This window comes from Hyla sarda, chromosome 12, assembly GCF_029499605.1.
Source record: "Hyla sarda isolate aHylSar1 chromosome 12, aHylSar1.hap1, whole genome shotgun sequence".
Classification (NCBI taxonomy): Eukaryota; Metazoa; Chordata; class Amphibia; order Anura; family Hylidae; genus Hyla; species Hyla sarda.
The window spans coordinates 24634398-24756404 of NC_079200.1; the positions used below are offsets into that span (position 1 = coordinate 24634398).

General features: G+C 44.1%; 6 protein-coding genes and 1 long non-coding RNA gene across 11 annotated transcripts in view; 6 read left to right on the forward strand and 1 right to left on the reverse strand.

The window, feature by feature from the left end:
• The first annotated feature begins 525 nt into the window (after positions 1-525).
• LOC130296816 (collagen alpha-3(V) chain-like) lies at positions 526-22835 on the forward strand. The gene is made up of 10 exons (XM_056548807.1): positions 526-588; positions 1954-2567; positions 9845-9920; positions 11287-11378; positions 12593-12646; positions 12857-13021; positions 13120-13566; positions 21730-21837; positions 22078-22140; positions 22634-22835. The coding sequence occupies exons 2-10, from the start codon at positions 2160-2162 to the stop codon at positions 22748-22750; spliced, it is 1530 nt and encodes a 509-aa protein (XP_056404782.1). The 5' UTR covers positions 526-588; positions 1954-2159; the 3' UTR covers positions 22751-22835.
• Positions 22696-36465, forward strand: LOC130296817 (collagen alpha-1(XV) chain-like). Its single transcript, XM_056548809.1, has 12 exons — positions 22696-22932; positions 23413-23451; positions 23908-23979; positions 24735-24776; positions 26336-26363; positions 26548-26582; positions 27713-27847; positions 28621-28680; positions 29095-29163; positions 31226-31420; positions 33885-34000; positions 36062-36465. The coding sequence occupies exons 1-12, from the start codon at positions 22807-22809 to the stop codon at positions 36270-36272; spliced, it is 1128 nt and encodes a 375-aa protein (XP_056404784.1). The 5' UTR covers positions 22696-22806; the 3' UTR covers positions 36273-36465.
• On the reverse strand, positions 34009-52641 carry LOC130296827 (uncharacterized). Its single transcript, XR_008849301.1, has 5 exons — positions 52595-52641; positions 50309-50376; positions 49651-49708; positions 36038-36121; positions 34009-34266 (listed from the first exon to the last, which is right to left on the reverse strand). It is a non-coding gene; the product is annotated as an uncharacterized LOC130296827 (long non-coding RNA).
• LOC130296815 (transketolase-like protein 2) lies at positions 43068-45041 on the forward strand. Its single transcript, XM_056548806.1, is given in 2 exon segments — positions 43068-43401; positions 43404-45041. Coding segments are annotated over 2 exon segments (1875 nt in total). The 5' UTR covers positions 43068-43097; the 3' UTR covers positions 44975-45041.
• A 395-nt stretch (positions 52642-53036) lies between the features above and the next one.
• On the forward strand, positions 53037-65571 carry RPL19 (ribosomal protein L19). Its single transcript, XM_056548820.1, has 6 exons — positions 53037-53079; positions 60471-60577; positions 60663-60785; positions 63029-63149; positions 64176-64286; positions 65268-65571. The coding sequence occupies exons 1-6, from the start codon at positions 53075-53077 to the stop codon at positions 65392-65394; spliced, it is 594 nt and encodes a 197-aa protein (XP_056404795.1). The 5' UTR covers positions 53037-53074; the 3' UTR covers positions 65395-65571.
• Positions 65572-73001: 7430 nt separating this feature from the next.
• LOC130296818 (P43 5S RNA-binding protein-like) lies at positions 73002-95293 on the forward strand. Of its 5 annotated transcripts, none has more exons than XM_056548814.1 (9): positions 73002-73119; positions 88148-88248; positions 88328-88421; positions 90849-90937; positions 91504-91577; positions 91661-91741; positions 93031-93260; positions 93371-93424; positions 94973-95293. In XM_056548814.1, exons 1-9 carry the CDS (start codon positions 73117-73119, stop codon positions 95219-95221), a joined length of 975 nt encoding a protein of 324 aa, XP_056404789.1. In that variant the 5' UTR covers positions 73002-73116; the 3' UTR covers positions 95222-95293. The 5 variants fall into 5 exon arrangements, with proteins under 5 accessions (XP_056404789.1, XP_056404787.1, XP_056404785.1 ...); XM_056548812.1 differs by having other exon boundaries at positions 73115-73244; XM_056548810.1 differs by lacking the exon at positions 73002-73119 and adding an exon at positions 82488-82838.
• Positions 95294-109675: 14382 nt separating this feature from the next.
• LOC130296256 (transcription factor CP2-like protein 1) overlaps positions 109676-122007 on the forward strand; it is a 247943-nt gene continuing 235611 nt past the window's right edge. Inside the window, exon 1 of the mRNA XM_056547638.1 lies at positions 109676-109836. The gene's annotated coding sequence lies outside the window, so the exon portion shown is untranslated. The remainder of the gene's footprint in view (positions 109837-122007) is intronic.

The window sequence follows — 122007 nt, forward strand, 5'->3', positions numbered from 1 at the left end:
TATTTTGGTGGTAAAGTTTTGGCGTTAATTGCATCCTTTTTTGGTGAAAAATTTTTCTAACTTTGAAGCTCTCTACTTGTAAGGAAAATGGATATTCCAAATAAATTTTATTTTTCTTCACAAATACAATATGTCCACTTTATGTTGGCCTCATAAAATGGACATATTTTTGCTTTTTGAAAAAATTAGAGGGCTTCAAAGTAGAGCAGCAATTTTCAAAAATTTCATGAAACTTGCTAATTCTGAAGGGACAGATGTTACAGAACTTGCCTGGGCAGTCGAGGCATGCGGAGAGTTGTAGTTTGGCAACATCTGGAGGGCTACCATTTGGGCACCACTGTAACAGTGGTCTCCAAACTGTGACCCTCCAGATGTTGCAAAACTACAACTCCCAGCATGCCCAGACAGCCTTCGGCTGTCTGGGCATGCTGGGAGTTGCAGTTTGGCCTTCCTAGTGGTTGCCACAGTAAAGGTCGTTTTACTTTCACTTTCAATTCCCCCCCTCCCCCACACCGTCGATTCCCTACCTGATCAGGATCCAGCAGGCTCCAGCGAAGATCCCAGGTCCCCAGGCATCTTCTCCTGCAGGTACGGCCTCCATCTTCTTCCCAGATCCCCTTGACATCCAGGGGCGGGCAGAACGGGGGTTGCCATGGCAACCCCCGTCCTGTGCTGCCATTGGTCAGAACAGCCCGGAATTGGAGAAAATCGCATGTCTGAATTGACATGCGATTTTCTCCGATCGCCGACATGGGGGGGGGTCTCAGGACCCCCCTGAGCGATGTGCCGGGGTGCCTGCTGAATGATTTCAGCAGGCATCCGGCTCCGGTCCCCAACCGGCTAGCGGTGGGGACCGGATTTCCTACGGGCGTATGGAACCGCCCTCGGTCCTTAAGGACTCGGAATGCAGGACGTATCCATACGCCCTGTGTCCTGAAGAGGTTAAACATACAATCACAATTTTGACTATACCTTTTGTGTTAGGAGGGTATCCTCACAAAGGACGTTATGAAGATACCCTTAGGAAATGAAAAGTTATGGAGCTCACTGAGATGGGCTATCAATGTAATTTGTAGGTACAGTTAATTGTTGGAGGTGCTAACTGAAGACCACTCTCCTAGTAACTCATGATATCAGTGTATACACTAAAGGGGTAAAGCTTCTCTTTGATCTCCTTGAGGAGAGCACCAAAAGGAGCGTGAAGACTTATAGGCCATGCAAGCTCCACTTGGAAAAAAATATGCAAAGAAGATTTCCTCCAGAAGAAGGGGTGGCACCAGAAGGTAAGCTCCCTTCCTTCTGGAGGAGGGATACTTTGCATGTACAATATACAGTAATGCAAACAAAGCCTCGAAATCACTAAAATGCACAGTAGCATGAAAGGATTTTCTTAGACTAAAACAGGAATGGCCTAGGCTTTGGATACACCATCACTATTTGATTAATAGGGTCCGACATCAGGGTGTTTTATATATATATATATATATATATATATATATATATATATATATATATATAAAATCCAAAATCTTTGGTCACTTTGTATACCCTAAATTTTTTTTTAGAAAAAGCCATCAAAAAGTCCCAGCAAAACAAAAATGGTACCAATAAAAACTACAGACCATGGCACAAAAAATTAGCCCTCATATAGCCCTGTATATGGCAAAATAAAAATGTTATAGGGGTCAGAAAAGGACATTTTTAAACATACTAATTTTTGTGCAAACAGTTATAATTTTTAACAGAAGTAAAACCAAATCAAACCTATATAAGTTGGGTATCATTTTAATCGTATGGACCTACACACACTCATACTACCCGGAACCAATTACCAGTTTTCAATAGACAAATGTATTCAACATACATTGGTTTCAACATACAGTGCTCCTCCTAGAACCATTTAATATCGTATGTTGAGGGACCACTATATTATGGTTTACTTTATTTCCCTAGGCACAGATGTGGAAGAGGATGACTGGGAGGATGACATCAAGCCGACTTCTCCAGCACAGGTCTTTCATCATGAAGAACTTCCTGAAGATGTCACAGAGCTGAAGGAGGATGACTGGAAGGATTTTATCAAGCTTACTATTCCAATAGAGAGCAATCATCATGAAGAACTTTCTAAAGATATCAGAGAGCCAACTGAACTGCCACTGATGTCTACAGACAAGAATGAGAGTAAGCATTTGTGGAGGAACTCCAAAGATTCTCAGGAGACAGCAAAAGAAATTCCCATAGATGCGGAGGAGGAAAAAGGTGACCTAGAAAACTTTCATCGTTCAACTAGATTAAAAGATGCAGAAGAAGAAGATGATCCAGAAAACTCCAAACTTTTAACTAGCCCTCCTGTTGTGGGGAAAGAAAAGGATAAACCAGAACTACCGGCGCCTTCTACAAAAACACAAGATGCAGATGAAAAAATGGAAAAAGAACACCGTGCACCTTCCATAAGACCACCAGAAGTAATGGATGAGGAGGAGACTACGCATCCCACCACTAAGAGAAAGACAGCGCGTTTAGTAACACCTACCCCCCATAATGTTGATGGCAAAACTTCAAGGAAGGTAACGTGCTCTAGATCTAAGCTAAGGATAAGTCACACAAAAAAGACACATTACCAGTGACCAATACTTGACATTTTGTTTGGTTGGGTCCCTAAGAAAGAATTTGTGACCATAGAGAAGCTTTTATATGTTGTTTTCCTTACTAATATATTTTTAACAAAAATCGGATGGGCGAAGGGTACAATCTTCCCAATCTAACAGGTATCCTGAAAGTTTAATATATCATATTGGGATCAAGTAGGGACAAACAAGCAGAAGAACTCTTATTATCTACATTTACTCTTGTGGTTAAAGGGGTTATCCGGCCAAAGACATCTTCTCCCCTATCCAAAGGATAAGGGATAAGATGTCTGATCGTGGGGGGCCTGCCTCTGGGACCCCCTGCCATCTCTGTGCAGCACCCACATTCTATGCAGGGCTGATGCCCCCTCATGACGTCACACCAAGCCCCCTCCATTCATGACTATGGGAGGGGGCGTGACGGGCGTCACGCCCCCTCCCATAGACATGAATGGAGGGGGTGTGGCATGATGTTACGAGGGGATGTGGCATTACATCACGTCCACACAAAGAGCTTTCTGAGACTGGAGACGCAGTCCAATTGAATGTGGGTGCTTCTCTTTGGCCGGAAAACCCCTTTAAGCAATAGTCCCACCCATGAGGAGCATAAAAATACTTCTAACCTCTGTCTGTATGCTCTGTTACGGTACATTAATATCATAGAGGGGGGGTCATCATAGAGATGCTGATTCAACTAAATATGGGCTTCTTTCACACTGCTGTTGTGCTCTGTCCAAAAACAGCCATTAGGCTCTCCATTTTCTTTTTTTCCTTTAACGGCTGTTATCAGGACGGGGAAAAATTGGCAACATCGGGTCCCGATGGATCTCATTGACTATAATGGGGTCGGTCAGGCACCATTGTTTTTTAGTGGGAGTAGCGGGAGAAAAAGACGGCACATGCAGTAATTTTTCTCCCGCTATTCTCCCCTTATTTTTTAATGTCTTCTGACTGCGGGGGTCACAACGGCAGTCTGCAATACCAGACATGACCTACAAACAAGAGGGGTTCTGTTTGTTTTAGGAACCTTTTTTTTTAAATGCCCCTATTTTAATATTAAGACTTTCTGATGACCTTAGTTTATTACAATTTCACAATGGGATATCAATGACAGGATCAAATCTGAAAAAAAGATTAATTAGGATTGGGGGGGGGGGGTGATAATCATTGACTCATATGGCAATCTAATGAGTTTTAAATAAAAGTTCCTATGTGGCCCAATAGAAAAAGGGGTACGCCAAGGCCCTTTTGTAGATATCTATAGTGTTGCTCGCGAATATTCGCAATGCGAATTTTATTCGCGAATATCGCATATTCGCAAATTCGCGAATATTCGCGAATATAGCACTATATATTCGCAATTACGAATATTCGTTGTTTTATTTTTCGAATTTTCGCACATGCTAATTTTGGTCTATGCTAATTTTTGCATATGCTAATTTTCGCATATGCGAAAATAAAGCGCGAATATTACGAATATGCCAATTTAGCGAATATATGACGAATATTCGTCCATATATTCGCGAAATATCGCGAATTCGAATATGGACTATGCCGCTCAACACTAGCTATCTACATATTGTGAATATTGTTAAAGGGGAACTCTGCTGGAATAATTTTTTTTTTTCTTAAATCAACTGGTGCCAGAAAGTTAAACAGATTTGTAAATTACTTCTATTTAAAAATCTTAATTCTTCCAGTATTTATCAGCTGCTGTATGCTCCACAAGAAGGTCTTTTCTTTTTGAATTTCCTTTCTGTCTGACCACAGTGCTCTCTGCTGACACCTCTGTCCATGTCAGGAACTGTCCAGGGCAGAAGAGGTTTGCTATGGGGATTTGCTTCTTCTCTGGACAGTTCCTAACATGGACAGAGGTGTCAGCAGAGAGCACTGTTGTCGGACAGAAAGGAAATTCAAAAAGAAAAGAACTTCCTCTGGAGCATACAGCAGCTGATAAGTACTGGAAGGATTAAGATTTTTAAATAGAAGTAATTTAGAAATCTGCTTAACTTTCTGGCATTAATTGATTTAAAAAAATAAGTAAAATGTTTTCCAGCAGAGTACCCCTTTAAGTATGTTTCCCTCCCAGATATGGTTTTATAGGTTTTCTGTAGAAATATATGACTCCACATCTCAGATTACTAAACCCAGCCCTAAGGGAGACATTTTTGCAGTCATACTAATCTGAAGAATAATTACCATACACAAAGAAGGAGCAAAGTCTTATGATAAGGCATACACTGTTACACACTCTTATTGTACAGTCATGGTAACACACACACACACACCTGTTTGTGTTATGGCAAAACATTGTTCTTTTCATCAATTCTCATAATTTGTACTAGATTTTTTTTTTTCTCTCACAAAAATGGTTGGAAAGAGTAAGCATACAATTTGGTCTGCATTTTTGTTTTATAGTTAAATAATTAAAGGAGTACTCTGGTGGAAAACTTTTTCTTTTTTTTTAAATCATCTGGTGCCAAAATGTTAAACAGATTTGCAAATTACTTCTATTAAAAAAATCTTAATCCTTCCAGTACTTTTTGGAACACAGTGCTCTCTGCTGACATCTCTGTCCATTTTAAGAACTGTCCAGAGCAGCATATGTTTGCTATGGGGATTTTCAGCAGAGAGCACTGTGCTGGTGATGTCAGCAGAGAACTCTGTGTTTCAAAAAGAAAATAATTTTCTCTGTAGTATTCAGCAGATTATAAGTACTGGATGGATTAAGATTTTTTAATAGAAATAATTTACAAATCTGTTTAACTTTATGGCACCAGTTGATAAAAAATAAAAAAAAGTTTCCCACCGGAGTACCCCTTTAACCCCTTAACGACGCAGGACGTATATTTACGTCCTGAGCCGGCTCCCGCGATATGAAGCGGGATCGCGCCGCGATCCCGCATCATATCGCGTCGGTCCCGGCGCTAATCAACGGCCGGGACCCGCGGCTAATACCACACATCGCCGATCGCGGCGATGTGCGGTATTAACCCTTTAGAAGCGGCGGTCAAAGCTGACCGCCGCTTCTAAAGTGAAAGTGAAAGTGACCCGGCTGCTCAGTCGGGCTGTTCGGGACCGCCGCGGTGAAATCGCGGCGTCCCGAACAGCTGATCGGACACCGGGAGGGCTCTTACCTGCCTCCCCGGTGTCCGATCGACGAATGACTGCTCCGTGCCTGAGATCCAGGCAGGAGCAGTCAAGCGCCGATAATGCTGATCACAGGCGTGTTAATACACGCCAGTGATCAGCATTAGAGATCAGTGTGTGCAGTGTTATAGGTCCCTATGGGACCTATAACACTGCAAAAAAAATGTAAAAAAAAAGTGTTAATAAAGGTCATTTAACCCCTTCCCTAATAAAAGTTTGAATCACCCCCCTTTTCCCATAAAAAAAATAAAACAGTGTAAAAAAAATAAAAAATAAACATATGTGGTATTGCCGCGTGCGTAAATGTCCGAACTATAAAAATATATCATTAATTAAGCCGTACGGTCAATGGCGTACGCGCCAAAAAATTCCAAAGTCCAAAAAAGCGTATTTTGGTCACTTTTTATATCATTAAAAAATGAATAAAAAGTGATCAAAAAGTCCGATCAAAACAAAAATCATACCGATAAAAACTTCAGATCACGGCGCAAAAAATGAGTCCTCATACCACCCCATACATGGAAAAATAAGTTATAGGGGTCAGAAGATGACATTTTTAAACGTATAAATTTTCCTGCATGTAGTTATGATTTTTTCCAGAAGTGCGACAAAATCAAACCTATATAAGTAGGGGATCATTTTAACCGTATGGACCTACAGAATAATGATAAGGTGTAATTTTTACCGAAATATGCACTGCGTAGAAACGAAAGCCCCCAAAAGTTACAAAATGGCGTTTTTTTTTTTCGATTTTGTCGCACAATGATTTTTTTTCCGTTTCGCCGTGCATTTTTGGGTAAAATGACTAATGTCACTGCAAAGTAGAATTGGCGACGCAAAAAATAAGCCATAATATGGATTTTTAGGTGGAAAATTGAAAGGGTTATGATTTTTAAAAGGTAAGGAGGAAAAAACGAAAGTGCAAAAACGGAAAAACCCTGAGTCCTTAAGGGGTTAACACAGCACAAACTTAGATAGACTTTAAATGTGCCAGGTATGTCACAGCGGCTTAGGCTGTTTGATACGTCTCTCACTTCTTTAGACTGTCTAGTCTAAGTTTGTACTGTCAAATTTAACCTCTTAAGGACCCATGACGTATGCATACGTCATGGGTCCCGGTCCTGCGATATAACGCGGGGTCACACGGTGACCCCGCATCATATCGCGGCGGGCCTGGCGTCATAGTGAAGCCGGGACCCGCCTCTAATAGCGCGCGGCACTGATCGCTGTGCCGCGCGCTATTAACCCTTTAGCCGCGCGCTCAAAGCTGAGCCGCGCGGCTAAAAACGAAAGTAAAAGTGCCCGGCTAGCTCAGGGAGCTGTTCGGGATCGCCGCGGTATAATCGCGGCATCCCGAACAGCTGTAGCACAGGAGGAGGTCTTCTTACCTTCTCCTGTGCTGTCCGATCGCCGAATGAGATCCAGGCTTGAGCATTCAATCGCCGAAAACACTGATTGATCCATTCCTATGGAGATGGATCAATCAGTGTAAAAGATTAGTAAATGCAATGTTATAGCCCCCCCTATAGGAGCTATAATGTTGCTTAAGAAAAGTGTAAAAAAATCATTAACCCTTTCAATTATCCCTTCCCCTAATAAAAGTTTAAATCACCCGGCATTTCCAAAAATAAAAAAAACATTATGTAAATAATAATAAAAATAAACATATGTGGTATCGCCGCGTGCGGAAATGTCCGATTTATAAAAATATACCGCTTTTTAAACCGCTTGTTCAATGGCGTACGCGCAAAAAAATTCAAAAGTCCAAAATAGCGCATTTTTGATCACTTTTTATACCACAAAAAAGTGAATAAAAAGTGATCAAAAAGTCTGATCAGAACAAAAATGGTACCGCTAAAAACTTCAGATGACGGCGCAAAAAATGAGGCCTCAAAGCGCCCTGAACACAGAAAAATAAAAAAGTTATAGGGGTCAAAAGATGACCATTTTAAACGTATAAATTTTCCTGCATGTATTCGTGATTTTTTTCGGAAGTGATACAAATTCAAACCTATACAAGTAGGGTATCATTTTAACCGTATGGACCTACAGAATAAAGAAAAGGTGTCATTTTTGACAAAAAATGTACTGCGTGTTTTTTCATCAATTTTGTCGCACATTGATTTTTTTTCCCGTTTCACCGTAGATTTTTGGGTAAAATGACTAATGTCATTACAAAGTAGAATTAGTGACGCAAAAATTAAGACATTATATATAATTTTAGGTGAAAATTTTTAAGAGTTATGATTTTTTAAAGTTAAGGAGGAAAGATTGAAAATGAAAAAACGGAAAAAGCCCGGGTCCTTAAGGGGTTAAAGGGGTACTCCGGCGGAAAACATTTTTTTTTTTTTTTTAAATCAACTGGTGCCAGAAAGTTAAACAGATTTGTAAATTACTTCTATTAAAAAATCTTTACCCGTCCAGTACCTTTTAGCAGCTGTATACTACAGAGGAAATTATTTTCTTTTTGAATTTCTTTTTTGTCTTGTCCACAGTGCTCTCGGCTGACACCTGATGCCCGTATCAGGAACTGTCCAGAGCAGGAGAAAATCCCCATAGCTGCTCTGGACAGTTCCTGACAGGACAGAGGTATCAGCAGAGAGCACTGTGGACAAGACAAAAAATAAATAAAAAAAGAAAATAATTCCCTCTGTAGCATACAGCTGCTAAGAAGTACTGAAAGGATTAAGATTTTTTAATAAAAGTAATTTACAAATCTGTTTAACTTTCTGGCACCAGTTCATTTAAAAAACACCAGAGTACTTGAAAAGGAGGGCAAAAAAGCAGGGGCCTCCAGCTGCTCCAAGAGTGAATGGTGAACAATTAAAACTTCACATTTATTTCATCACTTAAAACCAAAGGATATCCATCATAGATAAAATACACAAGGAAACCGACGTGTTTCGAGCCAAATCTGGCTCTTAGTCGTGCCATGACTAAGAGCCAGATTCGGCTCGAAATGCATTGGTTTCCGTGCAAAGGAAAAGTTTCCCAGTTGCCCATAGCAACCAATCAGAACACTTCTTTCATTTTGCAGAGGCCTTGTTAAAAATGAAAGAAGCGATCTGATTGGTTGCTATGGGCAACTGGGAAACTTTTCCTCTGGACAGGTTTTGATAAATCTCCCCCATTGTCTCTGTATGAATCTGTACACTGTGAGCTTCCCCTAGTGGTGGCTGTAGACAGCGAGAGTTTTATCACTTAGGCTAGGTACACACTACGGAATTTCCGCCTGCAATTCCGCTTTGAAATTGCAGGCAGAAATTCTGCTTATTAAAATGTATAGTGTAGTGAATGGATTTCCGTTCACAAATTCACACTTCGGAATTTGTGAAGCGGAAATTGTGAATGGAAAATCCACTTGAAAATTTCTGCCTGAAGAATGACGGAAACACTCGCGGAACACATTGCAGTCTATTGGAGACTGCAGTGTCCGCACGGTCCTAGCGCCGAGTGATTCAGTCGGCGCTGGCCGCACTCGGAATCTCCGGGCGGAAATTTTATGCCTGGAGATTCCGCAGTGTGAACCTAGCCTTATAATGGAAGGCAAGAGATTTGGATCTCTGTCAAAATAATGAACAATAAATTAAATATTATAATATAATAAAGAAAATGAAATGTCCAACGCACGTAGATCCAACGGAGCAATTTATTAGAAGATAAAAACCTCAGTACATTGACATAGTGGGCACAGGTGACGCGTTTTGGCCCACCTGATGGTGGGCCGAAACGCGTCACCTGTGCCCACTATGTCCATGTACTGAGGTTTTTATCTTCTAATAAATTGCTCCGTTGGATCTACGTGCATTGGACATTTCATTTTCTTTATTATATCATAATATGGTGGTGGGCCGAAACGCGTCACCTGTGCCCACTATGTCCATGTACTGAGGTTTTTATCTTCTAATAAATTGCTCCGTTGGATCTACGTGCGCTGCACATTTCATTTTCTTCACTTTCCGTTTCTGGCACTGCCCATGCCAGTCCGGGCGCATTGGCTTTAGAGGATGAGAGCTGGGACTACACCTATACTTTTACATTATGATATAATATCTTATTGCTTACAGGCTAATATGGAAGAAACCACCCCATCGCTGCCACCAGTATTAGTAACTCAGAAGAAACACGACAGAGGGGACATGGGTGAGAAAAAACTACATCGTTCAACTCAAACCTAACAAAAAATATTCCAAAATACAGTGATCCCTCAACTTACAATGGCCTCAACATACAATAGTTTCAACATACAATGGTCTTTTCTGGACCATTGTAACTTGAAACCAGACTCAACATACAATGTACGGACAGTCCAGATCGGTGAAACGTGTCACAACTGGAGGAACTGACCAATCAGAATGGACATTTTACTGGTAAAAACCCTGTATTACTGAAGTGCATGCACTGACTGGCTGTCTGTTAGCGCCCCCTACAGTACAGGGAGGAACTACAAGTTCTGTACTACTCCTTACCTGTGCCAGGGTTAGCTGCTCCTTTGGACACCAAGTAAGGGTGGCCCCATTTGGGACACTGTGTGTACTGTATAGGACCCTAAAGAAGCTCCTGTCCTCTACATAAACCATTGTTTCCCAACCAGGGTGCCTCCAGCTGTTGCAAAACTACAACTCCCAGCATGCCCGGACAGCCAACGGCTGTCCGGGCATGCTGGGAGTTGTAGTTTTGCAACAGCTGGAGGCACCCTGGTTGGGAAACACTGACATAGACAGTGATTACAGCACCCAGCAGATCTTTCTTACTTTTATATGTAAAGATTTGCATTATCTATATTACTTATCTACTTATTTATCTTTAATCCTCACTTTTTCCTATTTTTGGATGACAATTTGGTGGCTTCAGAACCAATTACCAGGTTTCCATAGAGTTATGGTCTCAACATACAATGGTTTCAACATACAATGGTCGTTCTGGAACCAATTAATATTGTAACTTGAGGGACCACTGTAGTTTTCTTCCTTTTTGGAGAGGTCTGACTAATGCTCATTGCCAAAAAGCACCCTGTTCCTGAAACACTTCTTATGAAAAAAAAAATGTTCAGCTCCCATTATAGCTATCTGAATTACTGTATATTTTTTTACATATTTTTACCCGTTATTCAATTATACAATTTCTATGTACTTTAATCACTGACATGCCTAATTATTGGTGAAAACTTTTGCCGATATATTTCTTCAAGGGGTACTCCGCTGCTCAGCGTTTGGAACAAACTGCTCCGAACGCTGGAGCCGGCGCTGGGAGCTCGTGACGTCATAGTCCCGCCCCCCCACTCATGACATCATAGCCCCTGCCCCGCCCCCTCAATGCAAGTCTATGGGAGGGGGCGTGACGGCTGTCGCGCCCCCTCCTATAGACTTGCATTGAGGGGGCGGGGCGTGACATCATGAGGGGGCGGGGCTATGACGTCACAAGCTCTCGGCACCGGCTTCAACATTCGGAACAGTTTGTTCCAAATGCTGAGCAGCGGAGTACCCCTTTTATATCTGTTTCTTTCCAGGTTCATTTTCACCCATAAAGAATGAAGACCCCAAGGTATTTGAAGTTATCGAGAGGGTTTTGGAAACCGATTCTCAGACAAGTCCACAGACAGTAATACACTAAATGTGAACTCTTGATGGTATTAGATGGTGAAAACCAGGGCTGGGACAAGAGCTAGATAAAGTTGGCCGCCGATGGCCGCCAATGAGGGTGCAAACTGAATCACTTGCTACAGCCAGTTGGGCGCTAAGTCCTAAGTGAAAAAGGCAGAAAACTGTCCATCTGACAGCTACGTTCAATTTAGGGACTGAAAGTATGGAGGGTATGGAGAATGTATTAGGGATCGACCGATTATCGGCATGGCCGATATTATCGGCCGATAATCACGATTTTGGGCATTATCGGTATCGGCAATTATCTTGCCGATAATGCCCCGCCCCCGAACCGCCCCCACCGCACCGCGACCGCCACCCCCTCGACCCGCCGCACCGCACCTCCGACCCACCGCACCGCGTCGCACCCCCCACCGTGATGCTAGGCGGTATACCGGTATTGATTTTTTCCCATACCGCTATACCGGTCGGGCCCCTCCCCCACCCTCCGAGTGAATAAAAAAATTAAACTTACCCGTAATGGGGGTGGTCCAGGCCATCCTTCCTTCATGTAGTGTCCGGGGGCGTTCCGAGTGGAGGGTGGTCCGGTCCGGGCTGTCCTTCTTCTCCGGCGGGCCTCTTCTCCACTCCGGGCAGGCTCCGGCCTAGTACGCTGCATAGACGCCGCTACGCCGTGACGTCAGATGCGTCGCCGCGCACGGGCGTCACAGCGCAGCGACGTCTATGCAGCGTACTAGGCCGGAGCCTGCCCGGAGTGGAGAAGAGGCCCGCCGGAGAAGGACAGCCCGGACCGGACCACCCTCCACCCGGAACGCCCCCGGACACTACAGGAACGATGGATGGATGGCCCGGAGCACCCTGGCAGGTAGGGGAGAGAAGCGGGTGGTGGCGGCGGCGGCCTATGGCCCCGCAAAAGCCACTGCAGATCATTGATTTAAAGCGCCCGCTTTAAATCAATGATCTGCAGCGGTGTCGCAGGGGGTTAAATAGCCGATAACTTATACCGAAATATCGGTATAAGTTATCGGCTATCGGCCCTAACCTGCACTGATTATCGATATTGGTATCGGGCCTAAAAAAACGATATCGGTCGATCCCTAGAATGTATATTCTTACATCCTTGTCCTAGGCACCAAGAAGCCTTGTCCCACCCCTGGTGAATACTATATAGTCCATTTGTCAAGATAATCAACATTTTATTTCTTACTTCAGGGGAACCTCTCTCACTGTACCTGTCCTGTAGTACCAGGACCCCAAGGACCAAAGGTCAGTAATGTCTTCTGCACTAATAGACTAAGTAACAAAACTGTTGAACAGAAGAAAATGTTGGCTTGATGCCTATCCAAACACGTGCCGTCACATAATTATCTTGTATATCTACTAATATTCCTATCTATATTTATCTTAGTGTCATTTCAGTTCACATTAGGATACACTTAGAATTTGTAAGATTGTTTACAACTCTGTATTTATTAGGGAGACAAAGGAGATCCTGGGCTACCGGGACTTCCAGGTAGTCCAGGACGCATTGGGGAACGAGGGCCTGTAGGACTACCTGGCCCACCAGGAACACAAGGCTCTCCAGGAATTCCAGGACTGCCTGGTACAGCAGATATCTTTAGTGATTTGCAGGAAGAAAAGGTAATTGTGTTTGGTGAAAGTACAGTGATATATTTAGCAAAGAAAACATTTGTAATATACAAGTCTTCTAATGTCCAGATTTTTTTCCCTCTTTGCAGGCTTCAACACTCCGAGGTCCTCCAGGACCTGAGGGCTATCCAGGACCTCAAGGTCCCCAGGGCTTTCCTGGAATACAAGGACCTGAAGGTCCACAAGGTCCCCCAGGGCCACCAGGATCTCCTGGTCTGCCAGGATCACCTGGATCATCAGGGCTAAGAGGAGACCAAGGACCTGAGGGCATTCCAGGGCCTAGAGGATTTCCAGGCCCCCCAGGGCCTCAAGGTGTTGAAGGCCAACAAGGACCAGTAGGTTTACGAGGACCAGAAGGACACCAGGGTCCACAGGGTCCCCAAGGAACTCAAGGTCTGCAAGGACAACCAGGAACAGAAGGCAATCCTGGTCTGCCAGGACAACCAGGCATGCCAGGTGTGGAGGGGCCTCAGGGACTGCCAGGCCTTCCAGGAGAAATCGGCATCCCTGGCATTGAAGGACCTCCTGGACCAAAGGTAAAAAAAATATTTTTTGTGCTTACTAAAGTTGAGCGAACTTTTCAAAAGTTCAGCTAGGTGGGCTTGCCAAATTTTTCAAAAAGTTTGGTTTGTGGCAAACAGGTTCTTCACATTAACACATGTATAACTGTAATGTCCGTTTATTTTTTTTGCATTTTTCTGTTTTAGGCTCTGTTCAGACCTTGTTTTTCAAGCTTTCTTTTCCAGGCGTGGAAGAGTTAAGCCTTTCACCCATGTGCTAGGCGGGTGTGACTATATAACTCCAGCTCAGTCTGTATTCTAGGTGGCTGGCTATTGAGTGCAATACACTTAGTCTGCTTGTACTATAATGCTGCTATGATGTCTGTGCATTATACTTCTATGTCTTCATGAGCATGCACCTTGTATTTATCTTGTATGATTATCTGAGTTTTTAGCCATAGTTACATAGTCTTGTTTATTGTAGTTTTTAGTCTGTGTTACATTAGTCGGTTTTAGGATGTGTTTCCATTCTTCTTTGTCTGCGTTCACACTGTTAGAATCCTGTCCTATTCCTTCACATTGTGGAGTTTGGTTTTGACATATATCCTGTTTTGAATCTCGAGAAATATCCTGTCTAGTATTCTGACCAGAGTTCCTCTACGTTGTAGAGTTTGGTTTTCTTGTATCCGTTTTTTATGAAGTTTCATGTATTATATTTCTGTTTCCTACTAGGTGAGCATCCTGATGGCACAGTGGTGTGGGCCCGCTGGCCAGTAATCTATTTGGCTTTATTATTAATGGCTACTCTTTTTGCCTGTTTATATTCTGTCCTGTTAGTACTTGTATCCTTTCTGGTTGTCTGGTAGTTTTCTGTTTCTGGCCTGTGACCGACTATGTTTATTATTTGTTTTTACATCACTTCACTGTAGCGCAGGGAGAGACCGGTGCCAAGTTTTCGATCCATCGCTTAGGATGGATGGGCAAGTAGGCAGGGAGAGTGTTTTTAGGGTCAGTTTAGGGCTCACTCTTCCAGTCCAACCAGTCGGTCATGACAATAACACTGCCTAAGAGCTCTAAAGTTCTGTATAACATTACTAGGTTCACCTAGGAATGTACTCAAGTAGTTTTAAAGTGCTTTTAAGTTAAGGCTAAGTCAAAATTATGGGGATATGATGTAACCCATGGTAACTAACAGCTTGTTTTGGTATGCAGATTTTGTATGCTTTCAACACTAAAGTGGACAGCAGGCAGTGTTGGACTGGTGGGAGTTGTAGTTGCCAGTGGACAGAGAAATGGGACTACTTAAAAGACGCATGGGACAACTTAAAAGACACATTATTGAAAGCAACATAAAATTGTATTAGATTTGTTAGACTTGTCAGTAAAAGCAGAAAAAGGAAGAGTCCATTGTGGTACTCAGCAGAAGTGGCCAAAATCATAAAAAAAACTAAAAGCTAGCATTTAGTAATTATTAAAAAAAAAAAAAAACAGAGCAATGAAGATAGGGACATCTACAAGATTAGTCAGAAAGAGGCCAAGCAAGTTAGAAGAACTTCTAAATCACAGGCGGAAGAAAAACTAGCTCAGTCTGTGAAAAAAAAGGGGATAAGACATTCTTCAGATATATAAATGAAACACGGAAATTAAAACAAGGAATAACTAAATTAAAAACAAAGGAAGGAAGTATGTAGAAGAGAATAAAGGGCTAGCCGACTGCCTTAATAAATACTTCTGTTCAGTTTTTACAGATGGAAAAGGACCTCCATTAGGGAGGAAGACTAATGAATTGTTTGATGCATGTGTCTTTTCAGAGGAAGAGGTTCTACGTTTGCTGTCTAAAGTAAAGACAAATAAGTCACAGGGGCCTAATGGGATACACCCAAAATTATTAAAAGAGCTTAGTGGTGAGCTAGCAAAACCGTTAACAGATTTATTTAACCAATCACTGGCAACAGGAGTCGTCCCGGAAGATTGGAAATTAGCAAAAAGAAAGGTAGTAGGGAGTGTGGTGGCCCTGTCCTGTTACCCAAGAGGAACTAGTGACCAGGTGACCCCCCCCCCCCCCCAAATGACCTATGGGATCCTTGCTAAGCTCCCCTATATAGCCAGGGGAGGGGCTGCAATCTCTCTTGGAGCTCTTAGCTCTTGTTCCTGAGGTCCAGTTCAGTCAAGACGTCTCAGAGTGTGTCCAGAGCATTGGAGGCCTCAAGCCTAAAGTCTGCAGCCACAAAGTCATCTCAAGTAATCTCAAAGTCATCTTCATGTCAATTGTCAAGTCAAGTCTTCTATATAGTCACTGTGGCCAGCACTAAAGTGTCTCTACTGCAAGTCCCAGCAAGCCTGCGAGGTCCCCCTGTGTCACTGGTCACCTCCTTGGGATATTGGCTGTACTGCATAGACTGTATCACCTGTCTACCCTCAGTAAAGCTAACGTTTTCCGTATCTTGGCGTCAGTGTCTTCATTGCCACCGTGCCTAGCCCAGGACTAGTGGTATTACCTTCGGGTGGATAAGGCTAAACCACGCCCTGGCGTCATGACAAGAAGGGGTAAATAACATCTGCCCCGCATTGCACCCCGCTATACCACAGGAGGAATCAAGCAACTAATTATGAATTATGGTCCTAAAAATTATTAATTATGAAAAAATTTAAAATTATGAAATTATTAAAAATATCAAAATTATGACCTGGTGAATTGTAGACAAAGCCAATCAATACAATTCACATCTGAGTCCGACTATTTCCTTAGATATCAACAAGTTATTTTTATGACGGGATGACATCAATGCTTAAGGATGTAGTTTTGAAATATACAAATAATACAGAGGTATTATAAAAGTATGCAGATTTATTGGTTATAAGGTTATAAATATAAATGAGTAATAAACACAATGATAAATGCAAATGAATATCAATTAGATATTAGTAAACAGTACAAGATTGTTAATTGACTACATTTAGTAGAACAATACATGTGAGTAGTAAGTAACTTGTTAAAATAAAACAAAAGCTACTAGGTTAGAATATCATATAAGAAAAAGGTTACATATCACTCTATTCAGAGGAACCTCATGATATCAAGGTGGGCAATATCTAATCATAGGCATCAATATGGAATGCTAAATACACTCCCCGCCCCCTTCTAACCACTACAAATCACATGACTCTAAGAATGAGCAAATCCATAAGGATATAAACATGGAAGAATACTTCCGCCCCATTCTGGACTATTTTTCTGTACATGATCTTGGTAAGACTATTAAGACAGTTAGCAGAGATATATGATCTTGCTCTAGATTTTAGGAGGAAGAACTTGAAGCAAGTTTCCTGTGTGGGAAATTTACTATAACACCTAGTTTGGCGAGTAGGAATTCTATCAATGTCTAAGCAATTATTTAATGCTTTGATAGATTATGAGTCCTGATTCTTCTGCAGGTAGAATGAAGTCTCACAATATCCTAAAACTATAATCTCAATATGGAGATAATTAATTATTTTATTTTATTAATTTAGTTGCCAATCTAAATGCTATAATTCCATTCACATTATCCCAATTAGTCTTAATTAAATGGAATACCATGTTTGTTTCTCTTACCAAAACTTTGTAAGAACCTTCTTTCAGCTCTTAGGAACACTGAACGGTCCATCTCATTGTCATGGATAGACATTGGGTCAGTACCGTGTGATCAGTCCGGTGTGCAGGGATTTCACATGGCTTTCATGGCTTCCATCTTGTGGACCTCTTTCCTTGGAAGACCTCTTTGTCTGTTCTTTTCAGCCTACAGTCTACAGTTCAGAGAGTCTACAGTCTTTTCTACAACTGGTTTACCAGACTTTTTAATTAGTTAGACACACCCTCCTAAATTGGAATTCCCCAATGAATGTAGGTTGGGCGTGTACATATGGTAATGACTATGACATCACTATACTACCCAGAATGCATTGAGCACATCACCCATAATGCCTTTCCTGTGGGTATAATGTCAACTACCCATCCGCTAGGGGGTGCAATTGCATAAGCAATTAGCATCATTACCATTAAGGGTTAACTGTCAATAATTGGTCTTAAACCCACATTCCACACTTGACGAATGGAGCCATAATTAACAATTCAGGGATTACTTTTGACATCTATAAGTAATCAAACCCTGGATTCTCATAGACATAGAGTCTCCATTTAGACATTTAAATTTATTAGAGAGATAACAATAACCATGTAGGTCTCTTTCACACCGACGTGTGAATCTCTCTGTTTGTCCAGTCTTGGTAATTGATTGTTAGTTACAATAACATTCACTGGCTAACTATCCCTATACAAAGAATCATTCTCAAAGTCTACAATACTAACAGTATATGACAATATCATATGTCCTACTGATTACCTTATATATATAATGAACTAATGTTCATTCGGATGAGACATAGTTATTTCACAGTCTCTTATCTCACCCCTTTCTTCTCTCCATTCACCCCCCCTTTACCTTGGATGAATGTCATCTAGAGAGTGTAACCAGACCCCTTATCAGTCTATTATCTAAACACCATAAATAAGCTAAAGATACAAGAAGCATTGTACTCCCAGACTGGCATTAGAGATAGGAGATGAAACTTCAGAATTGGCCTACTTAGGTTAATACACAAAATGGCCAACATCATGCAATTATGCTATGAAACATAGTAAACATAGTGATTCATTTTTGGGGTGTACAAAAAGCATGATCATTTCAAAAAGTTTTTCCACATTGCTGGCAGACAATCTTGGTTGCTTAGGGGTGACGCCACCTGCCATGCTGAACACACTCTCTGATGCTACACTGGAAGGTGGACAGGACAGAACATCCACAACAAACGGGGCAAGTTCTCACTAATGGTGACCAAGAAGTCTATATGGTCTGGGATTATGGGGGGTATTCATCAAGAGTGGTGTAGGTAAACGTCTTTTTACCCTATTAATTCATGTGGAAACTGTGTACATGCACCAGATCTATTAAATGGTGCAGGGCAAGTGATAAATCTGGTGCTGATCACATTTCTTACTTCAGTACACCAATTTGTATGGTGCCCCTCTGCGACTTTTTGTGCGACTTTTTATTCTGTTCAACAAAATGTGCGACTTTTTCATAATGCTGTTTGCAGTCAGTTTTGTAAGCCAAGATCTACATATGCAGCTATCCAGTATTCATCTCTTTCCTTCAAGTATGCAATATGCCTGTCACTGCGCAAGCAAGAAAGCATACAGCTCACCATCCTTACCAGCTTTTCTGAGACCCTGTCTTGTTCTACCTCCGTCCCATACTGCCAAGGTTGGTCATCATGGTCCTCGTTATCATTGTCACTGTCACCTTGTGTAGGTTTCTTGACCCCTATCCCTTCCACACAGATTCCATCTTCAAATCCTCCTTAGGTCTCACTTTCTCATCCAACTCCTCCTCAGGAAGAACATCCGTACTGCTGCCGGCAAGATGTAAACCTTCCTCCATCCCTTCTTGCTCAATCATCACCGTGAGATTTTCTCCTGAAGGAATATCGGCGGCATAACATCACTAATTTCACTGTTGTTCTTGCTAACAATTCTTATTGCCTCTTTGAAAGGCCTGAACAAGTGACAAGTGTCTGTGATTTGCTTGCAATGCCTGAGCTGAAAGTCACACTGGCTCCAAAAACAGAATGATGTATGGTTTTGCACTTCTGTAGAATGCAGTGGTGCACGTGGCGGGATAAGTCCAGAGTATTAGTAAAGTAGATGTCAGAATCCGGATGGGTATACTGTGAGGATACTGGTGGTGGATTCTCTGTGTCAGTGGGGTGATGACGTGGGAGTCTAAGGGGTTACTGGTTTCAGCAGAGCCCGCCGCAAAGCGGGATGGACTTGCAGTGGCAGGTAACCCCCAGGTCGTTCCACCCGATAGCGACTCAACCCCAACTGACGGCTGAGACAGGCGGGGTACAAGGGATTAGGCAAGAGCAAGGTTGGACGTAGCAGAAGGTCAGGGCAGGCAGCTAGGATCGTAGTCAGGGGCAACGGCAGAGGGTCTGGAACACTGGCTTGGAACATACACAAGGAAACGCTTTCACTGGCACTGAGGCAACAAGATCCGGCAATGCAAGGAAGGGGAAGTGGGTTTTTATAATGAGGGCACAGGTGTGAGTACTGATTGGGCCAGGCGCCAATCAGTGGGGCCGCTCGCGCCGGGACTGAGCCGACGGCGGACAGGACAGGTGAGGGGATTGGGATGCGAGCCGCGGGCGGGCGCGTCCCGCTACGCGGGTCGCATCCCCGCTGGTAACACTGATGCAGCGCTCCCGGTCAGCGGGTCTGACCGGGGCGCTGCATGAAGGTGAACGCCGCGAGCGCTCCGGGGAGGAGCAGGGACCCGGAGCGCTCGGCGTAACAGTAGAGACCGGCACTCACCAAGTATACTTGAAAAAGTAGAAGGTTTATTCACATCATAAGGCCAGGATGCTTTTCGGGATAGGCCTTCACTGACAGCAGAGGAAGGCTTATGCTGAAACGCGTCATCTGTTCTTTACTTTATGATATGAACAAACCTTCTACTTTCTCAAACATACTTGGTGAGTGCCGGGCTCTAGTTTACTTATACTTTGGCTCCCAAAAACTGTTGCAATAGGTAGTTTGTCACCGCATTGTGCTGGTGGTACAGGCGGTTCAACATGTGTAGAGTTGAGTTCAACTGTGTTGGAACGTTCCAAATGAGGTGGTGTTGAGGAAGACTATTCTGAAGGTCTAGGAGGGCATGTTTAAAAGCATAAGAACAGCTAAACTCAAACTTTCCTGCACATCAGTGAGACTGCCACAATTCTTCAAGAAACATTTGATGAAAAGATTTAGCACATGTGCCATACAGGGAGAGTGTGTCATGTCACCTAGATGCAGGGCAGACACGATGTGTGTGTGTGTGCAGTTATCTGCGACCACATTTTCAAATCTCAGATTAAGAGCAGAGAGCCAGTGTAAAACTACCTGCTGCAGACAGGGCAATAACTCTACTGTGTGGCTTTTCTTACCAAGACTTTGGAGATGTAATACACCATGGCAGTGTTTGACTTTGCACCAATGAAAAGAGCGAGAAGGTGGAGGATAAGCTACACTCTTCCATGTGGAAGACTGCAAGGTGTTTGTAGAGGAGGATGAGAAGGAGGATAGACGGCAGGTGTCAGAAGTTGAACCGGATCAGCGCAACCGTGGAGGTTGTCCTCATGACAGCAGTGATGAAGACAAGACAGAGAATGCACTACCTGTGGACTAGGCCTGGCTGTTAAACAGATGAGAGGGATCCTGAGAAGAAGCATGGGCAAGGTTTTCTTCAGATTATCTCTACTGTCCCATGCATTCTTATGATGCCACTCCATGGGCCTACGCAGAGACGTAGTTCATATACTTGTACCCTGGCCACGGCTAACTTTATGTTTGCAGAGACAGCACAGTGCCATGTTTTCTGTATCTGTTAATTAGTTAATAATTTCCACACAGCAGCATACCGGACAGGTACACCACCACAGGTACACCACCACCTGACTGTGCCCCTCCTCTGGAAGTTTTTTTTTCCTCTGGCCTACAGATGCAGCAGTGTCACAGTCACCTGTTCCTGAGTTAATCAGACCAGCAGGACTATGGTAGGAATGTTTGACAGTTGTTCTAGCCCTACGTTGGCTCTGTTATTCTTCACAGACATTTCCACTATCTTCCTGCTCTGAACACACCTCCTCCTCCTCACGTGGTTCCCACATCCTGTCCAAAACATCATCGTCATTATTAAACTCCTCCTCATTGTCCCTACCACGCCGCCAGCATGAACTTCTGATGTGTGATCATAGGCTCCTTGCTCCCCCCCAGCATATCCACCATGACACCTTACAATACCATCACCACAACTTCCACCACCAGTCCCACTAGTTCTTTGCGCAGCCACTGCTTCTTAAAAATGTTGTAGACTTTTTTTTTTAATCAATGTCAATGAATTTTTACTGCCATGGAAATCCCGATTTCGGTGTCCACAGAATCTAAGATATTTTCCGTGTGGACATTCCACCGTCTTCCACCAGCCTTAATCTTACAGCTGAATCAAGGAGAGAGGTGTATTGAGCATTTGTTATATTTATTATCATTTCTTCTGTAATACATCTTACTAAGTTACTAGATAATATAATGATTGTCAAATATTCTGTTTAATCCAACAGGGAGATAAAGGAGACACCGGAGCAATTGGCCTTCCAGGAGTTAGAGGACCACCGGGTGAAAAGGGAGATGAAGGCCCACAAGGGCCTCCTGGAGTTTCATGCTGTAAGGTAAATATTTATCCTCTAAATACATTAATAATCACACATTATAAGCACACCTGATCTTCTCTTGTTCCAGGCATTGGGCCTAGATCATGATATACATGGTTTTCAGTAGAAGACTTTATCTAGACTATGAGGATGGAAAGCCTTACCCTATCACCTCAAAGAGTATTGCTATTTACACTTTATTAGCATAAGACACAAATAATTATATCATGAATTATATTTATCTCATTCCCTACACAGGATGATGTGTCTTCTGTATCTCCTGCACAACATGTAACAGTTCTTGGGCCACCAGGACCTAAGGTGAGTGCTTCAAATTTAAAGGGGTATTCCGGTTTTATACATCTTATCCCCTATTCAATGGATAGCAGATAAGATGTATGATCGCAGGAGTCCCACCGCTGGGGACCCCCGCGATCTCGGTGCAGCCCCTGGCATTCGTCACTAGGGGCAGGGCCGTGACGTCACGTCCCCATCTCAGAGGCAGCTCCCGGCACAGAATGCCAGGGGCTGCACCGAGATTGCGGGGGGTCCCCAGCGGTGGGACTCCTGCGATCATACATCATATCTCCTATCCTTTGGAAAGGGGATAAGATGTATAAAGCCGGAATACCCCTTTATATGTGTTATAACGAAGGTCTTCCCTTGAACTATATGTCCTACTGTGCCACTAGGTTTACTACTTCTTGACCCCTAAAAAGGATCCTATAGTAGTGCTATCAGCCCTCTAATTTCTAAAATTCTCAGCTAACAAAGAATAAATGTAGTTGTTTAAAATCCTGTGTTTTGCTTCCAGGGTGAAAAAGGAGACCCAGGAGAGGTTTGTATACAGATATGTGGTATTAAACATCTTCCAGTAAGTGGATGGAAGCACATTAATGTTTATTTAATGTTGTATTTACCCTATTTATAATTTCTTCTAATCTCTTCTTATACTGGAAGCGCTGCGGTAGGTGTAATGGAGAAATTATGAGCCAAGCCATTGGTCCTCCGGGTCCTGTAGGACCTCCAGGTCCCCCAGGACCCCCAGGTCCTCCAGGCTCTCCAGGGTTCATAAATCCATCTGAAGCAAAGCCCCCTACAATTTACCATCAGGTAAGCAATATCTTATACATATCTGATGATTTCATGAAAATATTTTCACACCAAAGCAGGGAATCTCTAGATTTTACTATACATCTGAAAATGTTCTCTCTCGCTTGTATTTGTGCAAAACTTCATTTCTCCAGTGGTGGTGATGCAGAGCAAAAGGAACACTTCCAAAGCACATATAAGGCGAGGTTTACACTGTGAACCTAGGATCATCACCACTGGTGAATAGCATACGCATAAGCATACGCACTGCTTCTCCATTTGCTCTGGGAACAAGGGATCTCTATTTTCATGATCGGCAGGTGTCCTAAGGTCAGACCCCCACCGATCACCTAGGTATATGTTGTGGATAGGTGATAACTTCAAATCTTGCAATAACCTTTAATAAAAGTACGTTGTAAGGAAGACACTTTTCTACCAAGAACTGATATCTTAAAAGTTCACGTTTTTCTATCAAAGAGGGTTTTTTTTTTTTTTTTACAGAATGGAAGATCAGAGTTATACGGATCAGTAATCTATTCCGTGAGTTATCACTGTTCTCTTTGTTTTTTCATATGACACCTATCATGTCCATTGTAGATGGGGGAGGAGGAGTGCTGCTGTTCCAAGAACAAAAATCAGAACCTTTATTTTAACTCAGTCATCCTTTATGTGGAAACGGAAATCATTTTTATTTTATTTTATGATTCTCAGAATGAGCATATTTCCATTGTTACAAAGCAGTCATAATATCTCCACAACAGAGGAGATTTCCATTCTGACTTCTGCGCCAAATCCTTTGCAGATCTAGAAAACTATGACCAAATGTCTGAGAAATTTTCTTATTTGCAAGTTGGTAGCCTGAATCAGCTATCCATGTTATTTTGTAAAATAGATTACTTCAACGTAATGGACAAGTGTTTTTTTTTTTTACCATACTAACTATGTAAAGACATGCAGTAATATAAAATGTACTTTGTATCTTTCTATATCACACAGGGCGCTCCCGGAAATCCTGGAATGCCCGGTCCACCAGGACCTCCTGGACCACCAGGAGTTGTATATCTCAATGTAAGTTTTTCAAAGGATGAATAATAATTTAATAACTAGTGTTACTCTTCCCCCCTCCCCCCAATAATCTACAAGGTCTACTTGTGTCAGGTTGGCCAGGAAATAGTGCAACTCTGAGTTGCCCACAGCCACTTTTCCTGCCTAATTGACGATCTGCCCTGGGTGACAGACTCCCAACTGGGTGACCTTCCCTTCACCACACGTGCTGGGCGTAGAATGGTCACACAAGCAATAATGACAACATTCAGACACGTCATAGACTAAGTCAAGATACCAAGGGTTAACCAGAAAACAAGCCAGTTTACAAAACCAGTAAGATAGCAAAGAAGACAAATAGACAAAGAAGCAGAGTAATTCAAACCAAAGTCAGAGCCAAGGAGACTACAAGAAACAAAACAGCAGGCAAAGAATAGTCAGAAGTCAGATAAACAAAACAAATAGGCAGGAACAAACATTGGTGAAAGAGTTATGAGCTGCAATCACAAGCAAGGATTGGCAGCTGAGCAGGGATTTAGATATCCCGCTTTTGGGAGGTGAGCATGCCGGTGCAGCTGCTGATTGGCCTGGTGCCTTTAACCCTCCCAGCCACCTCTAGCCACCAAAATAAAGATGATTGGGTCCTAGGGGCCCTAGATCTTGATATGAGACCAGCATCTATCACACATTTATGGCTTATCCTGTGGACATGCCAAAAATTTCACAGGTGGACATACTCCTTTCAGTGTTGTTTACTTGTAATCTCTGTCTCTCCGCAGAGAGTGTTACCTGTCCCAGCACGGCCACATTGCAAGCAGACGGTAAGTTGGAAGAACAATCATGGACTATAATTAAAAACATGTTCTTGATACAAGGTGCCACCTTTAAAGGGGTTTTCCGGTTATGTAAAACTTATCCCATGTCCACAGGATAGGAGAAAAGTGTCTACTCGAAATGGGTCTGATTGCTGGGACCACCACAATCTCCAGAATGGAGCCCATCTCTTACCTCTGAGCGTTTCAGTCCCCATCATCCAAGACAAATTGGTTTAGGAAGTGACGGCTCTCTCTACCAATAACCAGCTGACACGGAACCTCGCTGGTGCCGGAGCAGTTGTCACTCTCAACACCAGTTCATCTCAAAAGGTGGGGGCCAGAGCGTTCTCGGTTAAGAGATGGGCCTCGTTCTGGAGATTGCAGCTAGTCTTAGGGATCGGACCCACTGCGATCATTTATTGTAATGTCTGCACCTGGCTAGTCTGTGCTAGGTGCTCCCTGGTCTCGTAAGGGTCACAGATTCTAGCCAGTGAGCTCAACAGCCGGGTAATTTAATCCAAACTCAGCTTGCAGCCAGTGCTGTTGATTTTTAGTCTCACCTTGTCTCTGTCTGTGTCTTTGTGTTTGCCATGGCTTTCAGCCCTGTTATGCTTTTAGCCCTGTTATATATTCTCAAATTCTTGTCATTTTGTGTACCTGGTTGGTTTTAGCCTGTCCTGTTAGTGTCTATTTCAGTATTCTCTGTTGGTTTGTTTTCACACCTGTTTCTTTGAGTCTAGTATCTGTACCTGTGTTACATGTGTTTTGGATTTCCTCCAAGGAGTTTCCTCCAAGGTTAGATCCTGTTCACACAGTGGTCTCTCCATTAGGAGTTTGGGTTTGTAGTTTTATCTGGTTCCTCCCATGATTAGATCCGTTCCCTGAGCTTCGCTTAAGAGTCAGTTTGTTTGTATCTAGTGTGTATCTTGTTCTTGGTCCGTGTTCATTTTAGTATTTGAATATCCTTGAGTTATATAGTGTCTGTCTTCAGTTTAACCTTGTTCATCCCCAGCATATGGATATATCTTGCCGTATTTAATTTCTAGTTTATCCCGTCTTATTCATATTTTCATATCTGCAGATGTCTGTTTTTGTTACTTTGTATTCCTGTTGTGTTCTTTATTCTGGTTATTGACTTTGTTCCTGACCTGTACAGTACATGTTTATAATTGTGAGACTAGGACACCCCTGCACTGTAGTAAGGAAGGGACCGGCACCCAGTTGTTAGCCACCAATAGGGCGGTTGAGCAAGTAAGCTGACAAAGAGGTTCAGGGTCAGTTTAGGGCTCAATCATTCCTGCCATACGCGATGGTATATGAAGCATAATTGACGCTTCATGACACTTAGTCTCTATCCTGTGGATAAGGGAAACGTTATACATAACCGGAGTACCCTTTTAAAATGCAGGCTACAACGATAGACTGTAGGCTTTATGGTTTAACATAGTCTACAATAAATGGCTTTTATCTTTTTATTGTGAGGGTCTAAACTCAGAAAGACAAACTACATGTAGTCCAAGAATTCACCTCCTGTTTTTTATTTTTTATTTTATTTATTTAAACAGGTTCCCAATGAAGAAATGACTGAACCGGGTAATATTAACTAATTTTATGGTCTCATTTCTATCCATACACTTATATGATTTTTAAATGCATGAATTCATTCATTCATGTATTCATTCATTCATTCATTGTACCCTGGTCCTCCACATTCAGTATCAAATAAAGACCACATGACTGATCTTCAAACCTTACTTATCATTTTTGTTGCCAACAGACTCTGGACCGGTTGAAGGCAATCCCCGTCAGAAGGTAAGACCTGCCCACTTTGTCACCATTTCTCCAGAGAATGTTTTTTGCTTTCATGCATACTACCAATACATTTGCATTGATCCCAATCACAAGAGTCAAACCTTTTATGCAACAGATTCTGGTGATACAAACAATAAGAAAAACACTGGCGCTGTTGGACAAAGTGACTGTGTATAGCAGCTCAAGTACTAAAATATGGTTCCCTGTCACACCGTTAATAAATAAAACTTCTATAGAAAAAATTATATAGTACCAGCTCTCCATTCGAAGCGCTGGTACTAAATAATTTTGTCTATAGAAGATTCTTGAGATGCCACTACCAATGGGTGTCTTATACTATCATAAGGATCTATTCACACGGAAGAATTTCCACATCAAATTAAAGCCCATAGACTTCTATGGGAAATAAATTCAGAAGTGGGAATGGGAGTGCGGAATCCCATAGTCTATGGTCACTCATTAAAACTAATTTTTGCTATTGCACTCTTTATGGTAAATAAAAAATATTTCTAATATACTTTGTTGAAGAAAAAAAAAGAAGTTTTCTATGTTTTATTTGTGCTTAGAAAAAAAGCTCTAGAGCACATTTTCCCCCCATCTCATACACAGACTTTGGACTGAAGCCCAAATCAGGAAGTGCAGCCTGGAGTGATGAGAGGGGTGTGTCCAGCCTCATCCAATCATAGCTCCTCTCACACTTAACTGCCATATGCTGCTGGTTGGATACACCCCCTCAGCACTCCAGGCTTCACTTCCTGTGTTTGGACTTCGGTCCAACGTCTGTGTATGAGATGGGGGGAAATGTGCTCTTGAGCTTTTTTAAGCACAAATAAAACATAGAAAACTTCATTTTTTTTTTTAAACAAAGTATATTAGAAATATTTTTTATTTACCATAAGGAGTGCAATAGCAAAGATTAGTTTTAATGAGAGTGACCATTTAAGGCAGAAATTCAGCCACGTGAATAGACCCTAAGTGTATTTCATTCTTTAGATAAATACTGGTCTACTCCTCGGACATTCTTATACTATTCTTACAGGTCCTGATTTTCTAATCTTCATATGATGTATAAATGAAAGCCTTAATGGTCTTATCCAGAAGCCATGACCTTGTTTCTTATGGAATAACAGGTGCACAGTTGGGTTTTTGCAAACAGAGATGAGATGTCTAAGGCTCTGGAGGAAGTAGCAGAAGGAAGCCTGGTGTACGTGAAGGAGCCAAGTAGTGCTTTCTTCAGGACCAGTGTTGGATGGAGTAAAATTATGGTATGTTTCAACCAGCCACATGTAGGGTAAATTTGCATGTGCCAGATTGGTTGCCAAAATTTTCTGCAATTGGAAATCCATCCCATGCATCTGAAGGGGCTGTACTGATGAGAAGTACATAGATTTCTGCAAGCCCTATTCAAATGGATGGGATAGCCTCAGAAATGTCTGCAACAAATCTGTTGCATGTAAATAAACCCTTGATATGTTTTACTTGTATGTATATATATTGATGGGGTACTTTGGTGTAAAACATATTTTAAACATCATCCCCAGGCTGCTGGCATATAAAACAAAGACCTGGACTTATCTGACGCCACTCCCTTGGTGCCCGGGTATTGCTGCTTCCGTCCTTGATGCAGTCTTCTTCCTGGTTGCCGGTGGTCTTCACCTCCTACTGTCACTCAAATTATCGCCAGCCACACCGATGTCCTGTCTTGGCCAGCGATAGGCTGAGTGGCAGTGTTACATATTGAGCCCCGGGACCAGGAAGACGACCAGTGCCGGGGCTCAATACATCGCACTGCCACTCAGCCTATCCCAGGCCAAGGCGGGACGTTGTATGATATCAGTATGACATGTCGACCACTGGCAATCAGGAAGAAGACCGCACCGGAGGACGGTAACATAATACCGGGGCACCAAGGGAGCGGCAACAGGTAAGTCCAGGTTTTTGTTTTATATGCCAGCAGCCTAGGAACGATGTTTTTTTTTTTAAAAAAAGTTCTACGCCAAAGTACCCCTTTAACTTTATATGTATTACCTTCTTTTAGCTGGAAGAGTCTGAACCCAATTTCCCAAATGATGACCCCTCTTTGCCAGAGGAAGTACAGGTGAGTGAAATACTATAGCATGGTACCAGGGAGAAAATGAAATTGCAAAAATATAACTTTAAAAAAAAAAAAAAAAAAGGCTGGCACAAAATGGCGCACAATGGTGCAAATAGGCACACAAAATTGTACATGAAAAACCAGCCAAATACACTAAGCATCAATTACATAATAATAAATATAGCAAAACAAGATGCTAAAACCGTAATGTGGTGTGATTTTAAAAACTGGACACTCTTAGCAAATGAGCGCAACATTCTGCTTGTATGTAGTGCCATAGCAGATATCATGTTTTCTATTTCGGGTGAAATTTGTACCATTTAGAATTTTCATTCCTGGCCGTCCCTGTCAACCAAATTTCTGCTCAATGTCATGTGTACCTATAAGATAACGATAAATAATCCTTTCTATTGTCAGGATGAAGACTCTGATAACCGTGATGAGATTGTTTCAGTGCTACCGAGTATCACCCCAAGAGTTCCCTCAGTAAGAAAATGAAATGTTCAGATTTAATAAAATTGCTATTGTTCTCATAGCAGTAGGATATTTAAAGGGGTATTCCAGGAAAAAAAATCTGTTTATATATCAACTGGCTCCAGAAAGTTAACCAGATTTGTAAATTACTTCTATTAAAAAATCTTAATCCTTCCAATAAGTTGTTCTTTTCTGTTTGGCAACACTGCTCTCTACTGACACCTCTGCTTGTCTCGGGAACTACACAGAGTAGAAGAGGTTTGCTATGGGGATTTGCTTCTACTCTGGACAGTTCCCGAGACAGGTGTCATCAGAGAGCACTTAGACAGAAAAGAACAACTCAACTTCAGCAGCTCAGAAGTACTGAAAGGATTAAGATTTTTTAATAGAAGTAATTTACAAATCTGTTTAACTTTCTGGAGCCAGTTGTTATATAAAAAAAAGTTTTTGTTTTAATGGTCTGTCAGTGGATTGTGTATGATAGTTCAGTTTATCCCTGGTCACTGCCACTGCACCCTCTTAGGGCTTGTTCACCTTGCCGGCATGCTCCAGTAAAGGGAGCTAGATTGGCCAGTACATATGGAGAAAAGAATATCCATAACGGACTCCATTCAAGTCAATGGGATCCGTTTAGACCTAGCGGTGTTAGTTGTGCTCCGACGCGTTCTGGGTCCGTTCGGCGGAAAAAAACAACAAAAAACCACCGGACCCAGAACGGGTCGGAGCACAATGGCAGTGTAAAGAACTTAGCTGACCAGAGAGCTCAAAGGCCCAAGCTTTATGCTAATCATTCAATCCTGCTTGTCTAATTGGCCAAAAAGGATCATATGACTAAAGGGGTCTTTCTAAGTTTCTAAGTTATGCCCTATCCACGGGGGATCATTTGTTTCCTAAGTGAACTGAGCAGGAGTGCCTCCATTCCATGTATTCTCTACTGGACCTCCAAACATTGCCCAGCACCTATATTGCCTATGCTCCGAAGTCCCATAGACAGTAAATGGAGTGGTGGCTGAGCATGTGCGATGATGATCCATTCACCTAGGGAATAGCTGACCTCAATTCTCTCATCCTTGGTGGATAAGGGATAACCCCTTTAAAGGAGTACTCCGCCCCTAGACATCTTATCCCTTATCCCAGTGTAGCACCTGGCATTCTAAACAGTAAGTTTAGAATGCTGGGTTCCCGCAGCGGAGACGAGACGCCACACCACGCCCTCTTATGACGTAATGCTACGCCCCCTCCATTCATGTCTATGGGAGGGGGCGTGACGGTAGTCACGCCCCCTCCCATAGACATGAATGGAGGCGGCGTGGTGTGGTGTGACATCACGTCTCCCGACGCGGGGACCATGCGTTCTAAACATTCTGTTTAGAATGCCGGGTGCTGCATGGAGATCACGGGGGGTCCCAGTGGCACGATCAGACATCTTATGCCCTATCCTTTGGCTCATTAAATGGGTACTCCAGTGGAATTTATATATTTTTTTTTAAATCAACTGATACCAGAAAGTTAAACAGATTTGTAAATTACTTCTATTTAAAAAAAAAAAATCTTAATCCTTCCAGTACTTATCAGCTTCTGTATGCTACACAGGAAGTTCTTTTCCTTTTGAATTTCACAGTGATCTCTGCTGACACCTCTGTCCAAGTCAGGAACTGTCCAGAGCAGGAGAAAATTCCCATAGTAAACCTCTCCTGCTCTGGACAGTTCCTGACATGGACAGAGGTGTCAGCAGAGAGCACTGTGGTCAGACCGAAAGGAAAGAAAAGAACTTCCTCTGTCGTATACAGCAGCTGATAAGTACTGGAAGGATTTTTAAAAAGAAGTAATTTACAAATCTGTTAAACTTTCTGGTATCAATTTGATTTTTAAATGGAGTACCCCTTTAACATAACATCACATATCAATGAATATTGTGGCAGTGCTACTCGTGTAAGATGTGCTGAGTGGCATACAACACACCTCCGGAACGCGTGAGTAGTTAAAGGGAGTAGGTTAGAGGATAAATAAGCCGAATAATATTTGTTTATAATACCACATGTTCTTCTTATGCTTCTTTCTATTGAATCAACAGATCCGCCTTATAGCCTTAAACATTCCATTGCCTGGGGACATGACCGGGATTCGGGGAGCTGACTTACAGTGTTATCGTCAGGCTCAGGAGATGTCTCTTTTTGGGACATTCAGAGCTTTTCTCTCTTCCTCCAGCCAATCCCTGTCTTCTATAGTAAAGAAGTCTGACAGAGGTCTTCCCATAGTGAACTTAAAGGTAAACCATTTTCACTAAGGGGGATTTCCCTATCTTTAAAGGGTTACTCCGGTGAAAAACCTTGTTTCTTAAATCAACTGGTGCCAGAGAGTTAAACAGATTTGTAAATTACTTCTATTAAAAAAAATCTTAATCCTTCCAGTACTTATTAGCTGCTGAATACTACAGAAGAAATTATTTTCTTTTCGGAACAGGGGCAGTAGGGGAAGAGCGTAAGGGGCGTAGGAGTGTGATCGCTATGTCGTCCATTATCATGAAGGGCACACTAGTCCTGTTGGCTGTTTAAGATAGTATTAGACCAGTGGTCTTCAAACTGTGGCCCTCCCGATGTTGCAAAACTACAACTCCCAGCATGCCCGGACAGCCAACGGCTGTCCGGGCATGTTGGGAGTTTTAGTTTTGCCACATCTGGAGGGCCACTGTATTGGACCATAGGTAATGCAAGTATATTGCATAACAGCAGAATATGGGATTACTGATGGGAAATCCTCTGTCTTTTATGCTATGTGGCTGGCACAATATGACGGAATCAAAGACACAACACTAGGGAATTGTTTTAAAGGGGTACTCCGGTGGAAAACTTTTTTTTTTTTTTTAAATCAACTGGTGCCAGAGAGTTAAACAGATTTGTAAATTACTTCTATTAAAAAAAAATCTTAATCCTTCCAGTACTTATTAGCTGCTGAATACTACAGAAGAAATTCTTTTCTCTTTGGAACACAGAGCTCTCTGCTGACATCACGAGCACAGTGCTCTCTGCTGACATCTCGGTCCATTTTAAGAACTGTCCAGAGTAGGAGAAAATCCCCATAGAAAACATATGCTGCTCTGGACAGTTCCTAAAATGGACAGAGATGTCAGCAGAGAGCACTGTGCTCGTGATGTCAGCAGAGAGCTCTGTGTTCCAAAAAGAAAATAATTTCCTCTGTAGTATTCAGCAGCTAATAAGTACTGGAAGGAAATAATAATAATAATAATAATAATAGAAGTAATTTTCAAAAATATGTTTAACTTACTGGTACCAGTTTATTTAAAAAAAAAAAAAAGTTTTCCACCGGAGTACCCCTTTAAAAGTTACGACACACCACTAAGATTGGTGGGGGTGGGGTGCCACCGCTGATTCTGCCACTAATTCTGATAATAGTGCTGATTTAGTATGGCATCCTATTCCAAGTTTTCATCAAACAATGGCACACACTACTGCCAGGCTGTGCAGTGCACCATTCACTTAAAGGGGTACTCCGGTGAAAACCTTTTTTCTTTTAAATCAACTGGTGCCAGAAAGTTAAACATATTTGTAAATTACTTCTATTAAAAAATCTTAATCCTTCCAGTACTTATTAGCTGCTGAATGCTACAGAGGAAATTCCTTTCTTTTTGGAACACTGATGACATCACAAGCACAGTGCTCTCTGCTGACATCTCTGTCCATTTTAGCAACCGTGCATAGCAGATGTATGCTAAGGGCAGCATGGTGGCTTAGTGGTTAGCACTGCTGCCTTGCAGTGCTGGGGCCTTGGGTTCAAATCCCACAAAGGACAACAATAAATAAAGACTTATTATTATTATAATAACATCAGCAGAGAGCACTGTGCTCGTGATGTCATCAGAGAGAATTCCAAAAAGAAAATAATTTCCTCTGTAGTATTCAGCAGCTAATAAGTACAGGAAGGATTAAGATTTTTAAATAGAAGTAATTTACAAATCTGTTTAACTTTCCGGCATAAGTTGATAAAAAAAAAAAAAAGGTTTCCACCGGAGTACCCCTTTAACCCCTTAACCTGTTAAGGACAAGGGCGTAAACTTACGCCCCTAGTCCCGCTCCCGTGATATAACGCGGGGTTTTTAGGACATTGCGGCATTTTTAGGACATTGCGTGTAATGTACAGGACCCCGAAGAAGCTCCTGTCCTCTACATAGACCAGTGTTTACCAAGCAGGGTGCCCCCAGCTGTTGCAACACTACAACTCCCAGCATGCCTTTGGCTGTCCGGGCATGCTGGGAGTTGTAGTGTTGCAACAGCTGGAGGCTCCCTGCTTGGGAAACACTGACATAGAGAGTGATTACAGCTCCCAGCAGATCTTTATTACTTTTATATTTAAGGATTTGCTTTATCTATATTAGTTATCTACTTATTTTTCTTTAATCATTACTTTTTCCTATTTTCGGATGACATTTTGGTGCCTTTAGAACCAATTACCAGGTTTCCATAGAGTTCTGGTCTCAACCTACAATGGTTTCAACATACAATGGTCGTCCTGGAACCAATTAATATTGTAACTTGAGGGACCACTGTACAGGAGTACTCCATGGAACTGAACTTTTCAGACACTTATTGCAGTCAGACTTCCCGCAATCAGACACTTATTCCCCTTTTTTTAGTCTTTTTTAATCTTGTTATAGATAAACTTTAAATGCAGCTTATATATGATCCTATTTCTTTCATTTCTTTTTTTGGTCATAGGGCGAAATACTTATCAGGAACTGGAACTCTCTTTTTGATAGCAAATTATCACTTCATAAATCTGGTGTCCCGATTTATTCTTTTAATGGAAGAAACATACTCACTGACCCTCTATGGTAAGCAAAGTCTCTCTTTTCTGTCCTCTACCCTAAGACACTGGTTGTATCTGAGATTTCGTACAGGAATTTCTATTTTATATCTTTAATATTTCAGAGCTTCTGGTCATTACTGGTCACCTTGTAACCTTCCTATCAAAATCTAAGTTTCAGCTATGTTAAAGGGGTTTTCCAGGACTATTTTATTGACGACCAATCCTTAGGATAGGTCACTAATATCAGATGGGTGGGGTGCCGACGCCTGACACTCTGCCGGTTAGCAGCTCCTGCAGATACAGAGAATAGATATGAAGATAGACGGGTCCATACATTTGCAATACACACAAGGACCGGACTGTGCCTAGCACAGGTGAAGCTGGTCTACCTGTTATATTAACAATATATTTTAATAGTTCAGACTTTTACGCACGCGGCGATACCAAATATGTGTATAAATAATTTTTTTAATCTTTTTGGGGGTAAAATGGGAAAAACGGACGTTTTACTTTTTTATTGGGGGAGGGGATTTTTCACATCTTTTTACTTTTTAATTTTAAATTTTTTTCCTTTTTTTTTTTACACTTTTTATGTCCCCATAGTGGACTATCTATAGCAATCCTTTGATTGCTAATACTGTGCAGTGCTATGTATAGGACACAGCACTGCTCAGTATTATCGGTCATCTTCTGCTCTGGTCTGCTCGATCTCAGACCAGAGCAGAAGACACCGGGAGACGGCCGGAGCCAGGTGAGGGGACCTCCGGCCACCATGCTGGATGATCGGATCACCGCGGCAGCGCTGCGGGCGATCCGATCATCCATTCAAAGTACCGCACTGCCGCAGATGCCGTGATCTGTATTGATCACGGCATCTGAGGGGTTAATGGCAGACATCCGCGCGATTGCGGATGTCCGCCATTACCGGCGGGTTCCTGGCTGCCGATAGCAGCCGGGACCAGCCGGCCATGACGCGAGCACCGTTCCGGTGTTCGCGATCATGGCGGCGTGTAAATGTATGTCATTGTGCGCTAAGTATCAAGTCACCATGACGTACATTTACGTCCATTGTCATTAAGGGGTTAAAAGTGCTGGATGTGAGTAGTGATGAGAGGCATTGGCCATATTCAAATACGCGATATTTCGCGAATATATAGACGAATATTCGTCCTATATTCGCGAATTTCGCGTATTCGTTTTATTCGCATATGCGAGGAAGAAAACAGTGAGGGGGTGGGCAACTTTACTATTGGTTGCTAGGGATGTTGTTAACAACCTCTGACAAGTGTATTTGCATCATTCTAATGGGCCCACAAGTGAAAAGAAGGAATATGCGCATATGCGGAAAAAAGTTTATATTCGTAATTTCAAATATATAGCGAATATATTTGCAATATTCGCGAATTCACGAATTTGCGATAAAAATTTGAACTGTGAATATTCGCGCCCAACACTAGATGTGAGTTACATGTTTAAAGGGTACCTCTCATCAAATAAACTTTTGATATATTTTAGATTAATGAATGTTGAATAACTTTCCAAAGCATGTTAATGAAAAATATGCTTCTTTCTATTGTATTTTTCCCGATCAGTCCTGGCAGCAAGCATTTCTGACTCATGCTGGAGTCCTAAACACTCAGAGCTGCCAGCCTGCTTTGTTCACAGCCAAACAGGCTGTGAACAAAGCAGGCTGGCAGCTCTGAGTGTTCTCCTTTGTGAACAAAGCAGACTGGCAGCTCGTAGTGTTTAGGACTCCAGCATGAGTCTGAAATGCTCGCTGCCAGGACTGGTAGGGAGACCCCTAGTGGTCATTTCTTAAAAGTGGAAAATTAAATAGAAAGAAGCATATTTTTTAATAACATGCAATTGTAAAGTTATTCTGCATACATTAATCTATAATATATCAAAAGTTTTTTTGATGAGAGGTACCCTTCAAAAACTCAGATAAAGTTGCTATGAAACCACATAGTGGGACACTGCAAATTGTGTAGTAACCATGCTGGGATACTGCACAAAAAAATGCTATTAATTTTTCAGCATCCCAATAAGTATTTCCATTTACCTCGCTGTATTTTCTCACTTTCAGGCCACATAAGGCTTTCTGGCATGGCTCTAGCCAAAGGGGATCTTCTGTACGTGGCAGGAACTGCAAAGAATGGAGAAATCAAGTCAATTCAGAAGGCCTGGCATCACCATTCACACAGCACTGGCTTCAAGAAAATGATTCCTTCACTTGTACCAAGACGCTAGCTGTCCTGTGCATCGAAATAGCCTTCCCCTATTTCTATATGTGGTGACCATGGATCGCCACTCGCCAGCATTCTCCCTTGGGCAACAGTAAATCATGGCGACTGCGTATTTATATTCCTATATTTATATTGTATATGTACATAGCAGACATAGCTATCCTGTTGCACAGCTCTGATGAATAATAATACGTGTAGGTGTAGGCTTAAAGGGGTACTCCGGTGGAAAACTTTTTTTCTTTAAATCAACCGGTGCCAGAAAGTTAAAGGGGTACTCCGGTGAAAACCTTTTTTCTTTTAAATCAACTGGTGGCAGAAAGTTAAACATATTTGTAAATTACATCTATTAAAAAATCTTAACCCTTCCAGTACTTATTAGCTGCTGAATACTACAGAGGAAATTCTTTTCTTTTTTGGAACACAGTGCGCTCTGCTGACATCACGAGCACAGTGCTCTCTGCTGACATCTCTGTCCATTTTAGGAACTGTACAGAGCAGCATATGTTTGCTATGGGGATTTTCTCCTACTCTGGACAGTTCTTAAAATGGACAGAGATGTCAGCAGAGAGCACTGTGCTCCAAAAAGAAAAAAAATTCCTCTGTAGTATTCAGCAGCTAATAAGTACTGGAAGGATTGAGATTTTTTTTAATAGTAGTAATTTACAAATTTGTTTAACTTTCTGGATCCAGTTGATTTAAAAAAAAAAAGTTTTCCACCGGAGTACCCCTTTAAAACAATTCCCTAGTGTTGTGTCTTTGATTCCGTCATATTGTGCCAGCCACATAGCATAAAAGAAAAATTAAACCTCATACAGAGGATTTCCCATCAGTAATCCCATATTCTGCTGTTATGCAATATACTTTCATTACCTATGGTCTAATACAGTGGCCTCCAAACTGTGGCCCTCCCGAGCCGTTGGCTGTCCGGGCATGCTGGGAGTTGTAGTTTTGCAACATCGGGAGGGCCACAGTTTGAAGACCACTGGTCTAATACTATCTTAAAGGGGTAGTCCAGTGGTGAAAAACTTATCCCCTATCCTAAGAATAGGGGATAAATTTGAGATCGCGGGGGGTCCGACCGCTGGGGCCCCCTGCGATCTCTCTGTACGGGGGCCAGGCTCTCCGGGCAGATAGCGGGTGTCGACCCCCGCACGAAGCGGCGGCCGACACGCCCCCTCAATACATCTCTATGGAAGAGCCGGAGATTGCCGAAGGCAGCGCTTCGGCTCTGCCATAGAGTTGTATTGAGGGGGCGTGTCGGCCGCCGCTTCGTGCGGAGGTCGACACGCCCCCTTCCCGCGGGCTGTCGGGGCTCCGTACAGGAGATCGCAGAGGGCCCCAGCGGTCGGACCCCCCGTGATCTGCAACTTATCCCCTATCCTTAGGATAGGGGATAAGTTGTTTACCACTGGGTCACCACTGGAATACTCCTTTAAACAGCCAACAGGACTAGTGTGCCCTTCATGATAATGGACGACATAGTGATCACACTCCTACGCCCCTTACGCTCTTCCCCTACTGCCCCTAACACATTCCTATATCACTTTACCAATCCTATAAGGAAATTATACTAATGTCCCCTTTAACCAACCAGAATGACTATTGCGTTTAGTTTTTTCCCCCCGATTGATTTGTAAATTAAATTACAGCTTTTTTTGTTGGTGAATTTTATTTTTTTTTCTATTTTTTATTTTTTATTTCTTAAGTTCAATAAATGATATTAAAATAGAATAAAAAAAATGAAAAAAAAGCTACCTGTTTATCTGGTATTATCCTAAGAACTGCAAAAAAAAAAAAAAAGGCAGATGGAGCAGAGCGGAGACACAGGCTGTAAATCATGACGGGGGGTGGTGGGCCTCACTACGGTTGGAGCCACGGGATTAGGTAAGTATAGCTCCCCGACCAGGAGACTACTTATGGGGTGGCAGGGGAGGCTTGCAAACTTCATATCTTCCCCATTCCTGAGGGCAGGAACGTCCCCCGGGGATGGTGTGGATTAAGGTTTTACCATATATAACACATTGGCAAGCGGTATCTATGGTAAAATCTAATGTTTGGTTCCCATTAATGGGTTTATGTTGAGGGGACACAACATTAAAGGGGTACTCCACTGCTCAGCGTTTGGAACAAACTGTTCTGAACCCTGGAGCCAGAGCTTGTGATGTCATAGCCCCGCCCCCTCATGATGTCACGCCCCGCCCCCTCAATGCAAGCCTATGGGGGGTGATGGCTGAGGGGGTGGGGCTATAACCTCACAAGCTCCAGGCTCCAGTGTTCGGAACAGTTTGTTCCAAATGCTGAGCAGCAGAATACCCCTTTAAACACTGTTATACAGGCTGTGCACTCACTATTTACATTGTAGCAGAGGGTCATTTCTTTTGTGTTGTCACATGAAAAGTTATAATAAAATATTAACAAAATGTCTGGGGTGTACATACTTATGTGAGCTACTGTAGTTGTAGGCCCCCATGCTACCCCCATATAGTTGTAGACCCCCATATAGTTGTAGGCCCCTACACTGCCCCTCTGTGCCCCCGTATAGTTGTAGACCCCCATATAGTTGTAGGCCCCTACACTGCCCCTCTGTGCCCCCATATAGTTGTAGACCCCCATATAGTTGTAGGCCCTTACACTGCCCCACTGTGCCCCCATATAGTTGTAGACCCCCACATAGTTGTAGGCCCTTACACTGCCCCTCTGTGCCCCCATATAGTTGTAGACTCCCATATAGTTGTAGGCCCCGACACTGCCCCTCTGTGCCCCCATATAGTTGTAGACCCCCATATAGTTGTAGGCCCCGACACTGCCCCACTGTGCCCCCATATAGTTGTAGACCCCCATATAGTTGTAGACCCCCATATAGTTGTAGACCCCCATATAGTTGTAGCACCCATACTGCCACGCCGCCCAGTGCTGGTGCTTCTTCTTTGCTGTCCTCTTAATCCACTCTTTGGGACAGCAACATCAGCTAATACCAACAGCCACTGCTCACTTCTCTGTACAGTTTTTTTCTGTACATTATTCTAGTGGCAGCTATCTTGCCTGGGCAGCTGCCGATCTGGAGGATTTAGGCCCCAATCCCCCACCCAACTGTTATTCAGGATGGTAAAATGTTTACAGTGATGACCCTTGTATAGTCTGGCTGATACCTGTCTTGCACCTGGATTGATTGACAAACATCATCACAAGGCAGCTCCGATGGCATCACACATGCGCGCAATAAAGTGAGGTGTACTAACTTTAGCAGCATCTATGCCCTGAGCATGTGGTGGATTCCGCTGGATCCTTTTTTCTTCCAGTTGAAGAGACCCCAGCATTTGGACCCCCTCTGACCCAATAGTTATCATCTGTCCAATAGATATGTAATAAATGTATGTGGCTATTTCCTGTTGGAGTTCCCTTCCTCCTCCTACAAGTCCAAGGATCCCTGGTTTGTAAGTGTGAGGTCACTTTTATTCCTCCCACACAACAGCCACCCAACCCATTGCAGTACAGCTGCAGCCCTGTGAAAAATTATCCCCCTCCCCCATCCATTGGTCATTCCACCCATTGAAGCAGACAGGCTCCCTTTCAACACCTGACTAGTGATGTAATGTCTCAGGCCACACTGCAACCTGGGAAAAGCCAGAGACAACACTCTTTTTGTATACTGATAAAAATGAACATTGGGGCAAAGATCACATAAAAATTGTGAGACCAGCTATCAAACACAGGTACAGAAACCATATTATAAACTACACTAACTTTACAGCCCCTGTAATAAATAAAATAAAAAAAAATAAAAAAAAATCCAGGAATATCCCTTTAAAGGGGTATTCCAGGCAAAAACTTTTTTTTATATATCAACTGGCTCCGTAAAGTTAAACAGATTTGTAAATTACTTCTATTAAAAAATCTTAATCCTTCCAATAGTTATTAGCTTCTGAAGTTTTCTGTCTAACTGCTCAATGATGATGTCACGTCCCAAGAGCTGTGCATGATGGGAGAATATCCTCATAGGAGCTGCACAGCTCCTGGGACGTGAGTCATCAGAAAGCAGTTAGACAGAAAAAAGCAACTCAACTTCAGAAGCTAATAACTATTGGAAGGATTAAGATTTTTTAATAGAAGTAATTTAAAAATCTGTTTAACTTTCCGGAGCCAGTTGATTTATAAAAAAAAGTTTTGGCCTGGAATACCCCTTTAAGAAAGCTAGAAGGCAAAATTCTGAAAGTAGCTTGAACGATGGCCCTTATACAATTGTGATGGCCCAGTAAGGTGTTACCCCGTGCTCCCGCTGTCCTGTCAGGCAGCCTGCTTCAGTGTCCCCAAGGCCTCTGCACTTGTTTCCCCATTGTAAATATGTTTTACCATGTAAAGTGTTATAAAATGTAATGCTGCTTTAAGAGTTATACCATGTGATATGTCATGTGATTGTTACACAGGAGGTACCAGTGATCAGGTGATCCCAAGAGTGACCTATGGGCTCCCTGCTAGTCTCCCCTATATAACCCCCGGGTGGAGCTTCTCTCTCTTCTGCTGAGGTCCAGTGCAGTCTTGTCTAGTGTGTGTGTCCAGAGTGTTGGAGACCTCAAAGTCCAGTCCTGCAGACACCATCATAGTTACATAGTTACATAGTTAGTATGGTTGAAAAAAGACATACGTCCATCAAGTCCAACCAGGGGAATGAAGGGAAGGGTGTAAGGGGATAAGGGAAAGGGATGTAGTTTTATAATTCTGCATAAGCATTAATGTTATTTTGTTCCAGGAATGTATCTAACCCTGCTTTAAAGCTGTTAATTGTTCCTGCTGTGACCAGTTCCTGAGGTAGACCGTTCCATAAATTCACAGTCCTCACGGTAAAGAAGGCGTGCCGCCCCTTTAGACTAAACCTTTTCTTCTCCAGACGGAGGGAGTGCCCCCTCGTCCTTTGGGGGGGTTTAACCTGGAACAGTTTTTCTCCATATTTTTTGTATGGGCCATTTATATACTTATATACGTTTATCATATCCCGCCTTAAACGTCTCTTCTCAAGACTAAACAATTGTAACTCCTTTAATCGCTCCTCATAGCTAAGATGTTCCATGCCCCATATTAGTTTAGTCGCGCGTCTCTGCACCCTTTCCAACTCCGCAGTGTCCCTTTTATGAACAGGCGACCAAAACTGAACAGCATATTCCAGGTGAGGCCGTACCAATGCTTTATAAAGGGGGAGTATTATGTCCCTGTCCCTTGAGTCCATGCCTCTTTTGATACATGACAATATCCTGCCGGCTTTGGAAGCAGCAGCCTGACATTGCATGCTATTCTGAAGTCTGTGATCTACAAGTACACCCAGATCCTTCTCTACCAGTGACTCTGCCAGTTTAATCCCCCCTAAGACATACGACGCATGCAGGTTATTAGTACCCAGATGCATAACTTTACATTTATCCACATTGAACCTCAATTGCCAAGTGGATGCCCAGACACTTAGTCTATCCAAGTCATCTTGTAACTTATGCACATCCTCTATAGACTGTACCGTGCTACAAAGCTTGGTGTCATCTGCAAAGATAGAAACAGAGCTGTTAATACCATCCTCTATATCATTGATAAATAAATTAAACAGCAGCGGGCCCAGTACTGAACCTTGGGGTACACCACTAATAACCGGGGACCAATCAGAGTATGAATCATTGACCACCACTCTCTGGGTACGATCCATGAGCCAGTGTTCAATCCAGTTACAAACTAAAGTTTCCAAGCCCAATGACCTTAACTTACCTGTCAGATGTCTGTGAGGGACAGTATCAAACGCTTTGGCAAAATCCAGAAACACTATATCCACAGCCATTCCTCTGTCAAGGCTTCTACTCACCTCTTCATAAAAGCAAATTAGATTGGTTTGACAACTTCTATCCTTAGTAAACCCATGCTGGCTATCACTTATAATACTATTATCCCCTATGTATTCCTGTATGTAATCCCTTATAAGTCCTTCAAACAATTTACCCACAATGCACGTTAGACTTACCGGTCTATAATTGCCTGGCGAAGACCTAGAGCCCTTCTTGAAGATTGGTACCACATTAGCCTTGCGCCAGTCCCTTGGCACAATACCAGACACCAGAGAATCTCTAAATATCATGAACAAGGGTACAGATATTACTGAACTTACCTCTCTAAGAACTCTTGGGTGTAGTCCATCCGGTCCTGGAGATTTGCTTACATTTATATCACTTAACTTACCTTGTACCATCTCTACATTAAGCCAGTTCAGTACATTATATGATGTGTTACCAGCACTGACCTGGCCAATGTCAGCTCCTTCTTCCATAGTATATACAGAACTAAAGAACCCATTCAGTAGCATTCAGAACCCATCAAGTCAAGTAAGATAAAGTCACAGCTTTATGAGTCAAGTCAAGTCAGTCCATGTCATCTGTCAAGTCAGCTTGGTCTGCATTCAATTGTCCAGTCCTACTACAAGTCCCAGCAAGCCCTTAAGGTCTCTGTGTCACTGGTCACCTTCCCTGGCTGAACTGTATAGGCTTTACCATCTGTCTACCCTCAGTAAAGCTACCATTGTCCGTAACTTGACGTTGGAGTCTTTATTGCCCCCGCGCCTAGCCCAGGATCCAGCGGTATACCTTCGGGTGGCTATAGGCTAAACCACGCCCTGGTGTCATGAATACAAGGGGTTAATGCTATCTTCCCCTAGAGTAACAACATCTGCTCTGCACCACACACCCCCCCACCACACAATGGTTATTACATTGAGGATTCCACACCAATTTTATATATATTGTTAAACTAGTATTTGCAAAATAGACCAAAAAGCTGCTGAATGCAGGGTCATAAAGTAAACTTCATGAGCACTGCACAGGTTGTAGGAGAAGCCGCATCAGCCTCAGCATGGACACCTATCAGAAACCCGAGGACAAGGACCTGCAGGCCCTCAGAGACGCCGCCAACCGCCTCAGGATCCACTCCATCCGGGCAACATGTGCCTCCAACTCCGGGCATCCTACATCCTGCTGCAGCGCTGCCGAAATATTGTCTGTTCTCTTCTTCAACACCATGAAATATGATGCGGCTGACCCTGGCAACTATAACAACGACCGTTTTGTTCTGTCAAAGGGTCACGCTGCGCCCATATTGTATGCTGCATGGGCAGAAGCCGGTCACATCAAGGAATCTGAGCTGCTCAACTTAAGGAAATAGACTGTGACCTAGAAGGACATCCTACACCCAAACTGCCTTTTGTGGATGTGGCCACCGGCTCCCTGGGACAAGGCCTGGGGGCATCTTGTGGCATGGCTTATACCGGGAAGTACTTTGACAAAGCCAGTTACCGGGTGTACTGTCTGCTGGGTGACGGAGAATCCTCTGAAGGGGCTGTATGGGAAGCCTTGGCTTTTGGGTCTTATTACAAGCTGGATAATCTGGTAGCCATATTTGATGTCAATCGCCTGGGGCAGAGCGAGGCGGCTCCTCTTCAGCATCAGACAGATATCTACCGGAAGAGATGTGAAGCCTTCGGGTGGAACACTTATATTGTAGATGGTCATGATGTGGAGGAGTTGTGCTGTGCCCTATGGCAGGCTGCCAATGTAAAGGATAAACCCACCGCAATTATCGCAAAAACATACAAGGGAAAAGGCATTTCAGGTGTTGAAAATCAGGATAACTGGCATGGAAAGCCAATGCCTAAGGATAAGGTGGAGTCCATCATTAGTGAGATTCAGGGCCAAATCAAGGCCAACAAGACCCTGACCCCTGCAGCTCCTGTAAGAGACGCCCCAGAAGTCAGCATAGCTGATATAAAGATGCCGACCCCACCAAGCTACAAAGTGGGTGACAAGATAGCAACACGTAAAGCATACGGACTGGCTCTCGCTAAACTTGGCCACGCGAATAACAGAGTTGTCGCCCTAGATGGTGATACTAAAAACTCTACTTTCTCTGAGATCTTTAAGAATGAGCACCCTGACCGCTTCATTGAATGCTTTATTGCTGAACAGAACATGGTCAGCGTAGCTATGGGCTGTGCCACCCGCAACCGCACCGTGGCTTTTGCCAGCACTTTTGCCGCTTTCTTCAGTAGAGCTTATGATCAGATTCGCATGGGGGCCATTTCTCAATCCAATGTGAACCTCTGTGGCTCCCACTGTGGAGTTTCTATCGGAGAGGACGGTCCCTCTCAGATGGCATTGGAAGATCTCGCCATGTTCCGTGCCATTCCATCTTGTACAATCTTCTACCCCAGTGATGGTGTATCCACAGAATATGCAGTCGCTCTAGCCGCTAATACTCCAGGCATCTGCTTCATCCGTACCAGCCGGCCGGACACTGCAATAATCTACTCTCCGGAAGAAAAGTTTGAAATTGGTCAAGCCAAGGTCGTACGCCAAAGTGATACAGACAGGGTCACGGTTATTGGTGCTGGTGTCACTTTACATGAGGCTCTGGTGGCAGCAGATGAACTCGCAAAACAAGGCATCAATATCCGTGTGGTCGATCCATTTACCATTAAACCTCTGGATGCCGCGACCATTCTTTCAAGTGCCAGAGCTACTGGCGGACATATCATCACGGTGGAGGACCACTACAAAGAAGGTGGTATCGGGGATGCAGTCTCTGCAGCTGTTGCAGGAGAACCTGGCTTCATTGTCCAGCGCCTCGCCGTCAATGGCGTTCCTCGTAGCGGGAAACCTGCCGAGCTACTGGAATTGTTTGGCATCAGTGCAAAAAGCATTGTGGGAGCTGTAAAGTCTACATTTGCCAACTAATCGGAGACCAAACTGTCTGCCATAGAGCAGCTCATCCTTCTGTGTAAAGCACTGTCCAGCCATCTGATACTAGCGTGTAGCTGGCCCCCTAAATGCGTCTGCTACCTCAGTGTGAACATGTTTAACAATTCTGACATTTCCATACCGCCATGTGACACTAGCTGGTTTCTAGAGTTCGCCTGTAATTCCATTTGTCATTGTCCTGTTTTCCACTGCCAAGCACTTAATAAAGAGGAGACCGATCAAAAAAAAATAAATAAAAAAAATAAAAAATAATAAAGTAAACTTCATGCATTTGTCAAAGCCTTTACACAAAATGGCCACTAGAGGTAATAGGTTTAATATTGGTGGACTTGACTAACAGTACTAAGCATGCAATACATATAATCGCCACGAGATGCTCCCAGAATTCAGAGGGATATATTCTATGTATCAGATTTAAGGATTTGCATTAGCATCAAAGAACCACAAGGTGTCATGTCTGAGAAAAAAAGTCACAAGGCATCGACCGAGGAGGAAGCACATGACATATGAAAGTATCGCTGGGAAGTGGAAATACGTTTTTGGTAAAGAATTGCCCAGGGAAAAAAAAGGACAACTTCATACATAATTATGAATAATTACAGTGATCCCTCAACTTACAATGGCCTCAACATACAATAGTTTCAATATACAATGGTCTTTTCTGGACCATCGTAAGTTGAAACCAGACTCAACATACAATGCTACAGACAGTCCAGATTTGTGAAACGTTTCAATGGCCGGAAGAACCGACCAATCAGAATGGGCATTCACTGGTAAAACACCTGTATTACTGAAGTGCATGCACTGACTGGTGTCTGGTAGCGCCCCCTACAATACAGGGAGGTATTACATGTTCTGTACCAGGGTTAGCTGCTCCTTTGGACACCAGGTGAGGACGGCTCCATGTTACTTTTTTAGGACATTGCGTGTAATGTACAGGACCCTGAAGAAGCTCCTGTCCTCTACATAGACCAGTGTTTCCCAAGCAGGGTGCCCCCAGCTGTTGCAACACTACAACTCCCAGCATGCCCGGACAGCCTTTGGCTGTCCGGGCATGCTGGGAGTTGTAGTGTTGCAACAGCTGGAGGCTCCCTGCTTGGGAAAAACGGACATAGACAGTGATTTACAGCTCCCAGCAGATCTTTCTTACTTTTATATGTACACTCTTGCTTTATCTATATTAGTTATCTACTTATTTCTTTAATCCTCACTTTTTCCTATTTTTGGATGACATTTTGGTGCCTTTAGAACCAATTACCAGGTTTCCATAGAGTTCTTGCCTCAACATACAATGGTTTCAACATACAATGGTCGTCCCAAAACCAATTAATATTGTAACTTGAGGGACCACTGAATATAACAAATGTAGATGCACAAATAGATCTAAAGTAAAATGCAAAAGGGAGAATCATGACACAAAAGAAGCCAATTACTAAAATAAACAACAATGTCGAACAACCCCTGAAATTCAAAGACCCATTGGATGTAGTTGTAGATCCCTACACTGCCCCCTCTGTGCCCCCATATAGTTATAGGCCCCCATATAGTTGTAGGACCCATACTGCCCCGCTTCAGTGCTCCACTGCTTCTCCGCTCTGGGAATCTACTGCTATGGTCCGAACTGGTGTGGTAGTTACCTCCCACAGCAGCCCAGTGCCCGCGCTTTTCCTTTGCTGTCCTCCTGATCTACTCCTTGGGGCAGCAACATCTGTAGTGTTGCTCGCGAATATTCGCAATTCGAATATTATTCGCGAATATCGCATATTCGCGAATTCACGAATTTCGCGAATATAGCGTTATATATTCGTAATTACGAATATTCGGGTTTTTTTTTGTTTTGTTCTTCACAGTACACATCACAGTGATCACCCCTCTCTGCTTCCAGCTTGTGTGGCGTAAAGAAGGCTGTAATACTACTGTCTGAGACTGGCGTGCGAAAATTCGCATATGCGAATTTTCACATGTTACTTTCCGCATACGCGAATTTTCGCATATGCGAAAATAAAACGAGAATATAACGAATATGCAAATATTCGCGAATATATGACGAATATTCGTCCATATATTCGCGAATATTCGCGAATTCGAATATGGCCTATGCCGCTCAACACTAAACATCAGCTAATACCAGCAGCCACTGCTTACTTCTCTTAAAGTTTTTTCTGTACAATATTCTAGGGGCAGCCATCTTGCCTGAGCAGCTTCACATCTGGGGGATTTAGACCTCCAATGCCCCATCCAGATGTGGTGTCCCAGCACCAGAGGCTGTCCTGGGGCTTTGGACTTTGAGATTACTTGAGCTGACTTTGTGGCTGCAGACTTTAGGCTTGAGGCCTCCAATGCTCTGGACACACTCTGAGACGTCTTGACTGAACTGGACCTCAGGAACAAGAGCTAAGAGAGAGATTGCAGCCCCTCCCCTGGATTTATAGGGGAGCTTAGCAAGGATCCCATAGGTCACTTGGGGGGTCACCTGGTCACTAGTGCCTCCTGGGTAACAAGCACATGGTATAATATTTAAAGCAACAGTGCACTAGTAATACAAACATATATACAATAGGGGTTACACTGTAAGGGGGGCCCTGGGGACATGGAGGGATTCTGCCTAACAGGGCAGAAGAAATGTACGGGGACACACCATCCCATACTGGGCCACCACAAACTCCCCCTCTTTAACCCCTTAAGGACCAGGCCCATTTTGGCCTTAAGGACCAGACCAATTTTATTTTAGCATTTTCGTTTTTTCCTCCTTGCCTTCTAAAAATCATAACTCTTTTATATTTCCATCAACAGACCGATATGAGGGCTTGTTTTTTGCGTCAACAATTGTACTTTGTAATTACATCACTTATTTTACCATAAAATTAAAATTAAAATGATACCCCTGATATATGCTTTTTTTTATAATTGTACCGCAAAAAAAAAAATCTCAAACCATTTTAACAAAATTAGTATGTTTGAAATTGCCCTATTTTGACCACCTATAACTTTCAAATTTTTCCATATATGGGGCGATATGAGGGCTCAATTTTTGCGCCATGTTCTATAGTATTTATCAGTACCACTTTTGCTTAGGTTTTACTTTTTATAAATTTTTTTATTTTTTTGGGAATATTTTTTTTTGGAATTTTTTTACATTTACGCCGTTCACCATATGGGATAATTAACAATATATTTTAATAGATCAGACTTTTATGCACACGGTGATACCAAATATGTGTATAAACTTTTTTTTTTACACTTCTTTGGGGGAAAAACGGACATTTTACTTTTTTTATTGGGGAGGGGATTTTTCAATTTTTTTAACTTTTTTATTTTACATTTTTTTACTTTTTTTTTTTACACTTTAATAGTCCCAACAGGGGACTATTTATAGCAATCGTTTGATTGCTAATACTGTTCAGTGCTATGCATACCATAGAGCATAGCACTAATCAGTGTTATCGGTGATCTCCTGCTCTGGTCTGCTCGATCTCAGACCAGAGCAGAAGATCTCGGAAAACAGGCGGAGCCGGTGAGGGGACCTTGCTGGATGATCGGATCCCCGCGGCAGCGCTGCGGGCGATCTGATCATCCATTCAAAGTACACACTGCCGCAGATGCCGTGATCTATATTGATCACGGCATCTGAGGGGTTAATGGCGGACATCCTGATAGCAGCCGGGACCTGCCGCGCATGACGCCAGCACCGGTTTGGTGCTCGCGATCATGGCAGCACATAACTGTACATCATGGTGCGTTAAAGGGGTACTCTGCCCCAGGACATCTTATCCCCCATCCAAAGGATAGGGGATAAGATGTCAGATCGCGGGGGTCCCGCCGCTGGGGACCCCCGGGATCTCAGCTGCAGCACCCCGTTATCATTACTGCACAGAGCAAGCTCGCTCTGTGCGTAATGACGGGTGATACAGGGGCCGAAGCATTGTGATGTCACGGCTCCTCCCCCTCATGACGTCACAGCCCGCCCCCTTAATGCAAGTCTATGGGAAGGGGTTTGACGGCTGCCACGCCCCATCCAATAGACTTGTATTGAAGGGGCGGGCCGTGATGTCATGAGGGGCGGAGCCGTGACGTCACGATGCTCCGGCCCCTGTATCACCTGTCATTACGCACAGAGCGAGTTTGCTCTGTGCAGTAACGATAACAGGGTGCTGCAGCCCAGATCCCGGGGGTCCCCAGCAGCAGGACCCCCGCGATCTGACATCGTATCCCCTATCCTTTGGATAGAGGATAAGATGTCCTGGGGCGGAGTACCCCTTTAAGGCCCACAGCACCATGACTTACATTTACGTCCATTGTCGTTAAGGGGTTAATTAAGTCGCTCTCGATGCCCAGTCCTGGGGGGGCGGAGGACCGGAATGACCACAGGGGCCACAGACAGTTCCTGGGGCATTTCAAAAAACGTCAACATCCAGGTCTGAAATTAGTAATTGGATGCATATAAAGAGTCCTGGTAGCATAAAAATGTCCATACATGCTCTGAACTATATGAAGACTTGTGAACCTTATAACTGTCTTAAGGGTTTGACTCTAATACATTATACATGACAATAGACACGACTTGAACGGATTGGGCTGCCGGAGGCCGGGGGCACCCAATCTGTTCTCCCCAGAACTCTATGCATTGCTAGACAACATTGGACATTTGTTACCTTATTTTTGTGCGTGCACAGTGGGTTCACAGGAATGCCTTCTGGCCAGTAAAGTATCCTGGGCACGTGGACACAAGAAAATATTAGACATTAAACATTATAAACATTTTGTGAACTGGTACTATGGTAAATGCTACAGCCCTAATGGGGGAGATTTATCAAAACCTGTGCAGAGGAAGAGCGGTGCAGTTGCCCATAGCAACCAATCAGATTGCATCTTTCATTTTCCACAGGCCTCTTTAGAGGCCTGTGGAAAATGAAAGAAGCGATCTGATTGGTTGCTATGGGCAACTGCACCACTCTTCCTCTGCACAGGTTTTGATAAATCTCCCCCAATGTGATTATAGACATATGTGCATGACTTAACGTGGTGTCAATGGACTATGTGTAGCACAGGACTTTATGTGGTATTTTAATCTTTATAATATTGCCCTGGCGGTGAGGTAGTAGTGACGTCCCTCCTGACAGGGTCAGGATACCTCCCATAAAAATCGCCAGACACAAAGTGTTGACTTATAATTGACTTATTGCCGAATAGTAAGCAAAAATATATTACCACAACAGTAGATATATATGCACATAGGTTCATTGTACCACTCCACAGTCCAAGCTCAGTTCTTGGCAAAGAATCTCGGCTAAGAGCCGGGCACACACTTACGAAATTGGTTGCAATAAAAACTCTTGACAAGTTTGTCAGGCGCTGTACTTGAACGTTGCTGTAGAAACCTGAAACAACTAAAAGTATTCTCACACAGAACACAGTTAGTCTTTTCAACAAAAAAGGGTAAAGTGACTTGACTGACAAGATTCTCCTCAACATGGCATCTTTCCATCCCAGCTTTGCTGACAGGGCAGGAGAAATGCACAGGGACACACCATCCCATACTGGGCCACCTCACATGGGAGCAGTGACTTGACTTGGGACCCTATTACAATAATGACAGACGAGCAAATATCATCGGCCGCACATCTCCCTACTTAATAGGGTTGTCTGCAGCAAAGGGACACAAGAACAATGTAATAAACATTTCGGCGGTCCTCACCACCCAAAAAGATTGGCGCTTGTCTGCCATGCAGGATCAAGTTATGTAATAGGGCTCACACTGCAGAATCTCCGACGGAGATATTCCGAGCAGAGATTCCATCTGCATCAAGTGGCGGCTGAAAAAGCCAGCGCTAGGACTGATCGGAAATGTGCCGTCCCCATAGACGGCAATGTATTTCCAAGCACATTCCGCCGAAAGAATGAACACGTGTGGGGTCTGGAATTTCCATGGCAGAACGTCCATTGTGGAAATTCCATAGTGTAAATGGTGAAGCAGAATTTCATTGAAACCAATGGGAGGCTGCTGCACCGTTTCTTCTGCACGGAAAATACGTAGTGTGAATGAGCCCTTAGGCTAAGAATTTTGTTTAGGATTTTTGGGCCACAAAAAATGCATCAGCATTGGTGGTTTTTATGTCATGTGATTCTGGACATTCTACTTAAAGGAGTATTCCAGTGGTGATTCAGTGGTTTACAACTTATCCCCTATCTTAAGGATAGGGGATAAGTTGCAGATCGCGGGGGGTCCGACCCCTGGGGCCCCCCGCGATCTCCTGTACGGAGCCCCGACAGCCCGCGGGAAGGGGGCGTGTCGACCTCCGCACGAAGCGGCGGCCGACACGCCCCCTCAATACAACTCTATGGCAGAGCCGAAGCGCTGCCTTCGGCAATCTCCGGCTCTGCCATTGAGATGTATTGAGGGGGCGTGTCGGCCGCCGCCTCGTGCGGGGGTCGACACCCGCTATCTCGGCGGAGAGCCGGGGCCCCGTACAGAGAGATCGCAGGGGGCCCCAGAGGTCGGACCCCCCGCGATCTCAAACTTATCCCCTATCCTTAGGATAGGGGATAAGTTTTTCACCACTGGACTACCCCTTTAAGAATGTGGAAAACATATATTTTTTTTAAAAAAATTAAAGAGGTTCATGGGAAGAAAAATGTCACAGAGTCACACACGTGACTCAATGCTATATCCAAAACACAATTTAGATCTCCATTTTCAAAATCACGGGGGGCCTCACTGATCTGACATTTATCTTGTGGATAGGGCAATGTTTCCCAACCAGGGTGCTGTGGCTGTCAGGGTATGCTGGGAGTTGTAGTTTTGCAACAGCTGGAAGCACCCTGCTTAGGAAACATTGGGATAGGGCAGTCGTCTCCAAACTGTGGACCTCCAGATGTTGCAAAACTACAACACCCAGCATGCCCGGACAGCCGAAGGCTGTCCGGGTATGCTGGGAGTTGTAGTCTTGCAACATTTGAAGATCCACAGTTTGGAGACCACTGGGATAGGGACTAATTTTGAACATGGAATACCCCTTTAAAGGGGTAGTCCAGTGGTGAAAAACGTATCCCCTATCCTAAGGATAGGGGATAAGTTTGAGATCGCAGGGGGTCCGACCGCTGGGGCCCCCTGCGATCTCTCTGTACGGGGGACAGGCTCTCCGGCCAGATAGCGGGTGTCGACCCCCGCATGAAGCGGCGGCAGACACGCCCCCTCTGCCATAGAGTTGTATTGAGGGGGCGTGTTGGCCGCCGCTTCGTGCGGGGGTCTACACGCCCCCTTCGTGCGGGCTGTCGGGGCCCCGTACAGAGAGATCGCAGGGGGCCCCAGCGGTCGGACCCCCCGCGATCTGCAACTTATCCCCAATCCTTAGGATAGGGTATAAGTTGTTCACCACTTGTTCACTACTGGACTACTCCTTTAAATTGCTCTGGTAAAATGAAAGTTAAGCTCTGATTGGTTGCTACGGGTAACTAAAAATGATTTTCTTTTTAGACAATTTCTATTTATTGTCCCCTCCTCCCATCGAGTTTTTATATTCCATTCACACACTGTAGATACGTCGCAGATTTTGACCAATTTATTGAAGAATATCCCTGTTGCTATGACAAAACTACCGTATCCGTCCACCATATTATAACGTGGCCGTCCCTATACATTGCAGAGCCCCATGATAACCACGCCCACACACTAGCCCCGCCCATTTGAAAATTCATTTCATCACGTCGCCATTTTATGTTTTTTTTTTTTTTTTTTTCTTCCCTTCCTCTCCCTGTAACTCTAAGACACGTGATCGCGAGCCGCGGTGGCCGCAACACGCATGCGCACCTAAGTGGGACTAAACCACTTTCCCCGCACGGGGGAGAGCGTTGTATAGAAATCGTCTATTACGCCCCGCTTGTAGACACAGATTTTTAGTCCTAGGTGTTATGTTGTATTAAAGCTTCTTTCGTCGCTGTTTTTTTAGGCTAAGCAATCACAGCGACTTTGCCGTGAATTTAGCACCTCCCCTTATTGGTAGTGGGATTACCCCCTGATGATAATGGTATGGTCTGAACTATTTCCTTTCCTTTCCGAGCTGGAGCAGAGCAGCCGCCATGAGGTGAGGGGCCTGGGGAGCCGGGAAAACTGGGGTGTATGGAGCTCGGGGGGCACAGGGTGGCCTGTGGGGGGTGATGGGGAGGACTTGGGGTGAGGTGGTGATGGTGGGGCCGGGGTGACTGAGTCCTATGTGGGCTATTTATGGACGGGGCCTCCCGCTCTAGGCCCTGACATGTGTGACAGACCGGGCCTCTAGTGCCCTGGCCCCTGCTGTGTATGGTCCTGTGCGGGGCCCCTATGGACTCCCAGAATATAAATAAATTTATATATATATTATATTAAATAAATATATATTAGTCCTGGGAGAAAGTGTGGTAATTAACCCCTTAAGGACCAGGCCAAATTTATTTTTGCATTTTTTGTTTTTTCCTCCTCGCCTTTTTAAAATCCCTAACTCTTTTATATATTTCCATCCATATAAGGGTTTGTTTTTTGCGTGACCAATTTTGTATTTTGTAATGAAACCTCGTTTTACCATAATATATACGGTGAACCCATTTTTTTTTTTTTTTTTTAGGGAGGAAATTTTAAGGAAAACACAATTTTTGTAGGGTTTTGTTTTCACACTGTACACTTTATGGTAAAAATGAGGTGTTCTTTATTCTGTGGGTCAGTACGATTAAGATGATACCCATTGCTAGATACTTTTATATTTTTGTACCGCATAAAATCTAAAACCTTTTGTGCAAAATCAGTCATCTAAACTCCTTATTTTGACCTCCTATAACTTTTTCATTTTTCCGTATATAGAGGGGGGTGTATGAGGGCTAATTTTTTTGCGCTGTCATCTGTACTGTTTACTGCTACCACATTTGCATATATAAAACTTTAAGATAATTTTTATTAAAAATTTTCTGGGAATAAAATTTGACTAAAAAGCAGCATTTTTGGACTTACATTTTAAACCTTTACACTGTTCACCGTATGAGATCATTAACATTATATTTTGATTGGACATTTACGCACGCGGCGATACCAAATATGTTTATAAAAATTTATGCTTATGGGGGGAAACTTTTTTTTTTTTTTGTCCCTATAGGAGACTATCTATAGCAATCATTTGATTGCTAATGCTGTTCAGTCTCCCTAGGCATAGCACTGATCAGTGTTATCGGCTATCTTCTGCTCGATCTCAGACCAGAGCAGGAGACGGACGGATGCAGCGGACCTCCGTCCGCCATTACATATGATCGAGTCCCCCTGGCAGCAATGCGGGCGATCCGATCATCTATTTTAACATGCACACTGCCGCGATCTGTACTGATCACGGCATCTGAGGGGTTAATGGCGGACATCCGCGTGCCAGAACTAGCATCCTGCTAGCAGCCAGAACCTGCCGTGTATGACGCGAGCACCGCTCTGATGCTCGTGGTCATAGACAGGACGTAAATGTACGTCCTGGTGCGCTAAGTACTGTCGCACCAGGACGTACATTTACATCCGTGGTCTTTAATGGGATAAAAACCCTAAATTTCCACTCAGTCAGGTCCTGCAGGACTCCTGCCAATAAGAGCAGAGTTCCTGCTGTGGCAATAGTGCAGGAACTCCGTTCCCATGTGATCCTGCAGGACTTTAGAGAGATGTGTTTGTGTATAAATTATATATATTATAATTATAAATAATATTATGGAAAGAGGAGCAGTGGCACTCCAGGTAGGTGAAAAAAGTGTCTTTATTCACGCCTTAGGCTGGGTTCACACTACGTTTTGTCCCATACGGGAGCGCATACGGCAGGAGGGAGCTAAAACCTCGCGCTCCCGTATGTCACCGTATGCGCTCCCGTATGTCATTCATTTTATGTCATTCATTTCAATGAGCCGACCGGAGTGAAACGTTCGGTCGGCTCATTTTTGCGCCGTATGCGCTTTTACAACCGGACCTAAAACCGTGGTTGACCACAGTTTTAGGTCCGGTTGTAAAAGCGCATACGGCGCCAAAATGAGCCGACCGAACGTTTCACTCCGGTCGGCTCATTGAAGTGAATGGCATACGGGCGCGCATACGGTGACATACGGGAGCGCGAGGTTTTAGCTCCCTCCTGCCGTATGCGCTCCCGTATGGGACAAAACGTAGTGTGGACCCAGCCTTAGTGAGCTACGTTTCGGCAACCCCTCACAGCTGTCTGTATACACCCAATGGCCTCCTATAGTCCGTGGCTGTCCAGCTAAAACTACAACTTCCATCATAACCTGGCAGCCTTGCTTTGGCATGGTGGGAGTTGTAGTCTTGCAATAGCTGGGTGGCTGCAGATTTGGGGGGGGGGGGGGGGGGGGGGGGTAAAAGCCTTAGACAGGCAGTGAATAAATTCTAATAGTTCTGTAAAGTTCACAATCTCTGCTGTCAGTGAATGGAGTGAAGACTGTTACATGTGATCAGATACAACACAAGCTCCTCGCACTCAATGCTGTTGGATTTTTACCTGAACTGACATTGTCCCTCATTTACTATTGCAAACCTGACATGTTTTGTTAGGTTGTGCCCCAGATTCTGGCACATTGCGCCAGAAATTCTGTCTGTGCCGGGATTGAGAAAAATCCCTGCTAAGGGTACACTCGCACGCGGATTTTCACAGCGTATTTAGCTGCGGATCCGCTGGTGAAGGCCCCGCTGTATTCTGTCTTTACATGTAGCAGCAATACGCCGCTACCAACAGACACACTGCAGCGATGTGCGCAGCGTACTCGCACATCGCGGCCGCTCTCCCTGCTCTGAGCTAGGCTGAGCATACTACGACTCGCACATTGCAGTGTGCCTGCTAGTAGCGGTGTATTGCTGCTACCAGCAGGCACATGTAAAGCCAGCATAGAGCGGGGCCTTCACCAGCGGATCTGCAGCGTAAAATACGCTGAAAATCCACGCATGTGAACGTACCCTTACTCTCCATTTTACTGAGAGAACCCGAAAAGGGGTGTTGCCATCAGGAAAGGGGGCGTGGTCACCGAAAAGCGCAGTGTTCCTGACATTTTCACAAAAATCTAACATATCTACTAAGGTTTCCTCAGAAAAATGTGCTGGATTTTAGCTGAGGAAAACCAGACAGATCTGAGCAGGTTCTAAAAAAAATAAAATAAAAAAGTAAATACCATGGGGAAAAAAATTGCAGGGAATTAAACTCCACAAAGAACCAGAACTTTTCTCGCCATAGAAGTCCATGTGACTGTCTCCTGCGGTATATTTTGTCTTGGTTGAAGATGGTGTTGGACACCCTGGGTTCTACAGCTCAGACTGGTTATATGGATCTACAACCTGTGGTGTCCTAGATTTTGGCTGTCCGGACATGCTGGGAGTTGTAGTTTTGAAACAGCTGGAGGCACCCTGGTTGGGAAACACAGGGATATGCTATGAATGTCTGATAAACTCCTGATCCCACTTCTAGCCCTAGAATAGGGGCTCTGAGATTCTGCTGCGATAATCTAACATTGGTGGGAATGGGTTTCGTTAAAAATTCTGCCAAAGAAATTCACCCACAGAGAATGTTCATTCTTTTGGTGGAATTCCGCACGGACTGTTTTTCCGTAAGTAGCGACGTAGCAGATCCATGCGGTCCTAGTGCCGATGAATTTCGGCAACAGCCACTCAGGTAGAATCTCCAACCTGGAATATATTCTGTAGTGTGAACTTATCCTTACAGGTCTATGGAGCTGATCTGGGCCGTGTAGCACATAACTGCATGATTCTTCATCCCTCCCTTTAGGGTATGTTCACACGGTGGAATTCTGCAGCAACTATTATCAATGGGATTATTCTGTGCACACTGCAGAATTTATCGATTCCAGAGTCTGCACTGAAATACATTGCTGTTTAAAGGACATCTGCAGCAAAATAAAATCTTATCCCCTATCAACAGGATAGGGGAGAAGTGTCTGATTAGGGGGGGTCTGACTGCTGGGACCCCCGCGATCTCCTGCATGGGGCCACGGCTCTGATGCGGCTCTCCCGTGCAGGTGGCGTACCAGCCGCAGCATAATGTCATGGCCAACACGCCTCCTCCATGTAGTTCTGTGGGAGAGGCGGGGAGGCTGCGTTCGTGTCTCTCCCATTGAACTGTATGGGGGTACCATCTACCTCAAAGGTTGACTATACGCGCATTAGCCGCTTTTGGGGTAATGTCCGAACGGACACTGCCCATGTGAACTTAACCTTAGGCTGCGTTCACACTGCAAAATGCTCCCTGAATCTCCGCTCGTGGAATTCAGCGAGCGGAGATTCAGCCTGGCAGCCGCCGTCGGCGTTAGGACCCCACGTCACTGAGCAGTCACCATTGACTGCTCTGCAGTGTTCGTGGAATTCTGCACAAAGAATAAACATGTTCATTCTCTGTGCGGAACAATTTCAGCAACGGAATTGTCTGCCGCTGAAATTGCTCAGTGTGAACAGGTCTCGCGGAAGACCCATTCACACTTCCATTCACACCCCTGAAGAAGTCGCTAGGCGACGGAACGCGTGACTCCGTCCTTACTATACTGACTGGTGTGGATGTCAATCTCTGTCTCTTGCCTAAGCATAATCTATAGGACCTTTTCTTCACAGCATCTATGGGTTATAGTGTGGTATGAGGTAGACATTTTGAGACCTGTTATTGGAGGATTATTTATATTGGACGGGGTCACTAACTTGTGGGAGGGGGTTCATGGCCCCTCTCCAGGATTGTGCTGTGCTCTGTGTGAGCTGTTTAAAATGTCCCCTGTTAGGCTAGGTTCACACTACGTTTTGTAACTACGCTTCCCGTATACGGCTGGGAGGAGGGGTGGGCGGGGCTTAATCGCGGCGCCCACACTCAGCCGTATAGGGGAACCGTATTTAATGCATGTCTATGAGCCGACCGGAGTGTACCGCAGCCTCCGATCGGCTGCTTTTTCGGCCGTACGCGGTTTCCCGACCTCGTTTTTCCTACGGTCGGGAAACCGCAAAAGCAGCCGACCGGAGGCTGTGGTTCACTCCGGTCGGCTCATAGATATGCATTAAATATGGTTCCCCTATACGGCTTAAGCCCTGCCCCCCTCCTCCCAGCCGTATACGGGAACCATAGTGTGAACCCAGCCTTATGTGTCTGCAATGTGTACATTTTTTCATAAGTTTGCTACAATTAATAGTGTTTGTTTTCCTATTTATGATACAGTGGTGTGCGCTTCTTTCACTGATTATTTTTTTCTAGAGGATGTCTAGCCCCTGCACGTTTTGTATCTGTATGGTAGAGCCCCCCCCCCCCCCCCCCCCCCCTTATCCATATTTCAGGAAATGAATGCCCTGTGACAATTTTATTACATTTGTTGCACATACACATTAGCACCCTACAAAAAGTTTACAAAAAAAATCGTACAATAACTCTTCCCCCATCATAACGTCTTATGTGCTCAAAAAGCATGGGCGCAGAATACAGTCAGCAATCCCGACACTGACAGGACACTGACACTCAGCACAAAACCTAATGTGAATGGGATCAGAGCTAAAGTAATTTGGCCCAGTCCTTTTAGGCTCCTTTCACACTACATAATTACTCCGTTTTCGAAGTTCCGTCAGAAAATCTGCAGTAAAACGGCAGTTACAAAATCCTATACGGCCGTTGGAAAATCCCTTTTTATAGTCTATGGGATTTTTCTAATAGCTGTTTTAACCCGTTATAGCCCGTTATTAATAACGGACGTTATTTTGTGACGGAAGATAGTAACGGGAGAAATAGTTTTACTGCCGATTTTCTGACGGAACTTTAAAAACTGAGTAATTATGTAGTGTGAAGGAAGCCTTAGTGACACTTGGTGTATCGCGTATAGTCGCCGGGTCGTGATGCAGACACAGCACCGCTCTGAGCCTTTATTTGTAGGCCGTCCTTATGACTTGTCTGGACTTGTTTTATTATTCTCCTGACGTCAGGATTTTACTGCTCAGATATTGCAGTATCTAGTTCTAGACCTTTTTACTTTGTGTCTCTTCAATGCCAGAGACTATAGACCTCTGCCAGCCAAATGATCATGTACAGATTTTTCCCTAATAAGGAGCAGTAGATCCTAGGCGACTCTGGAGACCCTTATCTTTTTTTCAACAAATGAATAAAGCACTGCCACATATTGCCTCTTGAGAACGCCGTGTGACGGCGAAACATGTAGAGGCGGCAATTTTGTGTTTTAATTAGTGTCACAATTGGGAAGTTTGGGCTTCTGCAGAGCCCTGTACACTGGAGCCATGTTGCCCCAATAACTATTATTCTCCCATGTGACATTGCATTTTTAATTATCACTTTCTGGAATTATTACCTTTTAGATATATACTAGTAAAAGTTATGTTTTAGGGGGGAGAAAATTGAGGTGTTTTGCACCCCAGGCTACGGCCTTGGGGTTTGGTTAATTGTATTGTTTTGGCCTCATAGCCCCCTTTTGGGTCATTTTGTAGTTTTTAGTGGTCCATCTGGCCTTGTAGCTCCACAACATTGAAGTGAATGGGGCAGAGTTGTTGCAATACCGGGTGCAGTCCATAGACAGGTGAGGCGCTGTTTCTGGAAGGATTTTTTTGGAGGCATATAAGACGCACCCAATTTATAGGTGCAAAATCTAAAAAAAATAAAGATTTTGAACCCAATAGTGGTCTTCAATCTGCGGACCTTCAGATGTTGCAAAACTACAACTCCCAGCATACCCGGACAGCCGTTGGCTGTCCGGGCATGCTGGGAGTTGTAGTTTTGCAACATCTGAAGGTACGCAGATTGAAGACCACTGCATAAGAGGTAATACTCACGTGTCCCGCTGCCCTGGATGTCGCTCCATCGCTGTCGCCGTGTCCCCGTCGCTCGTAACGTCTCTGCTGCCGGACAGGTATCCTCTCTCTCCGTCGCCGCCATCACGTCGTTACGCACGTATGCGACGGCGTGATGACGAGGAAGGAGAGCGCCGACCATACAGGGGATCCCTGAACGGAGAAGACACCGAGGAGGCAGGTAAGGTCCCTCCCGGTGTCCTGTAAGCACTAACCCGGCTATTCAGTCGGGCTGTTCGGGACCGCCGCGGTGAAATCGTGGCGGTCCCGAACAGCCCGACTGAACAGCAGAGTTAGTATCACTTTTCCTTCAGACGCCGCGGTCAGCTTTAATCGCCGTGTCTGAAGGGTTAATACAGGGCATCACCGCGATTGGTGATGTCCTGTATTAGCCGCGGGTCCTGGCCATTGATGGCCGCAGGGACCGCCGCGATAGGGGTGTATTCGCCGTATAAGACGCACCGACTTTTTCCTCCCAGTTTTGGGGAAGAAAAAGTGCGTCTTATACGGCGAAAAATACGGTAAGTGATATTGGTTAGTAGTTTCCAAATGTGTAAGCTCCACATAGGGTCTGTAGGATTGTTTGAATGTTTTTGTTAGAATCACCTTGTATTTAGTAACGAAATGTAACTTTCCTTTTCACAGTATGCTCAGACTTCAAAAGAGGCTCGCCTCCAGCGTGCTGCGCTGCGGCAAGAAAAAGGTGTGGCTGGATCCAAATGAAACCAATGAGATTGCCAATGCCAACTCCCGTAAGTGCCCCCATTGATACCCTTTGCGTTGTATGTACTATTGTTTGCCTTCTAAGGATTTTCTAACTGAATTCTTTCCCTCCAGGTCAGCAGATCAGAAAGCTGGTTAAGGATGGTCTGATCATCCGTAAACCAGTGACTGTACACTCTCGTGCCCGATGCCGCAAGAACACCCTTGCACGTAGAAAGGGCAGACATATGGGCATTGGTGAGTATTTCCTTATTATTGCTTGCGCAGTCTTTCTCCCGCTATTCCTGTCAAAAAACGGCACCTGCCGGCCCCCATAATAGTAAATGGGAGCCGCCAGTACATGTTGTTGCCAGTGTCTCCCTGAGACCAGAACAGCCATTCTCGACACGGGTGCCTGTTTGGGGCTACATCTTATAAGAGGAATCGGTCAGCTGTATTTACTTGACATACAGGGCTCTGTACCTCAGTCAAGGAGGGGCTGGGAGATGAGTACAAGTGAGGTGGTGTGCCAGGCTTGGCACTTGAGCTGCACTGCCCACTTGGCTAGAAAATTGAAAGGTGAATAAAGAGTTTGCCATTCACAATTGGCTCCAGGAAAGGTACAGTTTGCTATCACACCCGAATAACTTTCAAACGGTGTCTGTAACTCTTGGCAGGAAATACAGCTGATGGATTCCAATAAGTGGTTTAGTACCAAAGTTGGGGAAATGGCCCTATTCTTGCATTGTGTTAAAGGGTCAATCTCATTAAAAATAATTTTTGCTATTGCACTCCTTATGGCAAATTAAAAATATTTCTAATATACTTTGTTTAAAAAAAGATGAAGTTTTCTATGTTTTATTTGTACTTAAAAGCTCAAGAGCACATTTTCCCCCAACTCATACACAGACTTTGGAACAAAGTCCAAACACAGGAAGTGCCGCCTGGAGTGCTGAAGGGGGGGCGGGGGGGGCTGTCCAGCCTCATCCAATCATAGCTCCTCTCACACATAACTGCCCTATGCTGTTGGTTGGACCCCCCCCCCTCAGCACTCCAGGCGGCACTTCCTGTGTTTGGACTTTGGTCCAAAGTCTGTGTATGAGATGGGGGGGGGGAATGTGCTCTTGAGCTCTTTTAAACACGAATAAAACATAGAAAACTTCATTTTTTTTAAATAAAGTATATTAGAAATATTTTTCATTTACCATAAGGCGTGCAATAGCAAAAATTTGTTTTAATGAGTGACCATTTAACTTGTTATAATTTGTGCCTGTTCTGTGCCTGTATGGTATACCTAAGGATGTTGGCCACAGATTAAAGGAGTACTCTAGTGCCGTCTATTCCTCCATTGTGCCTGGGCTGAAGGAAAAAAAAATGAAAATAAATTTTCACTCACCTTCCTACGTTCCCCTGGAGTGCTGCTACAGTTGATCAGTCCTCCGGTCTTCTGCCTTTTTCCGTGTGCACGGATCGGCACTCGGCCTATCCCCGGCCGCAGTGATGTCCTGCCTCGGCCGGTGATAGGCTGCTTGCCATGTGGTGATCCGTGCACGCAGGAAAGGAAGACTGGACCGGAGGACCGATCAGCTGTAGCAGCGCTTCAGGAGAACACAGAAAGGTAAGTGAAAGTTTTTCATTTCTTTTTCAGCCTGAGCACAATGGAGGAGGAATAGACGGTGCTAGAGTACTCCTTTAATTTGCCTATAAACATAAGATGGGGGGGGGGGGGGGCAGCATAACAAATAAGCTAAACCAATAAGTGCACATTAAAACAAGGACAGGGATGTCCAAGCCCATAAGAGCGCACAGTATAAAGAAATTTGTATTCCTGTATAAGGTCGGCACTGCTGTGTGGGGTGGAATAAATTCAGAACAATACAATAAGAAAATATTGACACACAAAATATGCAAAGTTTTTTTTCTAGTACATTATCATAAACAAGGTTACAAGGTGAGTGCCGGGATTTCCTTATTGTATTGTATAAGGTCAGGTTCACTATTGTGTAATACAGGGGCATTTCTTCACCCATATTATGGCTAAATTACCTGAACTAACATCATCGCTCCCATTAATAATTTTAGTTCGTATCAGAAGACTGTAATATGGGTTTTGGAACTTCCTCATATTAATGTCATGTGAACCATGGAAATGGTATCATACAATTAGAGATGAGCGAATTTACAGTAAATTCGATTCGTCACGAACTTCTCGGCTCGGCAGTTGATGACTTTTCCTGCATAAATGAGTTCAGCTTTCAGGTGCTCCGGTGGGCTGGAAAAGGTGGATACATTCCTAGGAAAGAGTCTCCTAGGACTGTATCCACCTTTTCCAGCCCACCGGAGCACCTGAAAGCTGAACTCATTTATGCAGGATAAGTCATCAACTGCCGAGCCGAGAAGTTCGTGACGAATCGAATTTACTGTAAATTCTCTCATCTCTACATACAATCAATGTCTATACAATTCTCTCCTGACAACCAGACACTTGTGTCTTTTTACAGGTAAGAGAAAGGGTACTGCCAATGCTCGTATGCCTGAAAAGGTGTCTTGGATGAGGAGGATGAGAATTCTTCGCCGCCTGCTCCGTCGTTACCGTGAGTCCAAGAAGATCGACAGGCACATGTAAGGCTCTAAACACTTCATAGTCCTGGGTACAAACACTCCAGCCCCCCCCCCCCCCCCCCCAAATCTTTTTCTTTTATATGATCTGTTTGCTAAAACATGGCCCATTTGCAATCTGTCCTGCATCTATATCCAGAGATCCCCTTAATTGATTTCCCCTGAAATGGATACTAACCTTTTCAGCTTAAAGGGTAAGGCCAATGCAAAAGCTCAGTGTTCTACATGTGCATTATGTTGCAGATCCACAGTGCATTTCACACCTCCTATGCCAGTCAGTGTTTTCCAAACAGTGTCTCCAGCTGTTGCCAAACTAATTTCCCAGCATGCCCAGGCAGCTGCATAGTTGTTTTTGCAACAGCTGGAGACGCACTGTTTGAAAAATGCTGTGCTACCCCGATTGTTGGAGATTGACAGAGCCAAATGGCAGAGATATTTACATAGATGTATCAAAATCTGTGCAGGGGAAGAGTGGATCAGAAGCGGAATTCTGGACGGAAACTCCTTAGTGTGAACCTAGCCTTGTAGTCAGTTCCCCTGGATGGGATTGTGTTGCCTGATGCTATTAGCAGGATCAGTCTCTTCCACCTTGCATCTTATTTATCCACTTTTTCTTTGTGCATTGGAGTAAAATGTTTGTAACTCGCTTTTTATATAGCACCAACATGTGCATTAGTGCTGTACAGAGCTTACCACTGTTGTCCCAGTCCCCTTAGGGGGCTCTCAATCTAAATTCCAAATTATCCTAGTGTGGGAGGAAACCAATCAAAAATGGGGAGAACATGCAAATTCCCTGCAGTTGTTGCCCTTGGTGGGATTTTAACCCAGGACCCCAGTGTTGCAGGGCAACAGTATTAATCACATGACTCTACAGCTCCATTGCGCAAAAAAATAAACAGGTTCTGCTGTTGTTGGAAATATTTGTAAATTATTTTTTTTTTTTTATAGAACAATAAAATGGACTAAAAGTACTGTGTAATACTCCCAGAGAGGGTAGTAATGTGTGTAATTGTGATTTTTGTTTTACAGGTACCACAGCCTGTACCTGAAGGTCAAGGGTAACGTGTTCAAGAACAAGCGTATTCTCATGGAGCACATCCACAAACTGAAGGCAGACAAAGCTCGCAAGAAGCTCTTGGCGTAAGTATCGGCTGCAGAGATGTGAGCGGGGATAAGTCGATTGGAGTAAAAATGGGTTGTATGTAGAGATGAGCGAACTTACAGTAAATTCGATTGGTCACGAACTTCTCGGCTCTGCAGTTTATGACTTATCCTGCATAAATGAGTTAAGATTTCAGGTGCTCCCGTGGGCTGGAAAAGGTGGATACAGTCCTAGGAGACTTTCGTAGGAATGTATCCACCTTTTCTAGCCCACCGGAGCACCTGAAAGCTGAACTAATTTACGCAGGATAAGTCATCAACTGCCGAGCCGAGAAGTTTGTGACGAATCGAATTTACTGTAAATTCGCTCATCTCTAGTTGTATGCAGTCGTGTATCTTCCAGATGATATGTAGTGCACATTATGATCCATGACCGGGCCAAGATGCAGTATTTAGTAGTGTTTCCCAACCAAGGTGCCTCCAGATGTTGCAAAACTACAACTCCCAGCATGCCTGGACAGCAGAAGGCTGTCCAGGCATGCTGGGAGTTGTAGTATTGCAACACGTGGAGGCACCCTGGTTGGGAAACACTGGTGTAGTAGAGATGAGCAAACTTACAGTAAATTCGATTCGTCACGAACTTCTCGGCTCGGCAGTTGATGACTTATCCTGCGTAAATTAGTTCAGCCTTCAGGTGCTCCGGTGGGCTGGAAAATGTGGATACATTCCTAGGAAAGAGTCTCCTAGGACTGTATCCACCTTTTCCAGCCCACCGGAGCACCTGAAAGCTGAACTAATTTATGCAGGAAAAGTTATCAACTGCCGAGCCGAGAAGTTCGTGACTAATCGAATTTACTGTAAATTCGCTCATCTCTAGTTTAGTATAATGAATCTTCCCAACTCTACAAGTCCTTGCATAGTTAGTACTAGTTCTTTAAAGTTTAACGCAGATACAATTGTAGTTATATGGGGCCGTTATGTTTATCTGGTTACTTACTCTACTTTTCTTCCTCTATATAGTGACCAGGCAGAAGCTCGCAGATCCAAAACAAAGGAGGCAAGGAAGCGCCGTGAGGAAAGACTTCAGGCCAAGAAAGAGGAGATCATAAAGACACTCTCAAAAGAGGAGGAGTCCAGCAAGAAATAAATGGTGTACCCATAACGTGTATATAGAGTACTGCCCTGTGCAAGCTCAATAAACCATCCTCTACCCTCCTGTGTGTGGTCTGCATGTGGTTTACACATCTCCATAGTTCAGAGGGAATGTCTTGTGTGTCGGATATTGTTTTCAGACAATTAAACGTAACTCTGCCCTAGATACTAACTCCCAGAGTTGTGATTTCTTCTGCAACTGAGATTCACAAGGCCTAGACCGGGGCTGAGGAGTCTGTAAGGCAAACCTGACACTACTTCATAAAGGACTTGTGTAATATTTAGTAGGAATAAGCTCACTGTAGAAACATCCGGTTTAATGTTTTTTTTATTTATTTTTATTACAATCCTATCAAGTAATACATATATTCCCTTCCCCCCCCCCAAGTCTATTTTTGAGTTTTATAAATTTAAAGGGGTACTCCGGTGAAAACCTTTTTTTCTTTTAAATCAACTGGTGGCAGAAAGTTAAACATATTTGTAAATTACTTCTATTAAAAAATCTTAATCCTTCCTGTACTTTTTAGCTGCTGAATACTACAGAGGAAATTCTTTTCTTTTTGGAATGCTCTCTGATGACATCACGAACACAGTTCTCTCTACTGACATTATAATAACGCTTTATTGTTGTCCTTGGTGGGATTTGAACCAAAGTCCCCAGCAGTGCTAACCACTGAGCCACCATGCTGCCCTTAGCATACATCTGATATGCAAGGTTGCTAAAATGGACAGATGTCAGCAGAGAGCACTGTGTTCGTGATGTCATCAGTGTTCCAAAAAGAAAGGAATTTCCTCAGGAAATGACTCGGAAGTTAAGATATAGGTTACTTTGCATTGTGGCCTGCGTGCCGCTCTGCCGGTGTAATTACTGCATACTAACTGATCTAAAACAATCAAAAAGGTACACACAATGCAAATAAAAAAAAAAGTAATGAGCTCTTCCTTAAAGTAGATGTCCGGTGCAGACTATTCCATCCTTCCCGGGCTGCAAAAAAAAAATTAACTTTCACTTACCTTCCTACGTTCCCCTGGAGCTCCGCAACAGCTGATCAGTCAGCCGGGCTGTGTACTACCTACTTCCCTTAGGCTGAAACACCGTGGGACGTACCAGGCTAAAGTAGGTAATAGACAGCCCGGCCAACCGATCAGCTGTTGCGGAGCTCCAGGGGGAACGTAGGAAGGTAAGTGAGGTTTTTTTTTTGTAGGACAGAATAGGAAAAGTCCGCACAGGACATCTCCTTTTAAAGTAAAGAAGTAAGAGACTAGGGGAAAAGAGGAAGAGAAGTAGGAAGGATGGAAAGGGAGTGTAAGAGGCAATGTAGAAGCCTATATGTACATGCTCTACAGCACTCGTTCTTGCCATTAAAGGGGTACTCCTCTACCCCAGCGTCCGGAACCTTTTGTTCCGAATGCTGGCTGCGGGGGTCATGACGTCACGGTCGCGCCCCTCATGATGTGCCACGCCCCTTCTCTAAGTCTGTAGGAGACTGCTGCACGCCCCCTCCCAAAGACTTGTATTGAGGTGGCGTGACATCACGACCCAAACCCCCCCCCCCCCCCAGCACCCAGTGTTCGGAACATTATGTTCTGACCGCTGAGGCAGTGGAGTACTCCTTTTAACTGAACACTGTTGAACTTTGAGCTGAGTCAAAGGTATTTTCCCATATCAATGTCATCGTTTATCACCAGGATACCTGATGCTATATGTATATATATATATATATATGCCATACTCTGGGAAACACCGGTCTAAGTAATCATACATCCAACCAGGGTGCCTCCAGCTGTTGCGAAACTACAACTCCCAGCATGCCCGCACAGCCAACGGCAAGGCATGCTGGGAGTTGTAGTTATGCAACAGCTGGAGGCACCCTGGTTGGAAAACGCTGACTCAGACTACCTTTTTAGTCCTGTGTTATGACCCCTTCAATGTTGTATTCTACACAATGGGGATTTTGGCCATTTATCTGTGTGATGAACTGCAGTGGACCCAGTCTACCTGCAGTGGGGGGGGGGGGGTTTCGGAGGTCAGACTCCCACGAGAGTAGTGACGTACAGCAATATGCATCTCTTCGAGTTGGGAAAAATTAATTGAATAAAAGTCCTCTAAAACTTCGGGCGTTTCCAGGTCTCTTAATTATTGATGGCCTGTTCTAAGGAAAGTCGGTCACTAAAGTACCAGAAACCCCTTAGACTAGTGTTTACCAACCAGGGTGGCTCCAGCTGTTGCAAAACTACAACTCCTAGCATGCCCGGACAGCCAATGGCTGTCCGGGCATGCTGGGAGTTGTAGTTTTGCAACAGCTGGAGGCACCCTGGTTGGCAAACACTGCCTTAGACTTACAATAGAGAACCACAACCATACTTAGATCATTTTGGCAATTAAATGTAATATGTTAAGCAGCTATAAAAGAAATGAATTGTCAGGTTATAACTGTCCTTGCTGTTACTCTAATATGCGATTATTAGTATTTTGTGGCCTGGGGCAGCTATCTGAAAACGCAGAATTGTGAGCTATAGTTCCTGACCAAAATAACTATGGGTGGGGAGGATTTGCTGAGGGTAATACACCGACATTTTTAGTAAAAGATTTAGTGTTTTTTGCAACTCTAAAGGGGGAGACTTATCAAAACCTGTGCAGAGGCAAAGTATCCCATAGCAACCAATCAGATCGCTTCTTACATTCCTAACAAGGCCTGTGAAAAATGAAAGAAGCGATCTGATTGGTTGCTATGGGCAACTTTGCCTCTGCACAGGTTTTGATAAATCTCCCCCAAAGACTTTACCATATTTTCCGGCGTATAAGACGACTTTTAAACCCGGTAAAATGTTATCAAGTCGGGGGTTGTCTTATACACCGGTTGCTGCAGTTGGCCGGGACACCCTGGGTATGGATTATCCATACCCTGGGCGTCCCGGTCAAGACTAATTTCCCCTGTCACATTTGGGACATCCCTGTGTCCTGAAATATCTTTCAGGGACACGAGGATGTCCCGGTTACCTTTCTGCAGCCCTGCATTAACTTTAAAAGCGCAGGGGCCACCAGGAGGTAGCGCACGCAGGAACGTCACTGACGTCCTGTATATGTGTGCCCATAGAAATGGCAGAGCAGCGAGGATGTGCGTGCATGGTAAGTTACCAGCGGCACGTCATCTTTGGTGCGCCGGTCCCGGGACCTACTGCTATGGCCTTATCAGTAGGTTGTGACCCGCGGACTGGAGGAGTGGTGTTTGGAGCACTGAGGTGAGGCAGTACACAGCCTCCAGCCATACACTATAGGTTTAATGTGGGGGAACTGTACTGCCAACCTAATGTGGGGGATATATACTGCCAACCTAATGTGGGGGAACTATACAGCCAACTTAATGTGGGGGAACTATACTGCCAACCTAATGTGGGGGAACTGTACTGCCAACCTAATGTGGGGGAACTACAACCTAATATGGGGGATATATACTGCCAACCTAATGTGGGGGATCTATACTGCCAACTTAATGTGGGGGAACTATACAGCCAACTTAATGTGGGGGAACTATACTGCCAACCTAATGTGGAGAACAATGGTGAGATGCTGTACATCGCGGTAGAGGGTAGTCTTATACAGAGAGTATATCCCACTCTATATTTTAACTGTAAAAGTTGGGGGTACTTTTGTCACTAAAAATGGGTGGTGTTTATCAGAGAGGTGCGGGACATATGTAGTAGAATTTGTCCAAATGTGAGTCAGTGGCACAGGAACAATGTGTTCCTGTTAATACATCTGGCACGTCTCCAGTGGACCCCTGATTCCATGTAGGTTCACACTGTCAGTGCTCCTGTAAGGATCAGAACACACAACGTTCTGACCCCCGTTAATCGTATGTCTGCATCCTTCCGAAAATGGGATGCCGATGTTTGCTGTTAACTGGAGCAGCGCACCCCATTCACTTCTGTTGCCGAACGCAGTCGACCCAAGTGACTCCGTTAGGGACATATGCTCTATTTTAAGCGCACTCATGTGAAACGGGGGAAGAAAATTCATTGTGGGACAAAATATAAGAAAAAATGCCATTTTGTAACTTTTGGGGGCTTCTGTTTCTACGCAGTGCATTTTTCGGTAAACATAACACCTTTTCTTTATTCTGTAGGTCCATACGATTAAAATGATCCCCTACTTATATAGGTTGGATATTGTCGTACTTCTGAAAAAAATAACTACATGCAGGAAAACTTATACGTTAATTCTCATCTTCTGACCCCTATAACTTAAATTATTTTTCCGTGCACGGGCCGGTATGAGGGCTCACTTTTTGTGCCGTAATCTGAAGTCTATCGGTACCATTTTTGTATTAATCGGACTTTTTGATTGCTTTTTATTCTTTTTTTCATGATTTAAAAAGTGACCAAAAATACGCTATTTTGGACTTTGGAATTTTTTTGCACGTACATCATTGACCGTGCGATACAAGTAACTATATTTTTAGAATTTGGACATTTCCGCACGCGGCGATACCACATGTTTGTTTACACAATTTTTGTGGACGAGAGCATCCCTCTCCCCTTCTATGACACGTCCTCAGGAGCTGAGCGCGGGTCATAGCTGGGTGGTCCTGGCAGCTATCTGCCACCAGGACCCATCTCTAATGGCAGACATCACCGATCACGGTAATGCCCGGCTTTAACCCCTTAGACACTGCAATCCAATTTGATTGTATCGTCTAAAATGCAAGTAAAAATGTCCCGGCAGCTCTGTGAAATTAAGTAAACACCGAACCTGCCAAATTCAGGACCCGGGAAAGTGTCTACTTCCCTCACCCACAAGTGTCTAGAAAAAGTGTATGTGGTAGAGCTTCTCCTACCACAGCAGAGCTGCGCAAAATTCATCATCCTGCTGCACCTTCTTGATAAATAAGATGCACTCTAGTCATACCCACCACCCAAATAAACGTGGGAAAATAGCTCTACCGTATACATTCTTTGATAAATCTGGGCCTGAGTGTGAGAATGTAGACTTTTTTTGTCCAAACATGTCGCAAAAAGTGTCGCACAGGCATGTGCCTAAATTTAGTCCACAAAATACAATAAAAACTGTCGGGTTTGGCTTAGTAAATGAGGCCCACTATGTTTCCACCCTTAGTTGGATCCATTGGCATCCCGATGATGCCGACATATACTATTAACAGGAGCAGCAGCCATTGCTATCTATGGCTGAATAGTGTTACCTTGTTCCTGTTCAGTATGGGTGCTATCTGCAAGGGACTCATGCACGTGCAACTGCGGCTTTTAAATAAAGCTCATAGATCCTGAATGAAGTAAGTGACTTCGTACGACCATAGATGGTCCGCTATTTTTGGTTACAGTATACAGATACTACTAAGGGTGCGTTCACACGGCCGTCTGTCCCCGTTTTATTTAACTTTTTTTTTTATCCCTGTTTCGGTTCCGTTCTTGCAAGCTGTAAACGGATTGAAAATTCTTTTGAAAAAATCCCATTCATGTCAATGGGATTTTTTTTACAATCCATTTGCACCCGTCTGTGCTCATCTCTGTTTTTTTGACGGCAGAAAAAAACGGCACATGCAGTATTTTTTCTTCCATAGAAAAAACGGATACAGTAAATTTATCATTGAAGTCTATGGAAAAACAGATGAGCCTTTAATGTCATCCGTTTGCATCAGTTTTTTTTTTTATTCGTTTTTACTTCTGAGCATGCTCAGAACAAAAAAAAATTTTTTTATTGGTTTATTAACTGAACAATAACAGATACAAACGGATAAAATCCGTTTGCGTCCATTATTGTCTGTTTTTTATTCTTGACGGAAGAAGAACAGGATGGGTCTAGACGGCCGTGGGAATGCGGCCTAACTGTGAAAGGGCCACCAATCAGTGACAAATGAAAAAACTATTGGATCTTTTGTGCACCCATTTAAATCGTGGGTATAAGCCACACATCGCCTTGTAATGATGTTTAGTGCTGCATAAATCATTGTTCGTGCAGAGTCCAACCGCACAACAGATCAAACCTTATGGAGATCACTTATCGGGAGCCTGTCTTCCCGCGTAAAAGCTGAGGCTGGGACTACAAGTGGCTTTGGCCGTAACGCTGTATGCAGCCAAAGATCAGGGTTGCATGCCTGCATCTGATATAAAGATTGAATATGATTTGTTGCAATCTGCATGACCAGATGTCAATCCTGGATGGATTACAGTTAGAGATGAGCGAACTTACAGTAAATTCGATTCATCACGAACTTCTCTGCTCAGCAGTTGATGACTTATCCTGCATAAATTAGTTCAGCCTTCAGGTGCTCCGGTGGGCTGGAAAAGGTGGATACAGTCCTAGTAAAGAGTCTCCTAGGACTGTATCCACCTTTTCCAGCCCACGGGAGCACCTGAAAGCTGAACTAATTTATGCAGGAAAAGTCATCAACTGCCGAGCCGAGAAGTTCGTGACGAATCGAATTTACTGTAAGTTCGCTCATCTCTAATTACAGTCGACTATTAGGGCACTACACAATTGCATTCGTTAGTTGACGCAGGCATGTGACACGGGCTATACTGTCACGAGCAAAGTCACGGTATAGCATTAAAACAGTGATACGTGACAACTTTGGCCTTGACGTTTTTAGGTCTTTTTAAGTCAGCTGGTTCCAGAAAATTTAACAGATTTGTAAATTACTTCTATTAAAATGTTTTAATCCTTTCAGTACTTATTAGCAGCTGTATACTACAGAGAAAGCTCTTTTCTTTTTTGGATTTCTTTTCTGTCTGTCCACAGTGCTCTCTGCTGATACCTCTGTCCATGTCAGGAACTGTCCAGAACAGGAGAAAATCCCAATAGCAAACCTCTGCTAGGACTTACACTTCTCCTCCCTTATGGATCCACTTCTGACTTTGGCTCAAAAACTGCAGTGGCAGTATTCCAAAAACTGCCAGAAAAAACCAAGTGGAGACTTAGCCTTAGTGTTTTGTTTTGGTGCCATTAGAAAAAATAAAGTAAATGTGTGTGTCAGTCTTTGGCGGTTTTTATTTTGTTACAAGCCGTGATTCTTTAATCATGACTTGGAGGTGGGAGGGGGTTGAATACCAAAAAAAATTCAATATAAATACACATTGGGGAGACTTATTAAAAACTGTTTAAAGGAGCAGTTGTCATATCAACCAATCCGATCACTTTTTTTTCATTTTTAAAAAGGCCTTTGCAAAATGAAAGAAGTGATCGGATTGGTTGCTATGGGCAACTGCACCACTTGTCCTCTACATGGGATTTGATAATTTTTCTGACTATGTTTTTTCTGGCTTTTTTTTTTTCTCCCAGAAAAGTCTGTGCTGAGGACAAGTGGTGCAGTTGCCCATAGCAACCAATCCGATCACTTCTTTCATTTTGCAGAAGCCTTGTTAAAAACGAAAGAAGCAATCTGATTGGTTGCTATGGGCAACTGGTCAACTTTTCCTCCGGACAGGTTTTGATAAATTTCCCCCTGTGGGAGGAAAAACATTAAAACTCTGCGGGTGAGATTTATGAAAACCTGTGCAGAGGAAAAGTTGCCCAGTTGCCCATAGCAACCAATCAGATCGCTACTTTCATTTTGCAGAGGCCTTGTTAAAAATGAAAGAAGCGATCTGATTGGTTACTATGGGCAACTGTGCAGCTTTTCCTCTGGACAGGTTTTGATAAATCTTCCCCTGCATGCTGAGATTTTGGGAAAACTGACCGTGAGCTGAAAAACTCCACTAAATGGTGAAAAAACGCTAAAAAACCCGAACACCATGAGGGTGGCATTTTCTTTTTGTTTCCCTATTGACTCCCGACTTACATCTGGCTGCAGTTTCGACGGCCTAAAAAAAAAAACTACCATGTGGCGAGTATGGCATTTTTTATTTTTTTTTATCAAAAATGCCAAGTGGAATCCCAGCCTAATAGTTAAAATAGTAAAACTTCCCTACAAAAAGTCTGTGGCTCAGGCATACAGTGGCTACTGCACCAGAATTTTGCCTGTAAGGAGGAAAAGTGGTGCAGTTGCCCATAGCAACCAATCAGATCGCTTCTTTCATTTCTAACAAGGCCTCTGCAAATTGATCTGATTGGTTGCTATGGGCAACTGGGCAAATTTTCCTCTGGACAGGTTTTGATAAATCTCCCCCGACATGCCCAAAGGAAGTGTGTAGAGATGAGCGAACTTACAGTAAATTCGATTCGTCACGAACTTCTCGGCTCGGCAGTTGATGACTTTTCCTGCATAAATTAGTTCAGCTTTCCGGTGCTCCGGTGGGCTGGAAAAGGTGGATACAGTCCTAGGAGACTATTTCCTAGGCATGTATCCACCTTTTCCAGCCAACCGGAGCACCTGAAGGCTGAACTAAATTATGCAGGAAAAGTCATCAACTGCCGAGCCGAGAAGTTTGTGACGAATCGAATTTACTGTAAGTTCGCTCATCTCTACTGGACAGGTTTTGATAAATCTCCCCCGACATGCCCAAAGGAAGTGTGTAGAGATGAGCGAACTTACAGTAAATTTGATTCGTCACAAACTTCTCGGCTCGGCAGTTGATGACTTATCCTGCATAAGTTAGTTCAGCCTTCAGGTGCACTATGTATTAACAGCTCCCCGCCACTGCGGGTGTCGCGCTGAACCGGATAAGCCGCGAACTACAGGGATAATCGTGCCGGAATCTGGTTCTAGGCCGAGACCGGACATACAGTGTTACCCTGTGGTGCTAACTAGCACCAGTAAAGTGCTCATTGATTATAACCTAAATATTTGTAGCCAAGATTGCGTAAGCCTCCCCTGATGATGCCTTTAACTTAGGTTGAAACGCGTTGGGAGCAATCCACATCCTATGCTGCGTAATCTATACGTTGAGCATAGGAGGGCTATATCAATTTAATTCTTTTTTATCTTCACTAGCACAATTTCTTTTGGTGATTTTATTTGACATCATTAAAAGTTATATTTTATACACGCAGTTCCCCACCATATTGGTTATGTTAATATGCTTTGTTATATTTGATGCTGGGAATATTTGGATCTCCTTGTAGGATCTGTACCTTAAAAACATACAAATACAGCATGAATCGAATTTACTGTAAGTTCGCTCATCTCTACACACTTCCTTTGGGCATGTCGGGGGAGATTTATCAAAACCTGTCCAGTAGAGATGAGCGAACTTGTCGTTTTTGTCAAAAGGAAACCAACAAATAGTCTTAACATGCACTACATGTATGTGATTAATCTGCTGCAATTGAAGAATGTAAAACCAAGGCAGAGTAAAATAATAAGGGTGTGTTCACATGGTGCAGATTTTTTCATTGACTTACCAGCATAAAATCTGCAGTAAATTTGATGCATGTACACCACGCTTCACATAGGCATATTCAGGCCCTAATATGCCTGTGATGACCCGAACTGACAGGTGCCTTAGTCGGCCTAAGCCTATAAACACACAACTTTTGTTTGGTGGGATTTTTTGGGCCTGAAAAACACAGCGGCCCTCATTTACTTAGAAAATCGGGTTGTAAGTCTATCTTGCTTTCTTACCCGACTGCTTTTTTCCCTGGTATTTATTATTATGTCGCATCCTGTTTGTCGCACGTGGGTTTTGTTGGTTTTGGTTTCCAACTCCTCTGAGTTGTCGGGAAAAAATCCACAACAACTCAACAAATTCGGGTTGGAAACCTTTATAAATACGTGGGAAAGCTCAGAAATGTCGGGTTACGCCCCTTTTTCGGGTTTGGGAGAATCCACATCGGGTCCGTCGGGAAAAAATGTCGCATCGTGTCGCAGACTGGCGCACATGTCGCAGACAAAGATGCGCCAAAAAAACCCGACAAAACAAGTCGGGTTTAGAATAGTAAATGAGGGCCAGCATCTCATTACAAGTCTTGCAATTCTTTAACCATGGGACTTAAAGGGGTACTCCACTGCTCAGCATTTGGAACAAACTGTTCCGAACACTGGAGCCGGGTTGGGAGCTTGTGATGACATAGCCCCGCCCCCTCAATGCAAGTCTATGGGAGGGGGCGTGACAGCCGTCACGCCCCCTCCCATAGACTTGCATTGAGGGGGCGGGGCTATGACATCACGAGCTCCTGACGCCGGCTCCTGTGTTCTGAACAGTTTGTTCCAAATGCATAGCAGCGAAGTACCCCTTTAAGGATTTCTATTGAAGAATTGGGGGGAGAGGGGGAGGACACCAGAAAACAATGCCAATGTACACTGCTCAAAAAAATAAAGGGATATAAGACGCACTTTTTCTTCCCCAAAACTGAGGGGAAAAAGTCGGTGCGTCTTATACGGCGAATACACCCCTATCGCGGCGGTCCTTGCGGCCATCGACGGCCGGGACCCACGGCTAATACAGGACATCACCGATCACGGTGATGCCCTGTATTAACCCTTCAGACGCGGCGATCAAAGCTGACCACCGCGTCTGAAGGGAAAGTGACACTAACCCGGCTGTTCAGTCGAGCTGTTCGGGAGCGCCATGATTTCACCGCGGCGGTCCCGAACAGCCCGGCTGAATAGCCGGGTTAGTGCTTACAGGACACCGGGAGGGACCTTACCTGCCTCCTCGGTGTCTTCTCCATTCAGGGATCCCCTGTATGACCGGCGCTCTCCTTCCTCGTCATCACGTCGTCGCGTACGTGCGTCGGCGTGCGTAACGACGTGATGGTGGTGACGGAGAGCGAGGATACCCGGCCGGCAGCAGAGACGTTCCGGAGCGACGGGGACACGGCGACAGCGATGGAGCGACATCCCGGGCAGCGGTGACGGGTCCGGTGCGGCAGGGACACGTGAGTATTACCTCCTATGCAGTGGTCTTCAATCTGCGGACCTCCAGATGTTGCAAAACTACAACTCCCAGCATGCCCGGACAGCCGTTGGCTGTCCGGGCATGCTGGGAGTTGTAGTTTTGCAACATCTGGAGGTCCGCAGGTTGAAGACCACTATTGGGTTCAAAAACTTAAATTTTTTTGATTTTGCACCTAAAAATAGGGTGCGTCTTATACGCCGGTGCGTCCTATAGAGCGAAAAAATACGGTAACACATCCTAGATCTGAGTGAATGAACTAATCGAATGAAATACTTTCGTCTTTACATAGTTGAATGCGCTGACAACAAAACCACACAAAAATTATCAACCCATGGAGGTCTGGATATGGAGTCACACTTGCAATGTAATTGATATTATGATATTATCAAGTAATAGATGAAGTTACACATCCTCGGAGGGGAGGCGATATTAAGAAATTACTTATACAGAATGAAGCATTCTGGATACATCGTCTAGGGACCCTGGAGCCGCGCGGTATGAACCGCGACTACGAGTTGTCACAGCTATTGCATTGATACCGTATGTAATGCATGGTAATGCATGGGTTAATATGATCATTCGTTGAGTTCATTTTTTTTACAGAGAGGAAAGTGAATCTTTATTCTGCAGGAATCTTCGCCAAGGATTCATCCAAGTATTCATTGTACAGTGATCCCTCAACTTACAATGGCCTCAACATACAATAGTTTCAACATACAATGGTCTATTCTGGACCATTGTAAGTTGAAACCAGACTCAACATACAATGTACGGACCGTCCAGATCTGTGAAACGTGTCAGTGGCCGGAAGAACTGACCAATCAGAATGGGCAATTTACTGGTAAAACCCCTGTATTACTGAAGTGCATGCACTGACTGGTGTCTGGTAGCGCCCCCTACAGTACAGGGAGGTATTACATGTTCTGTACACTTTACCTGTACCAGGGTTAGCTGCTCCTTTGGACACCAGGTGAGGGCGGCTCCATGTTACTTTTTTAGGACACTGTGTACTGTACCCCGAAGGACCCCGAAGAAGCTCCTGTCCTCTACATAGACCAGTGTTTCCCAAGCAGGGTGCCCCCAGCTGTTGTAAAACTACAACTCTCAGCATGCCCGGACAGCCTTTGGCTGTCTGGCATGCTGGGAGTTGTAGTTTTGCAACAGCTGGAGGCACCCCTGTTGGGAAACACTGACATAGACAGTGATTACAGCTCCCAGCAGCTCTTTCTTACTTTTATATGTAAGGATTTGCTTTATCTATATTAGTTATCTACTTATTTATCTTTAATCCTCACTTTTTCCTATTTTTGGATGACATTTTGGTGCCTTTAGAACCAATTACCAGGTTTCCATAGAGTTCTGGTCTCAACATACAATGGTTTCAACATACAATGGCCGTCCTGGAACCAATTAATATTGTAACTTGAGGGACCACTGTATTTGTTATGTTTAAAAGTTTTTCATTCCTTCACTCATGTGTTCTGAATGATAGTACTAATTGTGATGACTGATAGTACTAATTGTGATGACTGATAGTACTAATTGTGATGACTGATAGTACTAATTGTGATGACTGATAGTACTAATTGTGATGACGTGGTATCTGTGAACCTGATGTTAAGTATAAAATGTGTCAGCTGATACCTGTACACAGTTGAGAAAGGCTGCTGAGCCGTAACACGTACTCTTATGTATGCTATGCATTTTTGCATGAATAAAAACCTTAAAGGGGTACTCCGGCACTTAGACATCTTATCCTCTATCTTATCCCCCTCCCATAGGCTTGCATTGAGGGGCGGAGCGTGACATCACACGCTGCCTGCCCTGTGGTCGCCGGTAATCAGACCCGGAGCGAACATGCTCCGGGGACTGATTTTAACTGGGGTGCTGCGTGCAAGATCACGGGGGTCCCCAGATGTCTAAGCGCCGGAGTGCACTTTTAAAGATTGAGCAAGAAACCTGACTGCCGGGACCTCCTTTCTTTGTTATCTACATAGCAGTAGGTTGTGACCCTGGACCGGAGGAGTGGTGGGCAGTACACAGAAATACAGCCACCAGCCATACCCTGTACGATGTGGGGGGAACTATACTGCCAACCTAATGTGGGGGGAACAATGCTGCCAACCTAATGTGGGGGAACTATACTGCCCCTAATGTGGGGGGAACTATACTGCCAACCTAATGTGGGGGGAACTATGCTGCCAACCTAATGTGGGGGGAACTATAATGCCCACCTAATGTGGGGGGAACTATGCTGCCAACCTAATGTGGGGGGAACTATGCTGCCAACCTAATGTGGGGGGAACTATGCTGCCAACCTAATGTGGGGGGAACTATGCTGCCAACCTAATGTGGGGGGAACTATGCTGCCAACCTAATGTGGGGGGAACTATGCTGCCAACCTAATGTGGGGGAACTATACTGCCAACCTAATGTGGGGGGAACTATGCTGCCAACCTAATGTGGGGGAACTATACTGCACCTAATGTGGGATTGTGGGGGAACTATACTGCCCCTAATGTGGGGGGAACTATGCTGCCAACCTAATGTGGGAGAACTATCCAAAAATATAAAATTTTACTATTCTGATCCTTATAACTCTTATTTTTCTGTATATGTGGATGTATGAGGGTCATTTTTTGCGCTGTGATTTGTAGTTTTTATCGGTACCATTTTGGTTTTGATGGGACTTTTCAATAGCTTTTTAGATATTTTTTATGGTGTTTGAAGTGACCAAAAATGTGCAAATCTGTTTAGTGCACTATTACGACTTTTGGGGCCCCACTTTTGATTTTGCCCAGGGCCACGCTAAGGGTGCATTCACACCACGTTTTTGCAATACTGTTCCTGTATACGTTTTCTATGTGAAAACCATATGGAACCGTATTGAAAACCGTATGCCAAAAGATGCATCAGATTGTGTCCGTTTTGCATCCTGTAAGGTTTCGTCATTTTTTTTCAGTACCCAAAACCGTAGCCTACCACGGTTTTTTGGTCCGAGTGAAAAACTGTATTAAACCGTATACGCTTTTTTAAAAACATGGGAGTCAATGGGAACCGTACAGAACCATATGTGCGTACGGTTCCATCCGGTTTTCACCATCCGGTTTTTGACTTTGCACAGTTAAAAAAAAAAAAAAAAAAAAACAGATGCAACCGGACATCATTTTTTAAACCGTATAAAAACCGTATACGGTTAAAAAAATTATGTCCGGTTGCATCTGTTTTTTAACTGTATACGGGTTAAAATTTGTACACACGTTTTCATACAGTTTAGGCTGGGTTCACACTACGATTTTCAAATACGGTAATCGTATACGGTTTTCCACAAAAAAACGTATTCGACAGTATCCGAAAACGTATGCATAGAGCATGCATTGTAAACCGTATTCCAAATGTTATGTACGGTTGCCTCGGATACGGTTTTGCCGATTTTTCAACCGTAGGCAAAAACACTGTCGACCACGTTTTTGCCTCCAGTTGGAAAACCGTATGCGAACCGTATGCGGTTCTTTTAACATTGTTGTCCATGAGAACCGTACACAGAATTTCAGAATACGGTTGCACACGGTTTTTCTAATCCGTTTTTTGGAGTTGACACATGCGCAGAAGGAATTTCAATAGAACAATAGTAACTTTATTAAATTGCTTGAAAACTAATTCCAACAAAATAGCAAAACCGAAGGCAAAAACGGATGCAAACGGATAGAACCGTATATACGTTTTGGAACCGTATACGGGGAAAAACCGTATTTGGAGTCATACGGTTGTATACAATTGCATACGGTTTTTGCCATACGTTTTTTAGCGGAAAACCGTATACAGTAACCGTATGTGAAAAACGTAGTGTGAACCCAGCTTAGTCTGGTTTTGAGGAATCAGTTTTTCATCAAAAACCTGATACCGGAACTGTATTGCAAAAATGGGGTGTGAATGCAGCCTTAGCCTAAAACCGGCCCTGACAACAGCATGTGAAATTGATTGTCAATCAGTGTTGCTTCCTGAGTAGACATTTCACGTAAGTGTCATTGACTTGGATTTACATTGGGGGAGATTTATCAAAACCTGTGGAGAGGCAAAGTTGACCAGTTGCCCATAGCAACCAATCAGATCGCTTCTTTCATTTTTCACAGGCCTTGTTAAGAATGAAACAAGCAATCTGATTGGTTGCTATGGGCAACTGGTCAACTTTGCCTCTCCACAGGTTTTGATTAATCTCCCCCCATGTGAGTAGGGAATTTAGTTTTTTCACCAAAATGCTTCTACATTACTTATTTTTGGTATGTTTTTACCTGAGAAAAACGACACAAAAAACTGCTCCCTCGTTTTACACTCCCAAGACGCATTTTTTGTGGCTCTTTTGTACTGGTGGAGATTTATCAAAACCTGTAGAGGAACAGTGAAGCTGTTTCCCATAGTAACCAATCAGATCTTCTTTCATTTAAAAAAAAAAAAAAACTTCTGAAAAGACTTGCATTGAGGGGGCGAGACGTGACATCACATGGGGGCGGAGTCATGATGTCACAATACTCTGTCCCCGTGGTCGGGAGACACAAGACTGAGAGCCACCAACGCTTCCAGCAATACTTACAGTTGGGTGCTGCATGCTAGATTGTGGGGGTCCCCTTCTATCAGACATCTTATCCCCTATCCTTTGGATAGGGGATAAGATGTCTTGGGGCCGGAGTACCCCTTTAAACACTTAAAAGGTAATGGTGAAAACCAATTATGGTAATTCACCTGAAGACCACTAGGTGTCAGTATCACACAAGAAGAGATTTAAAAAACACAACTAGTCATGCACTTGTTTCCAATTGATGATCATAATACTGCCAAAGTAAGGGTGCATTCACACCACGTTTTTGCCATACTGTTTTCAATCAGTTTTTCTAAAGAAAACCGTATGACAAAAAAACGGATGGAACAGTATGCGTTTTAAAACAGTATACTGTTTTTAAAAGTGCATACAGTTCCGTTCGTTTAAAAAAAAAAACAAAAAAAAAAAACATACGTTTTTAAAAATGTTGTCAATTTTGAATGGGAGGGGTCTTGGGTGGGGACTTTAGGATGCAAATGTGCATGTGCAAAGTAAAAACCGTATACGGTTTCCCGTATGGAATTGTATACATGTGCGTTTCCCATTGACGTCCATGTTAAAAAAAAACGTATGTGCTTTCAGTACGGTTTTTAAACCGGAGACAAAACCGTGGTCAACTACGGTTATGAGTATGGGAGGAAACCATATTGTAGGCAAACCGTACGCAACTGGATGCATACAGTTTTCAATTATTTGTCTATGTATACGGTTGTCAATACGGTTCCATACGTTTTCAATAATGAAAACGTATACGGGAAACGTACTTGGAAAAACGTGGTGTGAACCCACCCTCACAGTGTGCTACTATATCTTTTGGGCCACTTGAGTGGCTAATAAATAATAAAGCTAAAGCGGACTGGTGGCTACCAGTTTTTTGTGATTTTTTTTTTATGTCCTTTTTTTTTAGTGGTGGTTTGTTGCCCTTGCGCCATAGTTATCAAAATATCTTACAGCATTTGATACCCATTATGCAAAAAAAAAAAAAAAAACCTTCACTCTCAATGATTGCAAGTAGAGATGAGCGAACTTACAGTAAATTCGATTCGTCACGAACTTCTCGGCTCGGCAGTTGCTGACTTATCCTGCATAAATTAGTTCAGCTTTCCGGTGCTCCAGTGGGCTGGGAAAGGTGGATACAGTCCTAGGAAAGAGTCTCCTAGGACTGTATCCACCTTTTCCAGCCCACGGGAGCACCTGAAAGCTGAACTCATTTATGCAGGATAAGTCATCAACTGCCGAGCCGAGAAGTTCGTGACGAATCGAATTTACTGTAAGTTCGCTCATCTCTAATTGCAAGGCTTTTGAAGGCTTTTTTGGCTGTGGGACGTCAGTTTTTCAAGTGTGTCCTGCCTTGGCACGACTTTGCCCCGTGGCAGACCTCCTTGCTCCAACAAAATGCGCCCACGATAAAAAGTTGCCCATTGTGAGTTCCTGACCACTGCAAAAGGCAAAATCGAAAGTGTTCTAAATTAGAGAACTTTCGGAATTACTGTAAGCAAAAAGCCGCAAAGGGGGAAGATTTATCAAAACCTGTGCAAAGGAAAAGTTGCCCATAGCAACCAATCAAATCGCTTTTTTCATTTGGCAGAGGAATTGTTAAAAGTGAATGAAGCGAGCTGATTGGTTGCTATGGGCAACTGCGCAACTTTTCCTCTGGACGGGTTTTCACAAATCTCCCCCAAAGTGTTTGCGCAAAAAGTTTCTGTGCCAAACACATGCGACAAATGTAGGAACAAAATAGATTACAACATGAATTATACATTCACCCCCCCCCAGTATATCGCCTTGTGATTTGCACCTGAACTAGATTTGGCTGCAGCTCGTTCTGTCTCGTTAGATCACCTGGGCCGGGGCGGCAGGGCATATAACCTGCAGGATAGGAGCTGGGAGGGGGCAGTGTGTGCGGATCAGAAGAACAAGAGATGCAAAACCAAGTGGCTAGTGGGAAGGGAAAGAAGCCTGTGCTTAGCTGCCCCTCTGTAGGGTGTCCGGCCAAATATAGGAAACAAATAAGGCTGCGAGAGCATGTGGCCAAACACACCGGACAGGTAAGAGGTGTACGGGAGAATGGTGGGATCTGGTGTTCTTGTGCTTTTGGTTTTATTCCCAGTAGAGATGAGCGAACTTACAGTAAATTCAATTCGTCATGAACTTCTTGGCTCGGCAGTTGATGACTTATCTTGCATAAATGAGTTAAGGTGCTCCCGTGGGCTGGAAAAGGTGGATACAGTCTTAGGAGACTCTTTCCTAGGACTGTATCCACCTTTTCCAGCCCACCGGAAAGCTGAACTAATTTATGCAGGATAAGTCAGCAACTGCCGAGAAGTTCGTGACGAATCGAATTTACTGTAAGTTCGCTCATCTCTAATTCCCAGTTTTTGAACATGTATCTATTTTTGAATTGACCATTTCCATGTCTTTCATTGAGGGAGATTCATCAAAAAACCCGTCCAGAGGAAAAGTTGCTGAGTTGCCCATAGCATCCAATCAGATCGCTTCTTTCATTTTTGCAGAGGCCTTGTTAGAAGTGAAAGAAGCGATCTGATTGGTTGCTATGGGCAACTCGGCAGCTTTTCCTCTGGACAGGTTTTGATAAATCTTTTCCCCCCCCCCCCCCCCCCCCCCATTGAGTTCACCATTTAAAAAGTTGTAAACCTGGAATAAAGCTGCAGTGTGAACACTGCCTAAATGTCTTGTGGGAAATCTTGGCCTAAAGTAAAGCTGGTGGCCCTGTCCTCATTTACTGGGTGGCACAACAGTGATGTGGTTCCATGCACTCTTAAAGGAGTACTCCGATGCTAGATTTTTTTTTTTTTTTTTTTTTTTATGGTAAACTAACCCTAAAGCAAAGTTATATAACATTGTAAATTACTTACCTTTATCCATATCGCTCTTTTCCTGGTCTTTTCCCGCTAACGGAAGCTGGCTCCTTTTTTTTTCTTCAATCTATGACGCTCGACCGATGTTTCTTCTGCACCGGCGCCATCTTAGCCCGGTGACTCATCGCTCCCATGAGTCACTGCGGGCTGTGCCGGCCTCCCAGCCCGGAGCCGGCTACTCCTCCCCCAAAGTTAATTTATTCTGCGCATGCGCAGTACTACGCAAATAGCGTAGGGCTAACGCTAGGCTCCTATCGCTGCCTACGTTAGCCCTACGCTATTTGCGACCAGACAGACCGTATCATTTTCATCCTGCACTGAAACGGTTAACCTGAGGGTTCTGACCTATCCACTGCCGGGCACAGGTGAGTTCTGCCGTACATTAACTCTTTCGGTGACTGGTCCATGCTTACAGGAGATTTTAGCAAGTTTAGAACGCCAGGTATTTTGGGGGGGGGGGGGGGGGGAGGTTTTTTTTTTTCAAAATTCTGTTAAAAATTTGATTTATTTCTAAAATAAAAATCTCTCTCCGCATATATTCACATCCATATGGTAATATTCCCAAAAATGTATCGGCTTTATTAGGGGCGTGGCACGAACGTCACCACCGTACATGATCTCAGGTATTTGGCGCAGATGGACACATTTTTGTACTAGTGCACAAGGGTTATGTCAATGTTTCCCAACCAGGGTGCCTCCAGCTGTTGCTAAACTACAACTCCCAGCATGCCCGGACAGCCGAAGGCATGCTGGGAGTTGTAGTTTTGCAACAGCTGGGGGCACCCTGGTTGGGGAAACACTGTGCTAGTGGGCACATGGAAGGAGGGAAGGAACTTTATTATAATTTCCTGGGGGAGAGAGCAGCAGCTAACAGGAAGCTGGCGCAGGGAGTCATGGGAAATGTAGTCTTTATGACATGGCTGCTTACTGCTACAGGTGGCAATTACAAGAGAATGGCTGGGCCAAATTTGACAAATGAGGTATCCTTGGAAAGGCCTTTGAAAGAGCTATCAGATGAGGTAAACTTTTTTTTAAGTACCAGCGCTCCGGAGTACTCCTTTAACCCCTTAAGGACCAAGGACGTACCAGTACGTCCTTGGTCCTGCTCTTCTGATATAACGCGGGGTTACACAGTAACCCCGCGTCATATCATGGCGGGCCCGGCGTCATAGTGAAGCCGGGACCCGCCTCTAATAGCGCGCAGCGCCGATCGCGGCGCCGCGCGCTATTAACCCTTTAGCCGCGCGCTCAAAGCTGAGCCGCGCGGCTAAAAGTGAAAGTGAAAGTTCCCGGCTAGCTCAGTCGGGCTGTTCGGGATAGCCGCGGCTAATCGCGGCATCCCGAACAGCTGACAGGACAGCGGGAGGGCCCCTACCTGCCTCCTCGCTGTCCGATCGCCGAATGACTGCTCAGTGCCTGAGATCCAGGCATGAGCAGTCATCCGGCAGAATCGTTGATCACTGGTTTCTTATGAGAAACCAGTGATCAACATAGAAGATCAGTGTGTGCAGTGTTATAGGTCCCTATGGGACCTATAACACTGCAAAAAAAAGTGAAAAAAAAAAGTGAATAAAGATCATTTAACTCCTCCCCTATTAAAAGTTTGAATCACCCCCCTTTTCCAATTAAAAAAAAACAGTGTAAATAAAAATAAACATATGTGGTATCACCGCGTGCGGAAATGTCCGAATTATAAAAATATATCATTAATTAATTAAACCGCTCGGTCAATGGCGTGCGCGCAAAAAAATTCCAAAGTCCAAAATAGTGCATTTTTGGTCACTTTTTATATCATTTAAAAATGAATAAAAAGTGATCAATAAGTCCTATCAATGCAAAAATGGTACCGTTAAAAACTTCAGATCACGGCGCAAAAAATGAGCCCTCATACCGCCCCATACACGGAAAAATAAAAAAGTTATAGGGGTCAGAAGATGACAATTTTAAACGTATTAATTTTCCTGCATGTAGTTATGATTTTTTCCAGAAGTCCGACAAAATCAAACCTATATAAGTAGGGTATCATTTTAATCGTATGGACCTACAGAATACATATCAGGTGTCATTTTTACCAAAAAATGTACTACGTAGAAACGGAAGCCCCCAAAAGTTACAAAACAGCGTTTTTTTTTCAATTTTGTCGCACAATGATTTTTTTTCCCGCTTCAGCATAAATTTTTGGGCAAAATGACTGACGTCATTACAAAGTAGAATTGGTGGCGCAAAAAATAAGCCATCATATGGATTTTTAGGTGTAAATTTGAAAGAGTTATGATTTTTTAAAGGCAAGGAGCAAAAAACGAAAATGCAAAAACGGAAAAACCTCCGGTCCTTAAGGGGTTAAAGTACCTGTCGTAAATAAACTTTATATACAGTAGATCAGTGGTCTTCAACCTGTGGACCTCCAGTTGGTACAAAACTACAACTCCCAGCATACCCGGACAGCCGTTGGCTGTCCGGGTATGCTGGGAGATGTAGTTTTGCACCGTCTGCAGGTTGAAGACCACTGCTGTAGATGATACAATATTTGTAATATACATTAGTGTTTTTTTGGGCGGGAAAAAAAATGCAGTCCCTGCAGCTATTGTCTGAGTCCAAATATAGGAAGTGAGGATAGAACAAGCAGGACTCTGTGCAGACTCCTGGCTTGTCAATCATCCTGATGTGAGTCGGGAGCTATTATTTAATATTCCCCCCCCCCCCCCCCCCCAAAAAAAATGTATATTACAAATATACATTTTATTATAAAGTCTTTGATAGGTACACTTTAGCAGTCTGGTGTGGCATGACGCAGCTCGCTCTGGGTGGTCAGGTTGCTGAGGTGACTGACTTCCGTGCATGGAACCCTCTGGGTGTCATGGTAACAACGATGGCAACCTGAACACCAGGTATGAGCTGTTGCTCTGTGCTAAACTCTGGAAGGTGCATGAAACCAGATATCTGGAGTCATGAGTGTTTGTGGGGGGGGGGTTTATAATGTTATGCAATTAAAATTATAGTCCGGTGCCGCCATAATGTCCAAAGTTGGAGGTTGGCACTAGCCTTTCATCTGTAAACAACAATGCTGTTCTGTACAGTATTAGGCTGCGTTCACACCATGTTTTTGCAATACAGTTCCTGTATACATTTCAATTTGAGAACCGTATTGAAAATGTATTAATTGACTCCATTGAACAGCATGCCAAGCGATGCATCTGGTTGTGTACTTTTAGCATCCTTGTACCTTTTTTTTTTTTTTTTTTTTTTTTTTTTTTTTTTTTAATATATATTCTGGGGACTTTTTTTTTTTTTTTTTTTTTTTTCAAATCTTGTACTGTTTTCAACCGTATGCAGGTTAAAATTTGTACACCCTTTTTGATAGTTTAGTCAGGTTTTGAGGAATCTGTTTTTTATCAACAAAAAAACTAATATGGGAACTGTAAAAACGTGGTGTATATGCAGCCTAAGAGGAGTTTAGATTTAATGCCTACTTGACTCAGGGACTGAGAGGAGTAAATATATTTGTACAGGTCTGGGGAATACACTGGTGCTAGACTGGCCGGTTTCCCTAGTGGCAGGTTACGTTTTTAAAGGGGTACTCTGCCGGAAAAAAAAACAGCTTATCCCCTATACAAAGGATAGGGGATGAGATGTCTGATCGTGGGGGTCCGCAGCCTCGGCACCCTAGTCGTCCGTGCACTGAGTGAACTCCACTCCATGCCGGATGACTGGTGACTACAGCTGCCACGCCCCTCCATTTATTTGTATGGGAGGTGTGATGGCTACTATGTAGCAGTCACGCCCCCTCCCATAGACATGAATGGAGGGGGTGTGGCGTGATGTCACAAACACAGAAGCTGCTGCTGCCAGCCTGGAGATCGTGCGCAATCAGACATCTTATCCCCTCTCCTTTTGAATAGGGGATAAAATGTTGTTCGGTTGAGTACCCCTTTAAGAATCAGCATCCACTATGCCCTGTGGAGAAGTGTCCCTATTTGGTGCATTAAAGGGGTAGTCCAGTGGTGAAAAACTATCTCCTATCCTTAGGATAGGGGATAAGTTTGAGATCGTGGGGGGTCCGACCGCTGGGGCCCCCTGCGATCTCTCTGTACGGGGGCCAGGCTCTCTGGCCAGATAGCGGGTGTCGACCTCCGCACGAAGCGGCGGCCGACACTCCCCCCTCAATACATCTCTATGGCAGAGCCGGAGATTGCTGAAGGCAGCGTTCCGGCTCTGCCATAGTTGTATTGAGGGGGCGTGTCAGCCGCCGCTTTGTGCGGAGGTCGACACGCCCCCTTCCCGCGGGCTGTCGGGGCTCCGTACAGGAGATCGCAGGGGTCCCCAGCGGTCGGACCCCCCGCGATCTGCAACTTATCCCCAATCCTTAGGATAGGGGATAAGTTGTTCACCACTGGACTACTACTTTATTGGAATTTGATCACTATTGAGAACATGCGTGTCTTGTTTCTATATAAAGTGTTTTCTTCCACTCTACCCAGAAACCATGGCGCTGTGATAGACCAGGGTGTGGTAAAGCCTTTTTCCACAGACCCCAGTTTCTAAGGCACTGGCAGAAACACCTGGGACTGAAGAAGTATATGTAAGTCTCATCCTATACAGTACATGTCTTATAACATGTCTATCACGGTCTTCACATGTATTATCTTCACCATTTCCAGCTGTCCATCTGCTGACTGCCGGGCTGCGTTTATGACAAAGGACAACCTGAAACGTCACCGAAAGTATAAACATGCGGTGGCTGACCCCTTTAAGGTGAGTGGAGGTGCAGTAGTATAAGCATAGGCAGCTAAAATTCACTGATGGTGCTCCCTCAAGTTAAATTGGTTCCGGGAAACCATTGTATGTTGATATTATAACTATGGTAACTGATGCTGAAGCACAACAAAGCCCATGTGTTAAAGGGGGTACTCCACTCAAACATTTATTTATTTTTATTTTATGAACTGGTGAAAGAAAGTTAAACAGATTTGTAAATTACTTCTATTTAAAAATCTTGCTCCTTCCAGTACTTATCAGCTGCAGTATGTTGCATAGGAAGTTATTTTCTTTATGAATTTCCTCTCTGCTGACACCTCTGTCCATTTTAGGAACTGTCCAGAGCAGGATAGGCTTTCTATGGGTATTTGCTCCTACTCGGGAAAGTTCCTGACAGAGGTGTCGACAGAAAGGAAATTCAAAAAGAAAATAACTTCCTGTGGATTAGAACAGCAGCTAAGTACTGGAAGGATTAAGATTTTTTTTTTTTTTTTTTTTAATACAAGTAATTTACAAATCTGTTTAACTTTCTGGAACCAGTTGATTAAACTAATTTTCAGTGGACTACCCCTTTAAAAAAATAAAAAAAATTTTTAGGACAGAGGATTCAAAAAAGTAGATAACTGATATAGATAAAGCAAGTCCTTACATATGAGAGTTGCTAAAAGCTGTACATCACGGTCTATGTAGAGGACAGTGTTGAGCAGCATAGGCCATATTCGAATTCGCGATATTTCGTGAATATTTGTCATATATTCGCTAAATTCGCATATTCGTACTCGTACGCCAGTCTCACACAATAGTATTAGTCTTCTTTACACCACACAAGCTGGAAGCAGAGAGGGGTGTTCACTGCGTGTACTGTGGAAAATACGAATATTCGTAATTGCGACTATATAATGCTATATTCGCGAATAAAATTCGCATTGCGAATATTGGCGAGCAACACTAGAGGACAGGAGCTTCAGAGTCCTGTAAAGTAGTGTCCTAAAGTCAAATGTATCTGCCACCACCTGATGTCCAAAGGAGAAGCTAATCCTGGCACATGTAAAGAGTACAGAACATGTAATACCTCCCTGTACTGTAGGGGGCGCTACCAGTCAGGGCATGTACTTCAGTAATACATATGTATATCAGTGAATGCCCATTCTGATTGGTTAGATATTCCAGCAAGACACGTTTCGTAGATCTGGACAGTCCGTAGCATTGTATGGAGAGTCAGGTCTCAAGTTATAATGGTCTGGGAAAGTCCATAATGTTAAAACTATTGTAACCTTAGGCCATTGTAAGTTTAGGGGCTCATTGTATTCTAGGAGACTAGATACATAGACAAATCTTATCTGTTCTGAGACCTCGAGCTCTATGTACTTTTTGTTCTAGACTTTACAATATGCATGGTTAAAAAATCTGCTGGTTTAGCAACAGAAGGAGCATGCTATGGTTTTAAAGGGGTACTCTGCCCCTAGACCTCTTATCCCACTGCTGGGCGTGTCCCTCCCTTGTGGTGGGAGGTGATTGGTGTGTGGTAGGACGGGGCGTGTCCCTCCCTTGTGGTGGTGGTGGGAGGTGATTGGTGTGTGGTAGGAGGGGTGCGTGTCCCTCCTTGTGGTGGTGGGAGGTGATTGGTGTGTGGTAGAAGGGGGCGTGTCCCTCCTTGTGGTGGTGGGAGGTGATTGGTGTGTGGTAGAAGGGGGCGTGTCCCTCCTTGTGGTGGTGGGAGGTGATTGGTGTGTCTGCTCATACAGCCTTGTCCAGGAGTCTTCTTTCCATGACTCATGGACAAGCCTGATGCTGCTACAGGACTGGTTAGTGTCCCAGTAAGTATGGGGACCCCTAGTGATTTTTCAGGAGCTGTTTTCTACCAAAGGTCTTTAGTTTTTCATCAGTAACAACATAAAGTGTTTGCATCTGACAGTGCCCATTTAAGCTCAAGTATGCTTTATTACTGTAACTTATAAGTGTAAGGCTGGGTTCACACCACAATTTGATCTTCTGATGCACAGATACGATTTCAGGCAATTTGAGCCTCCAAAACAGTATCTGTGCAAGGATAGGTATGGACAGATACGGAGCCATTAACTATTATGGGACTGCGGACTTGATTGTAGTCGGCTAGTGACTATGATCTGGTAATTTTCTCAGGGGATCCGATTTTTGACTCTGACTGAAAATCATGGTCTGCCACGATTTATAATCCAGTGTCACAAATCTGCCATACTGGGAAAATGACCAGATCTTAGTCACTAACTGACTACAATCAAGTCCGCAGCCCCATAATAGTTAATGGCTCCGTACCTATCCTTGCACAGATACGATTTCGGGAGCTCAAATCACCTGTAATCGTATCTGTGCATCGGAAGGTTAAATCGTGGTGTGAATGCAGCCTAAATACTATCCTTCTAAGCAATGTTCTTTCTCTCCCAGTGCTCGGAGAAGGGGTGTACAAAGACCTTCAGAAAGAAAAAGGCCTTAAAGCAGCACCTCCCAGAACATGGCGGGGAACCTCAGTTTCGGTGAGTACATGACTAAGGGAAACTACACGTTAAAGGGGTACTCCACCCCTAGACATCTTATACATTCTCTGCAGCACCCCAGACATCCGGTGCATGGAGCAAACTTCACTCCATGACGGTTGACTGGTGATGTGGGGTGGAGGCTCGTGACTCCACGCCCTGCTCATGACATCATGGAAACCCCCCCCCCCCCCCAATGCAAGGCTATGGGAAGGGGTGTGACATCCATCATGTCCCCTCCCATAAACTTGCATTTTGGGGGCATGGCCATGAAATCATGAGCCTCCGGCACTGCACCCATAAACAAATGCAGAGTGGTGGGTCCCCAATGGCAGGACCCCCAGGATCGGACATCGTATCCCCTAGATCTGGTGGTATCGTCACCCACAGTGCTTTCTTGCAATGGACAGGCTCAAATTTGGCTTCATGAATGTGACAAAGTTCAATAAAAATGTTCCCATTGCTTTGTCCTGTAACTGTTGGTCTCCTCTCTAGGCCTTTATTTAACCCAGTAAGATAATGTCTGTCCTGCAGTAAGTTGTCTGTACTTCTGTTTTGGATCATAGCTGTGACCAGCCCGGCTGTGAATGGAAGTCCAACTCTAAAGCCAAACTTGCAGGCCATATTCGGCGCCATAATGGTGAGTAACTCAATGCTGACAAATCCTTTATTGGTCAAAGGCCCGGCTTAGCAGGAGTTAACCTGTACTTGTTAACACTTTAGGTTACAGGTGTCCTTTCCAAGGATGTCAAACCACCTCTCCAACATGGTCTGCCCTGCAGAAGCATCGCAAGACTCATCAAGGTAAGTGTTATGAGGTGTCTAGGAATGGCTCTACATGGACTAGTAATGTGGCTGAAAGACTGTTTTCTAGACAAAACTGTGGCTTGGTTAAAATACCAATGTAATCCTCAGAAACCTTAGTCCAAAACTGCTGCAAATTGTTAAAGGGATACTCCCCAGAAACTTCTATTTTTATTTTTTTTTTTTTTGCAATGCAGTTCCCGTATCAGGTTTTTGATATGGGGAGGGGGAGAAATGATGTCCGGTTGCATCTGTTTAAGAAAAAAGTATACGTTTTTAACTCTTCACTCCATTATAAATAAAATGTCACTTGTTTGATTGACATTCCAAGAAACTTTCAGTGTGCACTACGCACTGTGCAAAGTCAAACGTATATTGCAAATCGGATGGCACCGTACCCACATACGGTTCCCACTGACTCCCATGTTAAAAGAACCATATACGGTTTCAATATGTTTTTCCACCCGGACCAAAAGCAGTGGTAGGATACGGTTTTGGGTATGGGGGAAAAAAACTTACAAAACTGGATGCAGCACTTGGCATACGGTTTTCAATACGGTTCCATACGGTTTCAAATTGAATGGGAACTGTATTGCAAAAACATGGTGTGAATACACCTTTAAACAGATTTGTAAATGACTTCTATTTAAAAATCTTAACCCTCCCAGTACTTCTCGGCTCCTGTATGCTCCACAGGAAGTTATTTTCTTGGAATTTCTTGTCTGACCACAGGTCTCTCTGCTGACACCTCTGTCCATTTTAGGAACTGTCCAGAGCAGGAGCAATTCCCCATAGCAAACCTATCCTGCTCCAGACAGTTCCTAAAATGGACAGAGGGGTCAGCAGAGAGCAGACAGAAAGCAAATTAAAAAAGAAAAGAACTTCCTGTGGAGCATACAGCCCTAGATAAGTACTGGAAGGATTAAGATTTTTAAATAGAAGTAATTAACAAATCTGTTTTTCTGGCACCAGTTGATGCAGGGGGGGGGGGGGGGAATACATTTTCCAGGTGATTACCCCTTTAACTTTGGGCAGTTTTGTGCCACCTAGGGCTCTGAGCCGCCAGCTTGGAAATGCTGTGGAGAAATATCTGAGCCACACCTGTTCATGGGTTGTCTGGTATTTGAGATGCAATACCACACACAATCTCTAAATAGAGGTGGCGCTGTTTAAATAAAAAAAAAAAAAAATTCTGTTTTTCCTTCAGAGATGACAATTTATTAAAACTAAGTGCTGCATGGACAACGCCACAAACTAAACTTCTGCTTCAATCTCTGAATTTCCTTTAGTGGACTTTAAATGTGCTGAGTGCAAAAAGCCCTTCAAGAACAAGAGCATCCTGAGGAGGCACAAACTAACCCACATGATCAAACCTCCGGTCTACACCTGCCCCCGTGAGGACTGTAAGCAGACGTTTACCATGGTCTTCAATCTGACTCATCATGTGCGCAAGAACCATCTCTGTCTGCAGCCGTACCGCTGCTACCACGCCGGGTGCGAACGCACTTTTGCGATGAGGGTATGTACCTACCGATGGCTTACAAGATGGCGGCTGCTGTAGATTAAACTCATTAAATTGAATTCATTTTTATTTATTTTTATTTACCTTTTTTTTTTTTTTTTTTTTAGGAAAGCTTGCTTCGTCATCTTGTTGTGCATGATCCAGAGAGGAAAAAGCTGAAGGTAAGAGGGACAGTGCAGGGGATAAGTGTCTGATCGCAGGGGTTCGGCAGCTGGGACTTCCATGATCTCCTGCCCGTAAATCCGCATACATGAAGCGATCTCTGTGCCGGATTACTGCCGACCACATCCCGAAGCTGTGACACACACCCCCTCCATATATCTCTATGGAAGATAAGCAAACGCTGTGTCTCTCCCATAGACTTGAATGGAGGGGGTTTGACTACCACGGCATAAATATCATAAATGTTCAGAGCGCCAGGGTGCCGGTCCAGAGATTGCAAGGGACCCAGTGATCAGACCTCCCACGATCAGATCTTATCCCCTATCCTTTGGACAGGGGATAAGAGGTCTAGCACTGGAGTACCCCCTTTTACTCTTCACAATGCTTGAGTACCTGTCACCAAGCTAAAATTTTATTATATTCCTTCCATAATAAGACACTTTGCTATTTACTTGCTGGTTAAAATTCTCAAACTTTGTTATTGTGATTGAAAAACGACCACTAGGTGGCGCTGTTCTGTTTCCTGTCACAAGTCAGTTAGTATGGTCTCCTCCTGGCCTGACAAAGGTCCAAACTCAGGAAGTGTGTGCGGGGCATAGGGAGGCACAGTTCTTGCAGGCTTCAGTGACATTGCCCCTGCTGGGGGAACGCCCACTTTCTCCTGCCTGGAGCTCAAACAATGAATTTCGCAAACATAGGAAGAGTCGTCAAAATATACGCAAAATATCGCAAATTAGAATATGGCCCCTGCTGCTCATTACTGCTCTTAAACAGATCTCCATGTCAATTTGTCCAGGTATAGAGAAGGGCAAGACACATTTTATAATTAAAAATAAAAAATAAAAAAAAGGTACTCTGGTTAGAACATTGTTCAGAACTCTCAGAGCCCATGATCGTGATGTCACGCCCCCTCCATTCATGTCTATGGGAGGGGGCGTTTCTTTTATATTTTTTTAAATGATCTGGTGCCAGAAAGTTTGAACAGATTTGTAAATTACTTCTATTAAATATTAATCCTTCCAGTACTTATTAGCAGCTATATGCTACATAGGAAATTATTTTCTTTTTGAATTTCAGTTTTGTCCAGTGCTCTCTGCTGACACCTGATGTCCATATCAGGAACTGTCCAGAGCAGGAGAAAAATCCCCATAGCAAACCTATGCTCCTCTGGACAGTTCCTGACACGGACAGAGGTGTCAGCAGAGAGCACTGTGGACAACACAAAAAAAAATTCAAAAAAAGGAGGATTTTTTTTATAAAGTAATTTACAAATCTGTTTAACTTTCTGGCATCAGTTGATTTAAAAAAAGATAAAAATAAAAATTTCCATCAGAGTACCCCTTTAAGTCCAGGGTCAACACATCGGTCTACCAGGAGATTTTGGAGCATTTCCTGCTTCCTTTCCTTTAAGTTGCGTTACTGAAATACAATGGACTTTTGCACGATTTTCTAATTTTTTTTTTTTCGGGTTTCACCTGTATATCTTATTGTGAGGCTAAAGCGCATTTCTTTGACACAAAAAGGTTATAACTTGTGGTCTTCTACAGCTTAAATTCAACCTCAACCCCAAAAAGAGGAACATGAGAAGAGCCCATCGCCCATTGCCGATTGTGGAGCAAAATCTAAGTCGCCTCTTTAATCTGAAACTTGGTTTCCGGCGCAAAATCCAGCTGGAGAGCAACCTTTCTGGCCTGTTCAATGAGCGAAAGCTGCGGGATCCTGCAGAGCCGGAGGTGAACCTGAGCGACCTGTTCCAGCTGCCTCCTGCCCGGGCCAGGACCGAAAAAGCTGCCTGACCACACAAAGGTCCAGATTAGAGATGAGTGAACTTACAGTAAATTCGATTCGTCATGAACTTCTCAGCTCGGCAGTTGATGACTTATCCTGCATAAATGAGTTCAGCTTTCAGGTGCTCCAGTGGGCTGGAAAAGGTGGATACAGTCCTAGGAGACTCTTTCCTAGGAATGTATCCACCTTTTCCAGCCCACCGGAGCACCTGAAGGCGGAACTAATTTACGCAGGATAAGTTATCAACTGCCGAGCCGAGAAGTTCGTGACGAATCGAATTTACTGTAAGTTCACTCATCTCTAGTCCAGATGTCTGCGAGAGAAGCTGAACTGAATGGACACGGTTATAAGCGGACTGCAATAGATTATTGCTACTTTCTTTTATGGATAACTGACTTGGGAGAAGATGTAGCCCAGGTAGTAATTGTGTTGGACAGTATTTTTCCAGTTGGAAGTATTTAATTTTATGTAGAAAAACTTAATTTAATTTTACTGGGAAAGACTTGTATTCTGAATTCTGGCAAGGAATGATACAGATTTCATGGTTATACTGTTCTCTGTAAAAGACAATAAATGACTTGTCTTCAACTAGTGTGCTTCATCCTCCCACCACCAGGTGGTGCTCTTGTCCATGCTAAGGCCTAATACCGTAGCGACAGCGTGCTGGAGAAGTTGGTGTATAGAAGTGGTTCCCAGCTGTTGCAAAATGTTGAGCAATGCAATGGCCGGTATTTATCCAACTCCCGGAATGTTGCACCATAAACTATACCAGTGTTTTCCCAACCAGAGCACCTCCAGCTGTTGCAAAACTACAACTCCCAGCATGCCCAGACCGCCGTTGGCTGTCTGGGCATGCTGGGAGTTGTAGTTTTGCAACAGCTGGAGGCACCCTTGGTTGGGAAACACTGACCTATACTATATAGTCCAACATTTTAGGAGTTGTAGTTTTCATTTTAGACAGCTGCTGAGCCTCAGGCTCTATCAGGGCATGCTGGGAGTTGTAGTTAGTAATGAAGTGCAACTCCCCAATTTTAATAGCGATCAAAAATTTACATCAAAACATAAATGGTCCTGTTGGGGGGGGGGGGCTTGTGTCTTTACAAATGCCGTCCACAGCCAGTATTGGTGAACAGGTTCTTTCTCACCACTAAAGGAGTAGTGCAGTGAAAAAAAAAAAACTTCTCCCCCTAGGTTTTGGATAGGGGATAAGCTTTATAGATCGCGGGTAGAGATGAGCGAACTTACTGTAAATTCGATTCGTCACGAACTTCTCGGCTCGGCAGTTGATGACTTATCCTCAATTAGTTCAGCTTTCCGGTGCTCCGGTAGGCTGGAAAAGGTGGATACAGTCCTAGGAAAGAGTCTCCTAGGACTGTATTCACCTTTTCCAGCCCACGGGAGCACCGGAAAGCTGAACTAATTTATGCAGGATAAATCATCAACTGCCAAGCCGAGAAGTTTGTGACGAATCAAATTTACTGTATGCTCGCTCATCTCTAATCGCGGGGAGTCTGACTACTGGGACCCCCTGAAATCTCCTGTACCGGGCCACAGCACTCCACAGGAAGCCGCAGCGGACACTCCCCCTTAAAGGGGTGCTCCGATGGAAAAACGTGTGTTTTTTTTATTTATTTATTTTTTTTTTTTATAAATCAACCGGTGCCGGAGTCAAACAGACTTCTAAATTCTATTAAAAAAAGAAAAAATAATCCTTCCTCTGTTATACAGCAGCTTATTACTGGAAGTTCTTTTCTCTTAGAGCCCTGGTCAGATAAGAGATTCAGACACCTCTGTCCAAGTCAGGAATTCTCCAGAGTAGGAGAAAATCCCCATAGAAAACCTCTCCTGCTCTGGACAGTTCCTGATATGGACAGAGGTGTCAGCAGAGAGCACTATGGTGAGACAGAAAAGAAATAAAAAAAAATAAAAAAAACCTCTGTAGTTATATAGCAGCTAAGTACTGGAAGGATTAAGATTTTTTTTTTTTTTTTTTTTTTTTTTTTTTTGATAGAAGTAATTTACAAATCTGTTAACTTTCTGGCACCAGTTGAAAATTACTTCTATTAAAAAAATCTTATGCCTTCCAGGAAGGAAGAAAGATGAAGTTACATAGAAACATAGAAGACTTAAAGGTAGGAAGACAATGTAATAGAGCAGCAGGAAAGGCTAGCAGAATGCTTGGATGTATAGGGAGAGGTATAAGTAGTAGAGGAAAGTGCTCATGCCGCTGTACAGAACACTGGTGAGACCTCACTTGGAGTATTGTGCGCAGTACTGGAGGCCGTATCTCCAGAAGGATATAGATACTCTAGAGAGAGTTCAGAGAAGATACTAAACTAGTACATGGATTGCAGGATAAAACTTACCAGGAAAGGTTAAAGGACCTTAACATGTATAGAAGAGACAGAGGGATATGATAGAGACTTTTAAATACATAAAGGGAATCAACACAGTAAAGGAGATCTAAAATAAATAAATAAAAACTACCACAAGAGGACATAGTTTTAAACCTTTTCCCCTCTAATTTAAAACTAATATCAGGAAGTATTGTTTTACTGAGAGTAGTGGATGCATGGAATAGCCTTCCTGCAGAAGTTGTCGCTGCAAATACAGTGAAGGAGTTTAAACATGCATGGGATAAGCATAAGGCTATCCTTCATATAAGATAGTGATAGGTATAAGGCTATCCTTCATATAAGATAGGGATAAGCATAAGGCTATCCTTCATATAAGATAGGGATAAGCATAAGGCTATCCTTCATATAAGATAGAGATAGGTATAAGGCTATCCTTCATATAAGATAGGGATAAGCATAAGGCTATCCTTCATATAAGATAGGGATAAGCATAAGGCTATCCTTCATATAAGATAGAGATAGGTATAAGGCTATCCTTCATATAAGATAGAGATAGGTATAAGGCTATCCTTCATATAAGATAGAGATAGGTATAAGGCTATCCTTCATATAAGATAGAGATAGGTATAAGGCTATCCTTCATATAAGATAGGGCCAGGGACTATTCATAGTATTCAGATTATTGGGCAGTCTAGATGGGCCAAATGGTTCTGCCGACACATTCTATGTTTCTATGTAGTGACACAATCAGGTTTTTATCGTAACAAGTCATTGTTAAAGGGGTACACTGGTGGAAAACTTTTTTTTTTTTTTTTTTAATCAACTGGTGCCAGAAAGTTTAAACAGATTTGTAAATTCTATTTTAAAAAATTAAGATTTTTAAATAGAAGTAATTTCAAATCTGTTTAACTTTCTGGCATCAGTTCATTTAAAGATTTTTTTTTTTCCACCGGAGTACCACTTTACATGGGTACTCTACTGGCCAACGTTCCGAACATTTAGTTCCAAACACTGCAAGTGCTGCAGGGATCGGCCACTTCCCTCTTGTCCCCACACCCCGCCCCCTCCCATAGACTTGCATTGAGGGGGTGGGACGTGATGTCACGAGGGAGCGTGGCCGATCCCTACAGCATGTGTTCAGCATTCGAACATAAATATTCTGAACACTAGCCAGTGGAGTACCCCTTTAAATCTGCCAGGTCTTCAATCACGACTGTTTTTGTGTGTTTTTGATGAGCAGTCATGTGCTTCGTAAGGTTCCTCACTTCTGTCGGCCCCAAATCAACACCGAGCTGTCTGCTTACTATTGCTGTATTCAGTAAGGAGCCTTACAATATTCATGTCTTCTGCTCGATAGAGTTGGCACCAAACTGAGGGCAGAGGCCAAGTAGGCATGGCCTGTTATCTACTCCATCACTAGGCTGTATGAGTGCCACATTAACCACATTGCGCTTTTACAATATATATTTTGTAAATAAAATGTCCAAATGCCATTCACTTAAAGGGGTACTCCACTGGAAAACATTTTTATTTTAAATCAACTGGTGCCAGAAAGATACAGATTTGTAAATTACTTCTATTAAAAAAAAATCTTAATCCTTCCAGTACTTATTAGCTGCTGTTATGATCCACAGGAAGTTCTTTTCTTTTTGAACTTCCTTTCTGCCTGACCACAGTGCTCTCTGCTGACACCTCTCTCCATTTTAGGTACTGTCCAGAGTAGGAGAAAATCCCCGTAGAAAACCTCTCCTGCTCTGGACAGAGGTGTCAGCAGAGAGCACTGTGGTCAGGCAGAAATGAAATTCAAAAAGAAAAACTTTCTGTGGATCATAACAGCAGCTGAAAAGTACTGGAAGGATTAAGATTTTTTTTTTAAATAGAAGTAATATACAAATCTACTTTACTTTCTGGCACCAGTTGATTTAAAAAAAAAAAAAAAAAGTCAATGGAGTTTCCCTTTAAAAATTAAACTACACTGGCAAAACCACAAGCATGTATTCTTTTGCATGTAAATAAAAAGCATTGTGAAGACACTTGGGGTATGACCATACAAACAGTTGGTCTTGTACAGCCGGCAGTGGCCACACAATTTCATGGCTGATATGGCCTCAGGTTGTGAAAATACTACACTAAGGCTCTTCAGCTAATGCAACCTAGACCTCCTATGAATTCTCTGGCTGTGCAGAGTGGGTGTGGTGTTTGATCACTGCATCTGTTAATTAAATCAGTGCTGGCCTTCGGAGATGTGTATAAATACTTATATAGCCTGATCTCATAGAGTAGATGGAGCTGAGAAGGGGGTATGAGGGATATAGTAGGGGGCTATATCTTTTAGTTTGCAAGAAGTCAAAATCCAGCTTTGACATTCTATTATGACACATTAAAGGGGTACTCTGCCACATACATCTTATTCCCCCTATTCAGATCATTGGGGTTCATTCTTCTAGGGACCCCTGCAATCTCCGGGCCAGCAGCAGCGGTGTCTGGAACACTGAAGCTTGCACGTTCGGAATGTCACGCTATGCCCCCTCCATTCATTTTGATGGGGTGTGACGGCTAGAACAGAGCTGTCTTACCTCCTCCCATAGACTTGAATGGGGGGGGAACCTTTGCAGCCTGCATCGCCAGTCATCGAGCACAGAGCGCAGTTCGCTCGGTGACCCGAATTGCGGGAGGTGCCGGCGGCCCGGAGATTTCCGGCCCGGGGGTCACCAGCGGCGGAACCCCCGCGATCTAACATCTTATCTCCTATCCTTTGGATAGGGGATAAGATTTGTGTGGTGGAGTACCCCTTTAAGCACTAAACGGTTGGGAGAGTCAGATTGGTGATCGCAGGAGTCACTGTAATTAAACATATAAATGCAGCTACACTGAAATAAAATGTTACTGTATGACTAATTATGGTGAGTGTACATACTGGGGAAACAATGGGCTTCTTTAAAGGGGTACTCCAGTGGAAAAATGTTTTCAAATCAACTGTTGCCAGAAAGTTAAACATATTTGTAAATTACTTCTATTAAAAAAAAATCTTAACCCTTCCAGTACTTGTCAGATTGAATACAACTTCACAATTTTCTCTGTAGAATACAGCAGCTGATAATAGTGCTCTCTGCTAACACCTCTGTCCGTGTCAGGAACTGTCCAGAGTAGAAGCATATCCCCATAGAAAACCTCTCCTGCTCTGGACAGTTCCTGACACGGACAGAGGTGTCAGCAGAGAGCACTGTGGTCAGACTGGAAAGAACTTCACAGATTTCTCTGTAGCATACAGCAGCTAAGTACTGGAAGGATTAAATTGTTTAAATAGCAGTAATTTACAAATCTGTTTAACTGTTTGGCGCCAGTTGATATGAAGAAAAAAAATTTAAAGATAAGTACTGGAGGATTAAGATTTTTTAAATAGAAGTAATTTACTAATCAGCTGCTGTATGCTCCACAGGAATTTTTTTTTCTTTGTCTGACCACAGTGCTCTCTGCTGACACCTCTGACCATTTTAGGAACTGTCCAGAGCAGAAGTGGTTTGCTATGGGGATTTGCTCCTACTCTGGACAGTTCCTGACATGTACAGAGGTGTCAGCAGAGAGCACTGTGGTCAGAAAGAAAGGAAATTCAAAAAGAAAAGAACTTCCTGTGGAGCATACAGCAGCTGATAAGTACTGGAAGGGTTAAGATTTTTTTTTTTTTTTATAAAAGTAATTTACAAATCTGTTTTAACTTTCTGGTGCCAGTTGATATGAAAAGTTGACCATGTAAAACCAGACTATCCTGCCACACAGGCTCTTCTCAACTCTTAGCACAAGGCAGAACCCGAATAGAGCGAGGCCTCTCCTTGTAGTATGCGGAGAGAGGTTTTATTGCCAGTCTCGTCATCAGTCAGGCCTTGTTGGTAAGTTTCCAATACGCTGTGCCGACAGCTAAAAATCAATATCCACTGTCTGTAGTCAGGAATGCTAAAGAAAAGATGCAACGAAATGCAAATCCCAGTTCTTCTTTGAAGCCGCTCACCCTGAACACCGCTGCTATGACGGTCAACCGGGCGCTCTGCCTGCTTCATGCCAGCTGCCCCAGTATAGGCAGGTCTGTCTCGCAGACAGCTGAAGGTTGACATGAAACATGTGGTTGACGTGAAACATGTGGTTGACGTGAAACAAGAGTCTCTCTTGGTTTAAAGCAGTGGTCTCAAACTGTGGCCCTCCAGATGTTGCAAAACTTCAACTCTCAGCATGCCCGGACAGCCAACGGCTGTCCGGGCATGCTGAGAGTTGAAGTTTTGCAACATCTGGAGGACCACAGTTTGAGACCACTGGTCTAAAGGCTTTTTTCTATGTCTGTCTGCACTTTGTCGCCATCTTCTGTGGTTGAGCCTTGTTTTAAAGGGGTATTCCAGGAAAAAACTTTTTTTTTTTTTTTAATATCAACTGGCTCCAGAAAGTTAAACAGATTTGTAAATTACTTCTAATAAAAAATCTTAATCCTTTCAATAATTATCAGCTGCTGAAGTTGAGTTGTGGTTTTCTGTCTGGCAACAGTGCTCTCTGCTGACATCTCTGACATCGGGAACTGCACAGAGTAGGAGAGGTTTGGAGGTTACTATGGGAATTTGCTTCTAAACTGGGCGGTTCCCAAGACAGGTGTCATCAGAAAGAACTTAGACAGAAAAGAACAACTCAACTTCAGAAGCTCATAAGTACTGAAAGGATGAAGATTTTTTTAATAGAAGTTATTTACAAATGTGTTTAAAGGGGTACTCCAGTGTAATTTTATTTAATTTTTTTAAATCAACTGGTGCCAGAAAGTTAAACAGATTTGTAAATTACTTCTATTAAAATATCTTAATTCTTCCAGTACTTATTAGCTGCTGAATACTACAGAGAAAATTTCATTTATTTTTGGAACACAGAGCTCTCTGCTGAATCACCAGCTCTCTGCTGACATCTCTGTCCATTTTAGGAACTGTCCAGAGTAGGAGAAAATCCCAATAGCAAACATATGCTGTAAGGAACACAGTTCCTAAAATGGACAGAGATGTCAGCAGAGAGCACTGTGGTCGTGATTAGAGATGAGCGAACTTACAGTAAATTCGATTTGTCACGAACTTCTCAGCTCGGCGGTTGCTGACTTTTCCTGCATAAATTAGTTCAGCTTTCCGGTGGGCTGGAAAAGGTGGATACAGTCCTAGGAAAGAGTCTCCTAGGACTGTATCCACCTTTTCCAGCCCACGGGAGCACCGGAAAGCTGAACTAATTTATGCAGGAAAAGTCATCAACTGCCGAGCTGAGAAGTTCGTGACTAATCGAATTTACTGTAAGTTCGCTCATCTCTAGTCGTGATGTCAGCAGAGAGCTCTGTTCCAAAAAGTAAATAATTTCCTCTGTAGTATGCAGCAGCTAATAAGTACTGGAAGTATTAAGATTTTTTTTTTAATAGAAGTAATTTACAAATCTGTTTAACTTTCTGGCAACAGTTGATTTAAAAGAAAAAAAAGTTTTCAAAGTTTTCCACCAGAGTACCCCTTTAACTTTCTGTAGCCAGTTGATATATAAATAGTTTTTTTTCCTGGATAACCCTTTAATGCCCAGTCTCTTCTGCATCCTATTTTTGCTGTGATCTCATGGTGGTTCTGGCCGCACCGAAGTGCGGAGCAGTGTTCTGTAACCTGTCTTCTTCTAGCTGTCAATTTAACCCACCCCTGGATTTATAGGCTTTGCAGCACTCACAGAGCACGGGGCTTTTGTCCCAGAGCTCTATGCAGCAGGGCCGAGCTGGTTGGTTTTATAGAGATTAATATTGATGGCAGAAACGTATATAATGTGCACATCTATCTAGCGGACAGCGTCCTAGTGTCAGATAGGAATGAGAACAGAGAAGCTCTGGTGTATTGGAGCGATTACATTTCTTATAGAGCACAGAATGTCATATATTGATACAAGTGATAGGTGGAATCTTCAGATCCTAAAGCTCCAGGCAGAGAATAGAGAATTAATGTGAGATGGCATGCTGGGAAAATTGACATAATGCCGCTACTAGGAAGCTAACAAGGGCTGGGAATTTATTCACTTTAGGTTCACACATGCAAAGGGACCGTGCCATTACTTTTTTGCTGTCCGAACTGTATTCACACTGCAGAAATTTTGCACATGCGCACCAATTCCGCTTCCGCATTCATTTGCGTGGTTTCTGGCTTGAGCGGAATTGGTGCAGAATGCCGCATGCGGAAATACAAAAGAGTAAATGGGAGTGCGGAATCCCATAGAAATCTATTGGGTTTTAATTCAAAGGGGTACTCCGGTGGAAAATTATTATTTATTATTATTAATCATCAACTGGTTCGAGAAAGTTAAACAGATTTGTAAATTACTTCTATTAAAAAATCTTAATCCTTTTAGTACTTAATAGCTGCTGAATACTTCAGAGGAACTTCTTTTCTTTTTGGAACACAGTGTTCTCTGCTGACATCTCTGTCCGTTTTAAGAACTGTCCAGAGTAGGAGAAAATCCCCATAGGAAGCATATGCTGCTATGGACAGAGATGTCAGCAGAGAGCTCTGTGTTCCAAAAAGAAAATAATGTTTCTGTAGTATTCAGCAGCTAATAAGTACTGGAAGGATTGATTTTTTTTTTTTTTTTTTTAATAGAAGTAATTTACAAATCTGTTTAACTTTCTGGCACCAGTTGATAAAAAAAAAAAAAAAAAAAAAAAAGTTTTCCATCGGAGTATATCTTTAAGGCAGAATCTGTGCGAAATTCGGCATGCGAAAATTCTGCCGTGTGAATAAACCCTAAGAGTCATCATATTTGTTCCTAGGGGCTTCTCCCTCACAAGCCTTGATACATCTCTACATGTTTGGGTTCAGGGAGAGATCTATTATTCAAGGCACAAGACCAGGCAGAAGCTGCTGGGGACCTTCATGAAGACTTTAGGCAGCACCCAGCTCCGCTGCCTTCTCCATATTATCTGTCCATCCCGCCCTTTCATTATTATGCTTATGAAGGCTGCGGATGAGTGCGCAGAAACATAGCGATCACCTGTGACTTTCATAAGCATATTAGTGAAGGGGCGGGACAGACGGAGAATATGGAAGAGGCAGGGGAGCTGGGTGAGCTGGGTGAGCTGGCTCCCTGCCTCATTTTGCTCACTGGATAGCAATACAGCAGCAAGTTTACACTGCCAGAACTCTGCATATACTGAACGGATTTATAGAAGTGACCCCTCTTTGTAAAGCTGTTCACCCGCACTATAACCCAGTATATTGGGTTTAGTGCGGGTGAACAGGGTGTTGTTTTATCTTTTTAATGGGAGCTGTGACTTGAAAAATCTTTTGACAAGTTCTAAAGCTGTCAAAAGGTTTGATCGGTGGGAGTCTGAGTGTCAAGGCCTCCCCCGATCAGGAGAATGAGCTGGGAGAAGACCACGCTTAGCATATTCTCACCTCTGTGTCTATGGAGCTTTGGTGTCTGGGGTGTTGCAATACTGTAGCAGGGTCTGGTGGTATTAACCCTGTGGGGTAAGGTGTTATTAACCCCTGATTAGTCGTGACACCAGGATGTGGTTGCTTTCTGTATAAGACCCCGCCGACAACCAACCCAGAAACGGCAGGCAATAAAGGTAAGTCCACAGCAGGAATTGTGCAAATAACTGGAACTTAAACTGCATAACTGTTCCATAAGAAATTTCTCTAAAGGCAACCGGGATGCAGGATACCTCACAGGCTTGCTGGGACTTGTAGTATTGAGATGATTTATGCAGGCCACTGTGGTACTAATTGTATACTTGAGTAGTAGTCACTAGAATTGGAGATAGCTCGATAACTCACACTTTGAAGTGGCTGAAGGTTCTTTAGGCTTTGGACTAGATGAGATGAATTTAGTAGTTTCTGGTATTGTGCTTGGCTGAAATCCAGGAGATAAGAGTGAATTTAGAGACTACAGCCCTTTATATACTAGGGGGGGCTGGACTAAAGCCCGTTGTTTGCAAAGCCTGTAGGTCCTGTACCCAGGGAACTCTGGGTACATCACATGACAGTAGATCACATGACCCAGGAAGGTTCTATATATTTGTACAACTTTATATACAAAGAACAATATGCATAATACATTTACAATGCATTTATATAAGGTGAACAAGGGGTGAGCCTATGGACTGCAGGGACTCAGGAAGGGTACAGTACCATGTCCTGTACCGAGACACCACAGAGCATTCCTTGATCATGTGACCCAGAGCTGGGAGAGGAGTGCATGGCCGTCTGGTCCTCTCCCAGTTCGTGCTCCTGATCAGTAGTGCTTAAAACTGGTGGACTTAGTATGTCCTTGTATTACATAGATGGGGACTAATGTGAAGGGCCACCATGTAGTATTATATTCCCCCTGTAGTGGTTGCTACTTTCCTTGGAAAAAATCTGCTGTGTGCCAGGGGGTGTAAATGAAAGCCAATTATCTGAGGGCACTTGCATTATGGAAAGGGTTGTCCTGGGGCACCGAAGTTTCCAATTCTGTAGAGCCCTTTGTTACTGCCTGAAGGCCAGTAAGGATGCATTCACACCATGATTTAGCAATACGGTGGCCGGATCTGGAGGGGTAATTTAAATGCCGGTCTCTGCCGTATCCCATTCATTTGAATGACGCAAACAGTCAGATAGTGACTCCGGTCAGCTCATGTTTGAACCGTATCAGTTTTATTGCCGGACCAAAACCACAGTTTTCAGTCTGACAATAAAAACTGATATGGTTAAAAAAAATAAGCTGACTGGAGTCACTATCTTACTCTGTTTGGCTTATTCAAATTAATGGGATGTGGTCCGGGGACATGGCAGGGGACGTTTTTTTAAATTCCCCTCATTGCTACTAAATTGTGGTGTCAGGTGCAGCGCAGATGTACTTGACTTGTGGCTGCAGGACACACACACAGCTCTTTCGAGGAATGGCACCATCTTTGCCACTTTCACTGACGTCTTCCCTCTTCCGGTCTGCCTCCAATCTGCGTCCTTTCCCTTTCTTGAAACAACGGGACAAACTATGAGCCCCTTCGCAACCGGAGCACTCATGCTTGAACTGGCATCCTTCCTCAAATCAGCACTGGCCCTCATTAAACTGTCAACAACACCCTTTACCTGCCCTTGCCGGCTGGATCCAGATCCGGATGAACTGGCGCCATTCCGAAAGGATTGCCCTCTCCCCCGCGGCATGGCAATCAGCCGCATCCAAAGACTGATGTCTTTGTGATCCCAGCGCAATGAAGGCCGAACTGCCTTCCGCTGCTTAAACTGTTCATCGTACCGAAACCAAGCGATATCCCCATAGACCCGGTAAGCCTCTCCCACCGAATCTAAGTAACAAAAAAGGCCCGAGCAATTCTCCGGCGCCTTTTCCCCAATGACGCTGGCCAATATGGCAAAGGCCTGCAGCCAATTAAGGCTGAACTTTTCCAGCGGCAACAAGGAGAAGATCTCCATGTACTCATCCTTCCAGATCTTCTCCTTGACCTCCACCTTCAAATGAGCTCCAAGCAGGCCCTCGAAGCAAACATAAACCTCCCCCCGTGCCCAATTTGCCAAACGCACATCCTCTCCTGCCCTAACCACCGCCACAGGAGCCCTGCTTCCGCTACCTGTCAGAACCGCAACCCCCACCCCATTCGCCACTGGCAGACTACGCGCAGCCTCCGACTCCCAAACCGCCGCCTGGGACCCCTTTCCAGCCATTGCCCAATCCTGCAACAGCCCTTTTATCATCCTGCAGTAAAACATGTAAGCCCTCGCCGCAGCAGCTCCTCCAGACATCCTGGGTAAGTTAAAAGTACTGCTACACAACTTCTTTCTTCAGCTGGCTCTCCTCACACACTGAACCCCCTCCTGGCGTCACAACAAATTGGGTTAATACCACCAGACCCTGCTACACCGTTGCAACACTCCCGACACCACATAAACTTCCCACCTGGCCCCTCCCTCTGCCTGCCCTGACCTATCCTTGACACCACATTCACCTGGCGGGCTTCTGGTCTGTCCCCTGTCATGGACCCCTCCATTCCAATGCTGTCCACTCCGGGGTTGTCTTAGAAGCCCAAGACAAAAAATTGTCAGAAAAGAGAAAAGCAACAGAGCTGTTCAACTGAATTCGGTCTTTTCCTTTTCATATCAAATGTAACTGGATCAGTTTGCAGTATCATGGGGGATGTTAATATTTTACACTTCAGCTCTGTTCCGTTTTGGCTGCTTCCTCCTGAATTTGGACTAGAAAGAAGTACGAATTATCTGGAAGGGATCAGAGAGCTCTCCGCATTCCCAGTATTACGCACAAGGGGTGGGAAAAGGCAGGAAGTCTGTACGGTGCAGCGAGAGCCGATATCTGCAGAGCCGGAGCGACCTCAGACTAGGAGAATAGTTTTGGTACATAGACTTCGTAAAGTAACACGTGACCATTTTATTTCCTGTGGTGTTAAAGGGGTACTCCGGTCCCAAGACATCTTATGTCTGATTGTGGGGGTCCCACCACTGGGGACCCCCACAATCTAGCATGCAGCACCCACTTGTAAGCACTGCTGGAGGCTCTCAGTGTTATGCCTCCCGACCACGGGGACAGAGTGTGATGTCACGCCCTGCCCCCTCAATGCAAGTCTATGGGAGGGGGCGTAAAGGACTCCCCCGCAAAAAAAAAAAAAAAAAATTTTTTTTTAAAAATAATTTCTTAAAATATTTTTCTAGTTCACTACTATGCTCAAAATTTTTGTCTCCCTTTTATATCATATATATCTATACATCCACATCTATATGCGCTAATTTATTATATATATCATCCATTTATCCATATTTATAATACTGACATATATGATTAGTTGTGTGTATTTGTGTGTATTTACATTTTGTACATATGTAATCCAGTCGGCATTTTTCGCAATCAATGTTTAAAAAAAAAAAAAAAAAATCCAGTCCATAGTTTACTAGAGACACAAATATATGGACTATATAAGACCAAAACCTAGATGGGGTATCTATTGTATCGCTACTGAAGAAGGGGTCACCCAAAACGCGTTTAGCCCAGATATATACCCCAAGAATACAGACCACCCCAAATAAGAACTGTGTCCAATTCGCAATTGCTGGAACCTCCCAGTTTGAGGACCACTGTGCAGACGAGCGCCTTTCAGCGCTGGAATACATGAGGACGCCGCCAGCATCTGACTTCTGAAAATAGGAATCCCCCTTTAAAAACACAGGTCATGTTTTTTTTTAACCACGGTCAATGAATATATGTTCTACAGAAATAATTTCAGTAGGTTTTGGACACGTGTATCTAAAATATTATCCAAAATTAACCGGATACCCTTTTGTGACCTAAGACACACTGGGTCCACTTATTTCCTATCTCTTATTGTGTTTTCTCTCACAGAAGTTGTCGGGCTCAAGAATCCTTTCCGGCCGCCCCCTTGGCAGGATTGCCCTTCAGTAGTTGTCAGACTCACACACTAAGGCACTGATAACCTTTTCAAGTATTTCCTATTGGATTCTCTATTAACACCATAGGTGCCTCACTAAAAAAAAAAAAGGGCATCCCCACCCTACAGAGGCTGCCCATTTGTTGTCCCCAACCCCTTCCACTGCCTTGTTCACCACTCACATATCTTCTATTCCTGAAGCATTTCTCCAAGAAGAGCTATTGATGTCTGTTCTTCATGGGATCGGACAGTGAATTGATCCTGGTCGCTCCAATGCGTCCCGTTGGGCGTCTGTGCCGTCAGATGTTCTCTCTATGGTATATGCCGCCACTGGAATTGCATGCAGCCCCAATCCGTCATGTTTACATCATTTTATTTTTTAAGTTCAAAATCCCTGGAGGTCTAGAGTAATACAATGGTTAAAGAGTATGTGGTGTCCCGGTACAGGACTTGTCCTGTACCATCCTTAAGTCCCCTCAGGAAGAGTCCCTTAGGTCCATAGGGCTCTCCTGCAGGGCTGCCCCCTTGTTGCCTGATGGAGATGCAAGGTATATTTGTTATGTGTAACTATTGTTAATATGTATAAAGTTGTACAAAAGTGTATAAAGTGTTGGTCATGTGAACTATTGTCATGTGACATACCCAGAGTTCCATGGGCACAGGAACCTGAGGCACTAGCAACCAATGGGCTTTAGTCCAGCCCCCTAGTATATAAGGGGCTGTAGTCTCTATTCTCTCTCTCTTGTTCCTGCACTCTCTTAGAAAGCACACAGTCCTGTATACTGCAAATTCATCTCTTCTAGGCCAAAGCCTAAAGTCCAGCTGACACTTCTAAACCGTGAGTTACAAATGTCTCTACAAGTGACTACTACTCAAGTAAATATATATATTAGTAGCAGAGTGGCCTGCTGCTTTTTCATCATAACTACAAGTCCAAGCAAGCCTACGAGATATCCTGTGTCCAGTTACTCCAAAACCCTTGCTGTGGACATTCCTTCATTGCATGCCTTTTTTGGGCTGGTTGTCGGCGGTCTCTATGCGGAAACAACCACATCCTGGCGTCACGAACACTAAGGGGTTAACAACATCTTACCCCCGGGGTTAATACCACCAGACCCTGCTACATCCATTGCAACACCCCGTGGTCACCACAAGTACCTCACATGATCTTGCTAAATGTTATAATCCTCCCAGTTCACTGCCCCCATCATCATAAACCACCCCCTCCCTTTATTTTTATAATTTTTTAGTTTTCTACCTTGATATTGCTCTGTATTTTCTGCTCAGTCTCAGTCAGATTCACAGACTGGGAAGGGGCGTTCCCCAAAAGGCGTGACATCATCTGAAGCCATACAGGGGAGAACTTCCTCTCTCACTCCGCTACACACAGCCCGGAGCAGTCCAGTGTGAGATGAGCTATGATTGGCTAAGGCTGCACCCCCTCTCTCAGCGCCCCAGACTGCCTTTCCTAATTTTGGACTTCTGCCAGGCCAGCAGGAGTCCAAAGTCTGTGCAAAAGATCGGGGAAAATGTGCTCTGGATAAGTAGGGAGACACCTAGTGGCAGCTTTTTTAAACACAAATAAAACATAGAAAACGTAATTAGAAAGATTTTTTATTTATCATAAGGAGTGCTATAGCAAAAATTAGTTTTAATGAGAGCGCCCATTTAGTCTTGAATTGTACAGTGGTTGGGTCAACGGTAAATTTAGGTTGCTCCTGAAGGACTTTTACTTATAGGGACCTTGGGCAACTGACCAGTTTGCCAACCCTGAATTCACATTTGCTATGTTATTATAGGGGTCCTGTGATACAACTTATCCCTTATTCAAAGGATCGGAGATAAGTATCTGATTGCAGGGCATCCAATTGCTGGGACCCCCTACAATCTCCTGCCCAGCACCCTGTGCCCCCGAATGGAGCGGAGGCCGACAGGCACCCTCCATGCATTTCTATGAGAGAGAGGCGGAGATACAGCATTCGTGTATCTTCGGCTCTGGCATAGAGATATATGGAAAGGGCATGTTGCCCACTAGTCAGTATGGGGGGGTCACCAGTCTCCTCGCAGCGAGTGGAGATTGCTCCATGCAGAAGGAGAGCTGGGCACCGGGAAGGAGCATGCTGGGAGATGTAGTTCTACAACAGTGATCCACAGGTTTGTGACCACTGTTCCATAACAAGCTATGACTGCATTATGCTGACAGCAAATGGGATAGAGCAGTGGTCTCCAAACTTCGTGCCTCCAGCTGTTGCAAAACTACAACTCCCAGCATGCCCGGACAGCCAACGGCTGTCCGGGCATGCTGAGAGTTGTAGTTTTGCAACAGCTGGAGGCCCGCATTTTTTTGAAGATCGAGTCTAAAAACTAATCCTGGACAAGATTTTTAAAGGGGTACTCCTGTGGAAAACTTGCTTTTCTTTTTGGATTTCTCTTCAGTCACGACCACAGTGCTCTCTGCTGACCTCTGCTGTCCATATTAGGAACCGTCCAGAGCAGGAGAAAATACCCATAGCAAATATATGCTGCTCTGGACAGTTCCTAAAATGGACAGCAGAGGTCAGCAGAGAGTACTGAGGTTGTGACAGAATTGAAATCCAAAAAGAAAAGCATTTCCCCTGTAGTATACAGCAGCTAATAAGTACTGGAAGGATTAAGATTTTTTTTTTTTTTTCATTTTTTTTTTTTTATAGAAGTAATTTACAAATCTGTTTAATTTTCTGGCACCAGTTGATTTAAAAAATAAATAAATAAAGTTTCCCACTGGAGTACCCCTTTAAGACAACACAGTAGAGCCTGAACCAAATGTCTGGCACCTTAGCTGCTGGTGCAGAATATAGAGAGGTTTTTAAAAACCCAGTACACGGTCTGCAGCTTATATACTTTTATATATATATATATATTTTTTTTACATATGGCTTAATAGAGACATAAGAAGATTTGGCCGATTTTTACCTAAACGAGGCTTTAAAAGTAAAAAAAAGAATAAACCCTTCAGATCCCTCTTAGCTCGGTGTTACGTGCCCAAATGCGTCTGCCTGAAAATGACCCGGTTGAGTCTGCTTGTCATTTATTTATTTATTTTTTTCCCCGCCAGCAGAAGAGGGGTTAATGGAGCGTAATGCGCAGAGCTAACTGGGTGTGCATAAAGCCAGGAAGCCACTCATTATTTATAGCCGATCTGCTTGTTGACTGGTAAAGGATTGTGAGTGTGCCCTGCTGCCCAGATGAGCGGCCCAGCGGAGGGAGGTGAGAGGAGCGCGGTTGCATGTTTTTGTGTTTTTTTTTTATTTTATTTTTTTTCAATTTCATCCAACTAAAAGCACCTTTCTAGATGATTGAGACTTGGTAAAGCGAGCTTGTAAAAGTGATTGGGGATTACCGCGGTGAATGTTTTCTGCCTCGGCCAAGAAGGAAAATGTGTATGCGGTGGATTGGAGCTGACGGCATATGTTCTCGTGCCCGTCCAAAATCTATGCCTGCAACCTACTCAGTGTTGATAAGCAATAACTCTGCAAGCCAATATTTCCCCTGAATGTTCCAGGTCATGACTGTGTCCCATAAAACCATCTTCAATTCACTATTAGGACATTTGTAATTTACTAAAAGGGACGGTGACCACGCCCATTTCTGCTTCTACGACCCAGACAACACATAGGCCATAAGGTCTTCAGGTTCTCAGTAGAGATGAGCGAACTTACAGTAAATTCGATTCGTCATGAACTTCTCGGCTCGGCAGTTGATGACTTTTCCTGCATAAATTAGTTCAGCTTTCCGGTGCTCCGGTGGGCTGGAAAAGGTGGATACAGTCCTAGGAGACTCTTTCCTAGGAATGTATCCACCTTTTCCAGCCCACCGGAGCACCTGAAAACTGAACTAATTTAGGCAGGATAAATCATCAACTGCCGAGCCGAGAAGTTCGTGACGAATCAAATTTACTGTAAGTTCGCTCATCTCTAGTTCTCAGGTGAAGTCAATAGTCTTTGTTTGCAACATGTCCCCCAGACCATACATCCCAACCCTTACCACTTCCTGCCACTTCCCCCTTTAAAGGGGTTCTCCACTGCCCTGCCTTCCGAAGCTCCGCTCGCAACGTCCGGAAGTTTATTACTCCAAACTTCCGTGTTCAAGGCCGCCCCCTCGTGACGTCACGCCCACCCCCTCGTGACGTCACACCCTGCCCCTCAACGAAAGTCTATGGGAAGGGGGCGTGACAGCGGTCACGCCCCCTTCCCATAGACTTTCGTTGAGGGGGCGGGCGTGACATCACGAGGGGGCGGCCTCGAACACGGAAGCCCGCACACAGCGTTTGGAGTAATAAACTTCCGGACGCTGCGAGCGGAGCTCCGGAAGGCAGGGCAGTGGAGAACCCCTTTAAAGGGGTTATCCACCATAAGGTGATTTTAGTAGTACATACCTGCCAGAACTGGGTATTTCCTGTTTAATTTCGTTCTCTAAACTACACATCCCATAGTTCCATAGTTTGAAAGTATGAGGTCACTTTCCTCCCTCCCACATATCAGCCACCCCAACCATTGAAACACACCTGTGATCCCTTCACCAGTATTTCCTAATCAGGGTGCCTACAGCTGTTTCAAAATGAAGTCTCTCCCGCCCAGCGATTGATCCACCCATTGAAGCAGGACAGACTCCCTCTGATCACCTGACTAGTGATGTCAGGTCTCGACGCACTGCAACCTGGCAACCTGGGAAATCCCGAGACCTGAGTAATTTTGTATGCTGTTAAAAATAAATATTGGGGCGAAAATCACAGACGAATTGCAAGAAAACCGTCACATACAGGTACAGACATTATATTATGAACTACACTAACTTTACAGCCGCTGTAGCATAGTCAAATAAAATAAAGATCCTGGAATACCCCTTCAAGGGGTATTCCAGTGTTTGTAAACATAACCCCTAAACACAGGGGATAAGTGTCTAATTGCGTGGGGTCCAAGGCTGAGACCAACGCTACATCCTTACATGGCCTGTTTCACTCCCCGGTCTACTCACCGGTCCCCAGAGCACACTGCCCCCTCATCCTGAGACCTGCAGGAATGACGGCCTACTTAGCCAATTACCAACTTAGATAGGACCCCATTTCAGCTGTCGGTTGGCTGAGTGGGCCACCAGACAAGCACATCTCCGCTCAGGGGAGAAGCAGCTGACTGGTAAATCCAGTGGTCAGAGCCGAGCCGGTACAGGAGCTGGAACCCCCTGCGATTAGACACTTATCCTGTGGGCCCACTGCGATCTCTAGAATGGCGTTCGTGCATGGAGCAGGGTCTACACACCTCCTCTGTGCATTTTCTATGGGAACAGCCGTGTACAGCGATGGCATGTCTGTACTGCTCCCATAGAAAATGCAGGGGGGAGGCGTGTAGACCCCACTCCGTGCACAGGGAAATTCAGGCACAATTCTGGTGTTTGCGGTGAGTCCCAGCGGTAGGACCCCCTTGCGATTAGATATGGTGCCTGTGGATAGGGGATACGATTTTAAACACTGACTTACCCCTTTAAAAACATTTCTCAAATTAACTCTTCAGCCATTGGTCGATGGAAATACTCGTATATGCTCTCCTGCCTAGAAGACTGCGATATCCACATCTTCGGCATCCCTGTAACACCCTTACACATCCCTCCAGTCCATCCTTAAAGGGGTACTCCACCCCTAGACATCTTATCCCCTATCCAAAGGATAGGGGATAAGATGTCTGATCCTGGAGGTCCTGCCATTGGGACCCCCGCAATCTCTGTGCAGCACCCTGCGTTCCTTTAGAACGCTGGGTGTCAGTGGCTGGGGTCGTGATGTCACGACCACGCCCCCTCGTGACGTCACACCATGTCCCCTTAATGCAAGTCTATGGGAGGGGGCGTGGTGGTTGCCACGCCCCCTCCCATAGACTTGCATTGAGGGGGCGTGGGCGTGATGTCACGACCCCTGCTGCCTGCTCCAAGCGTTCGGAACAAAATATTCTGAACGATGGGGCAGCGGAGTACCCCTTTAAGGGGAACCTGTCCGACTGAACATGAAAAGTAAAGCAGTAGAACCTTAGCAGATTAAAAAAAAAATATATATATATATATATATATATATTTATGTGAAAAATATTTAGTAAAACTTGTGATTTATAGTCCTGCTCTTTTTGGGCTTAAGAGTCCAGTGGGCGGTGTTATCAGTGACTGGCCGTTATTTCTGTATGTACTTTCAAACATAGCAGGCTGTCAGTCCCTAATTAGGACCGACAGCCTGCTATGTAATCAATATATTACAAGTTTTACTGAATATTTTCCCACAAACCCATATATCATTACATTCAGTAAATTCTGCTCTATAACATCCTGCTGGCGGATTAGACAGAATGTTCAATGTGGCAGGTTCTCTTTTAAACTTTTCTTCCTGGATAATCCACCTCTTCCCTTGTTGCCCGTCACCCCCTCTGCCAATCCATTTACTGGCTACCTATTGCCTGGAAAATACATTTCAATAGGCCGTCCACAACCTGCCCCCTCCTCATGTCTCTTCCTTTTATCTCCTGATACCACCCACAAGTAATATCCGATTCCTGTAGGACCAGCTTCTCCGCTCCCTCTTGTGTTCTTACATCATCTCCTCCAAAATTACTCACCGCCTCCACCGCTCCCGAGCAAATATTTCTTTCCATACCAGACTGGTACTCAGTAAGCTTATATTAAAGACTACCTGTCATCAAACCATATTTTCTAATCTAACTCAGATTATATTCCCTAACTACTCCTAACACCCCTCCTGCCCTTAAATAAATAAATAAATAAAAATTCCAAGCTTTTAAAAGCTTTGTTTTACACCTTTCCCCTTACTCACATTGTGTGAGCTCCCGGCAGGACAAAGTGGGCGTTCCCCAGCAAGTGCGAGGTCTCTGAAGCCTTGACGAGCTCTGCCTCCCCATGCCTCACATGCACTTCCTGAGTTTGGTCTCCTGCCAGGCCGGGAGGAGACCAAACTAACTGTCTGACTTACGGCAGGGAACAGAACAGAGCCATCTAGTGGCCGTTTTTTCAGTCACATTAAAAACATATAAGGGTTGAGAATTTTAACAGCAAGTAAAGAGCAAAGTGTTTTACAATTACATAAGGAACAATATATTAAAAGTTTAGGTTGGTGACAGGTACTCTTTAATTGAAAAATCTTCCATACCAGTGTGCACACTCTGTGAACCTAAGCGTGCATATCTGCTTCTGCTGGAAGAGTCCTTATAACCAATACCAGAGCTGACTCCATTGAAGTCTCATGCCCACAGCCATATTCTAGATCTTTTTGTAATGTGATCTTATTGGCGCATACCTCCTTGTAGCATGTTTTAACCAATGCTGTATTGCAGTGGTCTTCAACCTGCGGACCTCCAGATGTTGCAAAACTACAACTCCCAGCATGCCCGGACAGCCGTTGGCTGTCCGGGCATGCTGGGAGTTGTAGTTTTGCAACATCTGGAGGTCCGCAGGTTGAAGACCACTGCTGTATTGTTTAGGCATGGTGGCACATTGGAGAAGTCACATATAGAAGTGTAAGGTCTCATTGTTATCAGCTTTGCTGTGTGCACGAAAATCTTAAAGGGGTTATCCAGAAAGGCAGCTAATTTCTTCCAAAAACAGCTCCACACCTGTCCTTAGGTGATGTTTGGTATTACAGCTTGGCTATATTTCCTTTAATGGAACTAAGCTGCAATACCGCACACAACCTGAGGAAAGGTGTGGTGCTGTTTTTGGAAGAAATAATCCTGGGTAAGGCTGGGTTCACACTACGTTTTCTCCCATACGGGAGCGCATACGGCAGGGGGGAGCTAAAAGCTCGCGCTCCCGTATGTCACCGTATGCGCTCCCGTATGTCATTTATTTCAATGAGCCAGCCGGAGTGAAACGTTCGGTCCGGTCGGCTCATTTTTGCGCCGTATGCGCTTTTCCCCCGGACCTAAAACTGTGGTCAACCACGGTTTGAGGTCCGGTCGTAAAAGCGCATACGGCGCAAAAATGAGCCGACCGTTTCACTCCGGCCGGCTCATTGAAATGAATGACACACGGGAGCGCATACGAAGGCATACGGGAGCGCGAGGTTTTAGCTCCCCCCTGCCGTATGCGCTCCCGTATGGGAGAAAACGTAGTGTGAACCCACCCTAACCCCTTTAAGCACAGCCCCATGTTTGGGGGGCCTATTAAAAGTGGCTATTTTATAACCCCTTCATTTCAGGGCAATAGTGTATTACATGCTGGCCACCAAACCATGCAGTAAATGGATAATCTAGGTTTGCCAGAGAGGGTGCTTACTTTTACATATATCTGGCAATCTGGTGCCCTTTTCTCTCCGGTGTTTCAGAAAAGTGAAAACTGATGGTAGAACTGATCCCAATAATTACAATGGGACAGTTTACATTTTTCTGGTGCCTCAATGTGGATGGGGTATAATAGGACATGCCACACAGTGCCGGACAGGAGAACATGTCTTGCTGCATTCCCCATCCAGTCTGCACAAATAATGAATCCCGGATACTAAACAACTGATGCCAACTGATGCCCTTTGCACAGTTTCAGGACAGTTTTAAGCTGGGTTCAGTAAGCCGGATGGCCAGATATGTAAACCCCACACTCACTACCTATTCAACCCATCATACATCATCCATCCCGCGCACAAGATCCCCGGAGAGGGCACACCCGGAGGAAGGCAGCGGGACCACCGGGTGGGTGCGCGAACCTGCACGGGCGGTGCAGCGTGGCCCCAAATTAGGCCAACAGCGTAACATTGACAAGGTCCAGATCATTGTGCGCGGGGGTCTTCGGCACTGGTTCCAGCACGCCGGGCAGGGTTCGCCCACCCCGCGCACGGGATCCCCGGAGAGGGCACACCCGCAGGAAGGCAGCGGTACCGCCGGGCGAGTGGGCGGACCCGCACGGGCAGTGCAGAATTACATTAAGCAACTGGCCAATGGGCGAGCGGGCAGAAAAAAATAGAAAAAGAAACTATACTTACCTAGCCCTGGTCCCTCGCTGGTCCAGTTCGGCTCCATCTTCTCCCCTGATCTTCCTGCTTTTGAGACAAGTGCTTGGTGGAAGACCTGCCTGCTCAGCCAATCACTGGCCGAGACAGGACACCGCCAAGACTAGTGTTTGGCTAAGTGGGCAGGTCTTGCACCAGTCGCTTATCTTGGATGCAAGAAGACAGAAGGTCAGGGGTCTGCATGTAGTCAAACAGGATCTGTGGGGGACTGGGGGTAGGTAAGTATAGTTTTTTTCCCCCTACTATTTTATGAATTTTACGAAATGCCGGATAACCCCATAATGAGTTGTATGAATGTGTCACACTGCTGTTGCTCCCGTCAAAGTATCTCTTTTGTTTTTCTTTTGTTTTTTATGACTTTAATGGCCGTTCTCGTAACGGCTCCCATTTACTATAACGGGTACTGTCGGGCGGTGTTTTTTGACAGGACTAGCAGGAGAAAGAAGACGGTGCAAGCAGTAATTTTTCACCCTTTATTTCCACCTGTGTGAAAGAAGCCTTAGGCTAGGTTCAGACTACGGAATCTCTGGGCAGAAAATTTCCGCCCGGAGATTCCGAGTGCGGCCGACTGAATCTCCAATAGACTGCAATGTGTTCCACGCGGATTTCCGCCTGAAGAAAGAGCAACGCCTTTCTTCAGGCGGAAATTTCCAAGCGTATTTTCCATTCACAAATTCCGCTTTACAAATTCCGAAGTGTGAATTTGTGAATGGAAAACCATTCACTATACAGTACATTTTAGCAAGCGGAATTTCCGTAGTCTGAACCTAGCCTTATATAGAACACAAAAAAAAACTTAAACATACTATCAAAATATAGTCAACAATTCTAGTTAATGTTATAGAGCTTTATTAGGCTAATGCCTTTATTAGGTCCTGTATTGCTGCTAATGGGATATAATTGTAACAATGTGTATAGAACAGGAAACCCTTTAAGACCATGCAATCTGTGATGGTAGCGCACTCCTTTACTTGATAGGACAGGTCACTGGGTCCTGATTAGAGATGAGCGAACTTACAGTAAATTCGATTCGTCACGAACTTCTCGGCTCGGCAGTTGATGACTTATCCTGCATAAATTGGTTCAGCATTTAGGTGCTCCCGTGGGCTGGAAAAGGTGGATACAGTCCTAGGAGACTCTTTCCTAGGACTGTATCCCTCTTTTCCAGCCCACCGGAGCACCTGAAAGCTGAACTAATTTATGCAGGATAAGTTATCAACTGCTGAGCCGAGAAGTTCGTGACGAATCGAATTTACTGTAAGTTCGCTCATCTCTAGTCCTGATATTTAGGAAGGCAATGGGTAATGATAGTGCAGTTGCTGAGGAGGAAGCAAAAATAAAGGTACTCAGTGCTGCTATACAATGCAGCGTGGGCAAGATGGAATATAGCATTAAAAAAAAGCAGTGCAAGCCCTAAGGACAAGACCAAGAAATGGAGCGGAATGAATGTAGGCAACAGAGCGGACTGAGAGCGGAGAGAATTAAGGGAGATAGGAGGGAAAGGGAGGCTAGAAATGAGGACAAGAGGGAAAGATGGATGCAGAGCAGCGAAACGGGGGAAGACAAAGGAGCAGAAGGGAGGAGTTGGGGGGCAATAAGGGGTTAATGCAGGCTGGAGGGCAACATTGTGTGGATTTTTGGAATGAATTAGTTTTATGATTTCATACGGGATAAGAAAAGTGAAAACTTAGTGGTGGACACAGAGTACGGATCAAACAGGAGATAATGCCAAGTATGGGGGAAATGGAGCGGACTATTGGAGGGAAAGTCATAACATAGATGGGGAGGGGGGGGGGCTTTGGGTCTTATTTTTCAAAACTTTGTAAAAAAAAAAATTTAAAAAAATTGTAAGAAATCAGAACTAATCTCGGATTGAATCAGAAGACAATTGCATAATAACCCCAGCATGACACCACGGATAGAAAAGCACTAAAAGTAAAATAAAGACAATTATTGCAAAAATGCAAATAAATCTACAGCAAACTAAGAAGTCGTAAGTGGACGAGAATGGCTGAAGGACACAACTGGATATACAAAATAACTTACCGTATATACTCGAGTATAAGCCGGGGTTTTCAGCACGAAAAATCGCCCCCCCCCCCCCCCCCCCCCCCCCCTCGGCTTATACTCGAGTGAACTCTCCGCCTGTCAATCCCTTCATCAGTGATCTTCAACCTGCGGACCTCCAGAGGTTGCAAAACTACAACTCCCAGCATGCCCGGACAGCCATCGGCTGTCCGGGCATGCTGGGTGTTGTAGTTTTGAAACCTCTGGAGGTCCGCAGGTTGAAGACCACTGCGGCCTTCGTCATCATCCAGTACTCACCTCCCCTCTGCGGGAAGTTAGGGTGAGCTGGTCCGGGCCATCTATGCTGCAGGGACCGTCCGGTGGGGATGGTTAGTCGTTGCGGGCTGTCCATTTTCACCGGGGGGGACTCTTCTCCGCGTTTCGGGCCCGGCCCCGGACTAGTGACATTGCCTTGACGACGACGCGCAGGGACGTTCATGCGCACGAGGCCCCCCCCAGTGAAAATGGACAGCCCGCAACGACTAACCATCCCCGCCGGACGGTCCCTGCAGCATAGATGGCCCGGACCAACCCCTAACTACCCGCAGAGGGGAGGTGAGTACAAAACAAAAAGGGGGGTGGGGGGGGGGAGCTGGATGATGACGAAGGCTGAAGTGGTCTTCAACCTGCGGACCTCCAGAGGTTTCAAAACTACAACTCCCAGCATACCCGGACAGCCGATGGCTGTCCGGGCATGCTGGGAGTTGTTGTTTTGCAACATCTGGTGGTCCGCAGGTTGAAGACCACTGATGAAGGGATTGACAGGCGGTGATGATGAAGGGGGGGATGATGACGGGGGTCTGGATGATGACAGGGGGGATGATGTATTTCCCACCCTAGGCTTATAGTCGAGTCAATAACTTTTCCTGGGTTTTTGGGGTAAAATTAGGGGCCTCGGCTTATACTCGAGTATATACGGTAAAAGGTGGAAAGAGGAAGGGGAAGCTTTGAAGGTGACTGATACAGCCATGGAAGAAAATGAATTATTCATTGGATCTTAAAGCTGACACAGCAATAATAGAAGAAAAATAAAGGAAAAAGATGAAAAGGAGCTGCTCGGCTATAGGGCTGGTAGCTGGCGGATGGGATTTCATTCCTCTGACACCTTAATGACAACAGATACATTAACACTCATCGCTATATATATTTACACCAGTACTTCACCCCCTGATCAGCACTGAAAGGGTAATGACAGAAGTGCTGGAGCTGCCAGAGGGTCTTCTGATAGGTGGCCCTGCGTGGGACAGATATGGTACAGGCAGAGCATAGCCTGAGGGCTGGATGCGGGGGTGGATGTACACACACACACATTTATATATATATATCTAAATATACAGATATAATGAGAAGATGAGCAATGGAGACAGAGAATGGGTGCTGGTGGGCACATTTCTATCTCTGGCACTGAGCTCTCTGCATACGCTGTTCTATTGTTTGCGTTCAAGCTGTGCCTTGCCTCCTCATGGTCCGCTTGCATTGTCGATTCTCTTTATTATACACATCACAGTGGTCCCTCAAGTTACAATACAGTGATCCCTCAACTTACAATGGCCTCAACATACAATAGTTTCAACATACAATGGTCTTTTCTGGACCTTTGTAACTTGAAACTAGACTCAACATACAATGTACAGACAGTCCAGATCTGTGAAACGTGTCACTGGCTGGAAGAACCGACCAATCAGAATGGGCATTCACTGGTAAAACACATGTAGTCCAAAAGTGCATGCACTGACTGGCTGTCTGGTAGCGCCCCCTACAGTAAAGGGAGGTATTACATGTTCTGTACTACTTTTAACCTATGCCAGGGTTAGCTGCTCCTTTGGACACCAAGTAAGAGCGACTCCATTTTACTCTTAGGACACTGTGTGTACTGTACAGGACCCTGTAGAAGCTCCTGTCCTCTACATAGAC

What these genes read in the sequence shown, in the direction of transcription:
- RPL19 (XM_056548820.1), top strand. An exon ending in GGGCAGACATATGGGCATTG is followed by an intron (nt 60,786 to 63,028) that starts GTGAGTATTTCC and finishes GTCTTTTTACAG; the next exon opens with GTAAGAGAAAGGGTACTGCC. An exon ending in AAGAAGATCGACAGGCACAT is followed by an intron (nt 63,150 to 64,175) that starts GTAAGGCTCTAA and finishes TTTGTTTTACAG; the next exon opens with GTACCACAGCCTGTACCTGA.
- LOC130296818 (XM_056548810.1), top strand. Translation starts at nt 82,713, where the DNA reads ATGCAAAACCAAGTGGCTAGTGGGAAGGGAAAGAAGCCTGTGCTTAGC. An exon ending in CTGGGACTGAAGAAGTATAT is followed by an intron (nt 88,249 to 88,327) that starts GTAAGTCTCATC and finishes CACCATTTCCAG; the next exon opens with CTGTCCATCTGCTGACTGCC. An exon ending in CCATATTCGGCGCCATAATG is followed by an intron (nt 91,578 to 91,660) that starts GTGAGTAACTCA and finishes TTAACACTTTAG; the next exon opens with GTTACAGGTGTCCTTTCCAA.
- LOC130296816 (XM_056548807.1), top strand. Translation starts at nt 2,160, where the DNA reads ATGTCTACAGACAAGAATGAGAGTAAGCATTTGTGGAGGAACTCCAAA. An exon ending in CAGGACCCCAAGGACCAAAG is followed by an intron (nt 12,647 to 12,856) that starts GTCAGTAATGTC and finishes TGTATTTATTAG; the next exon opens with GGAGACAAAGGAGATCCTGG. An exon ending in TTGGGCCACCAGGACCTAAG is followed by an intron (nt 22,141 to 22,633) that starts GTGAGTGCTTCA and finishes TTTTGCTTCCAG; the next exon opens with GGTGAAAAAGGAGACCCAGG.
- LOC130296817 (XM_056548809.1), top strand. Translation starts at nt 22,807, where the DNA reads ATGAGCCAAGCCATTGGTCCTCCGGGTCCTGTAGGACCTCCAGGTCCC. An exon ending in CAGGAGTTGTATATCTCAAT is followed by an intron (nt 23,980 to 24,734) that starts GTAAGTTTTTCA and finishes GTCTCTCCGCAG; the next exon opens with AGAGTGTTACCTGTCCCAGC. An exon ending in TCACCCCAAGAGTTCCCTCA is followed by an intron (nt 29,164 to 31,225) that starts GTAAGAAAATGA and finishes TTGAATCAACAG; the next exon opens with ATCCGCCTTATAGCCTTAAA.